The sequence below is a fragment of the Gouania willdenowi genome, chromosome 7, assembly GCF_900634775.1.
Source record: "Gouania willdenowi chromosome 7, fGouWil2.1, whole genome shotgun sequence".
NCBI classification, from domain to species: domain Eukaryota; kingdom Metazoa; phylum Chordata; class Actinopteri; order Blenniiformes; family Gobiesocidae; genus Gouania; species Gouania willdenowi.
This window is the reverse complement of record NC_041050.1, coordinates 22140111-22284289: the sequence shown is the minus strand read 5'-3', so window position 1 is coordinate 22284289 and position 144179 is coordinate 22140111. Positions and strand designations below refer to the sequence as shown.

Sequence of the window (144179 nt, the reverse complement as noted above, 5' to 3'; positions counted from 1 at the left end):
TAAAATGTTTGTTGTATGTTTTTCCTGATAAACCCCTGTCCCCCTGTCCAGTCAGAGCCTTCCCAACCCCCAGCCCTAAAGCGGAATTATCTAAAGACGAATAAACTTGTTTTCCTTTTTTTTTTTTTTTTTTTTTTCTCTTGTCTGCACATTCTGTCGAAGGTTAACACTACAAGAAGTGCAATCTTTTAACAGCAATGCATATTTTGTTATTGCAATTAAATAAATTTATTTATTTCATTGCATAATTGTGACCATCACCAGCCCTCCCTAGGGAAGGGTAAGAAATACTTTATTAAAGGGAGGATGTAAAAAAAGAGAGGGCAGTGTTACACCAAGGTGAGGGGTTGGAGAGGGGTGGGGAAGTTAACAGGGAAGAGGAATACAAGATAGGAAATGGAATGGGTGGGGAGTAGTCGATAGATTTCAAGTGGTGCGATGTGAAATTGTGGTTGTGTATATTGTGCTTATTGTTGAGTTATCAAGCCAGTTTGGTGACCAGTGTGCGGCTTAGGAATAATGGTGGTGGCTGTGAGCAGAGGAAGAAGTGAGTGGAAATTCCATAAAACAGGTATTTGGGAACAACGTGTCTGTGGTTGAGCCCAGTATGAGTGTTATCCCACAGCCCAAGGCCAGTGCATCCATGACAAATGTATTTCCAAGAACCGCCACTGCAAAACCCACGAGCCGCCCCCGGGCCCCGGAAGCAGCCAGGCCAGCAGCAAGAGCGGGCAACCCGGGGGCCCCCGGCGACCACCACACGGCCAGGCAGCCCCCCGAACGCCCCCAAGATCCCAAACCGAGAGGCAACCATCGCCCCCCCCATACACACCCGAGAAAGCCCCAAGGAGCCAAGGACCCAGCGCACCACGCCACCAATCCAACCCCCAACCCCCAGATCCCCCACCCCATTCCCCCCCACCCCCCCCACACCCCCGCGCCCAACCCCCCGAGGGGAGGGCCCAGAGAGCTCCCCGCCCGAGACCCCAGCGGAGGAGCCGAAGCCCACGCCCAGCAGACGACCAGAGCCACGCCGAACGGGCAGCCGGCGGGCACCCGCCGCCGGGCCCAGAGCCAGCAGGGACCCGACCCCCGGCCAGAGGGACCCGGAATGAACGCAGCACCAGGAGCAGCCCGCCCAGGGAGGACGACCACACCCCAAGCCGCATAAGGCACCAGGGGGCCGCCGGGAGTCTCCCCGCCGGCCCCCAGGCACCCCAACCTAGCCCCCCATGGCGCCCCAAATCACCTATTGTGGATGTCGCCCGCGCCACGGGCTTTAGTTTTTTTTTATTATTTTTTATTTATTTTTTTTTTAAAAGCCAGGGCCCCCTCCAAGGGCCAAGCCAGACCGCCTTGTGCATCCCCAGCACCCTGCCTCACGGGGCACTGCCCAAGCAGGGGCCGTACCATTAGGTATGCAAGGGCGCGGCACGCGGCACCCGCCCCGAAAGACCCCCGCCAGGACCGGCCCGGCCAGCCAGCCAATCACCCCGGGCCCCAGGAGCACCCCCCGGGACCAGGACCCCCCAAGGGCAAGTCCCCGGGCCAAGCCCCCCGGGACGCACCCCCCACCCCCGCCCAGGACCCGGCCACAGCCCAGCAGGACCGCACAGCCCCGGACAGCCCAAGGCCAGCAGCCCAGGGCCCGCCGCCCCCCGGGCAGCGCCAGCCACGGAGCAGCGCCACCCACCGGCCCGCGAGCAACCGGCGATCCCCACCGCGGGGACGGAGGCACCCCAAAGGCACACATCAAGTGCGGAACCGCAGCCCCGAGCCAAAGATGCCCCGGACCCACCCACCAGTCCGCAGATGGCAGGACAGACCCACCAGGCGGCCGACAGCAACCTCCACCACCGGAACAGCTAGCGCCGCCCCCCAGTAAACAGCATCGCTCCGAGGCACCTAGCAACCCCGCCCCAACCCCGGTGAGGACACCAGCACACCCCCAGCACACCCACCCCCCACACCGGCGAGGCAGGCCGCCCCAGGCCCGCACACCGCGGGGCCCGCCCCCAAGGCCACCAGCCGACGAAACAAGCACCAAGCCCCACCCAAGGGGAGGAAGCGTCCCCGCGCTCCACCAGGCCGACACCGCCCGGAAAGACCCCGCAAGGAGAGACCCCAGCAAAGCCCCCCCGAGACCCACCGCCACGCCCGACCACACCATCCTGATGTATTTTCACTCTATGTAGTGGCCCAGCCACCAACAGAGGGGCCAGGCCCCCACCGGAGAGGCCCAAATATGTGAGCCAACCCACCACCCTGTTATGGTGCCTCTCCATTCCCCAATGGAGAGGCACTTCCCTATCCCCTGTGTGAGTGTGTGTGTTCAGTGAATGTATGGGGTGTAATTAAAAGAAGGGGGATGGAGGGGAGCGGTGCTCCCCATCCTACCTCTGTGGATATACGTGTATGTGGTGTAATAGGCCGGAGGGTGTAAGTGAGGGTACACCCTCCGGGGGGTGGCATGTTGAGGTGTGATTAAAATTGGAGGGATTAGTAGGGTAACTAGAGGTGGGAGTGCCGCCCCCACGCCACTACATAGTGACACAGGTGGCGGCCCCCTCCACCCCCAGTCCCACCATCCAGCCCCCCAAGGGTTGGGTATGGGTGTGTGGTGCATATTGTGAATGGGCCAGACCAGCTGGGAGTGAGGTGAAGTGTACATGTAGGAGGACTGTCCGGTGCGAGCCGGGCCCGTCCGCGTGGCGGGCCACGCGAGAAGGTAGATGGTGCAGACGGGCAAGCGGCACTGTGGGCCCCGGAGCAGCAAAGCCGGAGACCCCCCCCACGGCACCCCCCAGACTGCGACGGCCCCGCGGAGCACAGCGGCACCCCCCACCCCCGGGCGCAGCCAGGCACCAACCCCGTCCCCCGGTGCCCCAGGGAGCGACCCCCGCCGCACGCCGGCCCAGAGCGACGCCCCCCCGCCGCCAAGGAGAGCGGCCGAGCAGGGGAGAGGCCCGTGCCCGCACCAGGGCCAGCACAGGCCCACCCGGCGCCACGACACAACACCCTCCACCGGAAGGCGGCCCCGGCCCCCCCGACGAAAGAGGACACCATCCACCGCCAAGCAGGGCCACCCCGCCAGCCACGGACCGGCAAGCCCGAGTACCGAAGCACCCCCAGCCCGGTACCGCCATCCCACACCAACGGCGCCAGAAGAGCCCCCCCCCCCCCACGGAGGGGACCCCCGACGACCCACGCACCGGCACGAGACACCCCCCCGACGCCAGCGCACCCCGGACGACAGCGGGCCCCAGGCCACCAGCCCCGCCCCACCCAAGGCTGCGCAGCGCCGCCACGAGCCGCGGCCGGTCCCCGGGCAGATGACAGGAGAGCACGCCCCCGGACACCCAGACCACGGATCCACCCCCGGGACACCCCCGCCCCGGAATGGCGCCCACGGCGCCCGGTGCGCCCAGCCAGCAGACCAGCCAATCCCGACGCGGATCCACCAGGCCAAGAGCCACGCGCCGCGCCCCCGCACACCCACCCAACACGACCCCCGGGGAGGCCCCGTAGCACCCCCCACCCCACACCCCCAGCCGTACTGGCCACACCGGAGGGGGGCCCCGCCCGGCCCGTCACGCAAGCGACATCCCTGGCGAAGGCGCGCCCCAGGGAGCCAAGCCGAGGACCCGCAAGGGCCGACGGAGCAACCCACGGCCACACCCCGCCACCCAGCAACCCAGGAGGCAGTCGCCGACCCCGGGCAGCAGCCACCCCCAAAGCCGCCCACACCCCGGATCCCCCCGGACCGGAGCCACGGACCCCACCACCCCAGGCCCCCCAACGGGACCACCCCCCAGCCAACCCATCCGGCACGGCACCGCCCGCCCCCCAGGCGGGAGCAACAGCCCCCCCACCAGCCCCCAGGCAAACGGGAGCCCCCCAAACCCAGCCCAACCGGATGGCGGGCGCAAGAGCAAAGGAGGAGGGGGGGGAGGACGAGACAGGGGGACAGGGAGCAAGGGGAAGGAGCGGCAGAGGAGCACGCAGGGCCCCAGCCCCAGAGGCCAACCAGATGCGCATGCAAGGGGCAACAGCGCCAAATCGAACAGCCCTGGGACCCTGTGAACACCCAGAAGGAATGCACACCCGCGCCGAGGCAGCCAGGCACCCCGGCAACCCTCCCCAGCCAACCCGGCCAGGACTACCCCAGAGGCCCAAGGGCGGCCCAGGCCTACAGTTGGACTAGTGCGTTAGTAAAAAGTGGTGCTGGCAGTCGCTTGCAGGCTAGATCATGAGGCTTTTAAAAATTTAGATTTAATGCAATTAAAAAAGGAGTCCAACGCTCCTCAAAGCACATTATTTTTTTTTGTTTTCTGAGAGCAGACATCTTTTCCATGGAGATAAATTCTGTGAGGAGATTTTGCCATTGGTTTATGTTTAAGGATTTTTTGTCTTTCCAATTTAGTAATATTGTTTTTTTTGCTATGGCTAGTGCCGCAAGGATTGATTGTGATCGGTTTGCGGGAAGTTGAAGCATTGTCAGGTCTCCTATCAGACAAAGATTTAGAGATAAAGGAATTCTGCAGTCCAAAATGGAGGACAGTTTTTCAGTAATTAGAATCAAAAAGTGTTGCACTGGGGAGCAAAGCCATAAGGCATGTAAATAGGAATCCGCTGTATTCTGGGTGCACTGAGAGCAGATGTCTGTTGGGGAGAAGCCCATTTTATGCATTTTCTGTTGGGTAATGTGGGATCTGTGGAGGACCTTGTATTGAATTAGCTGAAGATTTGTGTTTTTCGTCATCTTAAAAGTATTACGACAAATTTCTGTCCAGAAATCAATGCTCGGGGTGATTGAGAGTTCGGCCTCCCACTTAGCGATTGGTAAGTAATTACAGTTGGTGATCGAGAGAGCTCTGTATATTTTTGAGAGTTTTTTTGATTTTGTTGAGATTTTTTTCATATATATAGCCAGTTCTGGAGGTTGTAAAGTAGTTAAGTCTAGTGGAGTAGTTTTCTTTATTGTTTCTGTTACTTGTAAGTACTGTAGAAAGTTACATTTATTTATACCGAAAGCTTGGGTTAGATTATTATATGTCCTAAGCTTGTCATTTTCAAAGAGGTCTTGGAGATGAGTGATTCCACTCTCTTCCCATATCTTCAAATAAAGTGGTGTTTTTTTATTTTTAAAGTCGGGGTTGTGCCAGATTGGAGACAGTATACTAGTTTTTAATTGAACATTTGTGATGTCCAGGGCTTTCCACCATGCAGTCAGTGTGGAGGCAATTAGTGGGTTTTTAAAGCAGTTGTGATGTTTGAGGGTCGCAGTGATAAAAGGGAGATCAGAGAGTTTAATGTGTTTGCAGTCTAACTGTTCTATTTCTAACCAGGTGTTGTAGTAATCTTTTGGTTTTAGCCATTCTGTTAAATATAATATTTGGTTTGCTAAGTAATAATGCATGAAATTAGGGGCTTCTAAACCACCCTCGTCTTTGTTTTTTTGAAGAGTTGAAAGGCTTATTTTAGGTTTTTTATTTCTAGCATAGAATTTTGTAGTTGCAGAGTCTAATCTTTGAAACCATTGTTTTGGTGGTTTTAGTGGTATCATTGAGAACAGGTAGTTTATTTTAGGTAAGATTTTCATTTTAACTAAGGCTATCCTGCCAAGTAGTGAGATGGGGAGATTGTTCCATCTCCGCAGATCTTCTGTGACTTTGTCCAACATCGGATCATGATTTAGTTTAATTAATTCATTTAAGTTTGGTGATATATTTAAGCCTAGATATCTAATTGTATTTGTGGTGGAGGGGTGTTGTGGATTTTGGTTTGCAGGATTCCATGAATTTTTTGTCAAAGGGAGGATTGATGATTTTGTCCAGTTAATGGAATAGTCTGATAATTTAGAGAAGCTGTTTATTAGATTAAATACTTCCTCCAAAGAGGATTGTGGTTCTTCCAAATAGAGTAAGATGTCATCCGCGTAAAGATTAATTTTGTGTTCTGAGATGGATGAGTGGATTCCTTTAATAACAGAGTTCTGACGTACAGATGCTGCGAGAGGTTCAACGAATATTGCAAAAAGCAAAGGTGAGAGTGGGCAGCCTTGTCTGGTTCCCCTCTGCAGTGTGAAGCTTTGGGATGTTATTTTGTTTGTGGTTACTGAAGCCTTAGGTTTATTGTACAGGGTGGAGATCCATTGGATGAATGATTCTCCGAAGCCAAATTTGCCAAGGACAGCTAGGAGGAACGACCAGTTGACTCTATCAAATGCTTTTTCTGCATCGAGTGACAAGATTATTTTTTTCTTTTTAGAGTTCTGTGCCATGTTGATCACATTAAACAGTCTTCTCACATTGTCTGTGGAGTGTCTATTTTTAATAAATCCTGTCTGGTCTTGGTGTATAATTGACTGTACTACTTTCTCTAACCTGGATGTGAGTGCTTTGGAAATAATTTTTAAGTCTGTGTTAATAAGTGAGATGGGACGATAGCTTGAGGGTAATATGGGGTTTTTGTCTGGTTTAAGTAACAATTTAATGTTCGCTGTATTCATGTGACCTCCTACATGCCCTTTATTTTTGATCTCTGTTACTACTCTGAAAAATAGTGGAGCCAGCATTGACCAGAAATGTTTTAGGAATTCAGCAGGGAACCCATCTGGACCTGGTGCTTTGCCTGTTGACATGCTGTCTAAAGCATTTTGTAATTCTTGTAAGGTTAATGGTGAGTCTAAGGTGGTTTTCTGATCTATAGTGAGCTGTGGTAGGTTTAGTTTATTAAGAAAGGTTTTAATATCTTCCGGGTCAGGGTTTAAATTTGATGAGTATAAGTTTTGATAATAATCATGAAAAATGTTATTAATGTCCTGAGGTAGGTTTAAAGTTTGACCTGCATTATCAGAAATTGCTGCTATAAAGGAATTTTCTTTATTGTGTTTGAGCTGATTTGCTAAATATTTGCCTGATTTATTATTGTAGTCAAAGTTTTTGTATCTTAATTGTTGCAAAATGAAGTCGGTTTTTTTAGATAAGATGATATCCAGATTAAGTTTTGTATTTTGGAGTTTTTCCCATAAAAGTTCAGACGGGTTAGCTGCGTATTCTTCCGTAAGTTTTTTGATCTTTTCTTCAGTTGTTTTTTCTGTTATCTGTTCCTGTTTTTTCTTAAAAGAAGAGTATGATATAATCTTCCCTCTAATGACAGCCTTGCCAGTTTCCCAGAGTAAGGACGGTGATATTTCCGGGGAGTCGTTTGTCAATAGAAAGTCCTCCCATTCTTTTCTTATAATTTTTTCAAATTCACTGTCATTAAGTAATGAGGTGTTAAAGCGCCATAGAGAGGATACTTTCTGATTAGAGTCACACTGCAGGGAGAGGGATATTGGGGCATGATCGCTAATAATTATAGGATGTATTTTAGAGGACATCTTATGTACGATGGAATTATTTGAAAGAAAAAAGTCAATTCGGGAGAAGGATTTATGCACGGGGGAGAAGAAGGTATATTCTTTTTTAGTTGGGTTATTCAGTCTCCATACATCTCCTATTCCAAGATCTTCCATGTAATCCATTAATACTTTAGCGGATCGAGATGGTTTTGTATTTGAGCACTTACTAGATCTGTCCAATGATGTGTTGAGCACCAGATTGAAGTCACCTCCGATGATTAAAGATGAGTCTGCAGAAAGGTCTGAAAGCTCTGAGAAAATTCTATGGAAAAAATCAGGGTCATCATTATTGGGGGCATATATATTTAGAATTGTGAAACATTTGTTATAGATTACTACTTTGATAATAATATATCTACCCTCTGGGTCTATGACGGAGTTGATTATGTTAACGGGTAACCTTTTGTTGAGAAGAACCGAGACTCCTCTTTGTCTGGAATTGAAACATGAATTATATATCTTGTTAAAATTTGAATCTGTCAGGGATTTTTCTTCTGATTTAAGTAAGTGAGTTTCTTGAAAGAAGACAATGTCTGCATTTAATCTTGATACATAGTCAAATATCTTAATCTTTTTAGCCTGCGAGCGAATGCCACGCACATTCCAAGAAGCTACTGTAAACTGATACATAGTATAAGGTGAGTGTTAGTCCATACAGGTGTGAGCATAAGTGAGAATCTGTGAGCATTTGTGCACTGTGTTGTAAAAAGCTTGGATGCAAGGAAAGAAAGAAGAGGAGACACATTTATCATGCGATAGCACCACGGGGTAAATGACTGGATTGAATAGGTTAGTGAAAAGCACAAACATACAACGACAACATCCAATATCAAAAGAGTAAAAGGAGCAAGGGGTAGTTATAGGAGGTATAGGAGGTGGGGGGTGTTGTGGGTGTTGAGTGAGTATGAAACAAAAAAAAGAGTGAGGGGTTCGAGACGAGTGAGTTGACATGAGGGTAGAGAGTGTCCTGTGAGAGAGTACGTGCCAAAAAGTGTTTACCAAAATCTAAGCCAATATGTAGCATACATACAAACATACATACATACACACACGTGTCTATATATACCTATCCATGTTTTTATTTTAGTGTTATTATTATCTTTATGTATTTATTTATTTTAATTATTATTATTGTTATATATATATTTATTTATTTATTTTTTATTTTTGGAGTTATCATTATTTTATATTTATTTCCTCTATTTTTATATATATATATATATGCATACATATACACATATACATACACATACATATATAAACATATACATACATATACACATATATACATATACACATATACATATATATATATACACACACACACATACATACACATACACATACACACACATCTAGACACACTTTTTTTTTTTTTTTTTTTTTTTTTTTTTTTTTTTAAATGTATTTATTGTTTTTTTTTTTTTTTTTTTTTTTTTTTTTTTTTTTTTTTTTTAATGTACGGATATATATATACATACACACACATACAACATTTTTATTTATTTTAACTTTTTTTTTTTTTTTTTTTTAAATAATGCTACCTTAGCTTCACCATAAGTGGAGAATTATCCTTTCAATGTTAACTCACATAACACCTGTGTTTTTTTTTTTTTTTTACTACATTATTATTATTGTTTTTAGATTTGTCTTTCTCAGTAGAGCCAGGGCGTGATGTTTAAGTCCCTAAACATAAACTTGTTTTCCATGTAAACCTCGTTCGGGAATTACCACTTTAATTCCGAATGGTTTAAATCGGAGTAAATAATTCAGAATGCAAAAACATCATGTAATCGTTGCCATTCGGCAAAATCAAAGATAAAGACACACATAAATTATAAAGGCCAAATCATAGATTTCAAAAGTGTATATCTACAGTATTCTTTTAATTAGAAGATATTTTACATTTACAAATCAAATGATCAATTTCTTGTAGTTAGTTATAGATTAAATTTACTGCTGATTTAAAGCAATACAAATTATGTTAAAGATCTATTAATTGATTTATTATTATTTATCATTTAGGGGTCTATTGTGCCTGCTTTATTTGATTTATTTGGTATCTGTATGTGAGTTGTTTAATGTGTATTAAGTTTAGTATTTAAATTAGAATTATTTGTTAAAAATTTAGATTTTATGGATTTTTCTTCCAAACTGTCTTTTTAGTTTCAATCTGCCTCAGTTATATCTGATTAGTCTCATTGCTTACGTACATGGTTGTGCTAAAGTCAATCTTTGACTGCCCATGAGAAGCTGCGTTGTTCTTTAGATTATCTTGGAGCCCATTACATTCTTTGATGCCTGTAAAGGAACATTCTAAGGCTAAACACAACTGATTTTATGAAGCTGAAGCCACTTTAAGTTTTGATCTTTGATTCTGAATAATATTCAGGTTGTTTTGTGTTATTTATTTCAGAATTCCTTGTAACATTTTCAGTTTCTGCTGGTCTCAGGTAAATAAACTGGTAATGAAGTATAGAATACTTAGTGTTTCAGTCAGATTGGTATTTGTAAAGATTAATACTGAGCAGAGTTTAGTACTGTTAATGTAAATGATTATAAACTGTAGGGTTAGATACAATAACATTTCATTTATCAGAGGCTTTTATCCAAAGCAATGTTAATACAGTAGGAGTAGGAGGGATTCAAACCTCTGATTATAAGTCAGCTTCATTAACCACTGTTCCTCCACCACAGAGTTGATCAACAGTGGATTATTTTCTGATACAGCGCTGATATGAAGCTGTACAGACACAGATGACCCAAAAAATAATGCATTCTTTAAGAAAAAGTAACTTAAAAGTTACTTTTTCATGTAACTCATTAGTTTTTGGGGTAAGTAATCAAAAAAGTAACTAGTAACAGTTACGTTTTTTCAGTAACGAGAACAACACTGGTTGGGACAGAAGTGTGACTGAGTTCAGAAAAAATATTGTACCAACGTTTTTAGTAAGAATTTTTACCTGTTCTTGCAGCTAAAATTCACCAGAATGCAGGAATTTGCATGTCTTTTGTTAAAACATTTCTGGGGGGAGGACCCCCACGACCTTTCCCCTCAATTCTAGGAGAGGCTTTAACATGTAAATGAAAATGCTGTGAGCTATACACATGCAAATCAGGGTAGCAGGGGAACTTCTACTGCAGGAGCTTCAGTACAAACCACATCTTCATCGCAGCTGTGAAGAGTTCAGCTCAGACGTGACCGATGAAGATCAAGGAGGGAAAGTGTTATTATATTAGATTTGTTTTTGGTCAGTGTGACTATTTTTCAGGTGTATTCGTGTTTTTTTCAATGCTAACAAGCATTGGTCTAATCTGAAGTCACATGTTCAAAACTCTGAACACGGTCTGCAAATCTCTCAGTCCATGTGGACTAAACTGTGACTCATTTTTCATTGTTTTCACATAAAACACATTCACTGACCACAGTCAACAGCATTCATCAACTCTTTTCTCACTCACTAGTTTTTATTATTAATATTATAATTAGTTCACCACCTGCAAAACACTAAACTTTTACAGCACATTTTTAAAATGCTAACACACTTTGTTCAAAACACATCAGCTAAACGAAATATATTGATTATAGTGTTTTGTGTTTTATATAACTGTACCCTATAGATTATTTTTTTGTTTACAGTAATTTTTATATTTTTTTTGTACAAAGATCTTATTTTGTATTAAAATACTGATTTACCTGACAATGTAATGCTCTTTGTTGTTAGTATTTAGTAGTTCAGTGTGCTCAGAGTGACTAGATGAGATTATTTGTTAGTGTTGTGGTTGAATGAGCTTCATTTGAGACGTGTATGAAGTGTTTTGTTGGTGAGAAACACTTTTGGAGATGAGAGTAACTGTTGAGCTGAGATGACTGATGGATATCCAGGCTGTGTTTAGAGTTTTGAACATGTGACTTCAGTTTCAACCAATACTTGTTAGCAATCGGAAAAAAAAAAACTCTGATAGAGTGGAAGGGTCCCAACCCACAGGTTGAGAACCACTTGTGTATTGCATGTCGAAGAATCCATGTACTATGGCTAGATTGTATGTCCAAGCATGTATTTATGTCTCTCCTCTACATTGCACACATTTGATCACCACTGTATTTATATCCATACAGGGCTTGGTCCGTCATACATATAGAAGCCTCACAGAGCTGCAATGGAAGGTCTAGCCAGAGGACAAGTATGTTTTTTGTCTTTTTCCCTCTGAATTGGCACATTTTGTGAAAATTACAAAACACAGTTAGTTAGATTTTTTTTTGTAACATGTTTTGCTGAATGATGAGTATCTTCTACCTCCACCACCACCACCACAGATTCTGTTCTGATCACAAAGAAAAAGTGACCATGGCTGTGATGGGGGCCATTTAAGATGCTGAGCCACACTGGGGCACAAGCCAAGTTAGAAGTAAGTCTGATCACATTAATCTGGGGACCTAATTTAATGTATTTGAGTGATCATTATCCTTTTCAGATGCCTTAAAATAATACATTTAGTATGAATTCATGACATAGTATTTGTGTTGTCATTTTCATTCACTAGGAGCCTGCAACATGGCTTTAGAATCCTACAAGGCCAGTGAGGAGCAGGACCTGAATGGGACCAAGGAGGATGTAAAGAGTAGGAAGACTCTTACCACCAGGAGAGATCCAATGTTATTGCCGTGCTCCATACTGCTGCATTTATTGATCATGGTATTTATCAATCACCTGTAAACAAAGTGTATACAGGCTATTTCTAAAGTGACTCTTTAAGACATTTTAATTGCCTGTGACAAGCTGTTGAGCTAAGGTTAATGCATCAGTAAACCATTTGGAACAACAATTAATATCAGCAATGGATTTGTTTCTGTTATCATTTATTGTCATAATTTAAGGACCCATAATTGTTTTGTTACATTGTGTTAGCCAAGAAATGTATCGGATTAAATATTTAAAGTGGGTCTTGTGTTCATGTTAGGACAGCTGAAATAAAAATGGTCAGGATACTGACCTCTCTTCACATTTGTCACACAGCTTTTCAAGGAATGGGTCAAAGTGGGACAGAGGATCCTCTCTCCAGAAGAAAAAACTGTTTACAAATTTGCCTCTACCAAAGTGGCGAGCAACACAACTGTCAGAGATGATGGAAACCTACCAGAAAGCACTGGGCAATAACAGAAAAAAAAGTGTTGAGCCAAGATCCACTCACTTATACACAGACTCTGGACACTTTTCAAAAAGGCTCCGCCCTAATTCAGATAAAACATCTATCTATCTGCATGTGAGTGAGGTGGAAGAAGACTCAGATAGAGATGTTTAAAATTTTGTTTGTGTGATATATGTGTGTGCGTGTTTCTTTTTCTAACTCATTCTAATTTTATTGTGATAGAATAAAATGTTATGTACACTAAGTGATTTTTGTTTTTAATAGTTATCTTGATAGTCTCTATCTTCAATGTAGTATAGAGTTAGGGACTTGTATCTCGGACTTCGGATATGACCGGGGAGAGTATCGGTGCAGTATTCGGAATCAAAATACTAGTGGTGTTCGGACTTCGGATATGACCGGGGAGAGTATCCGGGAAGAATTGAACTCCGGGATATGGCAAGTATAAAAGTGTTCCCATATCCGGAGTTTGACATGCTCCGAACATGACATCGACTTCAACTGCTGTTCGGAGAGTATCCCAGGTGGATATCACCGTATTTGACTCATATCTTGGAATATTCGGGGTTCGATTCTTGGGCTTTTTGCGCAGTGTAGACGTGGAACATAACTCAGTTAAATAGGACCCATCTGTTACAATATGAATGGCACTTTACAGCATCGTGCGATGACGATGTCACCAAAGGAAGCACACCTCCCATGGAGCCACCCACCCAGCCAGCTCGCACCCGCCATTCCGCTTCCGAGGCTGGGGGCTCATAGGGGACCTACCCGCCTCGGTTATAGTCAACAAAACATCGGTGTTGACTGGAATGTACAGCTGATTCTATGGGGTTATTAAAGAAAATAAAAGCCAGTAAATAATGCCTCTGCGGCTGCGTCCCATGGTTTATATCGACTATAATCGGCAAATGTCCCACTGTCCCGACGGATAGTAAACGCCCCACTGGCGATCGCCTTTTTTCCACACTCTATCTTGGTACTTTCTACCATCTACAGATGTCATGATGTTCATGTCATCACAAAATACATGATCATTGACTGCAAAAAGAAAGGCGATTGCTGCCGAGTGGTTCATTATCCGCCTTGTTGTTGCCGGAAGAAAAAGCGGAAATAATGTTCTCCGTGCGTCTGGTTGGCTAAACAAATGACTTGAACTTTATTGCTTGAAAAAAAAAAAAGAAAAAAAAAAAACTTTATTAGGAGAGTGACAACAATTAGCCGACATCATGTCATGTTCAAAGTCTGCAGTGAAGAGAAAGGTTGGTGATGAGCACAGACAATTTCTTCCCTCAAGCCAAATGTAGCTCAGCTGTGTGAGAGGAAGTAGGCAAGAGAAGACATGTTCATGTTTGTCAATGTTGCATTCATGTTCAGGGCAGTTCATGTTCAGAAGAACCAACTGAAATTAAAGAATTGTTAGTAATGACATTAATGACTATTTATTTATTTTTTTTAGCAAAGTTGTTTGTAGAATACCTGAAATTAAAGCTAGGGTGGCGATTTTCTCCAGATACACATTTTAAGTTTTGAAATTGTCTTTACTGTATGTCCTGACAGAAATTAAGATCTTATGTGCACTGAAAAAGGAAAGAAGAAAATCTGTCAACTGTAGCAGCTGTAAACCTGTAATAACTTCAACCAATGGAAAAAAACAAACAGTTTCTTTTTTTAACCAATCACGTCTCCCTGCTCGTTCTCGATCCCTCACAAGCACAAGCTCATACTAAAAGCGTGTCACTGCTGACAGAGTTAAAACAGAGTTTTTGGTCACGTTTTAACATATATGATGGTAAAGTTTAGTATTTATTTCATACCTGTCAAGTATCCCGTTTTGGCTGGGAAACTCCCGTATTTTACTTCTCTTTCCCACCATCGTCTCGTATTAGTATTTTCCCTTAAATATCCCGTATTTTAATGTAATAATAATGAAAAGATGCCTTACTAAACTGAACGCCATCACAAGCCTCGCGGGAACTATCACCTGAAATGGCCTGAGTGACAGTTCTCGCGATATTAGTGCCGACAGCGGCAACAAACCCGGAAACAACTCAGGAGATGATGGATGAAGACGTTCCGGTGAAAAAAACAAAGAACTCTTTTAAATACCTTGGAAACTGGAACATAGAGTTTACCTTCCTAAAGAGCAGCAGGATGGGACACAGTTACACGTTCTGTTAGATTAATAACTGAGATTTTAGCGTCTACCACGGGGGAAGGAACGATGTAAGTCACCATGAAAAATCAGCCAATCACAAGCTCCACAAATATACACTGCTTTCAAAAAGTGTTAAAGAATGTAAAGTCTGTAATAAATGTGTCTAATAAATCATTAGTGAATACCAGAGAACCACATGAGTGAGCATGAGAAATGAAAATAAAATATGTAATGAAAATAAAATGTACATGTCTAACTTAAAGACAAGCAACGTGAAATTAACAGTAAATTTGCAACGTGTTGACTTGTGTATAAACAGTAAGTATATTAAAAAAACACGTGCTTAATATAACTATTTATGTTTTAATTTAGGCTGTTTTACAATTTAGGATATAGGGCTGGGCGATATATCGAGATTTAAGATGTATTTTTTGTTTGAGAATATTATTATGACCAGGCAGCACTTTTCAACAGTATAGTATTTTTTTTAACTGTAGTTTCATATTCTGTATAATGTTAAATACATTGTTGGTTTACTAAAGTTTTGAGTGAACAAGTTTCTCGCTAGTGTTAGCCATGATGTACACGGGCTGCACATGCAGCTGCATGCGGAAGTAAAAACACGCAACATCCGTTCCAGGAACTCAACCGTGCACAACTCTGTACCTGAACCGAACGTTCTGTACTGAATCAGTTCAATACAAATACATGTATTGTTACACCCTTAATAAAGGGGTAAATTTGCGGGTGCAAAATGAAAAAAGCGTGTGCAATTTCCCTGGTTTAAATGTATGAGACATGTGCATGATAAATGTGTTTGTTTTTTACTCATTTATATATTTTATTTTGTTTGGTGTATTTGGTGTGTAAACACCGACCAAAACAAACAAGGAGAACTCCCGCGAAGAATAAAATGGTTTACAGTTTATGAAAAAACTCTCCAGATTAGGGCTTCAACACTGTGACATCTGTACACCAACCTTGGTTAATGTAAAAGCATATTTCGCCTCCCCTCGTCTTCCCAGAGAGCTCTTTTACGCGGTCCGCTCTGAGGAGCTGAAAGTCCTGTAGATGTAGAGAGCTGTCCGGGATGAGTTCACTGAGCCAGGTTTCAGTAAAACACAGGGCGGCGGATCTGCAAATGTCCGTGTTTCTGGTGTTTAGGAGCAGCAGTTCATCCATCTTATTTGCCAGAGAGCAGACATTCGCCAGGTGAATGGATGGAAGCGAAGTGCGTAATCCATGCTGCCTCAGTTTGACGAGCGCACCTGCTCGTTTACCCCGTCTGCTGCGTCTCCTGCAAATTCCATAGAGAGCTGCTGCTCCTCCGGTGAGAATCTCCGCATAACTTTCTGGCTCAATGAGAACCGGTGAAAAAAGATCAGCAGAGGACTGTCCTACGTTTAACAGTTCTTCTCTGGTGAAAGAGACCAGAGAAGGGGAGCAAGAAACTACAAAAATAAAGAAAAATGCAACAACTACGAGAGAGCGCAGTACCGAGGCAACCATCCGCAGCGCCATCTTAACTATAAACATGAAATATTAAATAACCATGAAATATGAACTGAAATGACTTTTAGCATTACAAAAATGTTTTTAATATTTACCTTTTTTAAAAAAAACCAAACAAACTGCAACACAGTAACGTCATGAACCCGGAACCGGAAGTAGCACGCTCAATACCACGCTCATTACAGAGAGGGCCGCAATCTTAAAATGAACATTTTCAACGTTTTGCTACACCAAATGACTCCAAAAATACGGATGCACACACTTGGAGTATTTGGAACCCATTGCCGAAGTTTCAGGTTGAACTCACACCGCGTCTGGGAGATATTCGCTCCACACACATGCACACACACAGACCTTTTTTGCTTTAATAGATAGAGAGATAGATAGACTAGTACAGTGCCCATCAGAAATATGCATTCATGTGGGAGCATAAGTAGAGTTTTCAATTATGACCAAATGCATCTATGTTTGAAGGTTGGATGTACAAAGAGGTGTACATACTCTGTACTCTTATAAAGGGGTATATTTGTGGGTGCGATTTCCCCGGTTTATTTTTATGGGACATGTGCATGATAAATGTGTTTGTTGGTTTTTTTACTCACTTAAAATTTTTTTGTTTGGTGTATTTTTCTGTAATGTATGTTTTTTGGAGTCGTGTATTTTTGTATCTTTCTGTTGTGTTTTTGTGCATTTTTTGTATAATTATTGTTTTTGTTGCCATTGTAATGTGATTCTGGAGTCATTTTGTGTAGTTTATGTGTAAATATTTAGGTTTGCGTATTTTTTGTATAAATATTTAGTTTTGTGGATTTTGAGCCATTTTCATATTTTTGTTGTATTTTTCTGTAATGTATGTTTTTTGGAGTCATTATGTGTATTTTTTAATCTTTCAGTTGTATTTTTGTGCATTTTTTTGTATAATTGTTTTTGGTTGCCATTGTAGTGTGATTCTGGAGTCATTTTGTGTACTTGTATAAATATTAAGTTTTTTGTTTTATTTTACTCATTTAGTATATTTTTATTATAAATGAATACCATGTGTGTCTGTGTTCCCGTGAAATGTTTGAGATGCTGATAACAAAACTATAAGCATTGTAGCGCCATCAGTAAAACAACAAAACTGCGCAAAACAAAATGTAAAGCTCTAAACCATGAGTGAGTAAGTAAATTAAAGTATTATCCACAATTTGGTTGTCTTTTTTTTAAGAGAATCCACAGTTTTCCAGATGGTGTATTGATGGTTGACTTCAATACCAACTCTAGTGAAACAGTGCGTTATTGAGCAATTGCACAGACAATTATATGGTTTAAACAATGGGAAACTTGTCTGCAGAAGACTCACCAGTGGCTGACGGTTTCAAATGATCTATTCAGAGAGCTCCCGTGTTTGAGACGCTAACGACAACATGGCACAGGAGGAAGTGGAGTCTCACACACACACACGCACGTGCTTTAGCCGCGCACATGCACGCACGTCAGTGACTCACATCAGGCCCAATCAATGAGACTTCTGAGCTTGTGTACTTGTACGGACTTGTGTGCTCCTGGACTCGTAAAACGTCATCACGTGCAGCCCAAGTCCTGTTCCAATTCAAAGTCTGCTTCTCAGCAAGTCCACTGTAAATCCCCGGATGAGAACTTGCCACGCCTGTTTTACCGAGCATGCATCAGAGGAGACTTGTGCATACTTCGTCAGCCATACAGTATTTACCAGCATGCATTTCGAACAAGCGCATAAATTCAAAGATGATGATGGAGGAGGATAAGCCGTACATGTGTTGGTTACAAAAAATACAATGACCAGCATATTGAACATAATAATAATAATAATAATAATAATAATAATAATAATAATTATTATTATTATTATTATTAAGAATAATTAATAATATTGCATTAGATTGGGAGTTTAATTTCATACCTGAAGTGGTGCAGATTCTGTTTTGTCCTAAAGAAAATATTTTCAGGACAGAATTTTGTTTTTCTTTAAAAATGTAAAACCTAAAACATGTAATTATTGAGAATTAAAAAATCTTATTCAATACGGAGAATTACTTTTATATTATTTTTTATTATCAATATTATTAATAATATTATTCTTGTTGTTTGTGGGCCTAAAGTATTTTCAAAATCTATCCTGAAAAAGCATGACTTTTTTGTTCTGGAAGTTTAAACTGAAAGCTCATATTATGCAGTGAATTAATACAACAATTAATTTAAAATGAAGTTTCTGCTGTTTCTATTAAATTGCACCACACCACCTATATCAGGTGGGGGGTTGGGGTGTTGATCAAGAATAAACAGTCAGAGGACAGACACATTTTCATTCTCTCATTTATCACACAAATGTTACACTATACACTTTTTTACATTTCTCTAGTGACATTTGCTGTCCATATTTATAAATTCATTGGTTAATGAGATGCATCCCACTTGTTAAAAAAAAAAACCCCAAACAAATCACCTACTGGTTATAGTTACATTCTAATTCTTGATTTCTGCCACTCTGCTTTCAGAGAGCTGAGGTCTGCTTCCTGATAGCTCCTAATGAAACCCCAGCAGACCCGTGTGCACTAATGGTATTAAGGAGGCTAAATTGAGCACTGTCACCCTCCCTGTTTGTTCTGCTTTCAATCAAGTAGATAAGTCACTAAGGCACAAACACGGCCATTAGTACGTGCAGTTTCCACAGCAGGTGTGAATTGGTGCTAATCAGTGGCAACATTGGCCTGAGACTCCTGAGTAATTGGCTCAAATTCAAGAGGGATTAAATCAAACAGGAAAACCTTTCATGTGTAAATGCAAGTAACTTGGTATTATTTCTATTAATACACTGTATTTTCAAGCAGCTTCCCTGTGTGTTACGTTTGAAGGAGAACAACAGTTCTGTAGTTTTTAGACAGTGTACATTTTCAGTAAAAGTTACATTTGTGTCCATGGCTAAGTTTCAGTCAAAATAAGACTAAAGGCCCAATCTACTAATATCCCTAATAAAATGTGTAAAATCTTTTGTGTGCTAAAATATGATTTGCTATTTCCTTACCTGCTGCTGGAAATTTACTTTTTGCCAGCAAATCGTTGCATGTGCAGATGTGAATGAGAATGCTGAGAGCAGGATTCACAAAGATCTGAAACAAACGGTGGTAATTGAGTTGCTTCCCTAAATCCTTTAGTGACGCAGTCTCCTTACCTGCTGTGCAAAATTCACGAGGGTGTCTATTCTCCCGTCAAGACTTAAGCGCTTTTTACGCACTTCTCTGCTATGCGTATTCTCCGGTCCAGGTTTCTGACACGCCCACTGCGCGTAAGTAGAGCAAAACTGTGTAGTCTGTGAATGAAGGCGGGCTGAAGGAAAGGAGGTGGTGATGTCATTTTTTTGGCCTGTCTAGAAATCAAGAAACATGGAGTTTCCCCAACGCTTGTAAATGTCATTGAAATCCGTGAAAACGATAGTTAATTTTTGATTTGAAACGCCTTTGTTATGGCAATTATTATATTCATCATCATATCGTCAAATGTGTGTTCATGTGTACAATTTGTCTTGTTTTAATACACAGTGACTGCATTACTCTTTGAACAACTGAGTCATGTTAGATTAAGAGAACAGACAGTCTCTGCTGAAGCCTCACACCAAAAACTCTTTCTTTCACATGCACACACAGATAAGACACCAGAAATCTTCAAGGCCGAACTCACTCACATTCACATTACACACACACACACCAACTGACGCACGCACATCATCAGGACAGATATCATTGCTCCAACGTCTCCACTGTTGGGAGCATCTGACTCCCTCCTTTTTCTCCCTTCAGGGTTGGGACTTTTTCTCATATCTGTATAAAGCTTAAACTGTGAAACTGTTGGTCAGTGCTGCATATCCGGAGCCAGGGAAGAACCTTTCTGGACCATCCTGTACTCTTTTTCATTTAGCCTTTCCAATATAGAGGATGGGACACTCTCCTTTTACACTTTTTCATTTAGTTTATAATAAATCTTTTTTTTTATAAAATCATCATGCTCTGACTGGACTCCATCATTCAACACAGAGCATAATTCATGTCACCAAATGAGGTCAACCGCAAATTTGCCGTGACAAAGCCAGTGTTTCATGGCGTGGGATTCCGAGTCTGCCCTGCGGTGGTGTGCTTCCTGGACAGAGACTGGACCACCAACCATCGGTTGACCCTCCAACACCAATTCGGACTAATAAGGTAAAGATGCCTTTTTATATATATATATATATATCGCTCTGCGTTGATAGACAGACAACCAGTCTAGCACTGTATTGATTTTCATCATTCTGGAGGTTCACTCTTCCTTCAGCTGTTCTGTGTTTTGAGGCAGTGAAAAGACTGCCATGAGAGAGGCTCAAATGGTTTCAAGTTCTTTGCTTTTTAATATTATAAGTTCCCTATATTTTTGTTCAGGCATCTAGGATGGCCGGTCATTATTTACTTTGATTTTGTTCAGGCACCTCCACGGACAGCCTGTGAGGTCCTGACCATAGGATAGACAGGCAAACAAAGTTTCCGAAACACCCCGGTGCCATGTACTGAGTTCACCTCTGTACCGATATCAAAATAGATTAAAACCCCAACGCTAACCTAATCCAATAAACTGTAGTGAAGACTACAGGGAGTAAAACACTAATAATGGGGCTCAAACAGTCAGATGAAGATATCAGTGGGATATTATTGGATAAGTTAGTACAATTTATAGAAAATGAGAAGAATCCAATAAACAAATAATATATGCATGCGCATATACAATCTTGGTATGATGTGAACTCAGATCATGAAACCGGCAAGCTTTCGGTGAGTGTTTATTTTGTTTAAACGTGTGAATGGAATCAGATTTCTCCCTTTGGTTGTTTGGCTTTGATGCTTTCATTTTGGACGTGTGTCAGCTGCTCTGTTTTCCGTGCGTTTCGGCTTTCTCTCAGCTGAACGTACGAATATTAGCAGCACTTTGAGCCCTGTTTTCATCTCGGTCATGACGTGTGCTAAACCCTGTGCGTGCGTGTAACACACACAGACAGAGAGCCACACACACACACACACACAGAGAGAGAGAGAGACACACACACAGAGAGAGACACAGAGAGATAATTTACACATACACACACACTGTTGGACTCTATCTAGGTGTAGTGCCCCTCATTGGCCAGTGGGCCAAGAACCCGTGGGCGTCGGAGTTGGTTGGACACTCCCCCCACCAATGAGTTGCGGGTTGGACGCCACGATTACTGCCTGAACGATGCGGCAGCAACCGCAGACTGATCACACGTCTGCTGGAACACCTTCACAAAAAAAAAAAGACCCTGAGGATACCAAGCCATAAGATTGTTAACATAAAGTTCACCACAGCCTTTGGTGGTAGTGCTATATCACTTTCGCCTTGAACTTTGGCGACGGGGGGGGGGACAACTAGCAAATAGCCAACAAGCTTCTCCTTCGATAGGACAATACTAACCCCTCTATTTTCTGACTATACACTAGATTATTTTGTTTTCATTCATTCTCTGACACACTTCGAGATACACTTAAAAGAAGGTGTGCTCTAAGCAGACAGACCAGACATACAGTCACACACACACGTTCATAACTACGAGCTGAAACACAGGACCACCGTAACTTCACACAGAACCCTTCTGCTTGCCACATGAGATCATGTGTGCCCATCATTTATCTTTGCTTTTGACGTCAGACACACCTAGATGGTAATTTGATACTCTGTGCTCATGCGCACTTCAGGTGATTGGCTCATGCGGTGCAGTCCCGCAAGGGCCAAAGACCACTGAATCCGTCTAAAATCCTTACGTTAGCCCATTAACCCTTTGCATGCCTGCACATTGGCTGTTTTGCTGCTTATTTGACCGAGTTAATATCTTTTGGTGGTTTGATTCAATGATTATAAGCTACTGGCCTTTCACTGACAAACAGTTTTTCCCAATGATAGATAGAAAGATAGACAGACAGACAGACAGACAGACAGACAGACAGACCGATCGATAGATAGACTTTATTGTCTGGCTTGAAGCAGTGACAGAAATGTTTTTTTGACACGGCCACAACAGCATCACATTCAGCACAGTAAAATACATAAAATTGGCTTAAAAATACACAATGAGGACAATTTTATTCAGAATTGCTCCTCTTGTTTCATGTTTAGCAAGGCACTAATCCTTCTTTAATAGCTACAGCTATGTTTTGATAGCATTTCTTACTTTGTATAAAACCTAATGTCCTCATCTGAGGCAGCAAACTGTTCCAAGTCAAACTTGTTCCTGATCCATCTCCTCCATCCGTTTGACTGTCCGAAAGCTGTAACAGGAAAGACGTCAGCGGTCTTATTTTCAACTTGAAATACGTCACGTGTCACTGTGCATATAGCCCATGGCAATTCATGAAGCCTCACAATAGTTTCGGAAGTGAGCAGTTGACTTTTGCAGCACAATGAAAATAGAATGGATGAGACAGTTTGTGATGGACTTTTGAATGGTAAGACGTTTAAATAATTATATTGGATATTATTATCAGCATATCTAAACCCATTAATATGTGCATTAAAGCATGTTAGTGGATTATCCCCAACTAAACTAATTGATTAAGGGATCATTGGCAGATAACAGATGAGGCTAGCATATGCTAACGTTACTGGATGAAGTGGCTTCAGGTTAAATGTCTGAAGGGGTCATACCTGTCAAGTATCCCGTTTTGGCCGGGAAACTCCCATATTTTTATTTTTATTTTTTTTAAAAAGTATTTTACCCCTCTTTCCCGCCATCTTCCCGTATTAGTATTTTCCCATAAATATCCCGTATTTTAATGTAATAATATTTAAAAGATGCCTTACTAAACTGAACTCTGTCACTGGCATCGCGAGAACTTCCACCTGAAATGGCTTGAGTGTCAATTCTCGCGAGATTAGTGCTGACAGCGGCAACAAACCCAGAAACAACTCAGAAAAGAGATGATGAATGAAGACATTCTGGTGAAAAAAACAAAGAACTGGTGTAAATACGTTGTGAAACGTGACACGGAGTTTATCTTCATAAAGAGCAGCAGGATGGGACACAGTTACACGTTCTGTAAGATTAATAACTGAGATTTTAGCGTCTTCCACAGCGGAAGGAACGACGTAAGTCACCATGAAAAATCAGCCAATCACAAGCTCCACAAATATACACTGCTTTAAAAAAGTGTTAAAGATTGTAAAGTCTGTAACAAATGTGTTTAATAAGTAATTAGTGAATACCAGAGAACCACATGAGTGAACATGAGAAATTATAAGAAAATATGTAATGAAAATAAAATGTTAATGTCTAACTTAAAGACAAGCAATGTGGTATTAACAGTAAATATGCAATGTGTTGACTTGTATATAAACTGTAAGTATATTAAATAAACACATGTGCTTCATATACACATTTATGTTTTTATTTAGGCTGTTTTATAATTTAAGAATTACAGCTGGGCGATATAGCGAGATTCAAGATGTATCGAGTTTTCTATTTTGGCGATATAGAAAACTATAATATTTCATATATCATTTGAAACAAAACATTAGTTTTAGGAGTCGCTGCTTTTACTTCTCAGAACAACATGTAAAGCTCAGTTAGATGGATTATTGAGTGGCACATATTGTGCAGCTGTTTGTTAATAAATGTCCCTGTGTGTCATTTTCTATCAGCAAATTTAACCCAGAATTGTTTTTCTGGTCAGACTTTATTTGATAAAATTATCAAGATTTATATCATATATCACCATTTTGAGAAAATATATTCTGATATGAGTTTTGGTTCATACTGCCCAGCCCTAGTCGAAATGTTCACAGCATTTCAATGTCAACAAAGGTAGGACTACAAAATTCTAATCACATAATTGTATATAGAAAGTGGTTGAAAAGTGGCTATTTTAGATTTCTTGTACACCTGTCTTAAAATATAAGGGATACTGGAGCTTGGTTGAGCGGGCGGGACGGATCGTAGTGGGCGCCAGAAAATTTTCCTTATTTTGAAATCCAAAACTTGACAGGTATGGAAGGGGTAAGAGACTGAGAAAAGTTTGGAACCCACTGGACTAGTAGTTAAAATTAATGAAAGCATCAAGAAACACTGATCTTGGAACATCTACTGTAGTTTGTTTTCAGAAGCAAAATATGTAAAGGCTAATGTTCTGAGGTTCCCTTCTCAGTGTGCTTGTATTTTCTTTGAACAGTTGATTGGGCCCCATGTGCAGATAGATTTCCCAAAGGTCTTGTATTTGTTTGCTTTTCCACTTCCTCTGTTTGTTTCCCAAAAGACCAAAAAGTCTCCAAATCAAGCTAAGATAACAGAGCAACAAAGGCCTGTAAGATCCCAGCTGCAGCAACCTCTTCTATTTTAATGTCCTGAAGTGAAGCTCAAAAGTGTCCAATCAGGATTTGAATCACTCTTCACAACCCTGTATTAGATTAGGCACTATGACACAGTGTCCAGCACAATGTAGCCAATCAGCCAACTAGGCAGCAGCAGTGACTGTTATCAGATGTGCACAGCCTCTCTCTGCCTCCCCCTCCTACCCCCTTCACACGCACAGAGCAACGAGTCCAAATCCCATCAGCACAGGGCTGAGCAAAGCTTGTTATTGCTTCAATCTAGAGTTTCAAGCACTAACTGTTCAACCATCAGTCGCATCATCTGGAGTTGGGATGTTTCGGACTGTCGTAGAACATGCTAGGAAGCATCCCGGGGTGAGTAATAATCAATCAGCTCTGTATAATGCTTTTATTTTTTAAATACCTGCAATAGTTGTAAAAAAAAAAAGATTTTCCTTAACACACTACACCTGTGCATCGGCAAACCTGATGGTGACTTGCAGTGTTGGCATAGGGATCGTCCTCTGATGTGTTAGTTGTTCAAAGCAAAGACATTATCAGAAATCTAATTTAGTCACATCTAATCTCGACCCAGCTCTAATTCATTAGGTTAAGTTGCTTCAGAGGCTCATTCTGAAACAGAGCCAAACTAAGAAAGGCTTATGCCTCCAAAAACCCATCCATGACTCCTGCAGTGCCTCGACATCTGAAAAGGCAACAGAAAACTTCTTGGGACTTGTAAACTCAGACTACTACTACTCATGGGGAGCATACATGTGACTGGTTTGGATCCAAATCGTTCTTGCTGCCTATTGCAGGCTATTCATTCTTTTTATATTAGGTTTTTTGTTTTTGTTTTTGGTGTTTGTTTGGTGTGTTATATTTGCGACACATGCATAATCACACCATATAGCTGATGGAAGTATATAAAGAGAGATTAAAAAACAAATTATTTTGAATGGTACTTCTATGTTACTCCTACAGTGTTTCACTCATGTGCACACACACTCATCAGTGATGTGAGTCAGCTGCAGGTTCATATACGAAGAATGACGCAGCAAAAGTTAATCCTCACAATCAGTAGGTCAGCTGCTCATGGTAGTTAAACATTCATGAAGGATCCTAGACAAACAGGCAGCCTCCACACAAACACATTAAGCACAAATCAAATTCTTGGAGATGATTGATTACTGACATGTACCTACATGTCATACAGATGATCAACATAGGTGGTTATTACCAGTAATCCATTTACTGGGGCACAAGAGGATGATATGTTGGTGTGGTTAACTTTATGTTACAACCAAAATTTAAGTATAACAGTAAATAGATGAACCTAACTAACTGATTTTGTGTTTTGACTGTGCAGCTCATCCCCCAGTTCTTTTTCATCTGTTTGGGAATGGGTGGGGCCACCCTGTATCTGATCCGGCTGGCCAGAGGACCTCATGTTACGTAAGTATCATATCAAAGCTACAGGGAAGAAAGCGGAATGTGTGCTCCCTTGCAGGTTCATGACCATTTAGGTTTTTTTTTCATGCTTTGAATGTTTTAGCACTTGTATATTTTACCCCAAAATGTTAAGGAGATATGGGTTACAACTTGTAATGATTTATTATAGCCAAAGACTATATGTTTGATAGAAAAACAGTTTATTTGGAATTTGTTTTATTTGTTTATTTATTTTTTATTATATTTGCTTTTAAATATATAATGATACTATCCTTTAAGTATAGGGAAAAATGTACTGGTACTTTAATTGGCAATGAGAAAACTAGATGTTTCTTTAAACAACCTTATTTCTCAGATAATTGTTTTCTACAACTTCCCGTCTTATAAATAGAATAAAACAAATAAAGAAATAAGTTAATTTTAAAAAAGCTCAACTTTTTATTTTCATATACACATACAAAACTTCTAGCTACAGCCTTTTACAGCTAGATCGATGGAAATCTCTACCTCCCATTTTTTGGGATATTATTATAGATTAGCTTACATGAGTTAACCACTACTTAAATTATTTTAGAGAGAACTACTCCTCTGTCACGCAGTAAGAAGTGATTGTAGTCATATTAACAGTGGTGCCTCCAGGAATGGGGGTAGCATTGTGCTGAGGTTCAGGTAATATTATATGTCAGTAAAATATTGTCATTTGCATTTTTACCTACATCGTTTTGTTCATCTCACAATGGAGTAAAACTTGATTTAATCATTTTTCAAAAAAACGAGACTAATGTGTTTGTGTGTTTAGCTGGAATAAGAAAAGCAACCCAGAGCCATGGAATAAACTTGACCCCACATACCAGTACAAGGTAACAGCACAAAAATATTGAGTGGATGTAAACAAACCCTGTTTTTAAGACTAAGCTTTGATTAACAATTGTTTTCATCAAACATTAATATGAAGATAAAAGGTTCAAACTGTTGTTTTCCATCTATTCAGTTTGTTGCCATCACCACTGATTACAAAGACCTGAAGAAGGAGGGCCCTGACTTCTGAATACCACCAACCAGTAGAGCAAGAATACCCCCCTTATGAATATAACTTTAGAGATCAAAAATATATATTGGGATTGAATTGAGTATTTAAAATGTGCATCTTATTATCCTTAAACAATTTAAGACAAACATGTCAGTTTATGTGGGTTTAGCATAAGACAAAGCTCAAGCACACTTCATTGTAATTTCTTGTCCACAGTTTAAACTAATCTCAGTGTTATAATCTTTTCCCATTTTCCTGCACTTTCTATAAGGACTCATGCTAAATTTAGTTCTAACATTATTATACTGCTGTACTGCAAAGTTCAATCAAATATAGTTGGTCGGACACCCGCAACGCGGAGTCCACCGCGCCAATTAAATGCAAAGCTCAGATTTTACAACCTCAAGGACTTCTCCGCGTAATTGGTGTCACTGCTCAGCATAGACTGTTTGCACCAACGTCACAAATTTTCCACGATCCTCTCTGATTCACAGTTTCCGCCATCTTTTATGACAACTTTTATTTGGAACACGTAAATGCATACTTCCGACGGGCACTGTACCAGTCTTGTAAAATTATGTTATTATGAGCTTTATCATTTAAGTTTAAAGAGCCCAGTCATTTGCCCCACCCCCGGCCCGGCTCTGATTTTTTCCGCTACTGGCTGTATGAGAATATAGAATAGAGGTCACAAAGAAGTGCAATTTTTTTTAGCATTTTTGTTTTTTATTTGTTACAGTGTATTGCAATAAAAACAGTTTTGTATTTCAAATTCACTGCAGTCCTGTATTTTCTTCATTCCTGTTCAGAATACCTTTTATGATTATATTCTCCTGCCAGGGAACAAAACCCTGTGGTGTCAGGAACAATGACCTGAGATCGAGCTCGTGCTTTGCTGAGACAGCCAATGTCCAACAAGTTGTTGTGGCCTGCTACCACTGCCCTCCACTCACAGGATCACTCCCGCGTGTGTAGAGGAGTCTGTGAATCTGGGAGGGATGGAACTAGTTGCTGGGGAGTTGGTAGCATCTGTGCTGCTTAAATAATTGTGCAGGGCTACACAAGCCTTCAGTTTTCTGTGGGTGGAATTCCATCGGTCGTCCCAGGATTCGCCATCGTGCTGCCAGTCTGTTGGAGCTGTTCTCTATCACCCTCCTGGCACTTGAGTGAGGGTCGTTGTAGATTTGCTGGGCATCGCTGAGGTTTTTTCCTGTAAGTACAATTAAATGAAATGTCCTTTGTTTATCCCACAAGGGGGGATTTGCAGATTTTCAGCAATTGAAAAACAGGAATATATATACATACATGGGCCTGTACACAGTACAGATAGAAAAAGGGAAAAACATGTTGCAAGAAAGAAAATTGCAAAATAAAAATAAAAAAACACAGAGTATACAAGCATAACTCTCCGAATACTATAAAAAAAATAATGTTTTTCCAGTGTTCAGGTTATACACAGTACAGATAGAAAAAGAGAAAACCATGATGGAAAAAAAAGAAGTAAGTCAAACCTGTTCCTAGTGCATGTTGGTCTCTGCCAGGGCTGCCCTTGGTCACCAGTTCTGTTCATTACTTATATGGACAGAATTTCTAGGTGCAGCCAGGGACCGGAGGGGGTCCGATTTGGGAACCTCAGGATTTCATCTCTGCTGTTTGCAGATGATGTTGTTCTGTTGGCTTCATCAAATCAGGACCTTCAGCGTGCGCTGGGGCAGTTTGCAGCCGAGTGTGAAGAGGCCGGGATGAGGATCAGCACCTCCAAATCTGAGGCCATGGTTCTCCACCGGAAAAAGGTGGCTTCCCCTTTCTGGGTCGGTGGAGAGTTCTTGCCTCAAGTGGAGGAGTTCAAGTATCTTGGGGTCTTGTTCACGAGTGAGAGTCGGATGGAGCGTGAAATTGATAGACGGATTGGTGCAGCGTCAGCAGCGATGCTGTCACTGCACCGAACTGTTGTGGTGAAGAGGGAGCTGAGCCGGGGGGCAAAGCTCTCAATTTACCGATCGATCTACGTTCCTACCCTCACCTATGGTCATGAGATTTGGGTAATGACCGAAAGGAGAAGATCGCGGATACAGGCAGCCAAAATGAGTTTCCTTTGCAGGGTGGCTGGGCACACCCTTTGAGATAGGGTGAGAAGCTCAGTCACTTGGGAGGTGCTCGGAGGAGAGTCGCTGCTCCTTCACGTCGAAAGGAGCCAGCTGAGGTGGCTCGGGCATCTGTTTTGGATGCCCCCTGGTCGCCACCCTCGGGAAGTGTTTCAGGCATGTGCTATTGGGAAGAGGCCTCGTGGAAGGCCCAGGACACACTGGAGGGACTATGTCTCTGAGCTGGCCTGGTGTGGCCTCGGGCGCCCCCCAGAACGACTGGAGGAGGTGTGCGTGGATCGGGAGGTCTGGGCATCTCTGCTGAGACTGCTGCCTCCGCGACCCAGCCCCGGATAAAAGCGGAAGAAAATGGATGGATGGATGGATTTAAATATAAGATTAGGCATTTAGATTTTAACATTTAGATTTAGATTTAAACATTTAGATTTAGATTTAACATTTATATATTAGATTTAACATTTAGACTTAGACTTAAACATTTAGATATAACATATAACATTTAGATTTAGATTTAAAATTTAGATATAGATTTAACATTTAGATATAACATATACCATCTAGATTTAGATTTAAATATTTAGACTTAATGCTTTTTTTTTAACCTCTATATATGTGGTTAAATGCTGTGTTAAATGTAGGAAAATGTGCTAAATATGAGAAAAGTGAGATTAATAATGAAAATGTGTTAGCTAAAACTTTTATACTAAATTTTTAAGTTAGTCCTTTGCTGCCAATGATATTTTCTCCCAGAATAAAGTGTTTGTTGTCAAAAGGAAAAACTGATACATCCATAAATGTTCTGCTATAGCCTAAATGTTACATTAATAAAATGTTAACATGAAGCATTAAAGTTGTTTCTGCAAAATATTCATTAATTATTCTATACATGTCTCAAATGTTTAGTGTTTGTGTAGCATGCATATTTCTTTACTTTACTTTATGCAAGCCAACCAAATACATTGTGCTCTTTTCTTTTTTCTTCCTCGAGGTGCTTTGTTTTTTTTGTTTTTTGGACCACCACCACCACAACACCAACATCAGCAGCAGCAGCAACAGACCTCTCTCCATGAAAGTAGGAACTTATTTAGTTTAACCTTTTAAAATACATTTTAAAGTTTAAAATACTGTATATCATGGGAGCTATCTGATTTAATATGACCACACAAATGTTTGTCTTAAACAATTGCTTCTCATACTATTTTCTTTCTAGCAATATCAACCTCAGATCATGAGGGTGGTCTTGAAGAAGAAGAGTAGGACATGATGGCACCTTCATGCAGCAGCAGCATGGCAGCACAGCATTCCATCACCACCTCCTCACCACCCCCATGACACCACATCACCAGAACAGAAGGTACTCAAATAATAGCAAATCAAATAATATCAGATGATCCTGCGCTGTGGCCAAAAGCTATCGATGACAATGCTTGGTTAGATTAGATTAAATTAGATTGGTTTATTTGAAAGGGGACAGTGCAATTTCATATGACACATGAACAAACATGGTTAAAAAAAAAAAGCCAGAATTAGCCAGGAGGCTATTTTTCATCTGTAGTCCCCTGGCCAAGATGTAAAAAGGCATTAAAATACAAGCATGACAATACATTTACAAGTCAATTACAACAATAACAGTACCTGTTACAATATTAAAACACAAAAAACCTGTTACAATATTAAAACACACAAAAAACACGTGTTCAAAAGGCTACGTTATCTAATACATTACAATGCAGCGCAACATGCTCGACTTTTAATGTTGGCAGACGTACATGTTAATAAGACAAATTTTTAATTTTTTTGTAAAGGCCTTGTAAGTGGTTAGCTGTTTAACCTCCTCAGGTATTGAGTTCCACTCAGCAGCGCCCCTAACTGACCAGGCCGAGCGATTGAAAGCACTCCTGCGCAGAGGGATGACACAATCACCTCTTACAGAGCCTCGAGTGACGCGCTCAGAGCTGTTTCTTTTGCTGACGAACTCTGCCAGAGCAGCTTCGGTTGACATTTCATTTCGGATTGAGCGGAAATTTGCTAGATTAAACTTGATATTTTAACATAATTTGTCAATATGGGCTTTAAAGGAGAAGTGAGAATCTATTACTAACCCAAGGTATTTGTATTGATTTACAATTTGTAATTTTTCTCCAGCAACTAGTATGTCAGGATTAGATGAGGCTTTTCAGTAAAACCAATGTTTTACTGAAAAACATACCTACAGTTTTCAAAGTATTTAGCTGCAGGCAGTTCTCCTGCAGCCAGGATGTGACAAGAGTCATTGTTTTGGTAAGTTTATCTGCAACAATGTCCTTGGAGCGAACGTGAACAAATACAACGGTGTCATCTGCATACATCAAACATTCAACTTCAGAGCAGACAGTCGGCAAATCATTAATATAAAGGCTAAATAACATGGGCCCTAATATTGAGCCCTGAGGAACCCCAGTGGTTAGCCTAAGAGACTCAGACTTGCTGTTGTTCATTAATACAGATTGAGTACGATCATACAGGTATGATTCAAACCAGCTCACAGTGTCACGAGAGAAATTAAATTGTGAGAGCTTAGAAAGTAGAACAGAGTGGTTTACTGTGTCGAAAGCTTTCCTGAGATCTAAGAATACCACCCCTACTACTCCACCCTTGTCAAGAGAAGATTTTATTTTCTCAATAAAAAGGCATGTAGCCGTTTCAGTGGAGTGTTTGGATCTGAAGCCAAACTGCATGGTGTGAAAAGAGGGGGAGCTACTGTTTAAGTACTGGACAATCTGCTCAGCCACCCATTTTTCTAGAACTTTGGAAATGGCTGGAAGAATGCTTAGTAGTATTTTGTTATTTAGTTATTTAGAGAAGTTGAAACACCAGATTTAAAAACTGGTGTAACAATAGCAGATTTCCAGGCCTTTGGAAAGTATATACATATATATATATATATAATAATTGAAAAAATTCAAAAGAGAAATAAAATAAAATCAATCAATCAATCAATCAATCTTGTATTTGTATAGCACCAAATCATAACCAATGGTATCTCAAGACACTTTACAGTAGAGCAGTCTTAAGGACGGACTCTTCATTTTATGGATGCACACATATGCATATATACGTATATACACATACATATGTATCCCACACCCAACATGAATTCATCATGGCGGCAAGGAAAACCTTCTGTTAAGCAGCAGGAACCTTGTGTGGATCCCATTCCTATGATGAACAGCCATCCACGTTATGCTGTGTTGGGTGTGTGCAGAGGAAAGGGTGAAGACAGAGTTGTTGAGACTCTGTAACTCCACACTAAGGATCCCACGGACCTGCAAGACAAAAGCCAGAAGGAGTACAGGAGCAAACACACAAGGGAAGAAGCAGACATAGAGGGAGTGTTAGAGAGAGGAATGGGACCCTCTCCGGTCTCTCTCTAACCTAAATGACCTCTCTCTTAACGCCCTCTCCAACCTCTCTCCAACCGAGCATGCCAGACCCCCCCACCGGCAGTCTATGCCTATTGCATCTTAACTATGAGCTATGAGCTGGTTCCTAACTAAAAGTTTTACCAAAGAGGAATGTTTTGAGCCAAACCTTAAAGGTAGAGAGGGTGTCTGCCCCCCGAACCGTGGTTGGTAGATGGTTCCAGAGAAGTGGGGCCTGATAACTGAAAGCTCTTCCTCCTATACTACTTTTAGAGACAAATGGAACAATGAGTAGTCCAGCATTTTGAGAGCGTAGTGTTCTGGGGGGATTGTATGGCACTACAAGCTCCTTGAGATAGACTGGTGCCTGTCCATTTAGGGCTTTATAAGTGAGAAGAAGAATCTTGAATTCTATTCTATATTTTATGGGAAGCCAATGCAGAGAGGCTAATACAGGAGTAATGTGATCTCTTCTCCTAGTTTTAGTCAGTAAACATGCTGCAGCATTTTGAACCAGCTGAAGTGTCTTAAGCGACTTGCTCGGGCAGCCTGCTAAGAGAGAATTACAATAATCCAGTCGAGAGGTAACAAAAGCATGGACTAATTTTTCGGCGTCGCTCTGAGACAGGATAGATCTGATTTTAGCAATGTTACAAATCAAATCATGAATATGTGTGTATATATACGTAAGTATGTGTATGTATATATATATGCTTGCACAGATATTACCCCCATGTCACTGCTTTCTTCTCCAACCCCTAACCTTTTTTTTTCTTTTACATCCACTCAGTACCCCCCCTCCCCCCTTCCTACGCTTTATATAATTACCCCTTGCATGTTTTATTCTTTTGGTACTGGGTGTTGTTGTATTGCATGATAAGTACTTCTCTTTTTTTCTTGCATCAAAGTCTCTCACAACACAGCTGTGCACAAATGCTCTCAGACTCTTGGTTATGCTCACATTCGTATGGACTAAACCGCACTCCTTTCCATGTCTCAGTTTACAGTAACATCTTGGAATGTGCATGGCATTCACTCGCAGGCTAAAAAGATTAAAATATTTGATTATGTATCAAGATTAAATGCAGACATTGTCTTCTTTCAAGAAACTCACTTACTTAAATCAGAAGAAAAATCTCTGACAGACTCAAATTTTAACAAGATATATCATTTGTGTTTCAATTCCAGGCAAAGAGGAGTCTCGGTTCTTTTCAACAAAAGGTTGCTCTTTAACATAATCAACTCCACCATAGACCCAGAGGGCAGATATATTATTATCAAAGTGGTAATCTATAATAAATATTTCACAATTCTAAACCTCTATGCCCCCAATAATGACGACCCTGAATTCTTCCACAGAGTTTTTTTTGGAGTTATCGGACCTTTCTGCAGACTCATCATTAATCATCGGAGGTGACTTCAATCTGGCACTCAACACATCATTAGACAGATCCAGAAAGTGCCCAAATACAAAACCATCTCGATCTGCCAAAGTATTAATAAATTACATGGAAGATCTTGGAATATGAGATGTATGGAGACTAAACAACCCAACTAAAAAAGAATACACCTTCTTCTCCCCTGTGCATTAATCCTTCTTCCGAATTGATTTTTTTCTCTCAAACAATTCCATCGCACATAAGATTTCCTCTAAAATACATCCTATAATCATTAGCGATCATGCCCCGATATCCCTCACCCTGAAGTGTGACTCTAATCAGAAATTATCCTCTCTATGGCGCTTTAATACTTCATTACTTAATGACAGTGAATTGGGAAAAATGATAAGAAAAGAATGGGAGGACTTTTTATCAACAAACGATTCCCTGGAAGTGTCACCGTCCTTACTCTGGGAAACCGGCAAGGCTGTCATCAGAGGAAAGATTATATCATACTCTTCTTACAAGAAATAACAGGAACAGATAGCAGAAAAAACGATTGAAGAAAAAATTAAAAAACTTACGGAAGAATACGCAGCTAACCCGTCTGAACTTTTATGGGAAAAACTCCAAAATACAAAACTTAATCTGGATATCATTTTATCAAAAAAAAACTGATTTTATTTTGAAGCAATTACGATACAAAAACTTTGACTACAATAATAAATCAGGCAAATATTTAGCAAATCAGCTTAAACACAACAAAGAAAACTATTTCATAGCGGCAATCTCTGATAATTCAGGTCAAACTTTAAACTTACCTCAGGACATTAATAAGGTTTTTCATGATTATTATCAAAATTTATACTCATCTAACTTAAACCCTGACCCTGAAGATATTAAAACCTTCCTCAATAACTTAAACCTACTACAGCTCACTATAGATCAGAAAACCACCTTAGACTCACCATTAACCTTACAAGAACTACAAAATGCTTTGGATAGGATGTCAACGGGCAAAGCACCAGGTCCAGATGGGTTCCCTGCTGAATTCCTAAAACATTTCTGGTCAATGCTGGCTCCGCTCTTTTTAGAGTAATAACAGAGATTAAATAAAGGTTATGTAGGAGGCCACATGAATACAGCAAACATTAAATTACTACTTATACCAGACAAAAACCCCATGTTACCCTCAAGCTACCGTCCCATCTCACTTATTAACACAGACATAAAAATTATTTCCAAAGCACTCACTTCCAGGTTAGAGAAAGTAGTACAGTCAATTATATACCAGACAGGATTTATTAAAAATAGACACTCCACAGACAATGTTAGAAGACTGTTTAATTTGATCAACATGTCACAGAACTCTAAAAAGAAAACAATAATCTTGTCACTTGACGCAGAAAAAGCATTTGATAGAGTCAACTGGTCGTTCCTCCTTGCTGTCCTTGGCAAATTTACCTTTGGAGAGTCATTCATACAATGGATCTCCACCCTGTACTCTAAACCTATGGCCTCAGTAACCACAAACAAAATAACATCCCAAAGCTTCACACTGCAGAGGGGAACCAGACAAGGCTGCCCACTCACCCTTGCTTTTTGCAATATTTGTTGAAGCTCTCGCAGCAGCCGTTCGTCAGAATACTGTTATAAAAGGAATCCACTCATCCATTTCACAACACAAAATTAATCTTTATGCAGATGATATTTTACTCTATCTGGAAGAACCCCAATCCTCATTATAAGAAGTATTTAAACTAATAAACAGCTTCTCTAAATTATCAGACTATTCCATTAATTGGGAAAAATCATCAATCCTTCCTTTAACAAAAAATTCATGGAACCCAGCAACCCAAAACCCACAATACCCCTCCCCCACAAATACAATTAAATATCTAGGCTTAAATATTTCACTAAACCTAAATGAATTAATTAAACTGAACCTAGATCCGCTGTTGGATAAAGTCACAGAAGACCTGCGGAGATGGAACAATCTCCCCATCTCACTCCTTGGCAGAATAGCCTCAGTTAAAATGAAAATCTTACCTAAAATAAACTATCTGTTCTCTATGATCCCGCTGAAACCACCAACACAATGGTTCAAAAGATTAGATTCTGCAATTACAAAATTCTATGCTAGGAATAAAAAAACAAAAATAAGCCTTTCAACCCTTCAACAAAATAAAAGCGAGGGTGGGTTGGAAGCCCCTAATTTCACGCATTATTACCGAGCAAACCAAATTCTATATTTAACAGAATGGCTAAAACCAAAAGAATACCACAACACCTGGCTAGAAATAGAACAGCTAGACTGCAAACATATTAAACTCTCTGATCTCTCTTTTATCACTGCGACCCTCAAACGTCATAACTGCTTTAAAAACCCACTGATTGCCTCCACCCTGACTGCGTGGTGGAAAGCCCTGGACATTACAAATGTTCAATTAAAAACTAGCATGCTGTCTCCAATCTGGCACAACCCCGACTTTAGAAACAGAAAAACACCACTCTATCTAAAAACATGGGAAGAGAGCGGAATTATTAATCTCCAAGATCTCTTCGAAAATAATAAGCTCAGGACATATAACAATCTAACCCAAACATTTAATATAAATAAAAGTAATTTTCTGCAGTACTTACAAGTAACAGAGACAATCAAGAAAAATACGGCAATACAAAAAAAAAAAAACTCTAAAATATACAGAGCACTCTTGAACACTAACTCTAATCACTTACCAATCACTAAATGGGAAGCTGAACTCTCAATCACTACGAACACCGATTTCTGGACAGAAATTCGTTGTAATACTTTTAAGATGACTAAAAACACAAATCTTCAGCTAATTCAATACAAAGTTCTCCACAGATCCCACATTACCCAACAGAAAATGTATAAAATGGGCTTCTCCCCAACAGACATCTGCTCTCAGTGCACCCAGGGAACAGCTGATTCATATTTACATGCCGTATGGCTTTGTACGCCAGTTCAACAGTTTTGGTTTCTAATCACAGAAAAATTGTCCTCCATTTTGGACTACAGGGTTCCTCTATCTCCAAATCTATGTCTGTTAGGAGACCTGACTATGCTTGATATTCCAGTAAACCAATCACAATCCATCCTTGTGGCACTCGCCATAGCAAAAAAAACTAATATTACTGAATTGGAAAGATAAAAAATCGTTAAACATAAATCAATGGCGAAATCTCGTCATAGAATTTATTTCCATGGAAAAGATGTCTGCTCTCAGAAAAAATAAAATAACCTGCTTTGAGGAGCGTTGGACTCCTTTTCTAATTGCATTGAATCTCGATTTTTCATTTTTAGCCTGATGATCTAGCCTGCAAGCAACTGCCAGCACCACTCTTTAATAACACACTGATCTAACTGTAGCCCTGGACCTCCATGGGCTTGTGGGGTGGCCTTGACCTGGGTGGCTTGAGTGGGTTGCTGGGGTGTTTTGGGTGCCTCTGCGGGGGTGCCTTTCGGGTGCTCTTGTGGTCCCTGTGCGGTTTGGTGTTGCTCTCCTGCCCCCTTCGTGCACGTCTGGGTGGCCCTTGGGGCTGGGGGCCTGCGTGTTTCTCTGCCACTCTTTCCTATTGCCCTCTGTCCCCCTGTCTCGTCCTCCCCCCCTCCTCCGCCTTCGCTCTGCGCCTGCTCTCCCGTTGGGTTTGGCGTGATTCCTGTCTTGGCAGATCCGCGTCGGGAGTGGTTGGTCTGCTGGCTGGGGGCGCTGGGCCCCGTTGGGTGCCGTGTCTGGGCGGGGGTGTCCCGGGGGTGTGTCTTTGGGTTTGGCGCCTCGCGGCGCGCCCCCCCGCCGTCTGCCCGGGGACTGGCCGCGGTCCGGCGGGGTGCCGCGCTGCCTTGGGCAGGGTGGGGCTGGTGGCTAGGGCCCGCTGTCCTCCGGGCTGTGCTGCCGTCGGTGGTGTCTCATGTTGACGCGTGGGTGATTGGGGGGTGGGAGTGGGGTGACGTTGGTGTGGGGTTGCGGTGCCTGGCTGGGGGTGCATGGGTTTTCCTGCCTGTCGGTCTGTGGCTGGCGGGGTAGCCCTGCCTGGGTGGTTGGTGGCGTCCTCTCTTGTCGGGGGGGCCGGGGCCACCCACCTGTGGAGGGTGCTATGACGTGGTGTCGTGCGGGCCTGCGCTGGCCCTAGTGTGGGGGCTGGCCTCTCTCCTGCTCGGCCGTCGCCTGCTTTGGTGGGGCGGGCCTCTCTGGGCTGGCTGGCGGCGGGGGTCGCCTCCTGGGCTGCTGGGGAATGTGGCTGGTGCCTGGTTGCTGGGGGGCTCTCTTTGCAGGGTCTCTCCGGGCGGTGCCGGCATTGTGGGGCATGGGGGTGCCCCTTCCCAACGGGTGGGGTTTGGTGCTTGTCTTGTCTCCTGGTTGCCTTGGGTGCGCGCCTCGCGGTGTGTGGGTCTAGGGTGGCCTGCCGTGCCGATGTGGGGGGTGGACGCGCTGGGGGGTGCTGGCCTCTGCGCCGGGGTTGGGGAGGGGTTGCTTGGCACTCCGGGATGGTGCTCTTTGCTGGGGGGCGGCTCTAGCTGTCCCGGTGGTTGAGGTCAGTATCTGCCGCTTGGTAGCTGTCCTGCTATCTGCGAGCTGGCAGGTGGGTGGGTTCTGTGCCTTTGGCGGGGGGCTGCTGCTCCGCATCGGTTGTATGCCGTTGGGGTTCCTCGCTCCTGCGGTGGTGGCCGCCGGTCGCCCTTGCGCCGGGGGGGGGGGGCATTGCCCCGTGGCTTGCGCTGTCCGGTGGGGGGCGGGGCCTGGGCTGCTGTTCTTGCACCGCCTGGGGCTGTGCGGTCTTGCTGGGTTGTGGCCTTATCGTGGGCTGGGGTGGGGGGGGCGCCCCCCACGGGGGTTTGGCCCAGGGGCTTGCCCTTGGGGGTTCCCTGTCCTGCGGTGGTGCCCTTGGGGTCCGGCGGGCCGATTCTGGCGGGGGTCTTCCGGGGCGGGTGGTGCGGGCGGTGCCCTACCATGCCTGTGGGTGCGGCGCCGGGTTGCCCCTGTGAGCTGGGCTCTGCGGTGTCGCTGGGCCCTTTGGTGGGGGGGTGGGGGGGGCTTTCCATGGCTCATCGCGCGGGCAGCATCAAGGAAAGGCGATCTGGTGCGCTCTGGGCCGGCGGGGCAACTTGCACCATCCCCTTAGTTCCCTCTGCGACTATGGGCGTGGTCGCTGTCCCTGGGGGCGCTGCTCTTGATGCTACTTCCGTTCCGGGTCCGGGTTTTTTGCACATATACTGGTATACGATGCACTGGCTCGCCTTGGGATGTGGGATAAAACTCATACTGGGCTTAACTTTAGACACGTTCATCCCAAATACCTGCTTTAGGTACTACCATTTACTCATTCCCCCTGTCCACAGCTCCCACCATTATAGCTAAGCTTCACAACACTTGCTTCACACTTGTCATTATACGGGCTTGATTACACAACATAATAAGCACAATATATTCTACAACTTTACATCTCACCCTCACTGTAAAACAATCTATTCTTCCCCACCCTTTTCTATTTCCTACTTTGAGTCTCTCCTCCCTGCTCCCTGTCCCCCCCCCCCCCCCCCCCTCCTCTACTTAGGTGTAACACTGCTCTCCCTTTTTATATCCTCCATATAATAAAAGATTTCTTACCCTTCCGTAGGGAGGGCTGGTGATGGTCACAATAAAGCAATAAAATAAATCAATTTATTTTATTGCAAAAACTAAACATGCATTGCTGTCTCATCATGATTGCACGTCTTGTAGTGTTGACCTTTGACAGCATGTGTGGACAAGATAAAAAAAAAAAAAAAAGTAAGATTTCAAAATCCTTTCTGGCCTAAGTTTAGTCAAAGCTAAGTCAATTTGAGTGCTCGTAGAGTTTGTAATTCTTGTGGGGCCTTTAATCACCTGAGCCATATCCATTTTATTCATGACCTTTTTCAAGTTTTTCCTGATTTGTTTGACTTCCCAATTAACATTTAGGTCACCCAATATTATTAAGTTATTTTGCAAGGTTGAGTTGTTTTAATAAAATGTCTAGCTTTTCATAAAAATCTGCATTTGAAGGAGGTCTATACATAACCACAAGAGTGAAGGACATTTGCTGTGACAAAGTTACATTTAAACCAAGAAATTCCAAATCATTCTCATCTGCAACATGAATTTCATTACAGATAAAAGTGTCCGTGGCATAAATCATGACCTCCCCTTCCTTTGAACCCTGTCTGTCTTCACGAAACATTTTATAACCGGGTATAGATATTATTGCGGAGGGTGAGGTTTCATGAAGCCAGGTCTCAGAAAGGCATAGAAAGTCAATACTCGAGTCAGTAAGTAGGTGGCGCACTTGATCACTTTTTGACTTGATACTTCATTTATTCAAATTTGCACATAAAATGCCTTTTGGTTTAGATCCTGAGTCCCAAATTAATTTAGAGTTATTAACTGTCTGAAATACCCCGAGTTTCAGGTGTTTTATTATTGCGGGATTTGTCAGTTTCCTGTTTCTAGTGTTGACGTTATTTGCAAGTAGCTTTACGTTTACTGTGCTGTCACCTGTTGCACGGTTCTCAATCTTGCAAGGAAGAGAAAGAGAAGATGGGGCTCGGATTTTACTTGCCGTTGTAGAAAGAGTCTGACAGCTGGAGGTTAGCGAGCCGGCCGCTCCGCTGAGATCTGTACCAGCTTTCAACCATGCCGTCCCTGCTGTACTATCGCCGCCGCCACTCCTACCAACTGTTTGTGGACTGTTTACAACGCTCCCCCGCGCTGATTCCAATGAGGAGCCCACGGCACAGTTCAATGAGCACGATGAACCCCAGTGCAACAGCGCTCCATGGCCATCCCGAAAGGCGTCCTCGTCCAAATATCCATTTGGCGGGGGTAGAGCTGCGCAGTCAGCAACCTCGCTGCTAATCCCTGATGGATCTGTCCAACCGGTAACCACATCCGCGTCGATCACTGGTCCTGCCATGCTCGCCGGAGAGATGGAAGAATCGAGGTAAGTGCATAGCTCAAACGTGTAGTTTGTAGTAAAAGTGCGTACCTGTAAGTTTCCTGCGATGCTCTTGCTGTTGCTGTGGTTTGATGCGATGATATGGGGGCTATCTGATGTTGGGCCATTTGTTGGACCGGGGCATTGGTGAATGTCCCCGGACAGCAGAAGGCAGATGGTGATTATTAGCGGGAGGCTCTGTTGCGGCTTTAGTGGTGATTTGGTGTGCTTTCTGATTTCGTTGTACAGAGTGCTGCAGCTATACCTGCCACACTTGGCGCCGCCATCTTTAGTTTCTTTATCGTCTCTAGCGCTAGAGAACGTAGCAATAGCCACCGGCCTTCACAGCCCAATCATCAGACCGGCCCACCGTCAATTGTCCAAATAACAGACATTGACTTCCCCAAAGTTCAGAAAACCCACCGCGGGAGATTCACCAAGGAAAATTACAAAATAACAATGAGAAATGGTTAGAATATCCAATGTTTATGGTTAGTGTACTCTTACTTTCCACTTCAATTCCTTGTTTTTGTGCTTTGTAGCATTTTTTATCATATTTAAAATTTTGCACATTTCAGTTGTGTTTGTTTTTCTGGCATTTACTGTATATATTGTGTGTAAAGTTTGCATTTCGTTTAGATAGCTATGCTATTTATTTTATATGTGACTTATTTAATAAAGTATTTCTTTACTGATCCGTCATGCTGGACTTCATTCATCATCATTCTGGGGCCGGGAGGCCCCATGGTCCTTCTTGCCTAGGGCCCCCAGGTGGTCTAGAAATGCCACTGAGCCTACTCAAATGTAAACAAAGAGGGGGCTGGCTCACATCACACTACGGTAACCCACAAGGTCGGAATGCGAAAAAGTCCGAAAAAACTGTGGCGGGAAAAAAAATAAATAAATAAAAAATAAATAAATACATTTTTTTTTTTTTAACTTTGCAAAATAAAAATCCTTTTTATCTATGAATTTGACAAATCTATTTTTTTCCCCATCCCTATTGCATAGTGCACTTATATCAATTGAAAAACATTGAAGAGAGCAGTAAAGAAACCCTGTCATGCTAGCTAGCATGCACAGCTAGCTAAATTGTAAAATGGCCTACTTCGACTGATTGTGTTTAGAGTTAGCAAGCACAATGAAAATAAATTACACCCAAACTTGATTCATAGCTGACCCGGGTAGACTGCAGTTCATTTCTTACATGTAGTTCAGATTCCCTTCCACTCTCACCTGCGGTGGCCGAAGGTCTCTCCTCCTCCTGCCTCCCCTTCCCCTCATCCACCTGTCGGCCACCTCCGCTATTATCACCTACGGGCTGCGACCGCTTCGGATGCTGCTGCTGCTAAAGACGAAGCTCCTCCATAGCCACCAGCAAACATCTGTGTTATTTTCACACATTTGGCAACATCAGCCTGAAGAGCTTTTCTCTTTTTATGTCGAATTTTTTCCGCGTCTAAAGGGAAATCCCAGCTGCGGAAATTCTTCTTTGTGTTGCTAGTTTTCCTCGTGTTTGCATTCACTTATTGGTGCATTACAGCCACCCAGTGGTTGCCCACGAAAATGTGAAAAATACAATAAAACAAAAATCGATACTGGGAAGCAGAATTGAAAACTAAAATCAGCACCCAAAAAATTGCTATAAATCGTAAAATCTATTTTTTTATATTTTTTTCTCCACCCTTACTTTGTTGGCAGACAAACTTTTTTTGCTGGCGCAGGAAGTACATCCTCTGCTGAGCTTTTTTGATGAGGAAGCTGATGTTCAGCTCCCACTTGAGGTCCTGGGTGATGATGGTCCCCAGGAAGCAGAAGTACTCCACAGAGCTCAATGCAGAGTCTCCCAGGGCGATGGGGATGAGGGCGGCTGGGTTCTTCCTGAAGTCTGATATCATCTCCACTGTCTTTAGAGCGTTCAGCTCCAGGTTGTTCTGACTGCACCAGGACAACAGCTGGTCAGTCTCCCACCTGTAGGCGGACTCGTCTCTATCAGAGATGAGCCCAATAATGGTTGTGTCGTCTGCAAACTTCAGGAGCGTGGCCGACTGGAGGTGGAGGTGCAGCTGTTGATGTACAGGGAAAAGAGCAGAGGAGAGAGAGTGTGTTTTATGGCTAAACCATTCTCTTATTGCCCGATCTCGTTAGATCTCGGAAGCTAAGCAGGTCTGGGCCTGGTTAGTAGTTGGATGGGAGATCACTGAGAATTCCAGGTGCCACATCGGGGTAGCAGTCGCCCCAATGGCATCTGTCATTGTGTCCTTGGGCAAGACACTTCACTCACATTGCCTTGTGTGAGTGAGTGTTGGTGGTGGTCGGAGGGGCCAATGGCACACTATGACAGCTTCGCTTCTGTCATTCTGGCCGAGGGCAGCTGTGGCTACACGTCCATTTCAGTTCATTAGCCATTTGCAGTATGAAAACCACATTGGAAAAAAATGGAGAGGGGTCCAGCTGCAGAGCCTCCATGCCCTGGCCCGGAAGCTATCCCTCCATATATGGGCACCTGCACAGCAGCTTTTCTCCTGAGGATGGCAGTAATGCAACATTTTGGGTGCCAACTGCCGTCAACAACCAAAGAAGAAGAAGCTACTCTTCTTCTATTGTTAGACGAGACAGTAGTGGTACACGTGTTTCTCGGAACAGCCTTGCTCAGAACATGGTAAGTAAAGAGTTTTGTTTTTGTTAAATTATCAATAAAAATTATTAATTTTCAACGTTCGTGGTGTTCTGACGAGAGGGGTCCAGCTGCAGACTATTACTATCTTCAGATGATGTAAAATACAATCACAACATTAGCACAAAGCATTTTTTTTAAATGAGGCTGAGCTAAAGTGGGCTATTTTTCTTTTAATAGGTACAATTTTAAAGCTTTCTATTATGTCATGGCATTGAAATTAGTCGCAAGGGTTAATTTTGATACCAGTAGATTGTAATAACAGTTGTAATCAAGTGTGTTTTTATAATAACTGTTTCACAGTTTACCCTGGATAATATAACAATATCGTTTGAGTTATTATTGTATTTATGTGTCCATTAAAAAAGGATGGCATGGTTTGTCTTATTTAGCAGAGGTTCGTCATAATGTAAATTAAAACCGTACACATTTTAAATGTAGATTTGAAGGTTTTGTGTCGATTGTTACATAGAAATCATTCTCTGACCAATTTTTGTTATAAATCCGTGTATCATATTTCACATTTGCCAAAGTATGTGACCCGGAAGTGTACCCTCATCCGACGCTAACGGCTATGCTAACGGCAGTTCGGCATAACAAGATCGCTGCTTCCAACTGTGCGTCCAAAACGTGTCCTTTTCACTTTAGCTGGTGTTGGACACAGAACCTCCTCACGGACATTTCGGAGGATTTAGAGACTCCTAAGTGTTGCAGAGCTCAAGATATCGCGGAATGTGTAACGCTTCACTTCCGGGTCACGTACTTTGACCAATCGATAATGGAAAAATTGAATAAAGGTGTTTGTTTTCTGTTTACTGTACTGAAGCAAAAGAGCTTGAATTTGAAAAACAAGGCGTTTTCTGTTTTTTCATTTTGGTTTTGGAAACAAATATCAAATAATGAGTGTTTTTTTTTTCATGTTTTTGTTACATAACGATGAACAAATGATACACGGATTTGTGTACCCTTCATTCTTTAATTATTTAGTTTCAAAACCAAATTTAAAAAATATGGATTGTTTTTCTGTTTTATTTATTTAAAACCGGAAACTGGAAAACCAAATTCCAAATTCCAAAAAAAAAAAAAAAAAAAACCATGCATTTCTAATTTGTTTTAAGATAAAAAAAAATTGTTTTGTTTTTGTCTTTTTTTAAAAAGTACAGTTGATTCTGTATCTAGACTGAAAAATATATGGTTTTGAAATGAAATAACCGAAGAATTATTGTTGTAGAATTAAAGCAACTTTTTTCCAAATGAACCTATTTAACTCACTGATGTTTAATGTTTTAAACGTTTTTTTTTTTCAGATGTATGTTTCAATTTTCAAAAAAGATGTCAAACTTGAGGTGAGCTACTGCACAACGTGCTGCAAGCAGTATCACTGCCCCATTTGCCCAAAACTACAGTCATTTAAGTTATATAAATTGGAGAAGCACTTAGATGCCCATGTGATAAATGCAATAACATTTTAACTTAAAATTCACATGCACGCAGACAGCCTATTGTGTAAATGCACATCTGATATCAATGCTGATTAAAAAAAATTGCTCCTATTAGTTATACAATTTATTTTTGTCCTTGTTCTATTCTTTGTCTGTGATAATAATTTTATTTTGCTTCCATTTGTTTTAGATATGTTGATTTGCTGTTGCACTTTACAGTGCAGAGATGTGGGTCATATGGAAGTACACCTCAATATGTGCAGCCGAGCCCAATGTCTACCTACCTCTACTGAACCTATCCTAGTCACTCCTTCTCCTTCACAACCTGCTTCAACAGCTGCACCAGTTCCTACTCTTTGACCTAAAGTATGATCTAAAATGGTCAAATATCTTCACTGTAGCCTCTTATTATTCTGAATAAATGTCCCTACACATATCCAAAAGAAACACACAACACCATCACCTTCAGGAGGAACCTGGTAGACTATGCTGTTCTCATCATCAATGGTGACCTGGTGGAGAAAGTATGGTCCTTCAGGTTCCTGGGTGTTCACATCCAGGAGGAGCTCTCCTGGGCCACCACCAGAACCATCCTCTCTGACCCCTCCCACCCTGCTCCCCACAGAAGGAGATAAGGATCAATCAAAGCTCCACCTCCAGAATGGCAAACAGTTTATATCCCTGGGCCATGAGAACCCTGAACAAAAAATAAGCTTTTTCCTCCCATGACTCAAACTACATGTGCAATAATCCACATCAAAGTGCAATACACTGAGTTATATTTATTTATCTCCTAACTGGTCACTTTATGTTTTTATATTGTGTGTATGGTAATGTATAAAGTTTGCTGAGTGTTTTTTTGGTAATGTATATTTATACATATTTCCTTTTCCAATATTTTATTTAAGTGTTTTATGTCATTTTTGGCGATTACCTTAATGTTGTACATATGTACAATAACAATAAAAGCTTCTATTCTAAAAGAGTTTTTTTCTCCACTGTAGCTGATGCTTGTTTATGTAAAATTGTTGTTTTTTCCTAATTTTATATTTTGTTATGAGCACTATGATGTGACTTTTTCTTTTAGTTGGCTTTTTATAAATAAAGTTGAATTGAAATTGAATTAAATAAAGACAAAACACGTCTTAAGTTCCATCATGTTTACAGCCCATTGTATTTGTTTAATATTGTTTTGTGTTGATCCTACATAACTTAATTTGTACTTTTTTTGACTTAACTAAATATTGCCTTTTGTCAACCACTTATTTGTGTCTTTATTTAGCAAATTATGATCCATATTACTTATAACTTAAACAATACTGATTTGATACTTCTTTGGAACAAAATTCAAAGGTAAGTTTTAGTGGTTCTAATGTAAATGTATTTGTATCTGGCATTGTGTACTTAATAGGTTATTAACAGTACGCCTAGTCACAACTGTAACAAAATGTAAATTTTTGTATATTTTACTGATGTCATTGATATTAGATTTATGATATATATATATAGCAATAACTATATTCCTTTAGGTCTACTTTTACTAGATCTGAGCTATAAGCTGTACTTTTACTTAAAGACAATATACAGTGAATATCAAGCCATGTGATTCTGCATATGATTAATTATTTCAAGTGTAAGGTTAATGCAGATGTGCATAAATTATGAGCACATAAGACACCATCCTCGTAAAACCCTAAAATTACAATTTAAAAAAAAAAAAAACATTATACGTAAAGCATTAACACAAATTGTCTAATGTAAAACCACGTCTTGAACGTTTTGATATTGTTTCATAAAACAATGAGCTCTGGACTGTAAGAATTACTTTTAATCACAAAAAAATAATATATGACACAGTTATCATAAAACGGACCTAATGAGAAATTTTACCTTCATGTGTTGTACTGTACTTAAAGTTTTACGGTATTAACAATGATGTGAATCTTTAAACATTGAATTTATCCTGCATTTATTCCTGTTTTAAGGTTAAAACAAAGAGGTTGTGATAGGACAGCAGCACAAATATTACAAATCATTCACGGAAATGCTGATCAGTTTATATGTTGTTGATGAGGTGCATTATACTTTTTTTTTTCAATGTAACACTGCTGAGGAATCCGGGTAACAAAGGTATTAAAATGCAGAGAAACCTTTGGTGAACAAAGGTATTAAAACACAGATAAACCTTCTGGAAATGCCAAGCCAACATGGCTATGCCATCGGTTTTATTTTGTATTTTTTTCTTCATTTCATGATGTCACTTCCGGAGCGGGGCATGGAGGGCCGGGGCATGGAGGTTCTGCAGCTGGACCCTCTTGGAGATAAAATATGCAAGGAGCTCAAAGTGCAGTGTCGTGGTTTCCCAGGTGATGATGGGGAGAATGAAAAAGGTGTAATGTGGAAAAAGGATCATCAATGAAACTGGCTCGCATAATAGCACAAAGTTTATTAACACAAGCAGAATCAAAAGAACAGGGGAGAGACAAAAACCCTGTGAGAGCAGCCGGGGTCAGATTCACTCTGAATAAAACCAGCCAAAAAAGGCATATATGATATGACAGGAAACCGGAGACCTTAGAACAAAGAAAGAAAGCCACAAACTTTCACACCTCAACAAATGGAGGAAGTGCCAACCTGCGAACAAGAAACTTTCAGGGTTCACAAGTTAATCAACATTCCAACAGTCGAGCTACAGAGATAACTGGCTGGGGTTGTAAACCCCATATGTTTAAAGCTAACTGTTGAAGTCTTATACTCAGCTTGAAGTGAAGAGGCATATTGCATACAATGAATAACATGTGTAGGAGGATAAGGGTAGTTGATAATGGGTTATATGAATGATAATATTGATTATGATTAAAACAACATTCTGTTGGTTATTGAATTATCAGAAGAGTGGCTTAGGACAGACAATATTTGCAATCTAGATTTCTGCAGGAACCATCCCAATAATCCTTCTTTTGTGACTTTTCAAACAAGTACATATTCTTTGTTCTCATCTGAGTGAGAAACAAACAGCTTGTATTATTCCGACATCCTGAGTGACCTCTAGTTTTGGGTTCTTGGGGTGCTAAAATCTGCAGGGGGTCGGAGCCCAGAGTTTGAAAACTTAGCATGTAAACATTGACTGATTGTTTCCTTTTGATCGTAATGTAACAGAGAGGTGATAACAGAAGCAAAACTGTTCCTGGATTCTACTGTTCCTGTGTTTGGCCAGGAAGGGGAAAGGGTCCCCCCTTGGTGCACATTTGCACTTCACAGAGGGAGACAGACCTTCTGGCCCCAATGCTGAGACTAGTATCTCAGTCAAAGTTCAACCTAGATGATTTAATTTCCTACACATGTGAAGCAGTCAATACACCTCATTAGTCAACATTTCACAATAAAAAAGACAATAAACAAACAACCAACAATCAATCAATGCCACTAAAAATACTATAATTTGAAGTACTGTACAATAAAGAGTCACATAAAACCACATAAAAATACTATAGGGTCGATTCTGTAAAGAAAAAGTCCATACAAAATTAAAGTGCCTTGTTTAGAGTCATCACAGCATGTGGGAAGAAACTGTTAAAATGGCGAGCAGTAGAACATTTGAGCTATACCTTTTCCCTGAAGGAAGCATTTCAAAGTTGGCCCTGGCAGGGTGTCATTCACAATTTGTAAAGCTCAATTTAAGAGTCTGGCTTTATGTGTGGTGATAAAGCGCTATATAAAATCAAGTCCATTTACCATTTATCAAGTCCATACTACTGGTATATTAACTCATTTGAACCAAAAAATATGGAAATGGGACATTTTACTGCTGCAAATGTACAACATATTACTGGTATTTTGTGGACAGGACAGATGTGGTTGGCTATTATATAACCCAGAAAAAAATGGAAATTGGACAATGTACTGCTGCTAATGAATAAATAATATGTGTGTAGGGAACCAAACCACATCAAGCCTAAAAACCCTCTTTCTAACAGGAAGTAACCAAGGAGCCTGTTTCTTTATCATTAACTGTTTACAAAATAACTGCCCCAGCAACTTTGAGGTGCAAAGCTAACCCCCTATTTGACCTTTGAACCCAAAAACATAGCCGAAAAGACTGGCCCAACACTTTGAAGTGTTCAGTACAAACTCTTTTTACGACTCCACACGGGGGAATAACATCCGTCTTCGCCCTCCTTTACAAACAGATACCTTTGGGATGCTGTAAGATCACAGAACTGTCCCACTGGCCCCTGACCCCTGTGGTGAGATGTCACACAATGACACTTCCCAGGGCTTCTCTGAGATGTGTCCCGTGAAGAAGTGAGAACAAAAAAAATGTATTATGTTTGAAAAGTTACAAACGAAAACATTATTGGAATGGTTTCTGCAGAAATTGACATTGCAAATATTGTCTGTCCTATTCCACTCTTTTCAGATCATTTTATACCCACAGAATGCTATTTTATTTTCCAGTCGTGTTTGGTATCAAACTCTTTCGTAATACATGATATTTCAAGATATGATGTCGAAAAGATTATTTGAATATGCTGAACTCATTATTATGGATTATGTGTAAATCTGGGAATCATCCCTCCTGTTTGTCATTGTCGCACATACACACACACCCCAGACACACCCACAGGCATCCAGCTGAGATGCTGACAACTTTAAACCAATCAACGAAGCTTTCTTCTTGGGAGGCGAGTCTCAAAGATAATCTTTTAAAAGGAAGAAAACCACCCAAGATTTCAGTTTTGGGACGCTGGCGTTTCATGCTCAATGCGTTTCCCTTCCCCATCTTTTATTTATTTCATTTTATTTTTAGTTGAAACATTTAGATTTTTGGAAACAACATCTTGCTTGGTTCGGACAAATCCAGCATCTAGCGACGGGCGTAGCAGCCGAAAGAAGCCCGGCCCACAACCCATTGTGGTAAGCCACAAGCCGTTTTCTAACCCAGCTGTGAAAGCCAGAACCGCCTGGATCGGCTGAAGGGCGATACTCTGTGGAAACGCAACAGAGCTCAATGGTGGCACGTCCCGCTGCATTTCTTCAAACAGCACCTCCAGGTCCAACCCTGACATCATCTTCAAGGTACTAGAACGAACTCAGATCAGCAAACTTGATCCACTATAGCTCACATTCATACTTCCATAACTGCACACTTACATACACTCACAACATGTCCCACACACAGTTCATCTCATTCATGTCTGTTTGTTCTCCCCTGTCTGTCTTTCTCTCTTTGTTTTATGAGCTCTCTTTGTAACTTTATTCTTTGATTTTATGATCTTATTATTCAAATATGTATCCTGCATTTTTATTTAATATTTAGTAGACTAGCATTCTCCTAGAATAGTGATTTCACTTCATTACATATAATCCTCACTTTCATTAGCCTAGAAATGCATTTTATCATGATTTAATTATCCCATTTCAATTGATATTTTGACTGTGTTAATTATTGAATTTTGAATAAAAGGTTAAACGTAATCTTTGATTCCTCTGATTCATTAAAGCTGTGATGATGGTGTAAATTGCTGTTCAAATTCACTTTTCCCTAGTTTCAAATTAATGGGTTTAGTCTAAAAAAAAAGGAGTGGCACCCAACAAAAGTTGAAGTAATATTAATAATCATAATTAATGTTCTTATTTATGCAACCCATTATTAATAACTCATCCTCCTACATGTATATATATACTGTATATATATATATATTCTGTAGAATCACAACGAACAACGTGTCTTGGGGAGGAAAGTGTTGTGTATTAATTTATTCATCCAAATGTAACCAAAAAGAGAACATCACAAATACAAGCCCAAATAAATGAAATGTCAGAATAAAAGGGTAATAATTTGCCAAACAAAAATCAATAAGCCAGAAATAAAGTGCAACCTTTTGCAAATTTAACATGAACCTTCAAAACAAAACATTTAAACATTGGGAGTGCAAGGATGGGAATATTATGACAGCAGAACCTGGAACAAGACTGCACTTGTGGCAATACCAATTTTGAGTATGTGGAGTTCCTGGGAGTCCTGCACAACAATAATGAATTACTCAGAATTCTACATGTGTCCTGTTACCAGTAATTTGTTATACATTTGCAGCAGTAAAATGTCCCATTTCTATATTTTTTTGGTTTATATGGGTTAATATACCAGTAATGTGTTTATATCCATGTTTATACCCTCAAAATTACCATCATCACGTCTCTGCAGAAGAAGACCCTCCACTGCACCTCAGCACTTTTCAACAACTCACTAATTTCACAATTAAATTACACTATTACACTTTGTTTTTCTGTTTGCATGTCGTTTGCTTTGTATTTAATAAAATTGTTTCTCCAACAGTTGGTTAAATCTACACATTTATACTGTATATAATGCACATGCAGGATTATGTGTAACAATAATCAATAAAATTAGCTCTAAACACATTTTTTAGAACTAAACGTAAGGTTATGCTGTGAACAGAACTCTTCTCAAAACAACAACCTTTAATATATTTGTCGCACAATATCTAAGGTTCCAGTGAATAATTTACAAATAAAAAAAAAGTTAACTGATGGTGACATTGCGATCTCAATGTCACCATCAGTGAACTTTTTTGATGTTGAAGCTTTTTGGAATCTTCTCTGGTGGCGTGTGCAGTGGTTGTTATTATTATTATTATTATTATTATTATTATTATTATTATTATTATTATTAATAATAATAATATGAGGCCAACATTACTGCAGCCCTGCACACCATTGTTGTCCTGTTAAAGTCTCTTTATACAAAGACTTAAAAACAATCTGAAATTAGTAGTGACTCAAGTAAATCACCCTTATTTTGCATTATAACGATCTCCCAGAAAATAAAATTACAGAACATTAAATTATCATTTAATATACATTTCAATAAATAAGTGCATCCCATGGTCTCATGTTGACTCTGAGCTTTATTCTGTCTGTTGTCTGTGGAAGTGATGGGTCTAAACAATGATGGAAACTAGGGTCATCTCATGGTTTTAATGTCCAGGGAGGGGCGTGTCCACTCTGCATGGACTTAAAGAAGAAGAAATAAAAGAAGAGCTATATATTGTCATGTTCATAAAAAGGGAAACTGAAAGTGATGGAGATAAATACACACACACACGCACACACAAAGTTTACGGGTGGAATTTCTCCGATTGAGCAAATATGAGCAGCGTTACGGTCATTTAAATTAACATGATGCGTTCAGGGGCCCTGGGAAACCCAGTCCGTTCGTATAATCCAGCCGTGAAAAGAGCACGTGTCTGGTAAATCTTGACTTATAGTTACCCTACACAACAGAAGATATGAAATTAACAGCATGTACTGTCAACAGCAAACCCAGAGTCGCTTAATGATGAAGTAACGCGATACGTGTGTCGTAAATTAACATGATGACGTGTTTCTCTGTGGGAACCGAGTTGAGCTGGTGATCACGTCCGTTCTACCGTGCCAGAAAAGGGACAGGGAGGGGGGGATTCCTGCTGTGAGCTTGGAACGGCCCCGGTTGCCAGTGTGAGCACCAAGAATTTACATTTCTCAACAATCTGCACATCACAATCATTGATAGTAATAGGCAACTGATTTCTGTTGTGACAAAAGTCAATAACAAGTTCAACAGTTTTTACCGTGTTCAAAAGCAAGTTGTTTTCCATACTTCATTGAACTACTTTTTCTACTTCCTCACGATTATGCGATTCATCTTTTGAGCTGATAAGTCCAATGATGGTTGTATCATCAGCATATTTAATTATCACATTGCTTTCATGAGATGCTACCAGGTTGTGAGTATACAGGGTGAACAACAGAGGGCTTAAAATACATCCCTGTGGGGAACCAGTGCTAGTTTACAGCTCATCATTGATTTTAACCGTTTGTGGTCGGCAAGTTCAAAAATTTATAATCCATTTACATATGGCAGTTTGAGTTTATGAATGAGCTTTGTTGGGACCATCGAGTTAAAAGCTGAACTGTAGTCTATGAATAGCATTCTAGCGTATGATTTGTTATTATCAAGATGCTTGTAGACAGAGTTCACAGCAAAGGAAATGGCATCCTCAACACTTCTGTGTTTTGTGTATGCAAATTGGAGCGGGTCCACAGACACAGATATTTGTTCTCTGATATAATCCAGCACCAATTTCATCAAGACAGATGTGAGGGCCACTGGCCGATATTCATTCAGACACGTCACAGGCATCTTCTTAGGCACTGGAATTATAGTTGATCTTTTGAAGCTAAGTGGAACGGTGCACTTCCTGAGTGACATGTTGAAAAGATCTGTCAGAACAGGGGCAAGTTGCTATAGTAGTTGCAATAGTACCTTACCACCACTAAGTGCAGAGTGAAAGAATAATACCTTAGTTCTGTAAAGTGACTTTGAGTTCCCAAAAAAGCACTATATAAAATGTATGTATTATTATTATGTTTCTGTGTCACTTAGACGCTGTAGTTACATGGAGCACTTGATCAACACGAACTGTTGACCACGTCTTGACCAACTGCGACGAGACGCTGGAATGGCTGTATTGAATGGCTGCATATCAGCATCAGAATCTGGTTTCAGTTTGTCAGTGCACATTCTCAAAGATGCTCTTTACAACACAACGGTACTTGGTTCTCGTTTTAAAGATCATTACTTGGATAGATTAAAGCAGCATGCACAAGAAATGATGCACAGAGTCTCCAAGACGCACACGCTGTGACTTCAATGCACTTTGTGTTTTTTTAATTTGACTCTTTCAGCAGCTCAGTCAGTTTTAGGCCTGTACAATGTTATTTAATATATGAGTGGGGGTTATTTTATATTGTGCATTGTTGAAATGTCAGTGCTAAAAAAATATTTTCTTATTTTTAATTGATTTATTCTTTGAAGCTTTAATATTAATCAATAAAATTGCAATGTTTTATTTTTAGTGAGGTTAGTAACATTTATACCCATAAATGCAATGGGACTTAAAATTAACATAATCATTTCTTTCTGTGTTATGGAATAATTTTCATTTCGGTGCACCCCAAATATGTTAAGTATTATTGAGCGGGAATCACAAGATCTCACAAATTTGATGAATTCACTCTCCATGTAAGTTAGTTTGCACCAGACGAGCCTGGTAGCATCAGTGATCACAATGGTATATCTTACTTTAGGATAAATATCTGGACAATGTGGGCGATATGGACCGAAACTCATATCTCAATATTTTTTCTCAAAATGGTGATAAACGATATAAATCTCAATTAACAAACAGCTGCACAATTTGTGCCACTTTTGGCTTTTTTTTCCTATAAGGGACAGCATGTGTGAGTGAGTTCTGTAGTGTGGCTTTTTTTTTTTTTTTGTGGAAAGTCTGGGTTAGGACGCACTCAGCAATCCATCTAACTGTTGACTAAGTGAAGTCTAGTGAAGACTAGTCAAGTGAAACTTCAAAGGCATTCAGTGGAAAAAAATCAATTAAAATTTTTAGTTGGCTGTAGCGGACATTTTCAGAGTATACATGCATCATCATAAGTTACAGGCAGTTGAGCCAATGGTGTGCAACAGTGTGAGGTCAGAGGGGAAAGGAAACATGGCGGATTTATTTTGGTAACATTGTATTTTTGGTTTATTTTCTCTGTTTCAGTTTATTATTATTATTTTATATATATTTTTTGTCTTATAGTGTATGCACTTTTGTCACTTTGTACAGCACTTAGTACCCCCCTCCCTGGTTTGGCCACATATGGGTTGGAGTGTTTGGGTGCGTTCCTGCCTGCCATTTCTAGGATAATTTCAAGGAGTTCCATTTAGGGTGTTAAATTTACTTTAGGTTTAGGGTAAGCTTCCTCTAGTGGTTAGGGTTAGCATTGGGGCAATGTTTAAAGATCCTATATCATCCTATTTTTCACCCATCTCCATTTGTTCTAAGAACTACAAAAATATAGGATTTGAGGTTTATTTTTCCAAACGCGCCTCTGAAAAGTCACTTTCTGATCAACTCTACACAAACAAGCTGATTTGCGGCCAAACTCTTTGGGCATGTGTATGAAGCCCAAATAGCACTTTTTTGATGTTTAAAGCACAGAAAAGTCAACTTAGCTTAACATAGGCCCTTTAAGGATTTATATAAGGAAATATTTTCTTATGGTTTAGGGCAGAGGGTCTCCAATGCCCGGGCCGGTTCGCGGGTCAATTGACACTGGGTCGCACAGAAAGAATACATAGTTTTGGAAAAATGCTGGTTGGATTCTTTCTGCTACATCTGTCTATCCCTCACTCTTGACACGTGTCAAGGTGCCTGCCTTGGTCACTGGCTGGAGCATGAGTCACTGATACATGATAGGGTGAAGAGCGGGGATTCCACTATCAAGGCGGGACTTTAAAGGAAAACCCGGAAGGATCCCAGGGGTCGGCCTCTTTTGGCTTCCGAGATCCATAGCGAAGGAATGCATGGACCTTCGGGACCGAACCAGGGAGAGTAAGAGAAATCCCAACAACAGCGTTTAAGTGTTTCACAATCAAAGCTATAGGGTTACAAAGTAGGTCGATTTAATGGGCTGCCAACTTGTGTGTCTCGTAATTTTGGTATTTAAATTAATTTCAGATATATTAAATTCTATGTTTTTAGTTCCCTAATCCATTCTGGGATTCATTTGGGAATCATTCCGGTCCAACTCTCTGTTTAAGTTTTATTGAGGAGGTCTTTAATGACACGGTATATTTATTTCAGAATTTGTTTCATGCAAATATTAATTTGAGTTATGCAAGTGTTGATTCGGTTAGAGGTTGAGTGTTTGGATCCGTTCCTAATCCTACCCATGGCCTCTTCTTGTTGTGGTTTCAACAATATATCCAGGTCTTTGAAAACAGAGCTGAGCACAGCTCAGAACGGCTTCTCCGAGGCGGTTGCCATGTTTGTTTTGACACTGCTTGGCGCCTGAGATATGATGTTATTTCTGTTTGGCTCTGATTGGCTCAGTGTATTTCGAGCCGAGGAAGTGAAGAGAAATGGCCGCATTACCATACGGCTTATCGCCAGGCTAGGCTTGAGACCAACAGAAACAATCACTCTAGAATTCCCCCGTTTAATCCGCTCTACACTTTGTTTGCGTGTTCACACCACCCAAAGGGAAACTATCCGAGCAAACAAATCCTAGTTCAGTTAAAATGTTCTAGGGTCCATCGGTGTGAATGTCGGTGTATTCTGTTCTATTCCGTCCATTATGTATATTTATACAAACACATGAACCCACATAGAAGTATTGAGAGCACAAATGCAAAGATATTCTGTTAAAAATGATTTAAATGAAAACAGCAACAAATGCTTTTTTGCTTTCCCCGCAACCCCGAAAAGATTAAAAAAAGGAAAGTGGATGATTGAATGGATGGATAATGCTTTGTTAATATGAAAGTTTATGTTGTTTCAACATAAAGTTTCTGTCACAGAGAAAGATGAATAAACTGGATTGCATTTTATATTTTAATGTGATCTTTAGTCATCTGGAGTCTTTCAAGATATTTTTCCACTTTTCATATTTTTGATTAAGCACGCTCATGGAAAACTACTTTTGGAGCCATTTTATAGAGAGACACAGAGCTACTCAGTGTATTTAAATAGGTTGGACAGTTCCAAATAGGTAGATACATACTTAACAATAAATGAAGATAACATTAAGTGAACAGAGATAAATTGACTTTACTTCAATTCAGAAAAGCTTAAAGATAAATGTGCATTTAAGTTTACAGTCAGTTGTAAACTTAAAGGGGACATATCATGGTTTTAAATCCTTTCTTTTTAAATATAAATCATACAGTTGTGGTCTATATAAAGTGGAACTGCAATGCTTGGGTCTGAATTCCTCATTATTATAGCTCCACAGGCTTTTCTACCCTTTTTCTGATGCGCTTCTGAGAGCAACTCGTTTTGGTGCGGTCTCTTTAAATGCAAATGAGACACTTCATACCCCGCCCCCTCTTCAGGTGACACTCGGTTCAACTCCACCCTGCTCGGCCATTTTTGTAGTTTGATAGAAGAAATACGTCTATGTAGCGGCGCATAAACTTTTTATTCAGAGGTTATTTACAAAATGTCAACAACAGAAGACTTGTCCATCCAGCCTTACATGTTTGAGCCAGAGTCTGACCCGGCGGAGCGAGATGAAAATGAAGATGATGAACCTGCAGAACCTTAACAAGTGAGCTAACACAAGCACCGAGCTAACGCTAACGTCACGAAATGCATTTTAATACAGTCTTTTTGGAGACAAAAACGGGAAAATGAAATGACTAAAGAAAACTTAAATTAAATCACGTTGGCCATATCATCAAGGATCTAAAACGAGCACACAGCGCTTACATATGAAGACGGTGCAACTGCTAATGCTAACAAAACAATGACAGGGACGTCTTATCATCACACTTTTTAGCGTTATATACAGCTTATCGAAGTGCTCTGTTCGCCGTCTCCAAAAATAGAAGGAATTGAACCCTCAATCAGACAAAGTCTTTCGGCAAATCCTTCTTTATACTGGCGGAGGTTGATGAAGCAGTCATCCTTGAAGTGCTTCGCGCACACAAAAATTACCTTACCCACAGATGTGGGTACATTTCTGTGAAAAATAAAACTCAACCAGGCACTTTGAAAAGGTTCTGATGCTGGGAGATGGTGTAATGAAGTGTGTGGGTTACTACATCCAACAACAGAACATTTTGATTTATCCTCTCGTAACTTCGGCATCCTTGAGCTTGGACTACAAAATAAAAGCGAGAAATAAAAATGGTGGATTGCTCGAAGTGTTGGGCCTGGAGTCGATGTCCTAATTTGGCAGTTCCGCTGCAAATACTGTGATGTAATAGTTCAAAAAACGTAATAGAGAATAGAAAAATCGAAACAGATTGAAAAATATGACCAAAACAGAATATAAAAATATCTATGGAGCACCTGAAGAGACTAATTTGATTTTTTCTGTACTTCTATGCCCTCTAAATATACAACAAAATGCATTTAAGGGCTAAAAAAGTGGATTTAGCATGATATGTCCCCTTTACCTCTCCATTACATTTTATATTCTTCTTGCACTCAGTTATTTGTGGTGGCACGGGATGGATCCATGGAGACTGAAAAGGCTACACTATTATAGAAATTAAATTTAACGACTGGTAAATCTAACCAATCCTTTTATACAAAGGCAGTATTTAATAGATTTTTTTTGCTTGTTTGTTAACAAAAGAGAAAAACTTAATGTTTACTAACGTATTGTCAAAACTGTATTAGAATTAGCACTAAGTTCTTCTTAATTATTTCTACTTAATATCAACCAGTGGAATTTTGAGCAAAAACACTATCTTTGCAATGCTAAAACCACTGTAGATTACATACAGTAGATGCTGATTTAAGCTTTGAAACTAGTCTTAAATTTTTCTGGGTATAGGGTACAAAAAAGTCTATATAATTCTGCTGGAAAGACACAATAAGAGCTCAGATAAAACCATAAAGGGATTTCCAGATGTGACAAATAAGCTACGATAGTCATTCATTTCCCTTGGTCTTCTTAGGTGACAGTGATCTCTTCCAGCAGATCTGCAGGGAAGTAGCCCAGCTTACGTCCAGTGCTGACCTTCAAATATCCTCCTTTTTCATCTCCTTTCTTCACCACAATCTGAACCAGTGTGATATAACAAACAACAATGCATCAATGCGATCAGACTTCATTAAGCTGGGTGTTTTAAGTGTTGCTGTCTTTGTTTAGTTTAGTTTAGTTTTTTGGTTAAAGCCTTAAAAATCTAATGGTTGGTTTAAAGATTATAGAACACATCATAAAGAGTGCCCCAAACCCATTTTTACATTTCTAAATAAACACATTAACACTTCGAACCTTACCTGGTCTTTTTTCAGTGTGATTTGTCCCATTTCTCTGTTCCCCACAAAGGAGCGAGTAACTTTGAAAACCCTCTCTGATGCTCGCACTTTGATAAGGTAGTTGGTGGGGAAGTAACCTGTTTTCTCCCCCATCTTTCCCTGGTAAAGTAGAAAGCACGAGTGAAGCTGCAGCAGTGGTAAAATTAAGAGAAATTTGCATTTTTGTCATGAACATTACACTCACTCTCCACCACTCTTCATTGGAGTCATCAAGGACTGTGATGCGATCTCCAGGGCTAACACAAACAAGCAAATTCCTGATCACCTATTTTATATGTAACAGTGTTGTAATTTGGTCAAAATATAGTTTTAATAATTTGATTTCTTTTTTTTTTGTACCAAGTCATTGAACAACTATTCTAACAATAGGAAGATTAAAAAAAACATTTCTTGGTGATTCACTTATTCAGATTACATGTAAAATGTACAATATTTGCTAGTCAAACGCACTGGAAGTCCAAGTCGTCCTTCTCAATGGCCTTGAAGCGATACAAAGCCAGGTAATAGTGCGACTGGGAGAACGTCCCCTTTGTCTGTAAACAAAGCAACACAGAAGTTTCTGCACATGAAAAAGTAATTTCATTGGACTAATATGGAAGAAACAATATTTTGCATATCGAGATAAAACAGAATATTAACTTAATAGAGAGGGAAAATAATGATTCTACTGTCGTCTAGTCACTGACTGTTAAAGTTGTGGTAGCAATGCAAACCTGCAGGCCAAGAACAACCCTCTCCTTACATATACTAACCAAACCCTACTTTGTTTAGCCTAAGGGATCTGGCACATTCAATGTTTTATAACCACCAGCCAACATGCAATCCAATATAATAAGATTTTGAATTTCCACCATCCATGTTTGTAATACAGAATTTAAAAAATAAACATGTTTCGGATAACCAAACATTTCAGTCAGGATCCTTTAGTCAAATTGTTGAAATTGAACTTGTTGGCATCATCAACGGTGGCGTGATGTGGAGAAAATTGAGCACAAGGGATTAAACTATTAATGCGTTGAGTTTTGCTGTTATGGGAAGTCGATAAATCAATAATGAGGCAGATTAATACGTGTTAATGAAAAGGGAGATTCTCATAAGGGCTTTGCCTCTTTGTCTGGTAAGGCTTTGACACTCTTCCTCAGTGCAAATTGTATATTCTTTTTAGACATTTTACCCTTGGACCAGTCCTGAAATGAAATAACTGACAAACAACGACTGGGATGATTTCGTAAATCTTCCCCCAGCATTGAGACATTGATATTGTTTCTTCTTTTCCCGTCTTACGAAGAGGGGTTTGTCTTAGACGCGCAAGACTGTGGGTGGGCATCTCCACAGAACTGTAAGCATTTACAACTAAGGCACAGTGGGGCTATTAGCAGAGTTACCTTAGCTCCCTCAGTGCTATGGGCTGGACAGACACCCGTTTGGGTGAGTGAGAAAAACACAGCAGATAGAGCATGAGACGGGTTGATGGCCTTTGAAATGCCTGCTTACAAACTAGATTAACGACTATTAGCCCAGTACTGAGCTACCAGGCCTCACGCTTTCAGTGTGACAGTCACGCAATTTGACGCATTCTGACACCACACGCCACACTTGACATTTCTCATGCTGATATTTCCCCATTCATTACTCTTTTATTTTTTTTTCATGCTAATGAACTTTGGTCCTCATGGCTTGCCGTAGCTCGAGTAACTCTGATTGACTGACCGAGATAACCAATCCATGTCTCCTTGTGCCTAAATCTAACCAACAGGAATCACACAATAATAAACCAATCAAAAGAGTCATTGACATGCTTTCAGAAAGAAAGTGTTTTTAGAGAACTGACGCCGTTTCAGATGGTATGTAACTACCCAATTTTGTTCGCTGTTTATATTGCTGTGTGTGTGTGTGTGTGTGTGTGTGTGTGTGTGTGTGTGTGTGTGTGCGTGCATGCGTGCGTGTGTTATAATGTTAGTTTACTTGTCTAAAAAACTAACATTGCATGTGTTTTTCTTTTCTAACAAACTTTCTCTGTAGCAGAGCTGCTGCTGAGACATTCTTAAAGAGACAGTGTCCTGAATGTAATTTACTTTAAAAACTACTTTCAGCAACTCAGAGCTGCCCTGAAAAAAGCAACACAACCTAATCTAATCACATTTCAGCCTTAATGAAAGAAAAAGCCAAAAGTGACACAAAATGTTGTTATTGTGCTACTAGTGATTAATAAAAGGGTCTTTGTGGTGCCACTGACTTTGACATTATTTTTCTTGTAAAACTTAAAAAAAAAATGGTTTATATCACCTATTGCCATTTTCAGGAAAAATATAGAGATATGAGTATTGGTCCATATCTCCCAGGCCTAATGTAACCAACGTTTTATCTTGTAAAGGATCTTATTGTCCAAACTGTGTGAAATGAGGTGTGAAAACACTGTTTAAAGTAGGATTTTATTCATATGACTGTGTTACCTCAATAACAAATAGAAATCACTAGACTGATATGCTGCCTTGTTACGTATGTAGCAAGTGTTGCTAATGCTAATGCTACACTACTTTAGTTAAACAAAGTAAAAAGACTGTGTGTGACTATAAGAACATGTCAGCCCTTTTGTTTGATGTTAATTGTACTTGGAACCAGTTTGATAAATGGCTTACATACAATTTAAAAAAAATATTTGAAAAATAACTTGTCATAAATGGGCGATGATTTTAAGTAAGCGAATTGGTTTGTTTTATTGGTAAATAACTTTAAAATAGTCTAAATGATTTGAATGAAAAAATTGTAATGTGATTGTGATTTTACAAAAATAAATTGTGATATGTTTTTCCCCATATCGTCCACCCCGTGTGTGTGTCTGTTCTAGACATTAACTTTAATTCATTAAAACTACTAGCAGTGTTATGAACACTGCTAGTAGCTGAATTGCACTTGTAGGTTATATCAGCATAAATACATAGTAAATGAAGCAAATGGCTTGTCTAACTAATGTTCATTTGAACTGTTCTTATTTGATTATTTTTGTATGTAATAGTGTATTTCTATGGACCTTGAGTTTGCTGGTAAGACATTCATTCAATCAAAAATCACTTGATGTTTAAATGTTTTTTACATAATTTTCTTTTTAATGACCTCCTTTCTGTTGCAGACAAGGAGAGCTGAGGTAAAGGTAGCACTGCCTTGGGCCACAGTGTTTTAAGTAGGAGCCCTCTGCCTCTGTCATCAAGACATCAAAATCTGTGGCAAAGACCTACAATATGAGACATGTCCCCAGCTAAATGATGGAGAGTTGGTTGAAATGAAATATTGACAAATAAATGTATTTAGTCAAAATCCTTGTTTGTTTTCATTTGTAATTTGTGCTTGATTAAAACTAGCATTAGGCCACAGTGCAGGGAGAGCTGCTGGCATGGAGGTGAGGACATCAGTCTTAAGGTATCACCCACTGATCCGTTGGTCTTCAAATGCCAGCTAGAGACCTCAGTCAGCAGTGGCTTGAGAGCACTCATGGTCTGTTTCGTCAGCTTGTTTGAGAGCTTCTGTGCTCATGATACTCATGTGAGAGGAGGATGTTAGTTTGTTGAATGCTTTGTTTGTCTTCATTTGTTTGGTTTAGGTTGGAATTAGTGATTTATTGATTCAACTGAATTCCTGTGAAGGTTTGTTGTAAGCTTTGCTCTTTTGGTAAAACAATTAGTGTTTGGTTTGATGGAGTCTATTTTCTTGTAAAAAATGAACACAACCGTATTTCTGAATTACTACGGTACAGTGGCGGGGATGCTGAAGCAATGTTCATCTTCTCCGTGCTCTTCTGGGGATGTAGGTGGTGGAAGTAAGTAAGTAAATTTAATTTCTATAGTGCTTTTCACAGATAAAATCACAAAGTGCTGTACAGGCAAAAATGAAACTAAACAACAGCAGGAACATCACAAAAGGATAATATAACACAAGATAATTTAAAGCAACAGTAGGAACATCATAAAAAGGAGTTGCGGTAGGCTCCTGGTATGGACTTGTTTATGTAGAGAGTGAAGAGAAGCTCTGATGGGAGCCGGGATATTCTTGGATATTTGGAAGGCTTGGCTGTTGTTCACCAGGTGAGCTTCTGCTTTAGTGGGAGGTGGGCTCTCTTTAGACATAGCTTCCTCTATTTTAGATGATTGCACTGACTCCAGTCGACATGATGATTGGCAGGGTATGTAGAAAGAGCTTGATATTTCAAGTGCCCCCATTCTCTTATTTCTGAATCTAAATACCCTCTCTGTCAAATTACAACATTTTGCTCAGAATACTATGAAAAAACAACTATAGAGCATAATGATGAAATGAATGAGTGATAACATTTATTTTAAAGAATCCCATTTTGTAAATAAGTGGAGTGAAAGAGTATTTAGTACCTCCTGAATAGATTATTTCAATAGTTTTTATCATTTCTGGTCATCTCCCACTTGGAACCAAGACTGATCCTTGTATTTTAAGTTAATGTTCTGGTCAAGATTATTTGTTTGTTATGATGATTACTATTTTTAAGTAAAATAAACATTATAAAACCCCATAATTTTAATGCTTTCATTTGTTATTTTTCCACTCTCTAGTGCCATCACGTACCCTTATTTGAGAAACAAGGTCATCTCATTGTTACATATTAATTGCGCCCCTGACCTCAAGACAAATTTTATAATTTTTGAACTCTTAAATGTGTAGTTTTCACCTTGTCATCTGCTTTGTCTCCTCCTTTCTCCTTCTTGTCATCCAGCTTCCCTAAATGAACGTCACAGCAATCAGCAGCGTGCCATTTAAATGTTTTGGAAATCATTTGTATTTTTTCCACCATGGTGGGAATGACATTTGTTTATGTGTGTACTGAAAACATTGAACTATTTTACTGTTAGATAGATAAGACAGTATTTTACATTTGCTGCCACCCTTTATTTCACACTACAGTTAATGTCCAGCCAGTTTAGTGGGGTTCTATACCTTCGGTAGTTTCCTCATTCTCTTTGGGCTGTTGGTTTTCCTCTTCTTCTTCCTCCATCATCATCATCATTATCTAGTGGACAGAACACTGTTAAAATCAGCACTTAATTTTTCCAAAACCTTTTATGAATATAAATATTAGTTTTACAGTGACTTATGTGTAATTATTTTTACTTTTCTTAAAACTGAATTAAATTGCTTTAAATGGTGCTCTTTGGTGGGATGGTGGTTAACAGTACTCGGAACTAAGTGATCCTTGGTTAAATTCTCAGTGATCCCATTCTCTTAGTGCTGTAGTTTCCTTTCGTATTCCATGGCCCCACTAACCGGCTCCCACAAACAACATGGATCAAGGAAGCTAAACTTTCTGTAACAGGTTATATACATTTCTATTTATTGTGCATTGATAGCACATTGACGACATTACACTCCACAAACAAGTAGCTAAATCATGTAAACAGAGGTTGTTTTTAAAAAAATGGAGGTCTTCATGTTTTACCTGCCAACTAAATCATCCATAGATACCAGTCTTAGTGAATGTATATGAATTTCTAGATTTCACCCTAAAATGAAGTTCTAAGGCTATAAAACACAGTTGGTGACTTCAGGACACTGTCAATCACAAGGAATAAACAAGAAATGGATTTGGATTCCAACGAAGTGTTTACAGAAGTTGGACAAATCTAAAACGAACTCTTACATTTTTCTTGTCATTTTCATTCTTTTTCCGCTCCTTGTTTGCCATGATGACACCGACCCTCAAAGTGTCAAATACAGGGTCATTCCGGTTTGGATTGTCTGGTTGGGATCAGAGGAGGGAAAAAAGAGTCCATAAATAGGTTGTAGCACAGGTGTGAAATTGGGTTAATGGAGGGTTCAAATCCTGCGTGTTTAAGATGTTTCCGAGCTCCCACACAGCTATTTGGAGTTGATGGTTAATTACCAGGCATTTAGTCAGGCAGGACAAATCAACACACTCACACTATTCAGAGGCTCAGAGTAGAGAAAAGATAAAAAGTTGTGCAGGACTGCAGCCTATAGCAACTCTGTTTGACATTCCTGGGACACATTGTAAGATGTTATATTGATGAACTAAAATATTTTTGCAGAGCCAAAAGTAGTTGCAGTCAGTTGAAACATGAGTAATTTCTTCCTGTGAGACTTACTTGAATCTGGTTGGTCACTACTGTAAAGTGGGGAGCTGTAGGCCCTTCTAAAGCCAGGTGGCTGTGAGGGAGATAGAACACATACAGTTTCAGACTAATTATTTCAGTGAGCAAAAACGACGAGACATTAGAGTGTTAGTGGGACCGTCATTTGTTGTGCACTCACTATTTTGCCAAAGCATCTTTGGAACTCGACATAGGACTGACATGAGTGGTGGATATTGGTCTTGCAGTTTTTACACCTCAAAGCAAATTTGTTGTTCACTGGAAAACAAGCCAAGTCACTTTCTACTCAAACATTCACCTCTATGAGGAAAAATACACCAATATTTGATGGAAATTTTGCGGAGTAGTTTTGACTTTGCACATGCTTAGTTAAAGATACTTACAAACTATCATACGAGCACACACATCACAGAACTTGGGTTTCTTGCAGTAGTGGTCCTTGAACTTGTGAGGTTTGTCGTTAACTCGAATAACAGGTGGAGGCGGTTCTGGTTCCTTCTCCTCCACCTCTACCTCCTCTTCATATATGAAATAGACCTGATGGCAAAAATGGCCACAATTAGATGTTTTCATGTGCTGACTGATGTATTCACTGAATATGAGTTTAAATAAACTTGGCTAAATCAACCATGTCCCAGTGCCACAGTGGGCGACCGTGGCTCAGGTGGTAGTGGGTCGTCTTCTGATCGAGAGGTTGGGGGTTCGATCCCAGTACCTGACTATGTGTCGCAGTGTCCTTGGGCAAGACACTGAACCCTAAGTTGCTCCCAGTGGTCGACAAGCACCTTGCATGGCAGTCCTGTCCCACTGGTGTGTGAATGTGAGAGTGATTGGGTGAATGAGCTGATATGTGCGCTTTGAGACTGCTTCAGTGTGGTGATAAAGTGCTATATAAAATCAAGTCCATTTACCATTTACCTTTACACAGTAGTTGTTACAAATAGCCAAAGACTGGTTTTGGGATTAAGAAGTACACTAAAGATAAATTGCTTTCCATTGCATTTTCATAATAACCATGTTCCTTATTATGACTGCAGATTATGTGACCATAAAATCCACCTTCAGAGTCATTTTAATTCCAGAGATTCTTGGACACCTATTTTCCCCATTGATACATCTGTATGATCCTATCCCAGCTGGTGGCTATTTTAGACAGCGCAGAAATGTCACTACAGCTATGGAGGGCTCTCTCACTTACAGTGTCTCCATCCTCTCTCACAACATTGTCAGGAGCTGGAGGGTTGTCATGGATATCCACCGAGTTCTTGTCTTCCTCCCTTAACAAATAAACAAACAGACAAACAAACAAATGAACATGCACACATTCAATTCAAGATAGAAAATGGGCAGGGAAGACTTGACACTCGTGATGATAAAAACATTTTTGTGACGAGATAATGTTCTTTCTGAGTCTTAATGTTTATTTTTATATGTAACCTCTTAGCCTGGAACAATTCCAGACTGAGCTCCTGTATCAGCGACTAAGTCTGGGCACCCTTGCACCAAATTCATTTTCTAGGGCGGGACAAACCAGAGTTAACAGGCAGCCGAGTCAACCAATCAGAAGTGATCGGAAGTGACGCCAATAAAGTGAGGAAATAAATAAACCGAGAGTATTTTCAAAAGGCTTCTGCAAAACGGTGCGCTTGTCTCATTCATTCATGTCGTGTCACCCAGATACCTGAGATACAGACTATTTCAGACTGTTAACCACACCAAAGTACTCTGGGACCCAAAGGTTTAACCTAAAGATGTATTTGGGGACACCTAAATATAAGAAGACCTGTATCAAAATCTGAACAACTTGAACAGTTGCTGACACATTCCAACCTTCACTTCTTGTGTCTTTCTGAGACTTGGCTAAAACCCACCACCTCAAATAATGCTGTTCATATTCCAGGTTACAACATTTACAGGCATGACCGTGGACATGGCAAAGGGGGCGGAATAATTTATGTCAAGAACAGTTTTCAGTGTTTACAAATGGAATCAAATTGTTGTTAATGACTTGTGTCATTGTTGTGGGAAGAATCTAAGGATACATGGTGTTATTAACAGTTCTGTGGTGATTTTCGAGGCAAAAAGTTTGTCACAAAGCTCAACTATTTTGCAGTGAATTGCGGACTTGGGGCTCTCTTTAAGTGTAAACCTTTTTTAAACCTGGTCGGATGTTTGGAGCGTGAGCTGCTTGTTTTTCAAAATGGCAAGAAACGAAGGGAACTGTGACCGAAACACAGCAAACAGAAGGTTTCTCTGGATCTGGTGAAAAACAAGATCGTTCCACTCTGTCTAAAACACAGGGAGCACTGAAGTAGATCCACCGTGTCCTTCCCACTCAAGGAGAAGCCTCACACAGGTAAAAATATTAATACTAACAGAGGCCAAGTTGTCACTGATATGTGAATAAGAATAAACCAAGAAACCCAAGATTGTTTTGGAAACGAGTCTATTTTTGAACCAGCATAAACATTGACATTGAAATGAGGTTTTTGCCACAACAACAATACTTGAAGATACACATAAGTATATTGGGCAACCATGGCTCAGGTGGTAGAGGGGTCTTCCTCTGATCGAGAGGTTGGGGGTTTGATGTTCTATGTGTCGAAGTGTCCTTGGGCAAGACACTGAACCCCAAGTTGCTCCCAGTGGTTGACTAGCGCCTTGCATGGCAGTTCTGTCCCATTGGTGTGTGAATGTGAGTATGAATGAGTGGATATGTAAAGTACTTTGTGGCCTCTGTCTGTGAAAGGTGCTATAAAAATAAACATTACTTACTTACTTACCTTACTACTTACACCTGAGTAGTTTACCTCTTTAAATTTCCATTTGTTTACTATTGTAAGTTGCATTATGTTTATATGTTATGTGTGATCACAAAAAAATAAATGAGTGGAATAATTAATCCCCCCCCATACCCTCAGTGCATGAACGGGGGTCTACTAGCAACTTCTGCCATTGATTATCCACCTTTTAGTTGTACACCTTGAAAATCATGAAAATAACTGGCATTTCATCGATTATTTGCATATGTTTGAATCTTTATTGAAATATAAATTCTCAAAGTCTTAATGTTCTTTTATGGTGTGCTATTTAAAATAAACTGATAAAATGCATTTATTTCAAGAAAATATTTTTATTGTTGTAAAGGAAATCACAAACATATTTTCAATTTACCCCAAAGGGTAATGTGCCATCAAAAGGAAATGTGCCAAATGGATTGTGGGCTCATTGTGACGTGGCTCATCGCTAAACATGCACAGTCCGGATTGCCTGGGGTTTGTACGCCTTATTCATGTTTTAATAACCCTAAACCTTTAGTGAATCCACCCCTAAGTGTTTATAATCTGGGATCACTGTCATAAAAGTTTCAGATAAAATTACTATTTACAAATGAACACATGGTCAAAATTTAATTTTACTATTTGTAAATAGTATATATATACTATTTACGAATGAAATTTTACTCGAATTGTGCGAGGCATAATCGTAATCTGCATTAAATTGTCTTTGAAAAGATATTTTTTACTCTGTTCCTATAAATTTGGAAATGACCGGAAAGGGGGGTGGGCCCCCCGGACTCTGGGTCCCAAATCAAAAAGGGCTCCAAGGGTGTTATCATATTCTTTTATAGAGCATTCATACCAAATTGCATTCTGATCTAACGAGAACTAAAGGATAAAAATGGGCCCCCGGGGACCCCCTGGCGCCCCCGTGACACATACGGGGTAATGGGCCCCATTTATATATGTGCCAATGATTCAGTACCACCAACCGTGTAATATTTGACTCGCAAATAAATGAGAAATCAACTTTCTTTTAAATCAAAAATCAGCTCAGAGCGTCGATGCGTACACATCCATAGATTATACCTAACAAATTTCATCCCGATCCGTTCACTAATGACAGAGGAGTAGCGATTTTAATTAGTGTACACAACAACAAGAAGAAGAACAACAACAATCACAACAAAGTGAGTTGCGTTTTGAGTCCGGTAGCCTGGCCTAAAAAATGAAGGACCGATAAGTTTACTCTCAGATGCTGTACCAAAAAAAAATCTGTAAATCACTTAAAAGTGACAGGTTTTGTTACTATTTTAGCTTCCACTGTTCATTAATATTGTGTCAGGGAGTGATGCTATTGATTATGCATATATTATACTCACTGATCCATGGTTTGGTGCAGATACTGTCAGTACTTTGTCCCCTAGAGAGAAACCAAAAGAAAAGAGTGAAAGGCAATACCCTGACCTCAATTTGGAATTTCCTGACACTGTATGTATTGACCATATTTTGCAGGATAGGACGCAATTTTTTTCATTTAAAGTTGAGGGTGCGGCCAATATGGTGGTGCGCGCTATGGATTTTTCAGCCAGTCACACATGTCCAGTAAAAGTGGGTGTTGGAAGGCAGAATATTACTGACAGTCACCCCTACAACGGGTCCGCAGGACAGTGTCTGATCGTGGAGGGAAATTGCGTGGGAGCGAATGACAGCAGGTAATTTATCTGCTGAATATTTGTTTTCATTTATATAATTATATTTTTTATATATTCACATTTGATCTATATAGTTATATTTATATATGCAATGAGATATCTGATTGTTTAAATAAAAATCAAATACCGGTAATAAATTTAAGTTTCTGGAGTGGGTAGCGGTGCTGGCTCATATGCATTCACGGTGGGAAGAGTGTATAAAAAGTACAATAAGGTTTAAAATGTAAGATATCTCAGCCAGTTTTGAATAGTAGTTGATAATAAACAGCACAAAGTTGTCAAATAATTGTGTTACGTTTATCAGGAGCGACCACACACAGGACAGAAGCTGACACACACCACACACACACACACACACACACACACACACACACACACACAGAGAGTGCGTGCACTGAAACACTCCGGATGAGTACAAATCATCCAATTAATGATAGACAGAAACAATAAACAGCATAAAATAGACAAATAACCACTTAACGTTTGTTCAGAAGTGATTGTGTCTGTATTCTGAGAGTCCAATCAACATGATTGCTGCTGAGGCGCACGGGAGCGCAGGGAGGGGTAATGATTGCTGCTGAGGCGCACGGGAGTGCAGGGAGGGGTATATAAGACGTGGGGCAGTGAGTTAATGTGATTTCATGCGTAGGTGGAAACTAGTTCGTTGAAACTGATCAGAATACACGGAAACCTTCGTTAACCGAAGTACAGCAGCCAGCCTACCTGCCCATTCTGATTGGCCTAGTTGTTTGAAGGGCACCCTCATCAGCCAATAGGGTGCGACCAACGGAGCGGCCTGAATTTTTCTTAGAGAATTGCTAAAATAGTTAAATGCGGCCAATACAGCGGTGCGTTCAATAGCCCGGAAAAAACGGTATATATTTTTTGACTTTGTGTCAGTTTTTACACAGGAACAATGTTGTTAGACCCAAGAATGACAATTGCATTTGTAGTCTCTAAACCTGTTTAAACTGGAAACGAGCTCTCAAAGATGTGCTTGAATTGTGATATGTTATTTTTACATCACATTGTACAAGTTATTTAGGTAACAATCCCTTGCAACCAGTGCTCTTTTTATGAACAAAAGTTTAGACCATAATCATGAATGAAGTTTTAAGACTTACACTAAAATGTCTAAAAAGTCTAAAACTAAAAATATATATATTTTTTTTTTTGTTGTCAAAATTAGGTCTACTCAAAGACACACAAAACTAAGCCAAAATAATATTCTTGTATCAGAGTGAAAAGTGTATATAGCCGGACACAAACACTCACTGCACTTGTTTGTGTCACTTAAACAATTCTCGGTTTGTGAAATTCAATCTTAGCCGAGCTGAAAATTTGTTCAGTGCTAGTGTTCTTATATTATTAAAGGAAGTCATTTTCTCTATGTAAATCTGCAAACTTGCCGGTTGATATTTCCAGCATGGTAAAATTATTCAGATATTAACATTAACCATTAACTGTTTGACAAGACTTATCGTTTGACTGAAACTTGCTTACCAGACTTCAATTGACAGTGTAACTTTCCTTTTTAGTACAAACTCCCTTAAAGGATTTAGATGTGCTGTGTAAAATCGAGTCCCAATGAATGGGTGTTTCACTTACTGTGAATAACTGGTGTCCAATAAGGTCAGTGGAGATTGTAGATTGGTCCTTTTAAGACTTATTTCGGTAATTTCCAAGGTAATTGTAGGCCCAGTGTCAGCGTATATTTGTATTTGTAGTTTAGAACTGTGTGTGCAAAGTGCTAGTAATGTGTGTTTGCATGCCTGCCCAGTTTAGCACTCCAATGTGAAACTGACAGCATGCAACAGCTGAAGAGCTCAGACTTAACACCGATGACGCGGGGAAATAGGATCTTTTTTCTCTTCCTATGTTTTTCTTAAGCACATATGTACAACTCTTTGCCCGTGTCTGCTTGACACACTAAGAATCTGAGCCGAAAAAAAGATATTTGTGTCAAACCCTTTCTGTATAATGCTATTTAACTTAAAGTCATAGTTCAAACATTATGTGCTGCTGTGTGTATGATTAGATAGTCTGATCGCTTGCTTTCTTGGCTCTAAAATCACTGTGAATGGAATATGAATATGAATATGAATTTGTGAATAGACAGTTGTGTTGGCATATTAGTGAGGTAGATTTATTGTACAGTTTTTTTTTGTTTTTTTTAGGTATTCTTAAAATATCACAACTGATTTAAAGTTGTATTTAAATATAGAGGGTCCGCTTAGAGTGGTCTGAATCGATACCACGAGTGCACGAAAATGATTGTTCAGAAGATTTCAGCTGCTCAGTAGGGTGAACCACAAAAACTTCTTTCAAAAGAAGAAATACCTAGAAATAGTAGCAGAATTGTACAACCATTGTGCCATGACATATTCATTTATTGACTGTAGATAGTTTTGTATGCTGGTCTCTATTATTTATGTAGGGGTATTATTCATAGTTAATAATCTTGATGATGAAGTTACAGAAATCATAGTAAGAAGTGAAGAATATAGTTTCATTTTGGGTTTAATTTTAGTTTAATTGTAGAAGATGAATCTAAAAGGCTAATATTATTATTGTTAATTAAAATAGGACCCCATCAGTCTTCACCACGGTGAAGACTATTCTACCTGGGATAAACCACACTCGACACTCCATTACTTTCTACTTGCTTTGAGGTCTTGAGTGGCAAAGTTTTAGGCTACCATATAGATTTACATTTAACAGTGAGGATGTAATTATGAAGGTAGATATGTTGCAAAATGTGAGAGCTTGTAGAATGTGATGTGAGCTTGTGTATAAAAAATCCAAACACGTGAAATAAATTTAATGTCACAAATGATGAGAACAAATTTATAGACTGATATTTACACATAAAATTACAGCTGCAAACTTGTAATCCAACATTTATTCACATGTTTTTTAATTACTTGCGTAAATTATCGTTTACAACCACAACTCTCCGGTTACAACTTCTCGAATCTGCGCTGCTTGAGTTTTGCAACAAATTTTGTGAGACGTCTGTAGCAAAACTGATTCGTGCACGTAGAAATGGCCCCTCCCCTCCCCGCTCCCGCGCGTGCGCCACGAAAGCAACTGCCACCCCGCTGTGGCACCTGGAATTCTCTGTGGTCATGCTTAGCTTCCAAGATCTGACGAGATCAAGCAATAACAGGCAGGTATGGCCAACTGTGCATGAGTTGTGCATGAATGTTGGCGGTGGTCAGAGGGGCAGTAGGCACAAATTGGCGGCCACTCTTCTTTCAGTATACGTCAGTATACCCCAGGATAGTTGTAGGTACAATGTAGCTTAAGTTTTTTTTATTATTGAAGTCTGGTTAGCTAAAGAAAAGACACACTGAATATTGCATTTAATTCATGTTTTTAGTGTTTGTTTAGGATGCTAAAATGTTAAAAAAAAAAAAAAAAAAATATACATAAATATATATATTTTTTTTTTTTCTTTGCAATACAACTGGTTCAATTAGTTTTTTCGTCAAATTAAACAGCTGTATTAATAAATGCAGTTGAGTTAGAAGTATTTGCCTATTGAACAGCTCTTTGTTCATTCTGTGGTTTAATATGAATTTATTGAACGCAATCCTGAATGTTATTGTAGTTAATGAAACAATTAATGCACAGTGTTTTTTAGTTGAAATTTTGCTAATTGCTGTTATAGAATTCTTAAATGGGTTCAAGACAAGATTGACAACATTAATCAGAGACAAGGAATTACATTTAACTACATCAATCAACAACTACAAGAGCATATGCTCCTTAAACTAAACTAAATAAACCTTTTATTGTCAGCTATAACAGAAGAGCGGAAGGTAGATAGGAGCAAATCACCGGTAAAAAAAAAGCCCAGTAAAACTCTGGAAAACAATCACCAGGAATAAACAGTTGCTCCCCAGTAAAGATAGTAGCTCTAACAACTGGTACAATGATAAACTTGATGATATTACAGCCTGTGCAGCAGTACCGCGCACAGGTGAAGCCTGTTCCATTTACCGCATTTACAGAGGTCCGTGCGTGTCCGTGTGAAAGTCTGCATGTTTATGCTTCCATGTATTCTAAGGCTCTTGTAAATAAGAAAATGTCTACTTGTACGGTTGCCGTACGGACAACCCCTGGTGCTGTTGGTACAGTTACCAAGGTACAAGTACGTAGCGTCTTAAGGTTTAGGTTATAATCCAATACCGTAACAATCTTTAGGGTTAGGGTTAGGGTAAGGTTTATTCTTAGTCACGCGACCTAAACTGGCCAATGACTGACCCATCACGAGACCTAAACTGGCCAAATAGGGTCGCTGCGTACAAATAGAATGTTGGTATATTGATACGGCAACCGTGAAACGCCGTCACCGTGTGGAAAGAAGCATTTTTTTATGGGGAAATGTTTCCGGGGACCGCTTATTAGGTGCGCCGCCCTCCCTCCTCATGTCCTGGCTGCATAAACTCATCTTAAACCACCACAAACACCCTCTAAAACAACGCAAATCATCACTGACTCCTAAATACAGAGCCATCAGTGCCCGTTTAACTTTGCTGTGTCTGTAAAGCTCAGCTCGTTTTTTGTATAGCGTAGCAGCGCTTTGTGAAAATGTGATCAGCTTTAATCATCTTCCCCTTCTCAGTGTTTGAACTGTTGTGTATGGCTAACTAAGAATAACTCAGTCCGTGTTGTCCTTTAGTTATTTTTATTCCAGCTTTTTGTCCATGCTCGTAGGTACACATTCACAGTCACAGTCCTATTTGTTGGACTTGTGTGGTTGAAATCTCCAGACTACAGCTGTAAAATCTTGTTTTTCCTGAATAAATATTTCTTATTCTGTTGGTTTGAAATCTGCTAGTTGTTCAAACCTGAAATTGGTCAGAGAGACAGAGTCAGAGGTTTCTTTCTTGAACCAATCAATCGTTTAATAACAGAGTATCCCCCTATGATAACAGATTGCTGTACATTACGGTACAGTTTTACTATAAGGCTTACTGTTGAAGCAAGGCATCGGACTTCATTATGAAGCCTTCCATTTTTCATATTATGTTTTATTGAAATGTTCTGTATTAATAGTACATATTTTGACTTGTACCTGATAACTAATATTTCATGTATATTTTTTCATGTTTTAATTTTTTAAAGACATGTTTTCAGGAAGCAGAAATAACCTCATGGAATGTGACATTCCCTATCCAATGGAAACAGAAAGGCTTTGACAACTGCGAAATTTTTGTGTGCTCTGTAAGTTAACTCGTGCAAATTTCATATAAAAAAATTAAAAAATTACAACACTTAAACCACAAAAAGCAACATGCTTATAATGTTGTGTTATTGTTTAATTATGTCAAATAGAAAATTAGGTCAAAAACAAAGCTCAAAGTAATAAAGAGCTCACCCACAGCCAGTGTTGGAGTCTTATCATTATTGGAACAAAACTGTTTGTGTGTGCGTAATACAATCCGTGTGTCTATGGGGTGCCAAGTGTTAAAATTTAGTACAAAAGTTGTTGCTAATTTATCTCACTTTTCTCATATTTAGCACATTTTCCTACATTTAACACAACATTTAACCACATATATAGAGGTAAAAAAAAAAAAAGCATTAAATCTAAATATTTAAATATAAATATAAATGTTATATGTTATATCTAATGTTAAATCTAAGTCTAAATATTTAAATCTAAATATAAATGTTATATGTTATATCTAATGTTAAATCTAAGTCTAAATATTGAATCTAAATCTAAATGTTATATATCATATCTAAATGCTAAATCATATATCTAAATGTTAAATGTTGAATCTAAATGTTAAATTTAAATCTAAATGTTAAATCTAAATCTAAATGTTAAATCTAAGTCTAAATGTTTAATCTAAATCTAAATGTTAAATCTTACTCTAAATGTTTAAATATAAATCTAAATGTTAAATGTTGAATCTAAAACTAAATGTTGAACCTAAATGTTTCGCACATATGCTAATTGACCCTGCCCCTTGTAACCTCAACCAATACACAAGCAGAGACACACACAGCCGATCCCACCCACCTCTTCACCCTTCCCTGCGTGATATGTATGGCTGGTTCTCTCCCGGCGGCGGAGATCGAGCGCACGGTCATGGCAGGTGGACGAGCTGCACTTCAGCAACACAGCAGTGACATGAGGGGGAGTGCTTTGTCATAAAAAGGATTAGCTTTTCAATGATTTGTAAAACACTTTGTTTTCCTTTTGTAACATTAAGCAAATAACATTTTATCTGTAAGAATGTTTAATCTAATTGGAAAGCACCACATTGTCTCAGATTATATTTAGATTATTATGTTTTATTACAATAATTGTATTGACCAATTCTTAAGTAGGATGGCCAGTTATCCAGATTTCGGGAAGAGATTTTGGAATTCCAATATCCTGTCCATCGTCCGGTGCAACAATTATTTGTAGGACAATTTGAGACAATATGGGACAATATGGGACACTCTGGGTCAATGTGGGATAATTTTGGACACTTTGGGACAATGTAGGATAATTTAAGACACTTTGGGAGAATTTAGGACACTCTGGGACAATTTGAGGCATCCTGGGACAATTTGGGACACTCTGGGACATTTTAAGACACTGGGACAATATAGGACAATTTGAGACATTTTGGGACAATGTAGGACAATTTATGACACTCTGGGACTATGTGGGATTACGTGGTGCAATTTGAGACACTGGGAGAATTTGGGACACTGAGAGACAATGTGAGACAAGTTTGGACACTGGGACAATGTAAGAAAATTAGAGACACTCTGGGACAGTGTGGGACAATTTTGGACACTTTGGGACAATGTAGGATAATTTAAGACACTTTGGGACAATTTAGGACACTCTGGGACAGTGTGGGACAATCTAGGACAATGTGCTGCATACCACAAGAAACTGGTATATGGTAGAAAAAAAAACTGCCATGGCAGAAAAAACTGGCATATGTTAGAAGAAAAAAAAACTTTGGCAGAAGCCACTTTTGGTTCTCGCTGTCTCTTGAGAAATGAAGACAAGAAAGCATTTATAGAGACAAAGAGAAAAAGAGGAGAAATAAAGACAAAAGACAGCCAATATACTCCTCAGGGGTATTTCATCAAAGTTTTATTAAGAGAACAAGGCTTATTGTTTAAACCTGGTTTACCCAAGCCATCCGTTACCACACTGGCTTTTCCCATTTCACTCAAACTCTTCTCAGCTTGGAGCTCCCCAACTGAGCCAAGCCAGCTGACAGTGTTTAGCTTAGGTTTAGCTTAAGTGCACTTCTTCATAAGATCCACAAGCATACCTGTCAAGTTTTGGATTTGAAAATGAGATAACTTTTCTGGCTCCCACTAAGATCCGTCCCACCCGCCCAACCAAGCTCCAGTTTCCCCTTATATTTTAGGATAGGTGTACAAGAAATCTAAAATAGCCACTTGTCAACCACTTACTAAATACAATTGTGTGATTAGAATCTGGTAGGACAACCTTTAATAACAATGAAATGTTGTGAACATTCCTACTAGGGCTGAGCAATATGGACTAAAACTGATGTCTCAATATATTTTCTCAAAATGGTGATATACGATATAAATCTAGATAATTATATCACATAAAGTCTGACCAGAAAGACAATTCTGGGTTAAATTTGCTGATGCAAAATGCTACACAGGGACATTTATTAACAATGCACAATATGTGTACTCAGAAATACATCTAACTGAGCTTTACATGCTGTTCTGAAAATTAAAAGCAGTGTTTATTTAATATACTTACAGTTTATATACAAGTCAACACGTTGCATATTTACTGTTAATTTCACATTGCTTGTCTTTAAGTTAGACATTTACATTTTATTTCATTACATATTTTCTTTTTTTTAAATCTCATGCTCACTCGTGGTTCTCTGGTATTCACTAATGACTTATTAGACACATTTGTTGCAAACTTTACATCCTTTAAAACTTTTTGAAAATAGTGTATATTTGTGGCGCTTGTGATTGGCTGATTTTTCATGGTGACACGTCGTTCCTTCCGCTGTGGGAGACGTTAAAATTTCAGTTACTAATCTAACAGAACGTGTAACTGTGTCACATCCTGCTGGTCTTTAGGAAGGTAAACTCTCATTTCACAACGTATTTACACGAGTTCTTTTTCTTTTTTTTGCCGGAACCTCTTCATTCATCATCCCTTTTTCTGATTTGTTCCTGGGTTTGTTGCCACTGTCGCGAGAACTGCCACCCAGGCCATTTCAGGTGGTAGTTCTCACAAGGCTAGTGAAGGCGTTCAGTTTAGTAAGACATCTTTTAATTATTATTACATTAAAATACGGGATATTTACGGGAAAATATTAATATGGGAAGATGGCGGGAAAGAGTTGTAAAATATGGGAGTTTCCCCACCAAAATAAGATACTTGACAGGTATGCCCACAAGATAATTCACAGATGTAATGATTTAAGATGTGAGGACACATACGCTGCAGCTTTCACGATGAATAAGCAGTCAACAGAAACCACTACTGAGACAGGACGTGACTGAGCAGTAAGAAGAGGACAATGGAAAAAAAGGACAAACACGCTTAAAAAGTCCCTGTGGTTTGAACATTTTAAATGTTGGTGTTATTTAGTGAATTTATCATAGAAAACAACTGAAGCTCATCAAAGTCTATGGAGGTGGTTTCACTTAACACTTGATTGGTTACCAGCACATCAAGTCAAGCTAAATCAATAGATTGAGACAATAGATTGAGGCAGAGCTAGTTAACATTATCACTGGGTGGTTATATACAATCTGTACATTGGTTTTGTACTATATTCCTGTTTCTACATTCTCAGCGAGGTCTAAAATCTCTCTCACCAACTCCCTGGAAAGTTCACTCACATCTTCACATCATTGTCGTAGCCACCATGATTGAAAAGAGTGAAGACCATAGCAATGAATTTGGCTGGATTGATGTTAAACCTGCCCCCGCAGACTTTGAAGCGCGAGTTTGACCAAGAAAATTATAGTTTATGAAGTGCTGCAACACCAGACCATAAAATAAAATAATAAATAAATAGTGAAATATTCATGCTTCATAATTTTTAGAATGAAAATGTAATGTAAAATGGATTTAACTACTTATTGGTACATTTAAAAACTTATTGACACTTTCAATTAATTAATTAACAGTGTATTTATTTATTTATTTAATTGTGGCACTCCTCGTCCTCCATACAGCAGTGCTGTGTGGGGCTGTTGGATGTCACGTCCAACACTGTAGATACCCCCGGTGCAGGGAGGTGCCTTCACTGCGCTCACATCCCAAAGCGATAGGCCCACACTCACACACTCACTGACTTTGAGGCGTGCTCCCGCTAAGTCCATGAGAGCTCAAGTCTGTCCCTTTGAAAAATCATGAAACGCATGAGGGAACTTCCGGTGACTTTGTCTTGACTTTTTAACATAGTGATAATTGTGGGCAAATGTCATATATACAAAAGCAAATGGCCAAAAAATAAATCCATCTGTTGCAGTTAAGGGTGATGTGAAATCACTTTTTCTGTCTTTGTCGCTCCTACATGATACAGGAGATTATATTGACAGTTTATGTGGCGATATGTTTAAGTATTTAGTGTTTTAAAAGAAACCAAGACAAATGTTTAGGTCTGTGTATGTATGCTTAAATGTGTATAATTGTAAATATGTAATAATAGATACATTTTGTATAGTCTAAGTTGTTTTATTATGCCTTACATGTTAATGCGATGAGTGAATGGCCTTGCTTTGTAGTTTGTAGTTTATTTTTTATTTGTTGTGTTGTGTATATATTTTTTTTATTTTCTCTTGTAAAGCTCATGCCATTTGTGGGTGTAGATGTTTTTGGTTTTTGGTTTTTATGACTCTACTAAAATGCAGTTTGGGAAACTCCAGTGCCCCTATTCACAAAGCTTCTTAGACTCCTCTCAGAGAGTTCCTAACTTAGCCTAAAAATTCCTAGCAAGGAATCTTTGCTTAAAAGTGATTCAGGAAGTTTCTGAGAGCATCGCTGAGCAAGAAGGGAAAGAAACTTTCATGATACTGAGGAGATGCGGATGACCCCTTGCTACGTATGATTCAGTCTGCTAAAAGCTGTGATTGGTTGTTAGAGAAAGAAATAAAAGTGCTGTGTATAATGAATGGAGAGTAAAATCAGCAGATCATGCTTGGACTGCATTAAGAAATGTGTAATCATGAAATTAATTTAATTCAGCAAAATAAATTAATTTGTAAACAGCTTAAAAAAGTTTGAACATCATTCACATGCTGATTATTATATTGGAATCCATGAACAATACTGTACACCTGATGCTGAGGGTCTGGTACCACAGTGTGTTCCAACACTGCTTTTATGCAGACAGAGGAGGTTCTAAGTAACACCTGTAGGAATTACTAGCACCGGTTTTCAAAGCTGATTCAACCTTCATTGCTGCAGGACAGCTTTACATTGTAAAGTTAAGTTCATGGATAATGTTACCATGGTGACGTACTCAGAGAAGAACATACCTCACCTTCAGGAATGGGATACTCAGAGTTTCCCTCATTTGAGCCCAAACATACTCAGAGTTTGAACATAACCCGCTTTCTGGAATACGCCTCTGGTCGAGCAAAAGATGGTGGAGAGGGCGGCAGAAATGACTTTTCTGCTGAGGCCCACGCCCACCCGACCAGACCAAGCTCATTGAACTCATATGGGGGATAAGCTTTCAGACTATCAAAACAGTGAGCAGTCACACTTTTAAAACAAGAGAGGATTGCTCATCCAGACACCATTATTGCGTCCCTAAATGTACAGGATCTGCTGATGTAATTCTGCTTTGAGTTTTTTTTACGTTCCCACAAGAGGATGAGCTGCAAAAAAAGTGGGTCATTAACATCCGGAGAGATACTTTTTCGATAACTAATCACACTAGGGTCTGTAGTCGTAATTTTTCGCCAGCTGACACAAAGGAGCCATCAAATCCACAAGGGCGTCAGCATTTAAGTTGTGGAGCTGTCCCTGTTCTTTTTTAATGGAATAATTACTCCCTTCTTGCCCCTCGTCCTGATGTTTGAGAGCAAAGAGAGCGACCAGACTCTCTCACTGAGGACCCCAAGGATGAAATGGATGCAGAGACAGATGGAGGAGATGGCCCTCAGCAACTAGTTTGGAGCGGTTTGCTGCTTCAGATAAGGACATTAGATTTTATACAAGGTAAGAAATGCTATCAAAACATACAGTAGCTGTAGATAATAAAGTAGCATTAGTGCCTAGCTAATATATAAAAAAAGACGAGCAACTCTGAATAAAAAGGAAGAACTGTTTGTCAGTGAAAGGTCATGTATAAGATGTCCTCTGCTCTTTATTGCTATTGTTGAGTTGTGTGATATTAATATGAAAACTAGTCATTTGTCATTATAAAGGCTATGTTCTACATAACTCACACGATACATGGTTCTTGTTTACAGTGTATGAGTATGACACTCTATAATGTTCTATCGTTTGCTTGAGTCAAAATACTGCATTTTACTCTTTGACTAGTGTTATTAAATTTAAGGTCTTACGACATAAACATCTTTCAAATTAAACATAATACAATAGTGCCTCCTACTGGACCAGCAATGGCACATTTTTTAAAACAGAAAAATACTATATTGTCCATTATTCTCATTATTTTCTTGCGTTCTGAAATCCTTTAGTATACTTTGAATGTTTTTGACAAAGCATAGTACTTACCCATTAACAGGTTTGCAAGTTATGCACACCTGATGTCATTCTGGAGCCAGATAGAACCAGCCACACATTGTGCGTGTGACCAGACCAGACTTTTCCTTATTTTTTTAATTAATATTTATCAGGATATTACAAATATTACAAAGTGCAGATAATTATTAATTGTTGGATTTGTAGCCATAATCATGGAACAGACTAATGCAAATTGCTACCTTGCTATCTCTTCAGTCAATTGATGAGTTTTTTCTATTCATGACATGCTTGTCATTGGGGCCAGCCCAGAAAGACCTGGCTCAGAGGTTTAAGATCCACCAATCCACCACGAACCGCATCATCACCACCACGGCCAACTTTCTATACATGGCGCTTGCAGCAATTGGCATTTGGCTGGATGAGGCGACCATTAAGCAGAATCTGCCTGAGGTGGTGACGTGGTGACGTATCGATCATTTCCTGTTTACGCTCTACCGCTGCTTGCAGCGTTCTACTACTGTGTTCTGCTAACGCTAATCAAACTTGTTGTCATTGATATTCTAGCCTTGAAAACACTTGTTTTAATTTTTTACCGTACAGTTAAACATACGAAGGTTAAGTAAAAAGCATCCTCGCCTCTTAGAGGCAGTGTAATCTCCTTTAAACTTCCTTTTTGTCCTTAGCTTAGCTTAGCTTAGCTTAAATTTAGCACCTATGGCTTCTCTCTCCTCCCCTCCGCTCTCCTGCCCGGTGTGTCAGATGTTTAGTTACTCCTCGTCCTCCTTTAGGGACAATGGTAGTTGCATAAAGTGTAGCGTACTGTTAGATATGGAGGCGAGGATCAACAATCTGGAGAAGCGGTTCCGCACTCCTGATACCAAACCCGAAGCTAGCAAGCAGGACCTAGCCGGTGCGGACCGTGATAGCGCTAGCTCTAGCTTAGCTTCCCCCCCAGCCAGCAATGACTGGGTTACTGTCCGTGGTAAGCATAGTCGAAGGTCAAAAAGCCGCTCGGGACACCACCATGTTCACGTCTCAAACAGGTTCTCCCCCCTCCGTGAGGACAACACACTCACCGGGGATCAAACTCTGATAATTGGCGACTCCATAGTGAGAAACGTGAAGCTAGCGAAGTCAGCGGGCATCGTGAGGTGCATCCCAGGGGCAAATCTAAAGTTGCTGGCAAAGAGTAACCGTAATTTTGATAGGATAGTCCTCCATGTCGGCACTAATGACTCCCGACGTCGTCAGTCGGAAGCAACCAAAGTGAACATTGAATCAGTTTGTGCTTATGCTAAAACAATGTCGGACTCCGTAATTTTCTCTGGTCCCTTACCAAATCTGACCAGTGATGACATGTATAGCCGCATGTCATCATTTAACCGCTGGCTATCGAGGTGGTGTCCAGAAAACGAGGTGGGCTTCATTGATAATTGGAGATCCTTCTGGGGAAAACCGAACCTGATAGGAAGAGATGGAATCCACCCTACTTTGGAGGGAGCATCTCTACAATCAGAAAACATGGCACAGTCACTGTTATGACATCTCATGAATGAGACCATGTTACAGAGGTGGAGTCCTCCACGCCCCTCTGCGCTTGCCTTAGGACAGTTTCCCTCCCATTGCTATTATGATAGCTGTGTTCATCGCCATGACAACTGTTGTGATGGTGATGAATATTATTTTATGGAGACGGTGTCTGTCCCTCGACCCATATTTCACAATGATTTTAACATAAAATCAAATAAAAGAGCTATCAATTATATTAATCTGAAAAAAATTAAAATCTCAAATATAGAAACACCAAAACATAAAACCATTAGATGTGCTCTATTAAATATTAGATCACTGAGATCCAAATCTCTACTAGTAAATGACCTTATCTCAGAAAATAACTTTGATTTATTCTGTTTAACTGAAACATGGCTGTATCAAGATGAATATGTTAGTTTAAATGAAGCCACTCCTCCCAGTCATTTAAATACTCATATGCCACGAGACATAGGCCGTGGAGGTGGTGTAGCAGCTATTTATCATTCCTCTCTCCTAATCTATCCTAAACCAAAGGCCATTTACACTTCCTTTGAAAGCCTGGTTCTAAATTTATCTCATACCAAATCAAAAACCTGCCAGCCAGTCTTATTTGCGATAATCTACCGTCCTCCAGGCCCTTATTCTGAATTTCTACCAGAATTATCTGAGTTTATATCAAACTTAGTCCTCAGTTCTGATAAAATACTGATAGTAGGAGATTTTAATATCTATGTTGACAAAGACAGTGATAGCCTGAGCTCAGCCTTTATGTCCCTAATAGACATAAAGGCTGACATACGTGTTCTCCCAGTGTTTTTTTTAAATCAAACTTTAATCTTCCAGCCCATTATTTAACCTTTCACCTATGACTTAATCTTTTAAATCCACCTTTCTGTGTGATTTACATGTTCTCACAGTGCTTTTCTCCCCTTATTGGAACTTTTAACCCCTTCAGCCATTTTGTAACTGATTCAAACCAACCTTTAACATGTTCAGCTACTACCTCCAACCCATTACAACTTGTTTCAACCTTTTCAACTTTTCATCACATTTGAACATATTTCAACAATTTCAACTTTTTTCAACCAATTTCCACTTTTTCAACTTTTTCAATTTTTTCAACCCATTTCTACTTTTTTCAAACTTTTTCAAGCTAATTGCTAATATTGAGCTATTGCTAGGTTATTGCTATTGCTAGGTGAATGCTAATGATAGGTCAGTGCTAATGCTAGACGAATACTAATGCTGGGGAATGCCAATGCTAGGCTATTGTTAACACAAGGCTAATGCTATTGCTCGGCTAATGTTAACGCTAGGCTATTGCCAATGCTAGGCTATTGTTAACGCTAGGCTATTGTTTATGCTAGGGGAATGCTATTGCTAGCCTAATGCGATTGCTGGCCTAATGCTATCGCTAGACTAATGTTTATGTGAGGCTAATGCTAGGTTAATGCTAAGCTAATGTGATTACTAGGCTAATGCGATTGCTAGCTTAATGCTAATTTTAGGTTAATGTTAATGTTGAGTTAATGCTAATGTTAATGCTAGGTTAATGCTAATGCTAGGCTAATGCTAATGCTAATGCTAATGCTAATGCTATTGCAAATGCTAGGCTGATGCAAATTCTTGGCTAATGCGATTTGTAGGCTAGTGCTAAAGCTAGGCTAATGCTATGGGTTAGGGGTTTCAACTTTTTCAACTGTTTTCAACCTTTTTCCAACTTAATATAATACTGTATAAACTGGACTTCTAACTGGTTTAACTGGTTCTTCCTTTCCACCTGGAATTTTAACACATAATACTGTATACACTGGACTTTGAGCTGGTTTTACTGGTTCGCGAATGCTAACGCTATGCTACTGCTATTGCTAGGTTAGTGCTAACGCTAGGTTAATGTTGATGCTAGGCTAATGTTAATGTTAGACTAAAGCTGATGCTAAACTAAAGTAATTGCTAGGCTAATGTGATTGCTAGCTGTATGCTATTGTTTGGCTAATGTTAACGTCAGGTTAATGCTAATGCTAGGATGACGATAATGCTAGATTAATGCTAATGCTACGCTAATGCAATTGCTAGCTTAATGCTAATGCTAGGCTAATGTTAATGTTAGGCTAATGCTAGGCTAATGCTAATGCTAGACTGATGTGAATTCTAGGGTAATGCGATTGCTTGACTAATGCTAAAAGTTAGGGGTTTCTACTTTTTCAACCTATTTCAACCTTTTTCCAACTTTTTCATTCCATTTGAACTTTCCTCAACTTTTTCAACCTATTTCAACTTTTTTTTTCAAATTTTTCAACAGCTTTAAAACTTCTTTCAACCTTTTTTCAACGTTTTTCTACTTTTTCAATCCCTTTTCAACTTTTTCAGTCCACTTTAACTTTTTTCAACCCATTTCAACTTTATTAACCCATTTCAACTTTTTTTTCAATTTTTCCAACCCATTTCTACTTTTTCAAATTAATTGTTAATTCTTGGTTAGTGCAAACGTTAGGCGAATGCGAACAATAGACTAATGCAATGCGAAGCGGTTCAGTACATGCATTTTCACTTGCATTTTCTTCAGGAAATGCAAATATTCTAGTTTCCTTTCATTTTACGGTAATCATTTGGAAACTTTGCTGCCAGTGCTTTTTACTATTTTTTTTCTTTTCATTCTTATTTTTACAGTGAAAAGTCCATCTGCCACCAACATTACAACAAGGTCTTATTAAATTAATACCCAAACCAAAAAAAGATAAATGAATATTAACAACTGGACGCCGATTACCTTGTTAAATAATGACGCCAAAATTTTTGCTTCCATTTTTGCAAAGGAGACTTAAGGTGGGACTGGCAGAAATTATTGACGAAGAGCAGTCAGGATTTATGCCAGGTCGCTGTATTATCAATATCGTGAGGTTAATTTTAGATCTGCTGGATTATAGAGAACATATTACTGAGGACAGTCTTGTTTTGTTTGTGGATTTCTATCAAGTATTTAATACAGTCAATCATGAATTCATGCTGAAAACACTAAAAACCTTTGGATTTGGAGAGCGATTCATCACAGTAATTCAAACACTCTATAATGGTTGTGGTTGCTATAGCTCTGTAAAATTGGCTCATGAAACATCTCCAAGATTTTGTATAGAAAGAGGAATAAAACATGGATGTCCGGTCAGACCATACATTTTTCTGCTTGTAGCACAAATGATGGCCACTCATATCAAAATGACAAAGTTACCAAGGTATCAATGCTTTTGACAGAGAATTCAAAATTTCACAGCTGGCTGGCGATACAGCAATATTCATTAATAGTCAGGCAGAGGTGAGTACAGTAATTAATTGCATCAAATAATTCTCAGAGGTGTCAGGATTAAGAATGAATCTCAGTTCAATTCAAGTCAAGTCAGTCCTGTAAAGAAAACAGTCACTTACCTTGGAATAATTGTTCTTGGTGATCAAATAGAATGGTGTAACTCCAATTTTAATCTTATCATTAAATAACTACAAAACTCAACATGTGGCTGATGCGTGACCAATCAATCTATGGAAGAGTTCTAATAGCTAAAGCTGAAGGTATTTCAAGACCAGTGTACATTTCTTTGTCAATGCATATGCCCAACAAAATATGTAAAAAAAACAACAAAAAAAAAACAAGATGAAATGCTTTTGAGACTCATTTGGAAAAACAAACCCCACTACTTAAAAAAAAAAAAATACGTTGACCCTGCCGTTCTCAATAGTGGGGTGGTGTGACCCCTGGGGAACATGCTTTTTTATTTTTTTTTTAACTGTACTATAGTAACGTTTAATTGCACATTCACTACTGTAGGGGGCAGTGGCGCTCTCATATGAGTGAGTGTGCACTCCATTAGAGACCATAGAGCAGCGGTTCCCAAAGTCAGCGACATCTGCCTTCCTGTTGGGTACTTGGAGGGCGCGTCGGACGGAGTGACGGCCAACCAGCCAGCCCAACTCCTTGGACGCCGGCGCTTCCGCCACGAGCGAGTCCGTCGCTGGACGAAGGAGGCCGAGGGGCGTGAAGCGTGTCCGTGGCCGACGCTGTCTGCGGGTCGGGGAAGGAGTGGGTGAAACCCGGGTCGGACCCCACCGTAGGAAGCGGGGCGTCAATTAAAGACGTTAAACCCCAATCACGCTGATAAGACGCTTGAGTTTTTTCAGCGAAAACGTGTGAATGCAATTTCAGTAAACCAGTGAGTACTGTTAGCATCACATGATATAAGGTAGCATACCACAATGCTCAGTGTAAAAAAAAAAAAAAACACCTGAACACCATTATAGCAGAGGAGCTGATGGTCTCTTTCCAGCTGGATGAAGCAACTGACACGCATACAGTTTATTTATTGTTTATGTACGTTTTGACATGTCAAAATACCAGTGTTAGGATCGATTTTTTTTTTTTGTCAATCAGCAAAAATTGTTTTATTCATTTTTGTTTTGTAGGTTAAAGTGTTTTATATATTGTGCTCCTGAGTTAATGTTGCTGCTTAATTTTAATTTATTATTACTATTTATTGAGTTTATTTGTTTGTATTTTCCAGTATGAAATGGTTCAAGTCGGTCAAAATTACCTGCAGCACTTGTATATATCCATATTTTGTTATTATAATGTTTCTGGTTTGTTTGTTTATTTGCACTGATATCCACCAAGATAAATTACTTGTATTGTTTTTAAACTGTACTTGGCGAATAAAACTGATTCTAATTCTGAAAATTTTTATAGTTTAAATCTTGATCTATATTTCTTTCTTTGTTTTCTTTAATGTTAATAAGGATACAATATACAGAGGTGTACTTATAACAATTTTACAGAGGTGTATTCCATAAAAGAGGGTTAACAAACTCTGAGTTTATCCATAAACTCTGGGTCAACATACCCCGCAATGGGAAACTCTGGGTATCGGATTCCATTACAGCTGGTATGAAGTGGGTCAATCAACCCTGAGTATGTAAACCTTGGGTTACTTAAGTGCACGCTCGTGATGAAAAGCCATCATCAATGGATCAGAGATTACTCGAGCTGCCATGATAACCACTCGGAAGAGTGATTTATTCACCCTGATTGTGAAATAAGCCGGCGTTTGAAGAATATGAGGCTGTTCTAAATGTGCGTTCACATTGAACGCACCTTCAGTGACTATAGTGGCTTAAATCACACCTGATTAGTCTCGCTTTTTGGTCACTTTATTTCTTCAGGGATGTGACGAGCGGGTAATAATATGAATAAAATGTGCCTGAGGAGACGTGACAGCAGCATCGGATGGCAGCATAGAGTCCTCTCATTACACTGGCTATAAAGACAGTGACTGCCACTTGATATCGCATTATTTTATATTGACTTTTGATGTAATATTGTCGCCCAGAGTCATCTCGACGTCCAAAAAATATGTCATAAGAAAAGACTGGAGCGGGACGCAAACCCACAACCCATCGCTTCCAAGAACGGTGTCTTAATTCACTATGCCATCACAACTTCATAAATCAGGTAAATTATAGATCAAACTATTAGAAAAGTGGATTCATTTAATATGTTATCTCCTTTTTTACATTCTCCACAGGTTTGTATCCAGGGAACTTTACTACAGACGTCAGTAGGTGTTTTATTGCAGATCAACCTCTGTGTCTTTCCCTTAATGCTCTGCATCCACAATGTCATAAAACTACCATTTGCACAAGAAAAAAAACCCCCAAAAATGTAAAGCAACACAACATTAGTAATGATGTGAGCATGTCTGTGGCGTGTGATGTTACTAATGTGTTTCAGAGGACAGTGTCAAGGTAAAGTGTTCAGAAACAGGTTCAGGTGGGCGGAGCCAGGTAGAATCCTGGGGTTTCTTGGATAAAACATGCCAGCGACCAGGTTTAGCTCACGGACAATGTTGCCATGGTGAAATACTCAGAGAAGAACATATCTCGCGTTTAGGAATGGGATACTCAGAGGTTCCCTCATTTGAGTCTGAACATACTTAGAGTTTGAACATTCCCGCTTTATGAAATACCCCTCTGGAGAGTGACATATTTTATTTTGAAAATACTATAATTCCAAAACACCTTTCCCTCCTGATACAGACTTTAATCATGTTGGCAAAATACCATATACATAAAACAAAATGGGCAGAGACAAAACCAAACGGACATCATTTTGAAAACGAGATGCATCAATTTTTCAACACCATAAAATGTGTCAAAAACAAAAAAGCCTTTAAACTGTACCATTCATTCTGTAAACATTTAAAACCTGAAGATCACTAAATGTTTTTTTTTTTTTTTTTTTTTTTTTGGGGGGGGGGGGGGGTGTTCTGTCGTCATTTTCTTAGTTCTCCTACCTTTTATTCTTAATTATTGTTTAAAATATATATATATATATATATATATATTATTATTAAACTTGCTTCGTGCTCCTCCTTCTTTATGAGGTATATTGGCAGTTTGCACTGCTATTTACTGCAGCATTTATATTTTTTTTTAGAAATTTGAACTTTATTTCAACATTATTCTTTATTAAAAAAATATATTTCCTCTTTAAAAATTGTCCCTAATCCGATTTTCCGTAATATGAGGACTGTCCCTGAGGTAGTTTATTCTGATTGTCTCATTGCCTACGTAAAGCGTGTGTTGTTAGATTTTGATTTATTTAAAATCAGATGCAGAAACTCTTTGTTCCCGAATTAAAATGGGCCTCGAAAAAGTTGACCTGAGAAAGGATATATTTTATAAGGATTATTTAGATTTAATGATATATGTATATATTTATAGTATGTTTTAAAGAAACGGTAGATTAATATTATTTCACATTAACAACTACTGACAGGGTGTACACCTTCAATCTTGAGTAAACTCAACCCTAACCCTCTAACCCAACACCACCTAATTCTGCATCAAAGATAAATAACGATGTTTTTTTAATCATGTGGCTCTGGACAATAGCACATAGGCTACATAGTACAGAGCGCGTGCACTGGTATTATGTCATAATCATGTCCTATAACAGAAAGTCGTGCACGCGCTTCTGTCTGCAAACACTACAAAGGTCCCGTTGCATGTTGGGTACAATACTCCAGGAGCGCAGACTGCGCATGCTCGTTTGTAAACTCCATTATTGTTTTTTATGATTTTGCTGTGAATTTGTAAGAAAAAAAAACGTAGGGATAACTGTGGACGAGGGATTGTAAGGAACGTTATGGTTGTCGGGATGCATTTGAACGCTTCTGGGTTTAGTGGAGCAAAGAGCAGAGCAACGGCCGGGTAGCTGCGGACGTGGAGCGGGACATCCTCCGCTCTCTTCGGGACGCTCCGGGACCAAGTAAATGTCTTAGCTGTGCTCGTTAGCCTAGCTGGCAGCATTAGCCTTGGGGTCCCAGGCGTAGTAAAAATTAATTATTACTGCCCTTTGCTTTTTAACACAGCGGTAGAGAATGCTAAAGCAATGAGTGCCACTTTCTGCTGCGGTATTAAGATCAAGTTGTTATCGATTTCTCTATAATCATTATTATCCTTTAAAGCCGTCTAGGGCTAATCCGTTAGCTGACCAGCTAACTCTTGATTCTCCCGCGGTCCAGAGAAGCCAAGAGTCCGAAACTTGAGCGTCTGACGCAGGGAAAGCCTGCTGGCTGCTGCTAATGCATAAAGTGACTAGCAGGTATAGCAAGCTGGTAATTTGAGTCACATTGGTCAGGTTTCGTTGTGAATCAACTTTGTAAATTTGCCACTCCTCAGCAGTGCAGCGAACGCTCAAGAGTTTTGGGTCGGACTGTTTTTGTGCTTCTGACAGCTGTCACGACAACACGGTGTAAAGTAGAGAAGCCTGTTAGCTTAGCTGTTAGCCTATATGCTAGCTACCATACATGCAGCCAGTCATATCGTGATATTCCTGATCGTTGTAGACATGTTCGCTCAGATGGGTTTTATTAAAGGCTTCTGTCCTTTCTGAGTGTAAGGTTTTAGCGTTTGCTAATCCTTGGCTTCCCATTCTGCAAACCACAGGCCTGCTTTAACACACCCTCCCACTGTAAGGCAGTCAGAACTTGGTCAGAAGTTGAACTAATTATCATATCTATCTGAAGGGAATTGGGATTAAACCATGGCTTGAAGATATTAGCGGCAGCGAAGCTATTTTGCATGAGGTATTTTATTGTGTCTGACGGTGCGTGTTACATAATCCACCTCCACCTTTTTTGCGGACTTTCTGCATCCAAGTCCGACCACTGATAAACTGAAGAATAATTTATTCCTCCATCTATTCAGTGACTTGAGAATCTGCCTCAGTACTGTGGAAAGTCCAGTGGTTTGGACAAGTCGGGTTTGACCAGCAGTCTGTGTGCTTGTAACCCACCAGCATGTACATTAAACGGAGGATACCGTAGAAAACAGACCCAGGATTCCCAAAGATGACACGGTATGCAGCATTCCTTTTAAGTTTACATATTTATTGAACATTTTTCAAAGCATCCTTAAGGTGATGATCTGACATTTAAAACTGTTTGACGGGAATTGGTACACATACATTATATTAACGTAACCAACCCTGCGGCGTATGGTTTTCCTTATAAACCTTATTAAAACAAGGTTTAGTTCTCAGTGATGTGACGTTTCGCAAAACTTGACTAATTATTTGGTATTGTGTAACAAATCAAATTAAATTCATGTTTAGATTACATAAAATGCAATCTAATGATGTCCATCTCAAGTTTACAATTCTGAATTTTTTAGAGCTTTGTGAGGGTAATGTTAACATTGTATTTACATATTTCTATTATAGGTATCAGTGATGTATTATTTCGTAGTCTTTGAGGACTATAAATTACACTAATGATTGAAATTAGTTTATCCTCAGATACAATTAATGGAAAATGTGATAAGTTCATACTACATTAAATTCTATAGCACAAGTATGCCATTTGAAAAAGTACTTCATGAATATTACATACACTACCAGTCAAAAGTTTTAGAACACCCTAATTTTTCCAGTTATTTATTGCAATTCAAGTCGTGCAAGTCCAATGAATAGCTTGAAATGGCAGAAAGGTAAGTACTGAACAGCCAGAGGTTAAAAAAAGGTTTGGTTCCCCAAAACTGAAAAATAATGTACATTTCAGAATTATACAAATGGGATTTTTTCCAAGGAACAGGAAGTGGGTTAATAATTTAAAGCTGTTCTGCAGTAATGAAGGTTGAATCAGCCGTGAAAGCTGATGCTACTAATTCCTACAGGTGTTCCAACTTTTCTTGATTACTTCTAAACCCCTTTGTCTTCATAAAAGCAGTGTTGGAACACACTGGCGTTCCAGACCCTCATGCGCATCAGGTGAACAGTATTGTTCATGGATTCCATGATTTCTTTTTCAACTCAAATTGCTTATTTGTTCTATGCTTTCATTTCAGAATGCAATGACACAATAAACTGAATAAGTTTCAGTAAAAAACTGGGAAAAGTGTGGTGTTCTAAAACTCTTCTCATAATTATGGTGAACTTCTGTAGAAATGCTTGAACAAAGCCTGTCATTGTTGCATGTTTTCTTTAACTTTCCACACTTCTCAGCTGTTGGCAAGCCACAGCTACAGAATGATGGGAGGCAGTGAGATTGTCGGTGGGGACATAGATGGCGTCCGCACTGCTGCAATACACGTCCCCATCGGCTGGCAAAGGAGAGTGGAAGAAGGACAGGTGATCTATGTGAGGTGTGTTGTTTTCCTTTAATGAAATTGAGATTAAAGATAGGACTACGGCTCATGTATAAAGCAGTTCTTTTTGCCTCTCGCACATGGGAAGATATTTATTGATTATTGCTGTATGAAGTAGAGCATTGTTTCTCAAATGGCGGTAAGCAATGGCACCACAGGGTGTATTTGGAAGAGAGAAAGTGGAAAATTAACAAATGGAAATGTTGAAAATATGGGTTTTATAATGTTTTTTTTTTTTTTGTTAAAAATTACAATCATAATAATGATGAAAATGATCTTGAACTGAAAATACAAAGTTCAGTCTTGTTCCCACACCAGGTGGGAGATGACTGAAAATTATAAAGACTCGAGAAACATATTGTTTCATCCTTCTTATTTACAAGGGGATTTTTTTCAAACGTCTGTTATCACTCATTCATTCCATCATTATGTTTTATAGTTGTTTTTTTTCTTAAAATTCTGAGCAAAATGGTGAAGACGGACAAAGGAAGTACTTGGAGTTAGAAATAAGAAAAACGGGGTCCTTGGGCCAAAAAAGTTTGAGAACAACTGAATTAGAGAATTTTATCATTTAAAAAGAACATTCTATATTCACACAGTTTAAATGAAAGCTGAAGTTTTGTCTGGTGTACTTTACAAGTCTATTTCTTATTTGATAAGTTACACCAAGTTTTGAAAAGTCAAAACAAAATCTAAAACCATAGTTTTCTTACACTTTTTTTTATGTCTTTATGTCTTGCACAAGCTTAGTACATTTTTATTATGAAAATATTATTAGCTTTTGATTAAGTTGTGACAGCAGTATCAGGTTCCCTGCTGTATCTGGTTGCAAAGTGCTTTATCAGTCATGTTTGACTCATAAATACTTCTCAATGAATGAATGAATGCTTCAGTAGCTTCAACTGAGAACGTTGGCATGGGTGTGCAAAATCGGATTTAAAAAAAGCTAAAATAAAATAATGCCAAAAGAAACCCTACATATTTTTTATTTGATTTGATTTCTCCCATTAGCGTGCAGTCTAACAAACAAGAAGTTATCTCACTTTAATAAATAATGAATAATGTATTCTTAAAGTGTTTTTTTTTTAACTGAAAGCGAAAGAAGAGTATTTGTCTCCATGTGTATAAAAACATTTTCGTTTAGGATCTAAAAGGTCCTAAGTACTACAGATTTGATTAATGCTAGTACCTGAAAAGGCTAGACGTGGTGTCAAACCTGCAACCTTCTGTGAGAATGTAAACTCAAACTGCACAAAATTTTATTCATGAAAGTCAAAGACAAACTTTTGAAGTGATCTTAAAAACTAAAAAGCATTGTGAGAACGGTCCCTCATAAACATTGTCACCCAGATGTCAGATTTGGGATATTGATCCGGATCATCCAAAAAATCTAATTACTTGTTCCCTCTCCCATTTTCAATATTTCCAGAAAATGTAATCAGAATCAATTAATTGGTTTTTGCTAACTGTTCACATACAGGTGATACTTAAACCCAGAAACTTTCCGGAGACAAATGCAGTCCCGTACTGCATGTACAGGCTGTAATATCACCAAGTTTTATCATTGTACCAGTTGTTAGAGCTACTATCTTTCCCAGGGAGCAGCTATTTATTCCTGGTTATTGTTTTCTGGAGTTTTATTCAGCTTTATTTACCGGCGATTAGTTCCCACTGCATTCCGATCGTGTGAATTATAGTTATGTCTGTAAATATGATGTTGCTATTATCATACTTTGTTATAAATGACCTCCCTATGTACTTGGATTTCAATAAAAAGATTAAATGAAAAAAACAAAAACTGGTTTCCGAGCAGTGCGGCTGCCTGGTGGAATGCAGTAGAATCTACTCTTATGTAAATAAAGCCCAACAAAACCCTGTAAAACAATGTTTCAGGTTAGTTTTACCCTACTGGTGATGTGTTGTTGCAATAGTGAACGTTGTATTTCTGTTGACAGTGTTTCTCCTTGGAGAAATAGCCGACAAGATGGCAATCTTTGCTATCATTCTGTCAAATCTGGCTTGGCTGCTTAAGTTTTTTGCCTACTATGCGCTACTGAACCCGGAATTAGTGCAGCGCCCCGGGAAGGTGAAACATTATATTGCTCTAGAAGTTTGGACTCTGTTGCAATTTACACAACACTGACTTGTGATGTTGCAAAAGAAGAATCTATACAAACTAACACTGTCGGGCGTGTTAATGGCTCAATATTTTAACATTTACAACTTTACCAGTTCAAGATGGTACAGAATGTTACGATTCATGTATATTTTAGCTGTTTTGTCCACTCCTTTTCCTGGGTGGAAGGTGGTTCCAGCAGCGCGGAGGCACAGCTGTGTGCACGTCAGCTGCAGCTCGTGAAATCAAACTCAGACTTCTGTCCGTGCTAGTCAGGCTGATGTCGAACTATTTCCATGTGATATACAACCTGAAGCCACAGTTTGATCACTCTAAAAGCTTATATCAAGTGAAACAAGCATGTCATCTATGCAGAGGATGGTGTAATGCACTTTGATTAATGAATACCTGAAATGGTTTGACTCGTATTAAGAAATTATGCTCGGCTTCAGGTCACTTCAGCTCCATAAGGCATTGAACATTTTAAATTTGAAACAGCTTATTATGTAGGAAGCCAATGGGTCAGTTTAAAAAAAAAAAGAGATTTTAACTATGGCTCGGACTGAAAAATTATGGTCGATCTCCACAGTGTAACAGTCTTATCAATTCAACCTCTTACATTGTTCTTCAATGAAAGCCTTTCAAATTAAGCGTGCTTTATCATTTTCATGGATTTTAATAATAATTACAAGTGTTAGGAAAAGTCAAGGTTCCATGATTTCCAAACATCCCCTAAGAAATGACATCATGGCCCACTGAATGAAGCACTTCAGGCCGCCTTCATTCACAGATTTATTTTACAGCATTGGGTCGGTTCACGCGCATTGGGCGTGTCAGGAGTCTGCGTGAGAGAATATGTGCATAACTGCAGATGCGTAAAAAATTGCTTAAGTGCAGACGGGCGATCAGGCCCCATTGTGAATACTATTTGTTGCAGTTAATTATTTGTGAAATTGTTATCAATATCGGAACCAGAAAAAGTTGTTTCCATGTATAGCTTTCACAATACAAGGAATTTGTTTTGGTGGTTGGTGCAAAAACAGCAACAATAAAATAATAAATATTGGGAAAAAAGATAGAGGAGGAAAAATGAAGAATGGAGAATGTAGAATTTGTCAGATTGAGATACAATATGACAGCAACAGACACACTGATGTTTGCTTGATTAACTATTTCTGTTCACTAGAGGTTTTGAAAGCAAGATTGCACAATATTTGTCTATTTAGGATTTTTTTTTTTAACGTTTTCTTTTTCTTCTCTTTTTCTTTTTGATTTTTAAAAAATCTAAATACTGAATTAGATTAGTCAGCTCTGTCCCTACCATAACATGCTTTCTTTTCCCTGTAGTCCCAGTGGCACTACTCTGTCCACTCTGGATGAAGTCAGGACGTATCTGTTGACTGATGACACCTGTAAATGTGGTTTGGAGTGTCCACTTATCATCCATAAGGTAAATCTGCTCCACCACTTGGTTTACTGTCTAAAATAAGTAATGGCTGTTCGTCAATTCATACGCTATAGAACAGGGGTCACCAACCTTTTTGAAACCAAGAGCTACTTCTTGGGTACTGATTATTGCGAAGGGCTACCAGTTTGATACACACTTAAATAAATTGCCAGAAATAGCCAATTTGCTCAATTTACCTTTAACTCTATGTTATTATTAATAATTAATATTTATCTTTGTGGAAACACTGATCATCTCAATGATTTCTCACAATAAATATATATAGAAACAGATAAATATCAATATGCAACACTTTATTTTTATATTTTCTCTATGTGCACATTTTTCATTTTCAAAAGAGCGGGGGGGGGGGAGTTTGCTTTTTAAAGAGAAAATAATTCAATTTCACAGTGTTCTTTTATTTGAAAAACACATATAAAGTAAAGAACAAATTCCACAGTACCCGTGCAAATGGTAAATGGTGGTAGTAGTAGAATAAATAAAATAAATAACATAAAATTAAACAAAAAAGGCATACATTGCATAAATTATCCATCAATCTATGCAATGTATGCTTGAAATAAAGATAATCAACAAAAGGAAAATTAAACATAGCCTATACAACAACGGCTATAACCATAACAGAAACACTTCCCTACACATGGTTGGATTTGATTTTCTCCCGATTTCCTCACTGACATTGTCCGGGCGGACCATCCTTCACTGAGCGTCGTTTCCGGCCGGACAATAATAACGATTACACCTCTTCTTATGCGGTGTAATCGTTATTATTATTACAACAATATTATTATTACAATGATATAATTACACCGCATAAGAAGAGGAAGAAGAGTCTTCTTCCTCTTCTTATGCGGTGTAATCGTTATTATTGTCCGGCTGGAAACGACGCTCAGTGAAGGATGGTCCGCCCGGACAATGTCGGGCAGAAATCAGGAGAAAATCGGGAGAATGGTGGCCCCGGGAGATTTTCGGGAGGTACACTGAAATTCGTGAGTTTCCCGGGAAAATCGGGAGGGTTGGCAAGTATGTATTAAACACAAAAAACACTTTACATTTTAAGTGTTTATATATATGTATTGTCATTTCTAAGTTACATGTAAGTGTGATTTAAACAAGAATAGCTAAATAAATAAATCTATATATATATATAAAAGCTCACTGGTAAGTGCTGCTATTTGAGCTATTTTTAGAACAGGCCAGCGGGCGACTCATCTGGTCCTTACGGGCGACCTGGTGCCCGCGGGCACCGCGTTGGTGACCCCTGCTATAGAAGAATATTTTGACAACAAGGCAACACTTTTATTTTCTTATTTCTAAAACATTGTTTCTGGTCCGTGATGTGTGAATCTGATTACTCGGTAAGACGTAATAAACATTTCATGTTATCACAATCATAATTTTATTTCCAGCTATAGTTTACAGAATACAAGGAATTTGTTTTGGTGGGATTTGATACAGCAATAAATATAGAGAAGAAAACAAGGACAAGATTACTAGTAGCAAAATAAGACAATAATATTAATAATAATAATGGAATATAACTAGTGTCAAAGAAAAACAAAAGCACAAAAGAACAATGTAATATACAGGTAGACGATCATATTTACATATATTAATTATTTGAATGTCTGTCATCACTCTACATTATTTCTGCTTACCCTTTTTTGTTTTTGTCGTTTATGAGACCCAAATAGTGGGTCCTGTAACAAATTTAGATTTTATATAAAAGGGTAAAAGTTTCTTATTGTTGTCCCAAATATTTTGTATTATTCAGGTTTTTAACTTCACTGTGGATGTGATGGTGGAACAGCACAACCAGCTGTTAGGCAAAGCAGAGCAGGATATGACCAAACTTTGTAATCACCGCAGGAAAGTAGTAGCAATGGCTGCTCTTTGTCGAAGCATGCAAGCCTCACAGCTTCCCTTCACTAACTTCAATCATCCAGGTAAGTTTTCAATATTTTTACATTATTATTATTGTTTTTTTTTTTTGCCAGATAGTCAGGGTAACAACAGCCAATCGGTAAAAATCGACGATTAAAAGCGTTGGCAACGAATTTTATTATAATTTGTTGTGTTGTACGATTTATGCATCACTGACCATGTTGCAGAGGCGTTTACTTCCCCTACAGAGCTTTGTCAACAAAGTTTTTTTTATTTGACCACCGAACGAGTCAACAGAGCAAGTTGAATGCAGAGCGGAGGCAGTATTTAAATAAAACATGACTGACAAGGAGAACAAAGTTTCACTGAAGTTCTAAAAGGTGCCCCCACATAGCTCCAAAAATCACGACTGCATATCAGCAGCATGAGTTCAGCTTGTCTGTCAGCTCACATTTCACAGAGTTTCTCTGCACTTCATTAATTTGACCCTTTCAGCAGCCCATTCAGTTATAGGCCTGTATATATTTATTCAATGTATACATGAATGGGTCAAGTTAAACATCTTTACTATTTTATTACATGATATACTGTGCATTGTTGAAATGTCAGTGCAAATATTTTTTTTTTTTTTTTTTTTTAAGCATTAATATTAACTCATTTAGTGCCAGCCATTTTCAGATTTTCTACCCCCCTCAGTGCCAGCCATTTTTGAACATTTTGACTGATTTTAAAGACCTACAGAATATTTTCTACTCTGACTATCTGAAATCTGACACCAGATTCTGAAAGATTGAAGCCTCTACTTTCATCAAAAAAACAATTTGTTTCTGGCTCATTTCGTTCTTTTGTAATCAGCCGTTGAATAGAGCAAGATTTACACAAATCTTCAGTTTCAGAGCAAAAAGGTGAGAAAAAAGCCTTTTTGTAAAAAAAAACCAAAAAACCCTGTCTGTGACTTTAAAGCTATTTCTTTTGCTTTAGTAACAAATCTAACATCTGAACATTGTTTCCTTATATATATGTAAAAAAAAAAAAAAAAAAATCATCTCTCATCTAAAGGTGCACTGCTGCCATCTTCAGGGCACAGTTGGTCACTACAACACCCCACAGCTTAGATATTGACGAGGGACCTCCGCCAGGGTGTTTTCTAGTAATCCCCGTGAAAAAACGCAAATGTCGTTATCTCGTCAATGGCACTGAGCGTTTGGATTTGAAATGACGAGTTATCTCGTCAATGGCACTGAGTGAGTTAATTTAAGCAATTGTGATGCTTTATATTTAGTGAGGTTAGTACCATTCATAGCCATAAATGCAGGGGTGGAAAGTAACAAATTACATTTACTCTCATTCCTGTAATTGAGTAGGTATTTTGTGTACTTTTACTTTTAACTTAAGTCAATTTTGTTTCAAGTAACAGTGCTTTGCTACATTGGAAATAGATTCCTTTGCAGAGTAAAATAAATCCTGCACGCTCGTCCCACGCCTGTTTCCGTTACATTAATTACAATATTTAATTTCAAGTAAAACCATATTTTTCATCAGTCCCCGGGTGTTTACGCCGCACTACCTCATCCTTCCTTTCGTTCTCCCGCAGCACGGGTGGGTCCTTTCTATGTTGTCACGTTTATTTGCACTAGTTGGGGGTGTTGATGACTGTCTTCTTGTTCTGACTGCTCCTTTTTAATTGTCATATGAAGATATGAGAACAACCTCAATGTCACCCAAATTCCCCTTGGGGATTAATGGTTTACTGAATCTGAGCAGGTTTATTGTTTAAGTTTTGATAAACTTAATTTAAATTAACCTAATTTAAATGATTACATCATTCCAGACCGTAATGATAACACAAAAATAAATGGACACAAGGATGCATCAGTTATTTCACCACTAGGGGCAAGAATATTTGACAGAAGTCAAATAAGAAGTTATCATGAACCTACGATGTTTAAGACTCTACAATCCTGGCATCAATGGTCTCATCCACAACAACAGAACAACCTTTTCCGACGGATTTTCCGTAGCACTGATGAGATGTTCTTCAAACACTCTGAGCAGGTGAAACTGATCACATTTTCATGGAGCACCGTTGCTCCATGAAAATGTGATCAGTTTCACCTACACGAGAAACGGACGGACAGCAAAGTTAAGCGGGCACTGCTGGCTCTGTGTTTAGGAGTCAGTGATGATTTGAGTAGTTTTTTGGCAGTTTAAACGGTGTTTAAGGTGGTTTAGGCGGTTTAATGCACCCAGGACAAGAGGGGGGAGGCCAGTAAAAAAAACTGTTCAAAAACACTGTACGCATCAGGCAGTTTACCATCGTAGTTGCTATGAAAATGCAACTAACTTTCCAATATCCAACGTGCCAGAGACAGTCATGCTCAAGCAAAAGCTACTGTCCACGACACTGCCAAGAAATGTGATCAGAAAAGAGGAAGCACTAAAATGGATAAATTAGGTTCATCAACATTTGGCTCTTCAAGAACCTTTACGAAGTCCATTACAAGTCCACTGGATAAAGAAAGATGTTTCTTCTGTCAGAAAGTTGATGATGAGAATCTCTATCAGGTGAGGACAGTCACAGCTGGGAAATCTCTTAAAGGGGACATATGCTAAATCCACATTTTTAGCCCTTAAATGCATTTTGATGTATATTTAGATTGTTTAGAAGCACAGAAAAGTTCAAATTAATCTCTTCAGGTACTCCGTTGATATCTTTATATTCTGTTTTGGTCATATTTTTCAATCTGTTTCAATTTTTCGATTCTCTATTACGTTTTTTGAACAATAACGTCAGCGGAACTGCCAAATTAGGACATCGACTCCAGGCCCAACACTTCGAGCAATCCGCCATTTTTATCTCTCGCTTTTATTTTGTAGTCCAAGCTCCAGGATGCAGAAGTTACGAGAGGAGAAATCAAAATGTTTGGTTGTTGGATGTAGTAACCCACACGCTTCATTACACCGTCTCCCAGCATCAGAACCTTTTCAAAGTGCCTGGTTGAGTTTTACTTTTCACCAAAATGTACCCACATCTGTGGGTAAGGTCATTTTTGTGTGCGCGCAGCACTTCAAGGATGACTGCTTCAGCAACCTTCGCCAGTATAAAGAAGGATTTGCCGAAAGACTTTGTTTGATTGAGGGTTCAATTCCTTCTATATTTGGAGACGATGAACAGAGCACTTCGGTAAGCTGTAAACAACGGTAAAAAGTGTGATAAGACGTCCCTGTCATTGTTTTGTTAGCATTAGCAGTTGCACCGTCTTCATTAGCGCTGTGTGCTCGTTTTAGATCCTTGATGATATGGCCTACGTGGTTTAATTTAAGTCTAAAGTTTTCATTAGTCATTTCATTTTGCCGTTTTTGTCTCTGAAAAGACTGTATTAAAATGCATTTCGTGACGTTAGCTTGGCGCTAGCGTTAGCTCGGTGCTTGTGTTAGCTCACTTGTTAGGGTTCTGCAGGTTCATCATCTTCATTTTCATCTCGCTCCGCCGGGTCAGACTCTGGCTCAAACATGTAAAGCTGGATGGACAAGTATTCCGTTGTTGACATTGTGTAAATAACGTGTGAATAAACTTTTTCTGCGCCGCTACATAGCCATATCTCTTCTATCAAACTACAAAAATGGCCGGGCAGGGTGGAGTTGAACCTGGAGAGGGGGCGGGGTATGAAGTGTCTCATTTGCATTTAAAGAGACCTCACCAAAACGAGTTGCTCTTAGAAGCACATCAGAAAAGGGGTCTGGGGAGCTATAATAATGAGGAATTCAGACCCAAGCAGTGCAGTTCCGCTTTATATAGACCATAACTGTATGATTTATATCTAAAAAGGAAGGATTTAAAACCATGATATGTCCCCTTTGAAGAAACTGTTGAAAGATCCAATAATGACACATGCATTTTACTAGGGGATGAACATTCAATTGATGTTAGGTACCACAAACCTGCAGAAAGCATGTTTTCCATGGACAGCGAGTATGGAGATAGATTTGTCTTTATTATTCAATCAAAAAAAAAAACTTTTCAATCAAGAATAAATATTTCCAATCAAAGAAAGTGTTCAAATGCAAAAAAATATTTGAGACCCAAATAATTGCATTTTAATGCTTTTTTTTCTTTGATTGAAAATGTTTTGTTGTTGTTTTATTGAAGTCACATTTTTTGTATTTGGGCCATATTATGGGTGGTACATTTGTGTCTTTATTATTCAATCAAAAAATAAACATTTAAATCGAAGAAAAAAATTACTGTACTAATCTTTCACTTGTCTCCTGCTGATCATATTATAACACTGGTTTCGACAAAAAAATAAGTATTTTTTGTGCATCTGTTTTGCACTTTGCAGATGCTTCCTTGGCTCTGAGCGCACAGCCGGCTGCACATTGACGAACGTTTTTTCTGCTGGTCCACATACAGCTGCTTTTGATAAAATTATATTGTAGCATGTTGCCCACCTCACATCAATGGTTAAGAGGCCTAATTTGTGTGTCAATGATGTTTTTTGATGCTATACTGAACTAGTGTGTCAGACAGTGGGAGTGTGCGTTGGAGCACAGCTGTGCTCACCGGCTTTTTGTTCTGATTGTGTTTGGGGTTTAAAGGCAACTTCAGGGTCATGTCTGTTTGCTGCTGAGTTTGGACCGCACGCTTTCTGGAGGGGGCTCAGGCAAATAACCAACTACAAGCCCAGAGCCCCTGCTGCTGCAAACGACCTCTGCCTGGCCAACAGTCTGAATAACTTCTATTGTAGATAGGACAGACCTGACTCCATCCCCCCTCACACCTCTGACCAGCCTCACTCCAACACCTTCACCCACCACATCAAAGCTACAGTCTCACCAGAGCTGCTTACAGAAGCTCTCTCCGCTATCTCCTTCCCTCCTCCCACAGAGACACCTTTCTCCATCAAAGAGAGATTTGTGAAGAGACTTATAAGCCGAAAGGCTTGTGGACCGGATTCTGTCTCTCCTTCCACCTTAAAGCACTGTGCTGATCAGCTGTCTCCAGTGTTCACAGACATTTTTAACACCTCACTGGAGACATGCACCGTACCAGCCTGTTTTAAGGCCTCCACCATCGTTCCTGGACCAAAAAAGCTGAGGATCACAGGACTTAATGACTACAGACCTGTCACTCTGACATCTGTGGTCATGAAGTCCTTTGAACGCCTCATGCTCTCCCACATCAAGGACATCACCAACCCCCACCTGGACCCCCTGCAGTTCGCCTACAGATCCAACAGGTCTGTAGACGATGCTGTAAACCTGGCTCTCCACTTCATCCTCCAGCACCTGGACTTATCAGGGTCCTACGCCAGGATCCTGTTTGTGGACTTCAGCTCTGCTTTTAATACAATAATCCCAGCTCTCCTTCAGGACAAGCTTTCCCAGCTCAACGTGCCGGACTCCACCTGCAGGTGGATCACAGACTTCCTGTCTGACAGGAGGCAGCACGTGAAGCTGGGAAAAACCACCTCTGCTCCCCGGACCATCAGTACTGGTTCTCCTCAGGGCTGTGTTCTTTCTCTTCTGCTCTTCTCCCTGTACACCAACAGCTGTACCTCCTCTCACCAGTCGGTCAAACTCCTGAAGTTTGCAGACGACACGACCATCATTGGTCTCATCTCTGATGGAGATGAGTCAGACTACAGGTGGGGTGGGAGACAGACCGGCTGGTGTCCTGGTGCAGCCAGAACAACCTGGAGCTCCACTCTTTAAAGACAGTGGAGATGATAGCAGACTTCAGGAAGAAGCCAGCCCCCCTCACCCCCTTCACCCTGGGAGACTCTACAGTGAGCTCTGTGGAGTACTTCTGCTTTCTGGGGAAAATCATCACCCAGGACCTCAAGTGGGAGCTGAACATCAGCTCCCTCATCAAAAAAGTTCAGCAGAGGATGTACTTCCTGCGGCAGCTGAAGAAGTTCAGTCTGCCAACAAAGATGATGGTGAACTTCTACAGCTCCATCATCCAGTCCATCCTCTGCTCCTCCATCACCATCTGGTACGCTGCAACTACGGCCAAGGACAAGGCCAGACTGCAGCGTATCATCCACTCAGCAAAGATCATCGGCTGCAATCTGCCCTCCCTCCAGGACCTGTATGCCTCCAGGATTCTGAGGCATGCAGGAAAGATTGTGGCCGACCTCTCCCACCCCGGTCATAAACTGTTTCAATCGCTCCCTTCTGGAAGGAGGTTTTGGTCCATCAGGACCAGAACCTCCAGACACAAAAACAGCTTCTTTCCCTCTGATATATCCTTTATTCTCTATCCTTTATTTATCCCTCATCCTTTATATTTATTATTATTACTATTATTGTTACTGGGTTGTTTCTTTGTTCTTTGTTTTCTTTGTTTTTTGTTTTGTGCACCGACTACCAAGACAAATTCCTTGTACTGTGCTAAAAACTGTACTTGGCCATTAAAACAATTCTGATTCTGATTTACTGTAGTTAGAAGAGTAAAGAGTGTTGGGCACAGCATCGTGTGAATGCTCAGGTGTCTGTGCTGTGGACCAGCCTGTCCTGATGCTAATTGTAAAGCGTAACCTCTGTCTGTATATTGCAATCAGATTGAATAACACCATCCTGTCTGTCTGTTACTGAGTCCTGTATGTGGGTCTATTCCTCTCTGTGTTATCAGTTCATGACACACACTCACACTTGGCAACTTGCTTGGTGTCACAGAGAATCCTATCTCAAATGCCATTGGTGAAGAGGCTTGTCACTGAAACATTAATGACCAATGCGGAATCTTCGCCCACCATGGAACCAGGTGTACCTACATTCAATAGAAGGTGGCTGAAATAAAAAAATCCTTAATGCCTTGCCACACCTGAATTCCTGTCCTAATGGTTCATTCTATGATGGAAAGGCATCTACATCAAGTCCATCTCTGAACTGCGATGGCATCTCTGCTGCAAGCATATGGCAGAAAGTGAAAAGCTACTTCCTATCCCTGGAGCTTTGTGACAACATGTCCTGAGAGTCCATATTCAAGACAGAGTGTAGGAACAGGGTAGCATTGCAGGATTCTCAGTTTGATCCCCTGCAGAATGGCTACCACAAGGAGTCCGATGGCCAGCTGAAACTGTTTAAGACAGATGCCCTTCCAGCTACAAAGGCTATTATTGAGATGTTTAGCTGTCATTGCAAAACACTCTTATTCTGCCAGATGTTCCTGTGGAACAAAGAGCCTATCCTGCACTGATCTTTGCCAGTGTGGCAGGGAGTGTCAGAAAAATGAGGGGACACAGAGCAAGTATCATACTGATGATGACAAGAACAGTGACAAATCTGACGATATGTAAAGACTCGTTGGTTGCCTAAAAGATTAAATCCATTTATGTCATGAGGAGCAATGTTGGTTGATTGCCCTTGGAACCCAGCTATCTGATTTATGGTTTATTTGGGCAAAGAGCAAAGGATTTATTTTTTATTTTATTTATTTATTTATTCATTCAGTTTATTTCCGACATGGTTGCATTCACAGAAGTTTCCTTTTTTTTTTTTTTTTTTATTTGTACATGCCGAAAAAGGAGACAAGAGAAGCAGTTTGATTATCCAAGTCCCGTCCCCTGTTTTGTACACAGAAAATTTACATCAAAGCTTGTCTCTCTGGTCAAACAGTCTTAGGTTGTTCTGAACACAATTCATTTTTTTTTTTTTTTTTGTCCTTTTTCTTGTAGGATTTATTCTCATCTGTCGTCAGTGTTGTCTTTTTTCATTCCTCCTCTCCATTGTTGTTCGTGTCGTCCTTGTTCCCTGCAGATTTCATTCCCCGACTTTGTTTACGTTCCTCCAGTTCAAAAGAAAACTTCATTGTCTTTCGAAGTTCCTTGTTTTGTCTCTGCATCAAGGCTATTAATAGCTACTGTATTGACAGTGCTGTGTTTTCCAATGTTTGATTAAACCCTTTATCGTATAAACACATTACTATGTCTTAGTTTACAAGTAGTTTGTTTGTATATGAAACGTTTTTGTATTTGATATGGGAGTGTTTTAAGTGAGGCCCTAAATGCGAGAATTTGTGTGTTGTAGTGTGATATTTCTTGCAGTTTTAGGTATTTGGCCTTTTCAATTAGTTTGTTTGTGTGTGTGTTGTGTGGTGCTTTATATATATTTCTAATTGCTTTTTTTTTATTAGGTTTAAATAAAGGTTCAAGATACATTTTGTAGGTTTTACCCCAGATTTCTGAGCAGTAATTTAAATGTCACCCAATAAGGGAAGAATAGACTATCTTCAGTGATTTGGTATGTAGTATTTGTTGTAATTTCCATAGGATGTAGTTCTGTTTTCAATGTTTTGTCTTTAAGATATTTTTTATATAATGTATTTTATTTTTTATTTTTTTTTGCATGTGTTTACGTGTGTTTTTGGGTGGATGTTGTCGTTAGTATTAAATATTGTGAATATTGGTAAATGGTCGGAGATGTCATTTATTAATATTTTGGTTAGGTTCTCATTAAATATGTCTATTTTGCAATCAGGAGACAAACAACAGATTAATTTGTTCTCTCCCCCTTTGGTCTCGTTATTTTTACTGTTACACATTCTCCATTTCATTGTTATCTTTTATGTGTAATGCCTTTTATCGTGAAGTTCATACCTTTTTGTTCATTTAGCCAAGTTTCTGACAGTGCCACATTGAATTCAGTCTCCGAAAAGTAAGCACAGTCTGAGTCTTGTTTCCAGTGTTGATTGATATTGATCTGGGTCCATGTCCATGATTACCATCAGTAATGTTGTTGTTTAGGTGGATCCTTCGTATTTTCCCAAGTCTTCCATCGTTTTGATGAAGATTGGTTTTCCGTTCTCTTCTCCCAGTGGTGTGATATAAATCCTGCAGTTTCTTGTCCACGTCTTCAGAATTTTTCCTCCTTTTTTTATTTGGCGTGCCTTCCATGCGATGCTTGCGTTTTGTTTTGTCAGGTGTTCATTCATGAAAACCTTCGTTTCTTTCAATTTCTTGCCTTGCCTTATATATTTTTTGCTTCATGGGTGATCTCTTTATCAGGGGGTTGTAAATTGTCTCTGGTTACTGTTCTGGTGTTATAGCCTCTACTTTCATTCAATTCTGCATAACATTTGATGGTTTTAAAAATGTTAATGGACACTACCTTCATAGAACGTTCATGTCTGATCAAACTATTTGATGGTTGGATCTAGCCTTTTTATGTTGATATTATTGGATTCCTTGGCCCTGAAAATGGTAGTTTTGCTGTCAAAATAAAAGCATTTAGAAGCCAAGATATTAACAAAACTCTTTAGACAGTGGCAAAATAGGTATCAGTGGAATTGGACAGATTGTTTTTCTGATTGCTTATATAAATAGATTTTCCAAAAGTGTATAATTTTGAATACCTGACTAAAATATAAGAGACTAATAAAAAGTTACACAAAACATTTCATTATCAGTTGTTTAGTTTATGCAAAAATATTACTACACGTATTGAAAATATATATTTTTTGTGATAGAAATGCAGGTGTTTGTTAAATTAGCTTTCTTGTCAATATGAAACAATTGTGGTTGTGAATGTAGCTGACTTGGATAACTGACTTGCCTTTTGTGTGTGAGATGTTGAGTGGCCCTTTGTTCAACCTGTGAATAAAAGTGATTTTGTTAGTTGGATGTGTTTCTTAACACAAACCTAAATATTGTTACAATTACATTTAGCAATTACACAAGCAGTTTGGGTAAAGGGACACCTCCTTAACCGTTACTACATCACTGCCCTGTAGCATGCGCTTTGTATTGGTAGTTATTCTATATGTATTGTTGAATAAATAAGCATTACAGATTTGGTATCAGTGTATTTCTAATCGCACTTTTATAATGATCAAAATTATGTTCAGGATTTTTGATTATCGGTGCTTCCAATACTGCAGTACATTTCTATGTAAATGCTTTAGCACTTTAGCACTCCGCGTTGGAGACTTCTCCTGCTGGAATGTCTGCCATTGTATTTTACTATAGAGAACATGAATGGCACGCACATCGACTTTAGCTGAGCAGCCAATAGTAACACCCTAAACTAGCTCATGGAGTACTCTGTTTGTAAAAAGATCACTGTTTGGCTGAAAGGTCACGTCACACTCCTGGATTTCTAAACTTCATATATAGGGCAAAGAGATGCTACAAAATGACTCTGTCCTGTCAGAACACTTTCAATTACAATATGCTCAAAGGTGATTATGGATTTTTTTTTAACAAATGAAGACAAAAAAGGTACATAATACAGGTTTAAGTCGTATGTTGACTAAGATATTTTTACTTGTATTGGAGTACTTTTTGACAAGCCGTATCTGTACTTTCACTCAAGTATTAAAGTTGAGTGAAAGTATCCCCCCCACCGTAATGCTTGTATGTGTGTGTGTTTATTTGCAGAGGGAAGCCTCCATGTGGACAGCCATGTACCCAAGAATGAAATTGTTGCGCATGAGGAAGTCTATGGAATTTACCATCAAAAACTGCAACCTCTGACAACACGACCCCACAATAACCTTCACCCAAATACCTGTTCCAGCCCCAAATCCTCACACCAGTTTTTTCACTCTTACAATGGTTCCTCTCCTGTCCTTCACACAGGCACAAACTCTGACCATGCTGTACGAAGACTTAGCCACACATCTCTTTCAGTAACTTCCATATCTTCTTCCATCCCTTCTCTCCCAGCATATAGCACAACACAAAAGTCCCCCCATACACCCACATCACAGAATGTTAGTCAAGGTAAAAAAACACCCAAAAGTCCAGAGACTCCTGGATCCTCTCATCTAGGAACCCTTTTGTCACCTCCCCCCTCTCCCCTTTTAATCCTTGGTGATGGAGGAAAAGGAGCTCAAACTCATCATACTCACTCTGTTATTGTGGGAGGGTCACCTGTCCCTCCATCTACCTCCCTTTCCCCTTCCATACATCCCATGTGTGGGTCTCCTCGCCAGCAGTCTCACCATCTTTCAGTCTTTCCTTCTTCCCTGTTAGAGCCTGCCAGAGGCTCAACCTCTTTAGAAGGTGGAGCGCTGATAGAGAACAGCTTGCCGCAGAGGAGGAAATCTGCCTCATCCTCTCCTCACTCCCCACTTCCCAGTGGCTCCCCAAATCCCAGCCCCCACTTCCCAAAGTACAAGCTGGAGGAGCAGTTTAAAAACTTAAGCAACGCCAGGACGAATAATCACCATCTCCCAAACCTTGCTAACCACTCTTTTCTGACCAACCAAATTAGTTTTAACTCACAGGCACTCTCCTCAAAGCCCTTAAAGAATGTTGTGACTCCAACATCCTCTCCTAGATCAACAAGTTTGGGGCTGCACTCTACAGGGCCATTTCTCCATTACCAACAGAGTCATCAGGGAAGGCTACCACACACAATGTCTTTCCCAGCAAGCAACCTGCTGTCTGCAGCTGCCAAGGCTCAGCTGTCCAACCAGATAAATCAGGCACAGAGCTCAAATGTGAGCAGCCATGCTGGGAGCTTGCCTTCCACACTGAAGGGTTTAAAAGAAGCACAGGCGCAAAGAACATCAAAGGTAACAAACAGCACTTTAAACAACAGCCACTCTCTTCCTCCAAACACCTCGACTAGGCTTCCCCAACCCCCTCCCACAACAACTTCCATCATACCCTTTTATCCATCCCACTCTGTGGTCCAGTCTCTGGCTTCCTCCCCAACTCGCCTCCTCCCCACGACAGAGCGTAACAATCCACAAAGAAGAAAGAGGCACCGATCTCCCTCAGTGCTCAGCATGCTGAGAGACACCCATCGGCTGGCTACCGGGCAGCAAAAAATCCCACTGCCAGATGCTGCTATAGTCATCAACCTTTCCTCCTCTTCCCTTCCTCCTTCCATGTCACACTCCTCTACCTCAGCTGGGCAGAACCAGAATGCTGTCATGTTGGATAATCATTATCAGCTCCTGTCTGGGCAGATACCTAAGCTCAATGCTGTTCAATCAACAGCACACCTTTCCAGGCCTCTTCGCTCAAACGACCCTCTGGACTTCACAACTGGCCGAGCAGCAACCCCTCTGGGCTTAGATCCTCCTTCTCAGCCTCTATCTGCTTTGTTACACCTGCTAAGTGTGCAGAATGCACAAGCCACCGCCCCTGAATCCAATACTGCCTTAGCTCAGCTCGGATCTGCATCATTTGATGGAAGTGAAAACACTAATAAACACAGTCTCAGACTGTCACCAATCTCTCTAGCATCTCATCCTAAAGTCAAGTGTTCACAGACCCGATCAACATGCCAATCAGATAACACTAATCCTCTCCTTTTGGTGCGACTGCCACATTCGCCAAACTCCCTTTTGACACCAGGGCAGTCTCTGTCTCATCCTCGGTCTACCAAAAGTCCTCCTCAAAGAGTTTCTCCTATCTCACCTTTAAATTGCTGCCCACCTCAGCAGATATTTCCTCTTGAAAAGCATCCATCAACAGACTCTATCTCCCAGGCATCTTTACCACAGAACACTCTGGCAAAAGAAAGTAATAGAAACCGAATGTCCCCATCAATTGATCCCAGCCATTCTCAAGCCAATGTTTCTACAGGGACATCTCTGTCCCCCAAACCTCTGGATCTTAGCAACCATGTTCTCGCCCTTCTCGCTGCCTCTTCAACTATACCACAGGGAGAAGCCAGCTCATCCAACCACACAACTGATCCTGAGACATCTTCCTTCAGAAATCAGGGTTCAGGTAAGGATCTTCTTTTTTTTTTTTTTTTAGTTAAGCATTAATCTTCAGAAATAACAGTTTGTAAAACTTAATACTAAGAAAATTAAATTCTAAATCAGAAACATTAAAATTGTTTTAAGCGGTACAGTACTGTAAGGATTTGTAAATGTCGTTTCTGGTGTACTGTATGCTGTCGGGGTATCGCATTGTTTGTTCCTGTTTTTTGTCTTGTATGTTGCAAAGCAAAATAAAAAAAATGTTTTAATCAAAACTAACAAGTATGTGTGCCATTTAGAATAATACAATACTAATATTTAATTAGGGGGCCAAGCCCGCGGGGCCAGGGGACCGCGTATGTAAGCATAAACGGTTCCTAGGACCAGCTGTGCCAGAAGCCCTATTATAATCGTAAGGATTTTTATTGTTTCCCCCGGTAAAAGTGGTGCTGCAGGCTAAATCGTGCAAGGTAGGGCAATGCCCTTTGGGGCTGGGTCCTGACCCCCCCCACCCCGTGTACCTTGGACGCAAAAACTCGCATATGTCCATCAGCAGGTGGCGCTATAACCAAGGTCAAAGCGTTTTGGCCTATAACTCCCACACCGTTTGTTGCACATTTAAAAACTTCATATCCACAGATTCCTTGAATAGCATTGAATCACCTGGGCTATGCTACGCCCATTTCCGGCTTGTCGCAGCAAAATTGCAAAAATTGGAAAACCTACTTTTTTTAACTCCTCCTTGGGGTTTTGTCCAATCAGCGTGAAACTTGGCACATTGAGTCTTCAGTTGGACCTGATCTAAAGTTGATAAATTATTTACGAGCAAATTTTTCTAGCTAGCTATAAAAACGCGATCTGGTGCATATCTCAGTCAAAAGAAATGCTAAGAACACCAAATCTGAGATTCTTGGTTGTCATGTGACTGTGAGGGTATGCGCCAAAGTTGAATAATGTAGGCCACTAGGGGCGCTGCAAATATGGGATATTTATATCTCTTAAATGGCAAGACCGATTTTTACCAAGGCCATATCTCAAAGTTTTTTGTGATTATTCAAAGGGGGTGTGGCTTTTTACATCATAACATATAAATAAACAAACATTTATTTCAGCTGAATTATTGTGTTGAGGGCTGTGAAATTTACAGGGTAGATATAGAAGACCACACAGACCACCCATACTAAAAAGTGCACCGCTAGGTGGTGCTCTAATGGATGCAAACGTAATTTGGCCTGTAACTTTCACATTTTAAATGACATCTTCCAAAACTTCATATCCACCTGTTCACAGCAAATGACACGTTGGCTTGTGTCCTGACACTCGCCCCAAGCCTGTCATCCTTTGTGACGCACTTCCATGGGTTCTGCAAAACCTGGGGGCCGAGTCGTGCGGGATTGCTTGGCCCCCTTTCATAACTGCTTGCAGTTCTAGTTATTATTATTACTAGTACAGTATCGTTTTGAAGATTTTAATTATTTTTTATTTTATTACATTATGATTTTGGGGGGAATTTTTTTTGGTATTTTAATTGCACAATGTTATAGCAGAGTTAACACTACAAACACTTTGTAGATATTTTGATTTGGTTAAATTTGATGAATAATGAGGTAGCAAATATCAACATCTCCTGTCTCTCTTATAGGACCAGACGAGCCAGGGTATGTGGATGCAAAGATCTCTTCAATAATGAAGCCTTCAGTAACCACAAGTCCAGACATCACCAACCTCTCAAGCCAGGAGAATCCCAGTCATCTCACTGCTCCAGCTGTTGCTGACTCAATTGCACCATTACCTCTGGCAGAAGCCTTTCCATTTATGAACCAAGAGCAGTTGCTTCAGTTACTGTCCTCCACAGGAGGGTTTCCATCTCTTTTAGATCCTGCAGTCCTGGCTTCATTACCGTGCGGTGGGCTTTGGCTAGGAGGCCAACACACGCAGGTTCCCCCTGCTAATGTCACTACACAACCTCAAAATCCGCAGCAGCAGTTGGATCTGCTGATGCAACATCAACAAGACCCGCAGCCGCCAAATCAGGATAATCAACAAAAACAACCACAGATTAACAACCCACTTTTCCCTCTCCTCCCATTAAGTGGAGTCCAAGGAGAACTGCCTCTGAACTTTTTTGGTCTGGTGAACCCACTCACAGCTTCAACTTCAGCCCAAGAACCAGAACCAACTGAAAAACCCAGTCTTCAGGCCTTTCTTATGGCTTCTTTGTTGCTGGGGCAACAGCAGCCCTCTTTGCTACCTCTGTCTGCAATGGGCCAGTTAAGCCAGGTCAGCTTGGAAGTCCAACCTTCACAGCAGATTCCTACCACACTGGAAAGCTTCACTCTCGATAAGACCTCTGGTCTTCTGGACCCATCTACACTAACAGGGCCAGGGCTACTGGAGGTCACCCAAGGCCTTCTCCCCATCCCAGCTGGATCTGAAGGCTCTGTTCAAACTCTGCAGTCTCTGCTACTTCCTGCCGCTCTCCCTGATCCCGCTACTTTCCTGCCTCTCAGCCCTGCCCTGCTCACTGCTGCCCTGAGCTCTGCTGAGCTCCACCCTTCATCCAATACCCAGTTAACCCCTGCAACACAAACCCAACTTAGCCAACCTCAGGTAGGCTCTCTATCTCCAGTGTTTCCTCAGCTAATCTAATGTTGTCCTTGTTTTTCTTGACCAGTTTTATTCTTGTTTTTTAAAGTAACACATCCAATTTACCGTTGCTTGTTTTTCAAGAAAAATCTTTGATACAGATTACTTGTGAGACTTGTTCTTGTTCTAAAGTTCCTGGACAGTGTCAGAGAAAGATGACATTTGTGTTATGCATTGCATTCAGCAAAGATTCATTGAGGAGAGAAGTTCATCATCCTTATCTATCACAAATCCACCATAAGAATGACAGAATACCAAAAGGTTATAATACAGTCAGTATCAAATAGTCGTAACAGTTTTTCAGAACACATTTTTCAGAAACATTTAATGCAATTCATCTGTGTACAAACAGCTGCATGTCAAATGTGCTTGGATGGCCTTTTTGTTAATAGATGGGTCTTTTAGGGTTCTATTCTCTCATGTTCGCAAGTCAGAAAAGCTGTGCAGTGTGTCTATTTCTAGCTTTGTGCTATTCTTGTCATTCACTGGTTGCCTTCATCCCAGTTACACACTCAAGCCCGAAGCGCTTTCTCCCAGTGGCTTAAGTTCTTTTCCTCTTGTGTGCTCCTGAACCTGGAATAAGTGCAGCGCCCTGAGAAGGTGAAACTAGAAGTTTGGACTTAGTTACAATTTCCACCACACAGACTCATAATATTGCAAAAGAGACTCCCAGAAAGAATTTATTCAAACTGACACTGTCACAGGGTCTGCGGTGCGAGGTAACACAAGCACACCAAAGGATTCACCGTTGGCATTTCTAATATGTTCACCATTTACAACTGTACCAGTTCTAGATGGGACAGAATGTATTACATTTCATTATATTTTATCCATGCCTTCCACTCCTTGGGAGGAGAGTAGGTGCTGCATCGCGGAGGTGCAGCTGTGTGCTGGGGTGCGCGCGTCAGCTGCAGCTTGTTAAATCAAACTCACACGAAGCTCAGACTTCTATCCATGCTGGTCAGACTGATGTCCAACTATTTTCATACTATGTACAATGTAAAGCCACAGTTTGATCACACTACAAGTAAGGGTGTTCGATTTGACAATATTAGATCGTGAAGAATTAAAACATGATGACAATCTGCCAAATCCCAGATATCGTAGAACCGCCTGTAGTGCACATTTTATCCCTTGCGGTGCCGTGTCTTTGACATGTCTGTGTGCCCATACACAGCACATCCAAAGACACAAGAATTATTAAGTGCTCAAAGTGCAGAAGTATGCTCCGCTCCCCCCCCACCTCCCCAGTGCATGGACACACAGCTGTGCTGCTTTCTTTGTGTTAGCGGCTGCCTGTCACAGGCTCACTGCAGATGTCCATCTGTCCTTTGTAAAACACCATCAATTCTGAGTAGGGCTGTAACGATTCACTCAACTCCCGATACGATTCGTGGTATACTGGGTTCACCATACGATTTTCTGACGATTTATTTTACAAAATGGGACTGTAGACTAATGACTGAAAAATATTCCTTTATTTTTTTTTGGGAAAAAAACTTGAAAAAACTGTACTATTTTCCTTTTATTTTTCATTGTCAAAAGAATTCTTTGATAAACTATTGAAAACAATGCAATTTAACTAAAAATAAATCTTGAATAAAATAAATAAAGGAATAATACAAATGAAGAAGAAGCCTATTCATTTAAATTCTGGTTCTATCGTAAACAATGCAAAACTGCGTAATAGTTCTATTTCTTTTTAAAAGTGCAACTAAAAATGTTTTTGTGCCTTAATAATTGGACTTAAAAAAAAAAAAAACAGTCATTGCATTGTATTTACATCAGATATTTGTTTGTTTGTTGGTAACCCAGTGGTCGGTTGGCATGTAGTTTTTCTAGCAGTAAAGAAGAGATGCTATACTAGCAGACAGAGCTAATAGAAAAACGTGACCTTTACAGATATTCAAGTAATATTACACATATTCTGTCGGTGCTAAAGGGGTAAGGAATCATTTATGAACATGTTTAAGAGTAGAAGGCGGCCAGAAAGAAAGTAGTAGCAGATTACGCCCGCAGCCTACACTGTTAAACGAGAGGGATAAATATATAGCGTCCTCTGCTGTTTAAAAAAAGTACTGCGATTCAATTTTCAGAATATCGATGTGAACAGTGATACCTATGAATCGATTTTTAACTGCCTTACGATTAATCGTTACATCCCTAATTCTGAGTGTTGGAAGCCCTCAGAGACTTTTGAGGAATCAGTGCATGTATTTCTCTTCTTTAACAAACTCTGTCTTTGTGCTGCAATTTGTTTACACAGCTTTCACATGACACCTCCAAGCTGATTTAAAAAGTGGTTTAAAAACTACTTTAAACAACTCAAAGCTACCCTGACAGAAGCAACACTACATAATTTAATCACACATTTCAGCCTTAATGAAGGAAAAAGTCAAAAGTGTCACAAAATGTTGATGTGCTGCTAATGATTAATAAAAGGGTTTTTTGTTAGCCTGGAACAATTCCAGACTCAGCCCCTGTACCAGCAACTGAGATCTAGCTGTAATGCAGATGGATTTATGACTGGATTCCCAGGTTAGGGCTTTGTGGCATTTTTCTCCATCCGTCCATCCATTTTCCAACCCGCTTTGTCCTATTTCAGGGTTGCACGTTTTTCCATGACCCATTATTGTTTTTCTTGTAAGACTATATTGAAAAAGAAAAAGAAATAATTCGAATTTTGATTGTCTATCACCATTTTGAGGAAAAATATTGAGATATGAATATTGGATCATATCACCCAGGCCTAATGTAACAAAAACAGTAATGTTTTATCTTGTAAAGGATATGATTGTCCAAACTGTGGGAAATGAGAGCTTCAAAAGACTATTTAAAGTGGGATTTTATTAACATGTGTTTTACCTCAAAAACAAATGGAAATCACAAGACTGATATGTTGCCTTGCTATGTAGCAAGTGTTGCTAATGCAACACCACTTTTGTTAATCAAAGTAAAAAGACTGTGACTAAAATAAATTAAGTTCAAATTAGTAATAAAGTTTTGCATGTCAGCCTTTTTGTTTGATGTTAATTGTACTTGAAGCCAGTTTGATACATTGCTTACAGAAATTGAAAAAAAATGAAAAGTACCCTGATTTAAATCTCTCTTTTTTCCATTTAGGGCAATTATTTTAAGTAGGTAATTTGGTTTGTTTTACTGGTAAATAACTTGGAAATAGTCTCAATGATCCGGATAATAAAATTGAGATCGTAATTTTACAAAAAAAAAAACAGCTTATTTTGAAGGAAGCCAATCATCAGTTTCACTATATGTAACAGTTGTCTCCTCTGTATTATAGCAGGACTTTCTGCGGGACCGCAGATGCTATACTTTGCATTATTTCCTCAAAACTCCAGCACAACACACACTCATGCAAGCAGGCTTTAGAGTTCACAGGGAACGTTTTGATGACCAATGATGATGACTAATGCATGCTGATCATTTCTTAATGGAGAAATGTAAGAAGTTAATAGAATCTGGCTTTCCACCAAACAAACGTTAATCTGTCATATGAGGAGGAAAAGAGAGATTTTAACTGCGGCTCAGAGAAAAAGATGCTGCGGATCTGCACAGTGCAATGATCTGATCAAATCAACCTGTTACTTTGTTTTTCAATGTGGGCCTTTCAAATGAAGTGTGCGTTATAATTTTCACTGATTTCAATGACATTTACAAGATGGGAAAGCTCCATGATTTAAGGACAGCCCAAAACATGGCCCAGTCCGTAGCCTTGGCTTCAATGACAGACTTATTGTCGTTGGGTTGATTTATACGCTGTGGGTGTGTCAGGAGCCTTGATTGGAGAATATGCACAGGAGATTAAAACTGCAGGCACGTAAAACAAAAAAAAAACCATCTAAGTGTAGAACAGAGAGATGCCCCCCCCCCCACCAAGTCTCAGCTCTGAACCTTGAGGACGGAAGAGGTTGATGACTACCTGAAGCCGGAACAACAATTCTGGAGCTTAATCCATTATTGGATTAAAGATTGTAGAGTGTAGGGCAAATATTACAAAGGTGATAGTATACATTTTATTGTTTTTAACTCATCTTAGAGGAGTAGTGGGCAACTACACTTTAGCACCCAGGGAGCAGATAGGGATAAAAGCCATGCACAAGGTCTCACATTCATGTCCCTCAGTGGATTTGAGTCAGTTACAAGCTTGCTTCAATATTCATTACCTAAAACTAATTAGTGAAATTAGAAAAACCTATATACTGTAATGCAACTGCAAGGCCTAAGCTAGTATGGTAAACGCAATTGCCCTACAATTGTCAAATAAGTTGTAAATGTTTTAGGGTTATTTTATCCTTTCTTATTAGTTTATTATTGACCACATTATAATTTGTGCAAATGCTATATAAAGTTCCCTCCTGACCCCATACTCTCTTCAGGTACCCACGGAAGCTGGTGTTGACACCCTCATTCCAGTATCACTCCAAGGCAAAGACATCCTCCAGCAGTTACTGCCCTCTTTGCTCAATCCTACTTTGTTAGGTGAGTTTGTACTTACTCAGTTTTATATCTTACTGTTATTTGCATTTAATGTGTTGAAAACATCCAACTTTAAGTTGTACAGATTTCATGTTTCTGCTGGCAAGTGTTTATTCAATTCAAATCAACTTTATTTGTATAAAGCAATTTACAACAGTCATCTCAATGCACTTATCAAAATATAAAATTCATAATAAGAAAGAAAAAACCCAACAACATCCACATAAACAAGCATTTAGCTATCCAACAAAATCAACATCGTAAAACACCATTAAAGAAACTTAAATAATTAATTAATATATAGCCTCCATACTCTCCCAACAAGATATATCTCATGACACGGCAGGGCATCCGTTGTTTGTGTTGAAAACACAGAAACATGGAGAAAATGGCAACAACTCGGAACAGCCTCAGTGAGGCGCAGCCACAAAGTCAATCCTTCCTTTTGTACCATTCACTGTGAAACATTTTCTGACCTGACCTTTGCTGAAGATCTGGTAACTCAGGTGTTGGTCTCCCATCTTTTAAAAGATGTTTTTCCTCAAAAAAATAATTTCTCCATCGTATCTAGCGCTGTCATCCTGCCTGTAGTGTTATCCCGCCCACTCGCTAGAGAACGTAGCAGCAGCGGTCACATGGGATCAATTCACTAATGTACTGTGAACTACTGTGAACGTAAAGCATTTAGCATAGCGCGGTTACGTTCAAAGGCAGTGTAGAGAGTAGGGCTGGGCGATATATCGAATATACTCGATATATCGCAGCTTGTAGTCTGTGCGGTGTTGAAAATGACCATACCGTTAAACTCGCGGACTTTTTTTTTTTTTTTTTTTTTTTTTGAAATGTCATCTTAATGACAACATGCACAAAAGGGCACTATTTGTTTTAAAATATTGTAGTGGCATTATGTACAAAAAGTGCACTTTAATTTTGTGTTTTGAAATGCCATGTGAGTTGCATCCTGCACTAATGTCTTGTTTTGAAATGTCTCTGACAATTTTGCACAGAACGTGCACTTTCTGTTGACAATTTTATGTTTGAGCCACTCACTGTTTAATAAATACAGTTATGTCAACTTTGACTTAGTTGTGATATCCCCTTTTTTGCATGAAAGTTTAAAATTGGCATATATTAATGCAGTATGATCAAGAATGTTTTAATGTAGACATATAGAATCATCATACTGGTGTGATTTTGTGCATCAAAGTGTTGATTCAAGGGTAATGCAAAATATCGAGATATATATCGTGTATCGTGACATGGCCTAAAAATATCGCGGTATTTATAAAAGGCCATATCGCCCAGCCCTAGTAGAGAGCTTCCTTTGGGTGTAAATGGTTGTCATCTTGGGTAACTGACTGCGCATGCGCAAACACGTAAAAACACGCTATGGGAACGGAGGCAGAGCAGCCTTGTCCTGCCTTACAGCGGAGTAAGACGGCAGGCGTTCCAGGAAATAGCGCTGTTTAGTCATTTTGGCTAAGAAACGCACAAAGTGCGGACACTTTCAAACTTACAGGTACTATAGGCTTTTGGAAATGGAAAAATAAATAATTTCTAATTGTATTATAATTAAAACAAATAATCAAAATATCAATTCACCCTTGGGTAGGCACTGCCTACCTTGCCTACCCTGACTGCATGTCACTGCCAGATGGAGTATTGAACGGGTTGAGTTCAATACCGACTATAGTGAAACAGCGAGCAATTACACGTGCAGTTATATGGTTTAAACAATGGGGAACTTGTCTGCAAAAGACTCTCCAGTGGCTGACGGTTTCAAAGGACTTATTCAGAGACAGCATGGCAGGCACAGAGATGGAGACGGAAAAGGAAGTGTACTTTTTTTAATTTTTAATTTTTTTTTTAGAGTAAGTGGACTCTGTGACTTAAAGGAAGTTTGGGATCACGGGGAGAATTTTAAATACTGCGACACAGTGACGTCATGAACCCGGAACCGGAAGTAGCGCGCTCAATATCGCGCTCATTAGTGAGAAGGCCATAATCTTAAAATTTACCTTTTAAATGTTTTGCCACACCAAATTACTCCAAAATAACAGATGCACAAACTTGGGGTATTTGGAACACGTTGACTAAGTTTCAGGTCGAACTTGTACCGCGTCTGGGAGAAATTTGCTCCCCACACACACACACACACACACACACACACACACACACACACACACACACACACACACACACACACACACACACACACACACAGACCTTTTTTGATTTTAGAGATAGATATCGATGAGAACTCCGGATCCCCTGCACAGGAGGCAAGCTTCACTAACCCTCGTCTTTTTATCCTGCCCCGGCAAATCCTGGATGTATTTATCTGACTTCTTTGCAATACCTCCCAGCAGTTTAGCATTAGGCTGCAGGACATACTGTATCTATGGTCTGGGTACCTCAGGGCAGTGAAGGCAGAGTGAGGGTACGTTGTGGATCATGTGACCGACCAAGGTAGATCTAAATGATTCTTATTTTAGGCCACACAGACGGGCTTTCGCATGCACGCACGCACTTACAAAAAAAAAAAATCACTTTCACAAAAGGGCACATTGGGCCAAAGGGGCAGGTGCTTTTAATTGATTTTTTTTTTTTTTTAAAGTATTATTAATTTATACAATTGTAATGTTTTAATTTTATTAAGGTTAGTACATATTCAGAGCCGTAAATGCAATAGGACTAATAATTTGCATAATCATTTTTTTTTTTTAGGTTTTCGGCCTTGGTTTTTTCTTTCTCGGTTCTTGGTTTTGGGCCAGAATTTTCATTTCGGTGCATCCCTAATGGATTTACAGATGTAAGTTTATTTGTGAATTGTATCCTTCTAGGAGATCTTTCGGGCATTGCAGGCCTTCATAACCTGGTGGGGATCGGCGCAGGTTCCATTCTCCTTCCTTCAGTCCAGGCATCTGCTTTAGGAATGCCTATTTTGCAGGGCCCAGATGGAGCTATCAATTTACTCAATAATATACAGGTGTGTAACTCTTTTTTTTCAGATTAAAATGTTAACTTTATTGTGAGTTAATAAACTTTGGTGTAAAGAAAGACAGTGTTGGTAAATTGCTTTTAAATTTTTCATCCAAGTAAAAACAATTTTTGAATATGTTCAATCTTTATTGCATGAGGGTTTTGGTGGTTATGTGCATTGCTTTTTCCACTCTTCCAGCTAAACCTTGCACCGCCCTCAGAAGAGGAGAAGTCTGTTTCCTTGCGGGAAACCCAGAGCCCTGCTCCACAGGAAGACCTTGCAGCCTGTCAGGGGGTTCCTGACGAAATCCCTAATCCTGTTCCCACTCTGAGTTTAGCTCCTGTTCAAGAATCCATTCCAGCTGCACAGCGAGGATCTGAGAGCAGGCCTGTAATCGATCCATACACCTCCTTTATGGACACCATTTATACCTCCTTTCTTCAAGTCAGTGCTAAAGAGCAGGAAGATGGGGCTCATTTAGGGCCATCTGACCCAACTTCACCTTACTGTGCCTTACCAGCAGTTTCTTTCCCTGTGGAACGCCATACGCCCTCCACTGCTGTTTCTACTCAACCACAGGCAAGCGCCCCAGTGTCTCTGAGTCCCCGTCAGGCTTGTTCCCTTCGAAACCCAGACCTTTTTAGACTCAGTCTAGAGGCAGCAGCTCATTCTCCGGCCCAGGGGACACCCAAATCCACTGAGGATGGGCCCACATCACCCTTACTAAGGAAACCAGTTATGGTAGATGGACATAGTCACCCAGAGCCTCCACTTTCACCCACATACTTGGAGGAGGCCAAAATGGATTGTACTGTGCCCTCCGGAGCTCTGTGCTCCTATGTCGAGGCAGGCATGGAGAGGCAGAGTAATCTTCCTCATGCAGGGTACCTCAGTCCTGTGGATGGATGCAGTGGGAGGTCCAGTGAGAAAAAAACTGCAACACTTCTGCATACTGAACAGTCAATAGTGAGTGCTCAAATCCCCACCTCCATTTAGAGAAATATATGCATTGAATATTTTCCCTTTTAATTTTCCTTTAAACTTTTTAATATTTTTTTTTTAAAGTGCATATTAGCGAGACAAATGAAAAGCAGCTGCCCGCAGTAAAGGTTGCACTCATTTTTATTAGAACCAAATCCATTGCTTTACAACATCATTTGCGTTGGTTTTTAAATAAGTCACAATTTTCATTAAAGAGTAATTTAACCCCAAACCCACTTTATTCTGCTGAATACATATGTATTTGGGAATTATGAAGTGATGTTGATTGATCCTAGTCCAACTTTTAACATTTTAGTAAAAGTATTTTCATTTTGTGTATTTTGTTGGAAAATGTCAGTTACTGACCTCTAAGGGTTGAACGCCAGCTATTACAATTGAATTTTGCTGTTGGTTGGAACAGATAAGGTGACGTCATTTTAACCACTGTGCGTCACTGCTAAAATCTGTGATTGGTTGTTAGAGAAGGGGGGGGAACAAAGCGCTCTGTGCTCCTAGTATTGAATGGAGAGTAAAATCAACTGATCATACTTGGACTGCATTAAGAAATGTGTAATCATGAAATTGATTTGACCTGGGAGTTCGTTGCCCTGATAACAATGCGTCGTTCCCTCTCCATGTGCGCACAAGCGACGAGTGGGAATGCGCTGCCACCTGCTGCAATCAAAGTGAGGGCGGAGATTGTGACACAGAAACAAGGCTGTGAAAACGCTGTAATGTTCTGACTGACCACTTTGGTGTTACGTTACGCTGTGTGAGAAAAGTACACATATCCCCGATAAATTCAACAACAAACATCTCTGAACGAGCAATCAAAATACTTTTGTTGCCAAGTAGAGTTTAAAACAATACAAGGAATGTGACTTGGTGGCTGCAGCAAAAAAACAAAAACAAACCAGAAACACTATAATAATAAATATAAATTAGTAGCACCTGATTAAATCACTGTCGTTAAACATACAGAGAATAGCTCTGTCCTATTTAATACTAATACATCAATTTTATATAGTGCTTTTTTGGGTATTCAAAGTTGCTTTACAGAATACAGAAAATAAAATATGTATATATATATATATATATATATGTTTGACATTGTTTGTTTCTGTCTGTTTAAAACACTGTTAGGCTTCTTAAAAGTCCTCCTCACTCCCTGTAACTGTTTTTCACCTTAGGAGCTCTTTTAGGGCCTAACATATGCTTTGTGAATCACTTTTATTGTGACAAGGAAGAATTATAAGAAAAATCTTAAAATGTGAGGAATTGTGAGATTTTTCCAAGAGTGACTTCACTAAGAGCTACTTTTAGCCTTGGGATGCTTTGTGAATATGTGCACAGGTAGGCCACTAGAGTGGAAAAAAAATACCTTGAATATGGGCATTGCTCTTGGAGCAGTAAAGACGCGCCCAGTCTATACACTACTCCAAAGAACAAACTATGCTATGCTAACTACCTACTCAATACTCACAATATCTCTCTAAACACAATTATCTCAGTCTAACCTACTCACCACAGCTTGCAGAGTCCATAGGGTCTAGATTTTTTTGGTGGGGCGGGGCTAGACACAAGATTGTCACAAAATGTCACAGCCAATAACAAAATTCAATTGTAATCGCCGGGTTTCAACTCATAGAGGGCAGTCACTCTGACATTTTACAACGAAAATCACTTTGGATTTTGAGGATTAGTTTGCTCTTTAAGATGTGTTTGAAAAAAACTGTGCTGCTTTCAAAGTTAGTGAACCTGTTGTGTGCCACACATTGAATATCTGATGTGAAGAGTAAATTATTTAGTATTTTGTGAGTAAATTGTGAATGGTCTCGTGTTGACAACAGTCTTGTTACATTAATACATTGTTAGCAGATTATTAACCAGTCCTTTTTTAAAAAGTAAAATAAAATGCAGAAATGTAGTTAATGATTTATCCAAGATATAGTGCAATATTGTCCAAAAAAATTAAGTAATGGTTTTAAAAGCCTCCAACAATGATCGGAAATGGGTGACTATAGTAGGCCATCTGTTGGTGGGAACAAATCATAGCATTTCCCTACTGCCCACCTCTGCCCTATCTCTATGTTTTAGCTTCACTTTTACTGTTTTTTTTTTTGTTTAATACTGTTTTAGCTTAACTTTTATTGTGGTTTTATACTATGCACTGTAAAGTGACCTGAAAGGTGCTGATTTTTCAAATATAATATATTATTATTATTATTATTATTATTATTATTACCAGTAAAGAAGGGCACATTGTAACCAAGCAACTTATTCAATTTGCTTTTTCAAAAGATTTCCATGCAACAAAATTAGCTCCCAACATAACGCTTTATTAATCAGCGACTGATATAATTTATTATTATAAGAGCAAAAGTATTTTGTTTTTATTGATAATCTGGTTTAAATGTTTGGCTTTTGTTTACCAAATCTAATTTTAGCATCATGCATTCATGACATTACAAACTAAACTCCTATATGTTCTATTTGAATGCACAACATTATATTAAAATATGAGAAAATGAACGGAAGGAGAGAGCTGCAACATTTTTACTGCATACAGTAACTGCTTATTACATCCCTTTATTTTGTAAAAAAAAAAAAATTACCAAATATGTATTCAGCACAATTGTTCTTGTCAAAAATCTTTACCATTATTATGAAGGAGGAAATGAGATTTGTGCACCAGCATGTCATGCAAGAATGTGCCAACATAGGATGCTCTTTGAATAAATAATGAAGATAGAAGCAAACATGTTAAAATAAAACTGATAAGGTTAGAGAGCATTTCAAATCTCATTAATTTTTTATTCTACCTCCCGAACAAGGCAAAAAGACATGGCCATAGTGAAGTCACTCAGAGAAATGAAAAAAACTGTTGGTAGAACCCTTCTTAAGGTCTTCACCATCCTCTAGCGGACAAACGCAAAGAAAGCAACAAGAAGTCCTGAGAAGCAGCAGTTTTAGGCCTTTTCCCACCTTGTGCTGGGTACTACTACCCAACGAGCATTGTTTTAGAATGTAGCAACACCCTGTCACCAAGAGCAGGCATTATTACCAGTCCATTTTTGAAGAATGGTGGGTGTAAAGGTTAACAGTGATTACTTTTAAGAGCAGGTTGTGAACTCATGTATTTTTCTTATGTTTCTTTTTTTCTTATGTTTTTCTGCATAGCATGAAGCAGGCATAGCTGGTGGAGCCAGAAGAGGAAGAAAGAGGAAACAAACGTACATTTTCTTTTTTTAGCGTTGAGTTTGCAGACATGCCCAAGTGACTGACCCATATTATTGAATGTTTTTATTTTAACCATAGGTTACAGAATGTGTTGGAGGACTTCAGAGACATGGATGCAACAGTACTAGAGGAAACTAAGGCAACAGTAAGACTCCGGGATTCCTTAATGTTTGAAGACCTTTTTTTGCTTCTTCTTCACTTTTTGTGAAGAATATAAACAAATTTGTGTGTGCAAATGAATTGGCAGGTTGCAACATGTCTATGCTTGAGGCAAGACAATCTATGACCATTTCAAAAATGTAAGGCTTCTCAAAAGTATGTTTATTTATGTGCACTCAATACTTGGTTGGGCCTCCTTTTGCATGAATTACTGCATCAATGCGGCATGGCTTGGAGGCGATCAACATGTGGCACTGCTCAGGCGTAATGGAAGCCCAGGTTCCTTTGATAGCAGCCTTCAGGTCATCTGCATTGTTGGGTCTGGTGTCTCTCACCTTCCTCTTGACAATACCCCATAGATTCTCTTTGGGGTTCAGGTCAGGAGAGTTTGCTGGAAAATGAAATCAGCATCTCCATACTATGGAATCAGAACAGTATCATAATGAATGAACTCTTGCAGGGTTTTTCACGAATGCACATGCTTTGTTTTGCAGTTGTATTTCAAATTCACAAATGCACACTATCTGTTTCGCAAATATTTATTTTATGCAAACTTGTAATATAAATTCTGAAATACACACGCTCTACTTCACAAATATTATTTTGAGGCACACTTGTAATATAAATCCACAGAAATTGCAAATTGCTGAATGTGCATTTACAAACTGCTTCTGTGCTGCAAAACATCTGAGCATTTGTGAGAGAAATGTGTGTGGTGACTTTTGGCTTCTTACATTTTCACCACACTTTTAAACCAATTGCGGAGCTGCTGATATGTGTGCGCATGCGCACTGTTCAAACAAGAGTGTGGAGAAAATGTAAGAAGCCACATGTTTGGCTGAGAGCAAACACACCTGATTGGCTGATTAATCTGTCAATCACTTTTATCAGCCAATGGTGACGTTTGTTGACCCGCGACGTCAGGGCAGTCTCAAAATTCACCCATAGTCACCGAGGGCACCAAGGGGATGCTGCAAGTTGCCCCGCTGGCCCCCAGGCACACCGACCAGGCACCCCAGAGCGCGCCAGATCGCCTTTTCTTGATGCCGCCCGCGCGATGAGCCCTAGAAAGCCCCCACCCCCAACCAAAGGGCCCAGCCACACCGCAGAGCCCGGCTCACAGGGCGCCGCCCAAGCCGGGGCCACCCGGCGCCGCACCAACAGGCATGGTAGGGCACGGCCCGCACAACCCGCCCCGGAAGACCCCCACCAGGACCAGCCCGCCGGACTCCAAGGGCACCACAGCAGGACAGGGAACCCCCAAGGGCCAAACCCCCGTGGGGGGTGCCTCTCCACCCCAGCCCACGAACAGGCCACAACCCAGCAAGACCGCACAGCCCCAGGCGGTGCAAGAACAGCAGCCCAGGCCCCGCCCCCCACCGGACAGCGCAAGCCACGGGGCAATCCCCCCCCGACACATGGGCGACTGGTGGCCGCCACCGCGGGAGTGAGGTACCCCAATGGCACACAACTGATGCGGAGCAGCAGCCCCCCGCCAAAGGCACAGAACCCACCCACCTGCCAGCCCGCAGATAGCAGGACAGACCTACCAAGCGGCCGATACCGACCCTAACCACCGGCCCCCCAGCAAAGAGCACCATCCCGGAGTGCCAAGCAACCCCGGCGCAGAGGCCAGCACCCCCCAGCTTGCCCACCCCCTACACAGGCACGGCAGACCACCCCAGACCCACACGCCGCGAGGCGCGCCCCCAAGTCAACCAGGAGACGAGACAAGCACCAAGCCCCACCCGTAGGGAAGGGGCACCACCCCGCCCGGAGAGACCCCGCAAAGAGAGCCCCCAGCAATGCCCCCCAGAGACCCACCGCCCCACCACGCCTGACCGCACCCTCCCGATCCCCACACGGCGGCCCAGCCATCAACAGAGGGGCCCGGCCCCCACCCGACAGGCCCAAATGTGTGAAGTTACCCACCACCCTGTTATGGTGCCTCTCCATTCCCCAATGGAGAGGCACTTCCCTATCCCCTGAGTGAATGTATGTGTTTATTAAATGTATGAAGTGCTATTAAAAAGGGTGGATGGAGGGGAGCGGTGCTCCCCATCCAGCCTATGTGTATATATGTGTATGTGGTGCAATAGCTCCGGAGGGTGGAAGTGGTTGTCCCACCCTCCGGGGGGTGGTGTGTTGAGGTGTAATTAAAATTGGAGAGATTAGTAGGGCAACCAGAGGTGGGAGTGCCGCCCCCGTGCCACTACTTAGTAGCACAGGCGGCACCCCCTCCACCCCCAGCCTCACCATCCAGCCCCCCAAGGGTTGGGTATGTGAGTGTGGTGCAATAAGTGGGTGAGCCAGAGCAGCTGGGAGTGAGTGATGTGAAGTGCCCATGTAGGAGGCCTGTCTGGTATGAGCCCGGCCCATCCGCGTGGTGGGCTGCCGGAGAGGGTAGATGGCGCAGACGGGCACGCGGCACTGCGGGCCCCAGGGACACACCGAGCAGCACAACCGGAGACCCCCCAGTCATTCATGCAAAAGGAGGCCCAACCATGTATTGAGTGCACAGAAATGAATATACTTTTCAGAAGCCTTACATTTTTGTTTAAAATATCCTTTTTTTTTTTTTTTTTTTAAATGATTTTATGTAATATTCGAATTTTCTGAGACACTGAAATTTGGGTTTTCATTATCTGTAAGCCATAATCATATTTTCATATTTCATTCTGTGTCATGAGCCTATATCATATATGGGTTTGACTTTCTGAAATGAGTGACCAAAAATATTAAACTTTTTCATGATATTCAAATTTTGACATGTACCTGTATTACCAATAAACAACTTATGTGCACAGTTTTATAGAAAACACATTAAAACAACTTTTTAGAACAATTTTATACCTTCGGGCACAAACTATGGAGTGTAAAGTAAACGGTTGCAGCAAGAGGAAAAACCCCGAAGAAACATTTATTTTGTGTCTCTTAGTGAAATAACGACACCAAGACAGTGGTTGGCTCCATAATATTGTCACGGGATATAAACTTAAAACGTTTCCGTTCGGATAAAATTTGGTGATATGCGAGGACTGCTTCAAGCCGAGCTGCTATGAGAGGCATATGCGGGCTAAGGTAAAGGTCATGAAGCCAAAGTTACATCTGAAATCAGACTCGATCCCGACAGAATTCTTCACAGAATTGTAAACGTACTTGTTCAGAGCACTACTACGTTTCTGCTTACAGGGGACACTATGGGCAGCTGTCATGGCACTAACCGCATCCTCACCAGATTGTTCCCTCTTATTTCTTTGTGGCTAAATAATGAATTGTGAGGAGAACTTCCCTTTTCATTAGGGCGCCATCAGGTCCTGCTTCTTGGCACATCCTTCCGTCCATGAACAGATGTCCTTTCACGCAACTTTCATCACACTTTCATCACAGTTGCTCGCTATATTTCTGCATTTCCAACATACAAAATCATTCTAAAAAGTTTTTTTAATGTTGTTTTTTTTCTTTAAAGTGCGCATATTTTGTTTATTAGTAATACATTAAACGCATTTTTGTTATATACATTTTCACTACAGGTACCCTTTAATGATTGTATTCATGTAAAGCCTAGGTTCGCAAAGCGGGGTACGCAAATTGGCATGGGGGTACGTTAATAAAAATTAAAAACATTACGACATTGGAAAATGGAATATAAATCGACCAGCAGTCAGGAGCCTCCATGCATTGTCACAAATTACACACAGAGCCCACTCATGCAGCCTCAGAGCTACCGTAATAAAAAAAAAAGTGCAAATATGAATTCAGCCAAACTTTAATGAGAAGGGTGAGGTTGAGGGGATGCACAGAACTCAGCAAAGTAGTAGTCTATTTTATTTCACAGTTTCAGGGGGATGAATACGTTGTATTACTGCTATATGGTCAATCAATAAATGTTTGATAGATTTCTTTTGCCCCCCCAAAAAAGAGATTGGTTTCACACTGAAAATGCCAGTCGGCTAATTAATTAAATAATTCGATCAAGTGATAATTCTGAATAAGATGTTTTCTTGTGTGCTTACAGATTATTAATATTATTCTTTTTTGTTATATATTGTTCCTCAACAGGATGGGTAAAATTCAGAAACAAATTCCCCTAACATTGTATAAGACATTACATTATCTTGTTTTTTTAAATGTGCAGGAGTAGGGGGTACGGGACTGTAAAACATGTTTGGGAACCACTGATGTATAGTGTACAGCTAGCATTTGGTGTCAAAAGGGACAGTTCAATTAATGTTAGCTCATGTCATAATGTTGTTCATTCTAGCAGCTGGACCCTGTGTTACTGTACCTGCTTCTTCCATTATTTTTTTGTTTTACCTCAGTAAGAGCTACAACGTTTCTTGTACCATTGATGAACATGAGAAGTGTCAATGTACTGATAAACTGTGTAATTACTTGTATGATTTTCTTAGTTTAATTCTAAACGGCTTTGTTGAGATGTGGAATAATGTTTGAAAATAGGAATTTAGGGTACAATATAAACAGAATGCTGACTTTTCATAGGAATTTCCATCTTAAGTTGCATTCAGTTAGGGCACGAACTTGAGTTCACTTGTGCAGTATTAATGAGACCAAACTCAAGCATAGAAAGCCAGAAATACATTGTGAGAGTGGCATTCAGAGTGACGTTAGTCTTGAGTCACAGTGAGAGAGGTTCACAGACAACAGGTTCATGGTCATGGAACCAAAGATAATCTGCAGTAACTCTTTGACGGCATCATAGATTTTGGGTCATCATTGCACTGTATCTCGCATGCATACGTGTAACTGCATCAATGTCCCCCTACCTACAATTAGGCATGTCTATCCAACTTTTTCACTTCCGATACGTATTGGACGATATCGATCCAATATCAGCATAAATCATACATAGTTTTATTGATTATTTTGTAGTATGGAATGTTTGTTTTTTTTCGTCGATATCAGACTGTTTTCCAAAATCGATATTGGATTGGGACACCACTACCTACAACATGAAAGCAAAATGGAATTATATATTTTTGTACAATTGGATGCAAAAAATGTTTTAATGCAGTAGTGACATTTTTCCTGATGGGGCTGGGATGAGATGAGTCTGCTTGGATCTCAGATTCTCTGTGTCTTTTCAGACAGCTCTGCTGAAACCAGAAAGGTCAGTGCGTGGCAGGAGACGACGAGGCGCTCGCTCCCAAAGGCAGTGAATGGAGGACGGTGCTTTCAGTCGGAGCTTTTCACCAATGAAAGATGGCCACATGCATCTTTTCACCTTCATCAATACTGTTAAGACCTTTAAAAGGAACAAATCAACTGCACTAATCTAATGCTGTTGTCTACAATTTTTATAGCAACTTAATGAAATACACAGAAAGATCAGGTTTGATTGGGTTTGCTATTTAAAGGGCAAGGACAGTTTTAGTGGATACTTTTTCACTTGTGTATTTAATGTCCTGATATTCCGGTTCTTTGTCAATGCAATGATCTTTAATTTGAAGTCTCAGTTTGAAAGTAAGAAAAAAACAAGAAAAAAGAAAGAAAGGAAATAGTACTGTTTTCTCCTCATCAGTGTGTTACGGTAAGTCAGGATGAAACCTATCTACTTAAGTGTAACTCTTTTGACAGTATGTGTGCGCACATCAGTGAGTGTGTGGTAGCATGCATGTTGGATAACAATGCTTTTTTGTTGTGTCTGGCCCTCTGTTTCAGTGAATCAGTGTCTGGCCTGTCAGTTAAAGAGAGGACTGTGAGTAAGTTGTGAACGCGGTGGCTATATTTCAAAGAAACACTCCAAAAATTTTGAAAGAGCACAAGAAGAAGAAGGCTTGAGTTCAAGGTCTTTAGTTTGAAATATAATTTGTACGAGATTAGAAAAGGATCTGATATGGTTTTAGTAACTCTTGTGAATTTGCTGTGACATTCTCCTGATGGTATGTAAAATAAACTGGTAGTCATTGTTGGGTCAAAGTTTCTTTATTGTAATTTGGATTCTCTGGCATCATCTATCAAACAGATCTGATTTCATTCAGGGTTGGTTTTTTTGACATCGAGCCACAGCCATGTGGGCTAATTCATGTATTACATTTTGGCTTGTTACATTTCTGATGCGGTCTTGTTACTTGTCTTTGTAAAGATTACATGTAGCTCTGGTGTGTGATGGATAAATTTCAAAATAAACTCAACTCACTCTCTTCACCTACCCCTGCCATGAATACCAAGTATAAGGTTTAGTTTAGGAATTCAGTCTTGTTGGGAAAACTGCATGTCATTTGGTTGAATGGATGACTGGAAGAGTCAAACGCAGAGTCAAGAGGTCAATGGTGGTCTTGAAGTTTGTGTGCTACTGTGGATTTCGACTGATATCTTTGTCACTGTCTGATTCTCTTACACTCCCTTACCCCCACAGTACCAACTTTGTTAACTATATTTAAGAATAAATAAACAAAAGTAAAAAAGAAAGCAGAATATGCAATTTCTACACTTGGATATTTGTATATATGTACAGTTAATGTGTTTTATTTTGATTTTATATTGTTAGAGAAAGACAAAACGATGAATTGTGAATTTTTCTGGGAATTGTAATTAAGTATTTTTCTCATTCTACCCCTTGCCTCTTAAGACTTATGTTAAAAAGAACAATTGAATTGTGGACTGTAGCTTTCTTTTTTATATGGGAGTCTTTTTATTTAATATTAAACTATTTCCAAAAAAAAGACATCTTGTGTGAGTTGTTTCTTATGTGATTAACAATGTGGTTAATTGGCATCAAGCTCAGACTTTTACACGTCTCTGGATCTACTGTGTGTGTGTTTCATTAACAGTAAACGATGACTGACATGCTGCCAATGGAGTGCAGACATAACGTTATGTTTAAAGTCTAGCTCGATCCAAGACACTTAAATACTTTGCTTGCATGTTGCACATGTTTAAATTGAAAAATAAAGTGCATGTTTGTGTCCACCAGGTTGGGTATGGGCAGAGCCGTGTAGAGAGAGTTGCGACAACGGAAGTCCAAAACGCTGGACCGTCACGTGATTCATGCAAGACTGAGGGTGTAGTCATACTGCCAGCTCGAGCCGTTCCAAGCTCATAGCAGGAACCCCTCCCCGTCCCTCCCCTGGCACGGTAGGACGGCCGCGATCACCAGTTCCCACAGACAAACACGTCATCACGATCATTTACGACACACATGTGGCATGGCGTCATCATTAAGCGACTCTGGGTTTGTTGAGTATATGCTGTTAATTTAATATCTTCTCTTGCGTAGTGTAACTGTACGTCTAGATTTACATAGACACGTTCTCTTTTCACAGCTGGATTATACGAACGGACTGGGTTTCCCAGGGCTCCTGAACGCAACACGATAATTTAAATGACCGTAACTGCTCATATTTGCTCTATCAGAGAAATAACATCAGTTTACGAAATATAAGTTACTCTTTGCAGTCGGTGAATATAATTTTACTCATACGTGATTGAAACATTAAAGATGCCGCTTTGTTTTGTCGAAATCGACACAAGGAAAAGAGAGAGAACCAAAGTCTGAGTGAGAAAGAAAGAGACCAAACAATGGTGGATTTAATTGAAGACTCTTGGATGATAAATCCACCATGGATGGAGGTTCAAAAGGATTTGAAAACAAAGAAGGAAACAGTCTATAAATTAAGGCAAGGTCAGTTCAATTTCTGGATCAATAAATGCTTTTGTGGAGTTAGTCTTTGTGTACATTATTATAAGATTAAATGAATGATTTTAATGTGTAAGACAGTATGTTTGTGTTTATTTAAACTGAGTGTGTTTGTGTGTGTGTGTGAGTGAGTGAGAGTCCATCTGAGTATATTTATCTCCATCACTTTCGGGTCTTTTATTTATTTATTTTTTTCATGAACGTCCAATGTCATGACAATATCTAACTCCTCTTTCATTTCTTCTTCTTTAGGTCCAAGCAGAGTGGACACGCCCCTCCCTGGACATTAAAACCATGTGCTGACCCTAGTTTCCATCATCTGGTTTAGACCCATCACATGAGACCATGGGATGCACTTATTTATTAAAGTGTATGTTAAATGATTATTTAATGTTCTGCAATTTTATTTTCTAGGAGATATTTTTCATTGTTTCACTTATTTAGAGACTTAAGGAAGAATTATTTGATGTTTCAAGGACAGATTGTTATAATGCATAATGAAGGTGAATGACTTGAGTCACCACTAATTTCAGATTGTTTTTAAGTCTTGATATAAAGAGACTTTAACAGGACAACAATGATGTGCAGGGCTGCAGTAATACTGTCCTCATACAATATTAACACCAACAACATCCACTGGACACGCCACCAGAGAAACGTGCAGTGAATATTTTACAAATTAAAAAAAGTTCACTGATGGTGACATTGAGATATTGTGTGACAAAGATATCAAAAGTTGTTATTTTGAGAAGAGTCATATTGATGATTAAAAGTTATGATTGTATTATTTTGTAAAGTTTAGAATTATCTTGCTTGTCTTTCTTTCTTTCTGTTCACAGCATGAAATTATATTTAGTTCTAAAAAATGTGTTTACAGCTAATTTTACTGATTATTGTTACACATCATCCTGCATGTGCATTATATACAGTATAAATGTATAGACTTAACCAACTGTTAGAGAAACCATTTTTTTAAATACAAAGCACACGACATGCAAACAGAAAAACAAAGGTAGAAAAAGTGTATTTAAATTGTGAAATTTGTGAGTTGTTGAAAAGTGAGAAGACTTTAATTTGATCAACATGGCACAGAACTCTAAAAAGAAAACAATGATCTTGTCACTTGACGCAGAAAAAGCATTTGATAGAGTAAACTGGTCATTCCTCCTTGCTGTCCTTGGCAAATTTGGCTTTGGACAATCATTCATACAATGGATCTCCACCCTATACTCTAAACCTAAGGCCTCAGTAACCACAAACAAAATAACATCCCAAAGCTTCACACTGCAGAGGGGAACCAGACAATGCTGCACACTCTCACCCTTGCTTTTTGCAATATTTGTTGAACCTCTCACAGCAGCTGTTCGTCAGAATTCTGTAATTAAAGGAATCCATTCATCCATCTCAGAACACAAAATTAATCTTTATGCGGATGATGTTTTACTCTATTTGGAAGAACCCCAATCCTCATTATAAGAAGTATTTAAATTAATAAACAGCTTCTCTAAATTATCAGACTATTCCATTAACTGGTCAAAATCATCAATCCTTCCATTAACAAAAAATTCCTGGAACCCGGCAAGCCAAAACCCACAATACCCCTCCCCCACAAATACAATTAAATATATAGGCTTAAGTATATTAGCAAACCTAAATTAATTAATTAATTAAACTGAACCTAGATCCGCTGTTGTATAAAGTCACAGAAGACCTGCGGAGATGGAACAATCTCCCCATCTCACTCCTTGGCAGAATAGCCTCAGATAAAATGAAAATCTTACCTAAAATAAACTATCTGTTCTCTATGATCCACTGAAACCACCAACACAATGGTTCCAAAGATTAGATTCTGCAATTAGAAAATTCTATGCTAGGAATAAAAAACCCAAAATAAGCCTTTCAACCCTTCAACAAAATAAAAGCGAGGGTGGGTTGGAATCCTCTAATTTCATGCATTATTACTTAGCAAACCAACTTTTATATTTAACAGAATGGCTAAAACCAAAAGAATACCACAACACCTGGCTAGAAATAGAACAGCTAGACTGCAAACATATTAAACTCTCTGATCTCCCTTTTATCACTGTGACCCTCAAACACCATAACTGCTTTAAAAACCCACTGATTGCCTCCACCCTGACTGCATGGTGGAAAGCCCTGGACATTATGAATGTTCAGTTAAAAACTAGCATGCTGTCTCCAATCTGGCACAACCCCGACTTTAGAAACAAAAAAACACCGCTTTATTTAAAAACATGGGAAGAGAGCGGAATTATTCATCTCCAAGACCTCTTCGAAAATGATAAGCTCAGGACATATAACAATCTGACCCAAACATTCAATATAAATAAAAGTAATTTTCTTCAGTACTTACAAGTAACAGAGACAATGAAGAAAAATACAGCAATAGATCTAATCACCTTGCAACCTCCAGAACTGGCCATATATGAAAAAAATCTCAGCCCCCCCACCAGCCCGGGATGCTGGTGGGGGGGCCGTAGCCTTTGCTTGGGGGACGGGCATTGCTGCCCCGGGTGGGTTGCTTGGGGGTTGGCTCGTCTGGGGTGGTGGGGTTTCCGGGGTGGGGGTGGCTACTCTTGGGTCTCTTGCGTCCTGGGTTGTTGGATGGCGGGGTGTTGCGGTGGGTTGCTCCGCCGGCCGGTCTGGGCGCCTTGGCCTGGTTCCCTTCGGCGCGCCTTCGATGAGGGTGCCGCTGGCGCGGTGGGCCGGGTCGCCCCCCTCCCCGGGGGCTACATTGGGGGACAGCAGGGGCCAATAATTGTTAACTATACATATGTGTTTAACTGTATATAGAACTGTAACACGGATCCCCAGTTTTGCGTTAAATTATGATTGACAATTTTTATAGGATTATCATGGCAACTACAATTGCAAAGTCAATTATCTGAGCTAAATTGCAATTTAATTACAATTACAACAGCGACATATTTTTCAAAAAGCTATTACAATTATAACTACACCATAATTGTAATTAGTTATCAATTACCGTACACGGTTATAATTATAATTGACCCCAACCCTGGTGTTTAGTTTGTTGGTGGATGGTTGATACCATGACAGAGTGTCTAATATTTATGTTTTTGTGTCTCCAGTCTGACAGCGTTCCATTCCTCATGCCTGAAGGAAGCAATTCTTTTCACCTTTTTGGAGAACGGTAAGAAAAACAAACAAACAGACCTGATCAATCACAGACATTGGTCCACATGTTTGTGACATGATTTCTCATCCAGCGTCTTTATGTTTTTTTCTTTGTAGAGATTGGGATGTGTTGTCACCCGTCCCAGTTTCAAAGTGAGTGTCCTTGAGTTGTTTTAATTGTCTTTTTTCTGAGTAAATCTAGATCAGAGTGTCTCCCTGCTCTCTCTCTCTACTACTCTCAGCTACTGTTTCCCTGCCCTGCTCACTGTTTGCGTTTTGTTCCTTCAGAAAAAGAAAGCGTGAGGAGGATAAGGGGACGTATATCAAGAAACCTCCCAACGCGTTTATGCTTTTCCTCAAAAGCCAGAGAAAGACGGTGCAGGAAGAGCTCGGCATTAGGAACAGTGCCGTCGTAAACAATGTAATTTCTGAATGCGTGCGTTTGTTTGTTCCTTAATGAACGATCTGTAATTTTCACATTTTTGTCTTCAGTGTGTGTGTGTGTGTGTGTGTGTGTGTGACACTCTGTTATTGTTCATCCACAGTGGAAGTCATTGCCAGCAGAACAAAGAGACGTCTTTAAAGCAGAAGCTGAAATGGAAGCTAAAATTCATGCTTTGAATAACCCCGGCTGGAGCAACAAAGTGAACTACAAAAGTCTAGTCTGCAGAAATGTTTACACATCAGCCTTAGAGGTGATGACGCCATGACTATGGAAGTGTTTTATCAGCTGACTAGAAGTTGCATGTGTCTGTTTTTAGGGGAAAAAGAGTAAAAAGTACAGCACTCCACCCTCCTGCTGATGGGACTGTGTAATAAACTCACTAACAACTAACGGTAAGTCTCATTACTCAAAACATCTCTTCATTTCATTATCATTTTTTGATTTTACATTTGTTTTAGCACAAATGTAAAATCAGGTAATCAGTTACTATAAAACAAGAATAATGTGTATCTAAAGTGACTCTCTATGAACACAGGTTTAATCTCAACTGTATGTTTATTTGTCTTAGTCTAACACACGTGTCAAACTTAAGGGCCGGGGGCCACCTCAGGTCCTTTAGAGCGACCAATTCGGCCCCTTGGGAAAAAGTAAAAATGACAGAGAAAATGATATCTCAACCTCTCCAAATACACAATTTCAAAGAAACTCACAGTGTTTTGATGCTAATATCACATGATGGCAGTCATTTTTAGTTGCAAATTGTTGAAAGAACTCTCAGTTTTTCTCAAACTGTGACATTTTCATCAATTTATTTCACAGAGTTCCCTGAATGAAATTAAAACTTTGTTACTAAATCAAGGAAATTCAAAGAGACGAATAATATCAGTCACCTCTTGCTTGGATATTGTCGGTACCACCGTACTTTATACTGGCCCAATAATGACTAAACTGGTCCTAATTTGGCCCCTGAACTAAAAAAAGTTTGACACCCCTGGAAAGATGATTGAGGATTGCTAATGAAATTTAACCAATACTAATAATAATGAATCAATAGTCTAAAAGAAAAATGAGGTGTACCTTAAAGTGATGTGCAGACACAGACACACTTTGAGAACAAGTTTAATCTCAGATGTGTGTTTTAATGTCTGTCTGAGAGTATCAAGGTTTGTATCAATTTAACTTCAAATAGTGTCTGTGCTCTCCATAGATTATTTGAATTGCATATATCAGCCAATTAAGATGGTCTTTAACCCTTGGTTTATGTTGTATTCTATCATAGACTCACCTAGAAACAAGCCTGCAGGAGAATCAGAAAACTCATCAGCTGTTCTCTATATTTTACTAGCACCAAGGACAGCAACGACAATGACAACAACAGAAGCAACATCAACATCAACAGCAACAACAACACCAGCAACAACAAGGGCAACGTCTACAGCAACATCAGCAGAAATTAAGTGTCTTTACTCAAATAATCACTTCATTTTACACATTGTTTTATTTCAGAATTTGTGTAATCAATAATAATCAATTTATGTAATGAATCAATTAGTTCATGATGACTCAGCTTTTGTTAAATATTTTACTAGCACCAAGGACAGCAACAACAACAATAGCAGCAACATAAGAAACAACAACAGCATCAGCAGCAGCAACAATAAGGGCAACGTGATTGATGTGATTGATGTTTTCAGTCGGCCTTTAAGAGTTTTTTTTTTCTTTTTCAATTGCTTTCAAATGAACTTTTTAATCAAATGCCCACAGGGGCAGACCAGTGTAGGATCATGCAGGAGCAGATGAGCGGTGCTGCCATGGCCATGCCTGCAGATACAAATAAAGCTTTCAAATTATGCTCACTCCTGTCTCTACATTTGGCTCCTGGAATGTCCGCAGTAGTTATCTAATAAAATGATTTTCCTCCATTGTATTTCAGGCTGAGTGGGAGGCACTTGAACTCACCAACCACCAGTGGGCGCTGAGGGATTGCAGGAGGGAAATGAAGACATCTTGTTTGTTGTAAGATGTATGACGTAAGATAGACATTAATTCCCCTAATTGTGTTGATGATTTGGCAAGTTCACTGTTTTAATAATAGAAATAATAATGACTAGTTCATACCCCTCAGTGCAATAGCCTAATTTAAAGGTCATTGTGCATGCTATTGACCTCTTACCCCATCTTGCTGTACTGTACTGTACTGTACTGTACTGTACTGTACTGTACTGCAGCAGCCCACAAACACACTACAGACCTAACAGTAGGCTACTGTAACCTATGTTTACTGCATCAGATTCTGATTTTAAGAATAATCAGATTTGTGTTGGATTTAAAGCTGCAAATAAACTATTTTCATAATCAAGTAATTGGTCAATAAATTAATTGGATTAAACAAAACACATTTTTATTTTCTACAAATAGTAAGTTTGTTGGATTGATGTGCTTTGTAGATTCTGTAGCCAGGCCCCAAATGCAGAACGCCACCCAATTTAATGGCTATTTTGGATGTGGGTTCTGTTTGCACCCAGGCACTTTGGTAGAGAGACAGGTCAAATATCCAGTTGGAGCAGAAGACTACTAAGACAGGACAAATAACTCAATGCGAGAGGACATGGAGCAAGCATTCCAGCAGAATGCAAGTGTAAATGGGGCAAAAGGTCCATCCCCTCTTATCAATATGCCAGACTTTATTATTGTGTGGGGATTTGTGCCAGATTATATGCATTGTGTTCTACTTGAGTGTGGACCTGGGACCATCCACAACACAGCTTTAGAGAAGCTGAAAGAACCATTGCCTGTGTTAGCCTTTTATGGCACCAACAGACCCACTGCAGTCTCAGCCTACGCAAAGAGCTACAGGCTGGGTGGAGTACTGCTAGCTTCATGGACACAACTAGAAGCTGATCGTGTACTGCTCTAGGAGGCTAACTGACGCAGAAACCAGATACGCACAAAGAGAGAAAGAATGCTTGGTGAGTTTAAAGAAACGTGTGCACAGTACGGCATCCCAGATGTGGTCATCACCGACAACGGGCCTCAATTCACGAGCACCGAGTTTTGAAACCTCGCCTGTGAGTTAGATTTTAAACCTGTTACATCAAGCCCACACCACACCCAAGGTAACGGTCATGTGGAGAGGGCTGTGCAGACTGCAATATTTTGAAGCAGATGTGTTATCTGTCATCACCATGCAGCGACAAGAGCCAGCCAAGCTGAACTTCTGATGGGCCGAAAAATTACAACAACATTGCCCACCCTGGCCTGACAAGCAACGCATTAAGCAGAAGGACGATGCTGAGAAGAAAGGGCAAGATTTCTACAACAATTGACGCCATGGTGCCAGAGCCTTGCCTCCACTTCGACCTTGTGATTATGTCCTCACCAAGCTGAATCACCAAAGATCCTGGACAACGCCTGCAGTCGTGGACAATGAGAGTGTCACACCTCATTCCTACATCACCTAGACACAACAGGGAGCAACACTCAGGCAAAATCAACGCCACCTTCTGGAGGTGCCTGTTCCACAGCGGGTCGGGGAAAAGGAACATTCCTCATCTGCTTGTGAAGACTTTGGTTGGGAACCGGATAGTTTTGGTGACTGTTTGTGTGATGCTACTCAGGCTCTGTTAACTTGGTCTACACATAGCCTTTCGGCAGATAAAGGGTGACAAAAAGAGTTCCAGAAATATTGTAAAGTTTTTTTTGCCAATGATTACTGTCAAAATTGTTCTAGAATGTAAACTACAATGTTATATTGTGAAAGTATTTGATCATTTAGATGCTCACTAAATTTCAGTATTACAAAAGACTGAAAATAGGGTAAATGTCCTTACTTAAGGGATGTAAAACTAAAAAGAAATAAAAAGAGATTTCAGTAACTGTGTGTTTATGTACCCTCTCCTTAAGACAGCGGGGTGTTACGACAGTTGCTGGCTTCTTACGTCAGTCATAAAGTGCTCTGTACGAGTGAAGCGTGTTCGAGCAGCTGAAAGATAAAAAAGTGATATAAAACAAACAGTCTGGACATTTCATGTTTAGGAATAGTAAAGACTCAACTCCAAAGTTCCCAATGAGTACTGTCAGCGTCAAACTTTTAATGCTAGTGTTTCCAATGACCTGGAGCGCGACACAGCAAGGAGCAGTGTGCTTCCTGTACATTACGGAAGAGCTGGAGGAAGTGGCCGGGGAGAGGGAAGTCTGGGCCTCCCTACTGAGGATGCTGCCCCCGCGTCCCGGAAATGGCTAAGCGGGAGAAGATGGATGGATGGATGGATAATTGGAGCTATCGACTGCACACATATTGCTATAAAAGCGCCGTCACAGGATAAAATTGTATACGTAAACAGAAAGCAATTTCATTTGCTAGATATACAAATAATTTGTGGCGCACAAATGCAAATAAAAAACATTGTGGTGAGATGGCCTGGTTCAACGCACAATGCACACATCCTCAATGACTGCATGGTTGGGAGCAGACTGCAGGCGGGCGCTGTGGAGAATGATTGGCTTGTGGGTGAGTGATTATTTTATTTTACAATTTTTCATTCCCATTTCAATGCAGCATGGGTGGCTGGTGATGGTGTGTGTGTGCGCGTGCGAGTTCATTAAAATAAGTCACGCAAAAAGCTGATCAGAGTAAGAGACGCAATAAATACATTATAATATGATGTACTTACCTGAATTCAAATGAGGTGCTGCATTGAGACTGGTATGGCAGGATGGAGACGCAATAATCACTGATTTCAGATTGTTGAGGCTTTTGATAAATAATGCCATTAAAGCCTCAGGACTATAAAACATTTAACCACATATATAGAAGTTAAAAATTATATTACATTACATTAAATCTAAATATTTAAATCTAAATGGAATATGTTATATCTAAATGTTAAATCTAAATCTAAATATTTAATCTAAATCTAAATTTTAAATGTAAATCTAAATGTTATATCTTAAATCTAAATGTTAAATCTAAGTTTCAATATTTAATCTAAATCTAAATGTTATATATCATATCTAAATCCTAAATCTTTTATCTAAATGTTAAATCTAAATCTAAATATTAAATCTCAATTTAAATGTTTAAATCTAAATCTAAATATTATATGTAAAATCTAAATGTTTAAATCTAAATCTAAATGGTATATGTTATATCTAAATGTTAAATCTAAATCTAAATATTTAATCTAAATCTAAATTTTAAATGTAAATCTAAATGTTATATCTTAAATCTAAATGTTAAATCTAAGTTTCAATATTTAATCTAAATCTAAATGTTATATATCATATCTAAATCCTAAATCTTTTATCTAAATGTTAAATCTAAATATTAAATCTCAATTTAAATGTTTAAATCTAAATCTAAATATTATATGTAAAATCTAAATGTTTAAATCTAAATCTAAATGTTATATATCATATCTAAATGCTTAATCTTATGTAACCAGGCGGTTAAAGTGTGGTAGTTTCCCACCATTGTATATCTCGTGAACGCATCATCCCCGCACTATCTGATTAGGACTATAAGCAGGTGCGCACGCGCACGTAGCGTCTGCATGTTCAGGGCTCCTGTACTGTCAGGTGCTAAATCTGAGTATTAGTCTCTTCAAACTTTTTTGGTGTTAATGTAATCAATAACTTATTGTTGCCCTGTCACTGGGTTAGGCTATTGATGTAGTTTGCATTGAGGGGGAAAAGCTGCTCTTATGAGGCGTCCTGAGCCCCTGTGGGAACCGGGTTTCCAAGTGTGGAAGTTAGCTTTTGTCTTACTCATTCTTTATTGAGTGTAGATGTTCAGGAGGCTAATTGTTATGTTTTTTATACAGTTGGCCGCTGCTGTTCAAATAAGCTCTGAAATCATGTTCAAATAAGCTCTGAACTCATGTTTACTAAACGTAGCACCATGCACTTTAACTTAGTGAAGTGAGGCTTAGTTGATTAGTTTATTTTCTTAATCTTTGTCTAATGTTTGGGTTGTTTTTGGTTGAGTTACTAACCTTAAGTTTGTTAATATTTTTGATTTTCTAAACTTCACCTTGTTTGGTAAAGTTTTGTTGGTGTTGAAAGTTTATCATATTTTTGTATGTCAAGCTTTTAAACCACATCATGAAATGAAAGAAGTATTTTTATTACGATTGTTGAAGATAAATAAAATAACATATATTTTGCTACCACTTTGGCCTCTGTTCATATTCTTGCCAGACTAATGCGGTGATATTTAATTCACAAAAAGGGAACCCCTGCCTTCCCATCGGTTACATTTATATCTAAATGTTAAATGTGAAATCTAAATGCTAAATCTTAATCTAAATGTTAAATCTAAATCTAAATATTAAATATAATTCTAAATGTTAAATGTTAAATCTGAATCTAAATGTTGAACCTAAATGTTTCGCACATATGCTAATTGACACCGCCCCTTGTGACCTCAACCAATACTGTGTGTGTCTCTAGTTGTGTACTGATTGAGGTTACAAGGGGCAGGGTCAATTAGCATGTGCGAAACATTTGGGTTCAACTTTTAGATTTAGATTTAACATTTATATTTAATATTAAGATTTAGATTTAACATTTAGATTTAACATTTAAATTTAAACATTTAGATTTAGATTTAATATTTAGGTTTAGATTTAACATTTAGATAAAAGATTTAGCATTTAGATATGATATATAGCATTTAGATTTAGATTAAATATTTAGACTTAGATTTAACATTTAGATACAACATAACATTTAGATACAACATAACATTTATATTTAGATTAAATATTTAGATATAGATTTAACATTTGAATAGAACATATACCATTTAGATTTAAATATTTAGATTTAATGGGGTTTTTTTCTACCTCTATATATGTGGTTAAATGTTGTGTTAAATGTAGGAAAATGTGCTAAATATGAGAAAAGTGAGATAAATAATGAAAATGTGTTAGCTACAACTTTTGTACAAAATTTTTACACTTGGCACCCCACAAGTGGCAGTACTATACTTTTGGTTCTTGTCATTGAGTTAGAAAAACTGAAAACTTATTGACTTGTCTTTATTTTAAGTTAAACTAATGCAAAACAATGATTTGAGACATTATACATGATTAATGTGAATTAAATGAATTATGTTAATTTAATTAACTTAGGGCAAAATAAAATGAAGGTTCATTTTGTTTTTTAATGCTAATGGCTGATGAAGCCAACACACAAATCTCCCCATTGCCTTGATCAGGCTGTGTGCTGCATGATATACTGCCCATGGTCAGAATTTCCCACGCAGTTCGGCAGACGTGACATCAAATGACGTTGGAAGAGTCATTTGACATGTGTTCATGCACACACCCTCGTTTAGGCTGATGGCTGCAGTTACCCCGTCCTGACAGTATTATGTGTTATTTCTTGATCCTGCCCCAAATTCCTTTAAAAACTTCATTAAAAAAAAAACTTGATATAATTATTACCAATTAAATCAATTCAAGTAAGTTGGTTCAACTACTTTCTTTTTTCAGTCTGTCCTCACCACGAAGGAATGATCAAGCAGTTCCATCTCCTTCATGGTTCAGCAGCTCCAGGGCCTTGGACAGGAAGTCTCTGCTGGTGAGTGGTGAGGATGACATCAGAAAAGATCATCAGGACACTGCAGAAAATACTGTCTCAAAGGAGCCCGTATAGTATCATAAAAGACTCCACCTTCCCCCCACAAACTTTTTACCCTGCTGTGTTCTGGAAAGAGGCTTCGCAGCATCAGAACCAGAACAGCCCGGTTCTTCAATAATTTCATAGCCATCAGC

At 39.6% G+C, this 144179-nt stretch overlaps 3 protein-coding genes and 1 long non-coding RNA gene across 14 annotated transcripts; 3 read left to right on the top strand and 1 right to left on the bottom strand.

Moving 5' to 3' along the window:
* Positions 1-24776: 24776 nt before the first annotated feature.
* Positions 24777-27841, top strand: ndufa4l2a (NDUFA4 mitochondrial complex associated like 2a). The gene is made up of 4 exons (XM_028452490.1): positions 24777-24962; positions 25957-26042; positions 26839-26899; positions 27031-27841. The coding sequence occupies exons 1-4, from the start codon at positions 24921-24923 to the stop codon at positions 27085-27087; spliced, it is 246 nt and encodes an 81-aa protein (XP_028308291.1). The 5' UTR covers positions 24777-24920; the 3' UTR covers positions 27088-27841.
* A 30132-nt stretch (positions 27842-57973) lies between these two features.
* Positions 57974-71388, bottom strand: stac3 (SH3 and cysteine rich domain 3). 2 transcript variants are annotated; one of them, XM_028452485.1, is made up of 13 exons: positions 71184-71388; positions 69243-69283; positions 66279-66357; positions 65464-65617; positions 65241-65338; positions 65075-65135; positions 64609-64706; positions 63909-63981; positions 63643-63692; positions 59400-59482; positions 59134-59185; positions 58911-59048; positions 57974-58689 (listed from the first exon to the last, which is right to left on the bottom strand). In XM_028452485.1, exons 2-13 carry the CDS (start codon positions 69248-69250, stop codon positions 58582-58584), a joined length of 1002 nt encoding a protein of 333 aa, XP_028308286.1. In that variant the 5' UTR covers positions 69251-69283; positions 71184-71388; the 3' UTR covers positions 57974-58581. The 2 variants fall into 2 exon arrangements, with proteins under 2 accessions (XP_028308286.1, XP_028308287.1); XM_028452486.1 differs by lacking the exon at positions 69243-69283 and having other exon boundaries at positions 71184-71354.
* An 18495-nt stretch (positions 71389-89883) lies between these two features.
* mbd6 (methyl-CpG binding domain protein 6) lies at positions 89884-131069 on the top strand. Of its 7 annotated transcripts, none has more exons than XM_028451938.1 (14): positions 89908-90118; positions 90879-90938; positions 91060-91210; positions 92354-92493; positions 95960-96062; positions 97855-98026; positions 108347-110656; positions 112274-113241; positions 117675-117777; positions 120618-120763; positions 120956-121723; positions 124919-124971; positions 125057-125123; positions 130246-131069. In XM_028451938.1, the coding sequence occupies exons 4-14, from the start codon at positions 92378-92380 to the stop codon at positions 130315-130317; spliced, it is 4878 nt and encodes a 1625-aa protein (XP_028307739.1). In that variant the 5' UTR covers positions 89908-90118; positions 90879-90938; positions 91060-91210; positions 92354-92377; the 3' UTR covers positions 130318-131069. The 7 variants fall into 7 exon arrangements, with proteins under 7 accessions (XP_028307741.1, XP_028307739.1, XP_028307736.1 ...); XM_028451935.1 differs by having other exon boundaries at positions 90879-90958; XM_028451940.1 differs by lacking the exons at positions 89908-90118; positions 90879-90938 and adding an exon at positions 89884-89901.
* A 1053-nt stretch (positions 131070-132122) lies between these two features.
* On the top strand, positions 132123-140260 carry LOC114466486 (uncharacterized). 4 transcript variants are annotated; one of them, XR_003674442.1, is made up of 7 exons: positions 132123-132235; positions 135911-135972; positions 136074-136109; positions 136502-136651; positions 136718-136793; positions 137747-138417; positions 139593-140260. It is a non-coding gene; the product is annotated as an uncharacterized LOC114466486 (long non-coding RNA). The 4 variants fall into 4 exon arrangements; XR_003674441.1 differs by having other exon boundaries at positions 137747-138431; XR_003674440.1 differs by having other exon boundaries at positions 137747-138431; positions 138927-140260.
* Positions 140261-144179: the final 3919 nt, after the last annotated feature.

What these genes read in the sequence shown, in the direction of transcription:
- ndufa4l2a (XM_028452490.1), top strand. Translation starts at nt 24,921, where the DNA reads ATGTTTCGGACTGTCGTAGAACATGCTAGGAAGCATCCCGGG. An exon ending in ATGCTAGGAAGCATCCCGGG is followed by an intron (nt 24,963 to 25,956) that starts GTGAGTAATAAT and finishes TTGACTGTGCAG; the next exon opens with CTCATCCCCCAGTTCTTTTT. An exon ending in ACCCCACATACCAGTACAAG is followed by an intron (nt 26,900 to 27,030) that starts GTAACAGCACAA and finishes CCATCTATTCAG; the next exon opens with TTTGTTGCCATCACCACTGA.
- stac3 (XM_028452485.1), bottom strand. An exon ending in ATGAAAATGACAAGAAAAAT is followed by an intron (nt 63,982 to 64,608) that starts GTAAGAGTTCGT and finishes TCTGTCCACTAG; the next exon opens with ATAATGATGATGATGATGGA. An exon ending in AAGGACGACTTGGACTTCCA is followed by an intron (nt 59,186 to 59,399) that starts GTGCGTTTGACT and finishes TGTTTGTGTTAG; the next exon opens with CCCTGGAGATCGCATCACAG.
- mbd6 (XM_028451940.1), top strand. Translation starts at nt 92,378, where the DNA reads ATGATGGGAGGCAGTGAGATTGTCGGTGGGGACATAGATGGCGTCCGC. An exon ending in CACTAACTTCAATCATCCAG is followed by an intron (nt 98,027 to 108,346) that starts GTAAGTTTTCAA and finishes GTTTATTTGCAG; the next exon opens with AGGGAAGCCTCCATGTGGAC. An exon ending in CTTCAGAAATCAGGGTTCAG is followed by an intron (nt 110,657 to 112,273) that starts GTAAGGATCTTC and finishes TCTCTCTTATAG; the next exon opens with GACCAGACGAGCCAGGGTAT.